The 144,179-nt window shown below is 38.3% G+C and overlaps 4 protein-coding genes and 2 pseudogenes across 6 annotated transcripts; 5 read left to right on the plus strand and 1 right to left on the minus strand.

Annotated features, from left to right (window-relative positions):
• The first annotated feature begins 2,536 nt into the window (after positions 1-2,536).
• Positions 2,537-13,723, plus strand: LOC118811083 (serine/threonine-protein kinase pim-2-like). The gene is made up of 8 exons (XM_036575292.1): positions 2,537-2,604; positions 9,202-9,329; positions 9,444-9,538; positions 9,740-9,793; positions 10,521-10,748; positions 11,486-11,663; positions 12,375-12,551; positions 13,632-13,723. The coding sequence occupies exons 1-8, from the start codon at positions 2,537-2,539 to the stop codon at positions 13,721-13,723; spliced, it is 1,020 nt and encodes a 339-aa protein (XP_036431185.1).
• Positions 13,724-31,985: 18,262 nt separating this feature from the next.
• On the plus strand, positions 31,986-70,936 carry LOC118810850 (polyunsaturated fatty acid lipoxygenase ALOX15B-like). 2 transcript variants are annotated; one of them, XM_036574945.1, is made up of 15 exons: positions 31,986-32,081; positions 57,204-57,354; positions 59,199-59,394; positions 60,326-60,407; positions 62,166-62,288; positions 62,374-62,474; positions 62,560-62,732; positions 62,821-62,964; positions 63,149-63,352; positions 64,623-64,709; positions 64,850-65,019; positions 65,138-65,256; positions 65,420-65,520; positions 68,042-68,212; positions 70,025-70,935. In XM_036574945.1, coding segments are annotated over exons 1-15 (2,004 nt in total). In that variant the 5' UTR covers positions 31,986-32,079; the 3' UTR covers positions 70,205-70,935. The 2 variants fall into 2 exon arrangements, with proteins under 2 accessions (XP_036430838.1, XP_036430839.1); XM_036574946.1 differs by lacking the exon at positions 31,986-32,081 and adding an exon at positions 40,199-40,310 and having other exon boundaries at positions 70,025-70,936.
• LOC118810851 (caspase-6-like) lies at positions 36,264-43,820 on the minus strand. Its single transcript, XM_036574948.1, has 5 exons — positions 43,645-43,820; positions 43,073-43,149; positions 42,789-42,964; positions 37,942-38,093; positions 36,264-36,486 (listed from the first exon to the last, which is right to left on the minus strand). Exons 1-5 carry the CDS (start codon positions 43,818-43,820, stop codon positions 36,264-36,266), a joined length of 804 nt encoding a protein of 267 aa, XP_036430841.1.
• An 11,096-nt stretch (positions 70,937-82,032) lies between the features above and the next one.
• On the plus strand, positions 82,033-91,279 carry LOC118810854 (annotated as a pseudogene).
• Positions 91,280-114,928: 23,649 nt separating this feature from the next.
• On the plus strand, positions 114,929-129,524 carry LOC118810852 (polyunsaturated fatty acid lipoxygenase ALOX15B-like). 2 transcript variants are annotated; one of them, XM_036574949.1, is made up of 15 exons: positions 114,929-114,994; positions 115,786-115,936; positions 117,771-117,966; positions 118,895-118,976; positions 121,481-121,603; positions 121,695-121,795; positions 121,880-122,052; positions 122,141-122,284; positions 122,465-122,668; positions 123,623-123,709; positions 123,850-124,019; positions 124,105-124,223; positions 124,387-124,487; positions 126,561-126,731; positions 128,901-129,522. In XM_036574949.1, the coding sequence occupies exons 2-15, from the start codon at positions 115,793-115,795 to the stop codon at positions 129,078-129,080; spliced, it is 1,995 nt and encodes a 664-aa protein (XP_036430842.1). In that variant the 5' UTR covers positions 114,929-114,994; positions 115,786-115,792; the 3' UTR covers positions 129,081-129,522. The 2 variants fall into 2 exon arrangements, with proteins under 2 accessions (XP_036430842.1, XP_036430843.1); XM_036574950.1 differs by having other exon boundaries at positions 114,960-115,028; positions 128,901-129,524.
• A 4,729-nt stretch (positions 129,525-134,253) lies between these two features.
• Positions 134,254-140,848, plus strand: LOC118810018 (annotated as a pseudogene).
• The last annotated feature ends 3,331 nt before the right edge of the window (positions 140,849-144,179 follow it).

The following is a 144,179-nucleotide window of genomic DNA, read 5'->3' on the forward strand; positions in this document are numbered from 1 at the left end:
TGTTAGGATGTATATTTTATGGTGTGTACTTTCCTGTCTTTTCAAACTAGGATTGTCCAGTTTTATCCACAAAAGGGCTGCTGAGGCTGAAGGTTTTCATTCCAGTCAAGCAGAAACACTATCAACATCCTTCAGGGATGGTAAATAATAGGATGGTTAGTACTGCAGTTTTCATGCTGTACACAACCAAATGAGCCATAGAGTGATTTTCCCTTGTAAGAGAACATAGTAGATAATATACCCTGTGGCCAATAATAGATGATATCAGACATTATGCTAGTCTTTAAAATGCAGTCACTGTTGATGCAAATCTCATAGACACAAAAGATGATAAAATAACTATCACAAGCTGCTCAATATATACATGGAACTTTGTGTGGGTGAATATGGAATGAGGTTTGGTTGTAATTTGCTTAGTAATATTTCTGATTATGTAGTAGCCTGTTTAAGCTGCAGTTTAATCAAAGCAGTGCACTAACCTTAACCATGGCAGCATCAGTGACTACATTTGATTTATACAGAAAATGCAGTTTTTACTCTGAGTTTTTGATAAGTTTCTTTCTGCTGGAGCAGTTGGACTTGTGATTTCCTAGCTGAAAGAGGGCAGTCGTAATGTCAACTACAGGGAAGCGCTGAGAAAACGGCAGTTCACTGTGGTCTGTTTTAGTTGCAACACAAGTGGAAAGTCTTTCGTATAGTATGTATATTTAACCTACATAGTGCTTTGGCACTTCAGTCAAGTGAGCAAACATCCAGTTCATCTCCAGTGGGGAAAGTGATGACCCTCCTGACTGTCCTGCTGACAACCCTACTCACTCTGTGTACAATATTATGCACAGATGACTTAAGAATGGCAAAGGCTCGCATGAGATCACACAATAGGATGCTGCCTGTGCCACCCAGTAGAGGAACACCAGTACCTCGATATCCCAGGTCCACCCATGTTCAGTTTCACGCCTTACTGCAGCAGTGAGGGAGGCAATGGCCTCCCGAGAGAGTCCGAGGTTGGTTTTGAGGTCTGCACCATTGAAATACAGCTGCAGGATGGGTACAGCTGTGTTCAGGTGACAGTATGATGTCATCTTTCCAAACTATGAATTCATGTACATAGTTTGTGTTATCTATCTAGCTATCTATCTATTTGTTGACTTATTAATGTGTGTGTGTATATATATATATATATACAAAATCGATTCTTAGATGCATCGCAATGCAGACATGAACGATTCTGAATCGATTCATGAATGTCAAAAATCGATTTTCTAAATATTTAATGTATAATGTAAACGGAACGTAAAGGGCGGAACTTGAAAGTGGGTAAGTGCAGCGCCCGCACACTTCGTTACGCGCACATAACAAACACAACTAGATGAGCAAGAAATACGACTGGCACCTTCTGCATTAAAAGCCAGGTTAGATCAGGAGTCACAACCCAAATGTTAAGAAGAGCCACTTTGTCCTTTCAACAAAAATCAAACCACCTTGGGAGCCGCAACATTTAATGTCCAGTATGTGTTAATGTCCTAGTTTAGGCTAAAAAATATAAACAAAAACGCTGACTTACTCTACTCCACTTTAAGTTTTAGCTATAGCCACTTTTCTTCCAACTCCGCCCGAAAACCTTTCCTCAAAAGTTGAATAGTTTCTTGTAAAATGTCTCTCATCGTTCGACTGTTTTACGAGGCTGAAGTTGCTTCTCACTCGCCAGCTTCTTGCTGAACTTTCCCATTCCACCTTTCCACCTCATTTTAGTGTTTGACAGTCTCTCGTTGCAGATTTAACGTACCAGGAAACCATCTGCGCTGCTTATAAATGCGAATAAGTCCATTCGTCTCCAAATGTCTGTCTTTCTCTTTTCCTTTTTCGTTCGCTACTAGCTCGGCGAAACCTCGTTGCTATGTGACCTGCAGTCTGCATGCGAGTTCTCAGGTGTTGCGAAACAGGGCTTTTGCGCATTTCACTGTAACAGCGCATTTTATCGCAGATGAGTGGCAGCAGCGTCTCCAAACAAGAGCAGTGAATGAGAGCCTTCTAGTTCACTTGCCACATCACTTCCATTTGATTTATTAATAAAAGATCTTGGACATAAATGCATTATGGATCATTACAAATACTTAGCTTTAAAAGTACCAAGTCCTCACACAGTAAGAAAATAGAAATCATGTATAGAAAAAAAAGATGCATCGATAATCGTTTTATAATCGCATCGCAGCCCTCTGAATCGTAATCAAATCGAATCGTGAGGTGCCTAGAGATTCCCACCCCTATATATTTGATATCTTTAAATTGAACTGACTAAAACGAACAGTGGTGAATAAGCTTCTGTTGTTTATGTTCGATGGTTCTTATAGAATTGCTATTAAAATGTATATGGTGTGAGTTTGTCTGTTTTTTTATGACAACACAGTGTATTTACAGTTACATGTGTGTGATTTACACACACACACACTTTCATTTATGCAGGGAGATTCACTCAAAAGAGGCCCAGAATATTCTGTAATAACTCTCGCTAGGATGAAGCAATCTGAACGAAACCATGCGCACCGTGTTCCTCAGTATATGGAGCTTCAAACAAGCCGGGATGTCCCGCATCCGAGTGATGAGGTAGGCGCCGGACATCTATATATTTACACACATATGTATATCGTGTATATGTTCTGTATGTTTTGTAACTTTACTGTTTCTATAGAAGCTGATTATACCTATGTCTGAGGTAACAAATCAATAACTATCTCTGAGCTACTGCTCAACACTGCCTCTGTGTGGAATTGTGTCGTACATCATTAAAAACCACAATGAGATACAAACGTAAAACAATTTTGGGGATTTTAATGAATGGGGCTTTTAAAGGTATTGGTATAGCATCATATGCCAAAGGATGTAAGGGTCAAAGGTCACTGGTAAGATGGTGGATGTAGTGGATGTGTGTGTACTGCATGCTATACCTGCAGCCTATGATGCTTTGTGTGACTTATGGCTGGAAGTTCTGGTGAAGCGTAAACAAACAATATGTGAAATACTGATAACATCCTAACATAGAAATGTGGAAATGAATAAAAATATCAGTAATATTTATTGTTGGGATGCTCGAATGCTTTTGTGCCGATGTTTGTAGCTTAATTGATGTGTGTACAGAAACCTGAACCTGCATGAGAGAAATGCATGAGAAATCGTCAGGGATTCCTATTTATAGACTACACCAATTATTCATACTAATAAAGTCATTTCATGTAAACTTCTTTCAGTCAGATACAGGCAGCCATTACACAACAATGTCAATGTAGGAACCTGTTTTTAGTCCAGTGCGTCAATAATGCTTCTTGTATATTCACCATAGTAGCTAGCTGTTAGCATCATTTTTTTAGCTCATAAATAGACATGCCAGTAACATTCTTCACTTTAACAGACATGCCAGTAACATTCTTCAGTTTGATTTAGTCTTGAACTTGAAGTCTGTTTTATTATTGTAGCATTAGCCTGTTAGCGGGTTACCTTTCTGTTGACCTGCTCTTTGAGGGCAGAATCCAGTTATACAGAGAATATAATGTGTAAATTAGTTAAAGTGAGTCTGTTAGGAGCGAACGCTGATGTTTTTACTGGCAGTTTGTCATCTGCTTGAATTTTATGGGCAGATTTCAATACTTACAACGAGTCATTATGAAGTCACACTCACACGTCTGATGAAGCTCTGTGCTTTTTATTCTTGTAACATTGCTGTTCTTGCTGTAATTTCATTTTCACTCAGCTGTACTGGCAGCTGAAAACTGCATGTTATCACAGAGTCTTTTAATGGGACAAAAAGTAGCTTAAAAAGCAAACACACTTTTTCTGACTTTCTGACACTAAAAACAGTAACAAACAACACGTCTGTCACCTAACTGGATATTTTAGATGTAATCTTGAAACACAATGGTCATAGGAAAAGTGGATTAAGGAGTGACCTCCATGGTAGCCATAGTGACACTAGGCTCAATCTTGTTTATAACCTACAGACACTAAATATCTGCAGCGTCTCTCTGAAAACAAAATACCTCCCTAGCTATTTCAGAGACACTGCAGATTTTTTACAGTGACTGTCCGATAGTAAACAAGATTGAGCCTGATGTTTCCATACTTGGGGAGTTTTGAAGAAAAGTATGCGTTCAATAGCAATCCTTACTTAGAAAACATTACCTTGTTTAAAAGATTGCTGGGTTGTTATCTCATGCACAGAGTTTCACTCAACTACTTTGAACTTTTCACACTGTATATGAACTGTCTAAGATTTCCATTAGGTTTACTCATTATGTGGACATGAAGTATGTCCATTTTTTTGGATACTTGAATTAAAAACAATAAAAAAAAATAAATAAAATAAATAAATAATATACTTCTATCTGTAACCTTACAACCACTAAACTAATTATTAGAAAAAAAGAAAATAAAAAACAACAATAACCTGGTTTCAAAATTGTGCACAACCTCACAACACTTTGTTAAAGTACCTTTTACATTTATTACAGCAGTAAGTCTTTAACCCCTTAAAATCTCAGGCTTATACTAAGACTTATTATTCAGTAACTACAGGAACTTCAGTGCAAACTGGTTGAGCTATTTTAAGGTTGTGTTGCTGACCGGTGGTTTATTACACACTTCTAAAGTTGTCACATGTGCAGTTTACAATTTTAATCCACACTTCCTTCAGAAAAAGCTTCACTCAGTGAAATTAAATGTTGGATTTACTCTAAAATGTTATGTGAAGCGGTTCCACGCAACTGGGTTAAGTAGCCTTTAAGATGCTCAGTTGAGCAACATGTACCCAATGAATTTAAGTAAATCACAGGAGGAAAAGAACATAAAGTTAATAGGTGTATGTTAGATCTACATAGTTTCATTAAGTTGTTTTTGTACAACTGATCTGTCATAGAATTACACTCTGCAGCCTCATTCACCAACCGTTCTTAAGAAAAGATTTCTTCTTAAAACCCACTTACGTAGTTTTCATGAAGATTCTGACATTCACTGCTGTTTACTTATTTGGGATTTGTTCTTAGGTAAGAACAGAATCTACACACACTCAAGAGCACAAAGGTACAAACAAGTCTGCAGTTTAAGAGCATGTCATGAGTCTGATGTAGACTTAGGACTTTTCTCAAGGATAGTGGTGAAAGATATTGGTGAATGACGCCCGTTGTGGCTGGGTAGTATCAGAAAGAGGCGCACCAAAGGAAAGGTAGGTCAGGGGGAAAGACAGCACAAAGAGAGTGAGTAAAACAGGGAAAGGAATATGCAGATAGATGATGCCAGGAGAAAAAGGAGAGAGACACTGACAAACAAACACTTATGAAGTAAATCTGATATCTTGCTTAATTTCATTGAAAGAACACAACTGACTCAGTTTCACTGACTTACATGCATTTGATAAGGAAGATCAGCAAATGAAAACTGATCAAAACCAACATCAGAGCAATTCAGTTTTTTTAATGGTTCTTCAAACTGCGAGGTGATCTATACACAGACTGATTTAGCAGATTTCACAGGTTTTCTACTTGTTGAAATCTAGACTCTGACTTGGCCTTTCTAAGACACTGATCTTCCTTTTTGAAACATTCCTTGGTGGACTTGGATGAGTGCTTTGGATTATTATCAGTCATGTTGGAATGGGAAATTGTTCTTTATCTTAAGCTTTTTGACTGAGGTTAGCTGGTTTGTGCCAGTATCTTGATTTTTGGAGCTTGTAATTGTGCCACCTATCTTGACCAGAGCCTCTGTCCCAACTGAAGAGAAGCAGCCTCTATATATCATATAAGGAGTGACCAGTACCTGCTAGAAGTTTCTTGCGTTTTTAATATTGTTGTAGCTCTCTAAGTAGCCTCTCTGATGAACTCTCTTCTTGTCCTTTGGAGGGTTGTCGTGACCATGGCGATGTCCATGTGGTGCCATATTTTCTCCATCTGTGCATCATCTATATGGCGAATTCTACTGAATTATGGGCATATATATCAAAATGGGCATATATATCAAAATCAAAACAATACATTTCCTCAGTTTCAAAATTGTATATGTTGTCTTCATACTGTGTTCAATGAAATATAGTGTTTAAATGATTTGCACATCATTACATTCTGTTTTAATTTACATTTTGCACAGCGTCCCAGCCTTTTTGGAGAGGTTGTATACAAAATCATCACTTATAGGGTACTGTTCAAAGGTGGCTGTCTCAAATCCCAAAACTCCAATTTCAAGTTGTGAAAATAATACTTACATATTTTTTAAAGTGAAGTTGAAAGATTAATTAAGTTAAAATTTTAAACAGAAAAAGTTTATTTAGAAAATTCTGTCCCACGTTTTCATATCAATACTGAAACACAAAGAGTTTTAGTCCATAGGTGGAGCCTAATTTTAGCCACACCCCTGCATTTTAGAGCAGGAAGTGAGACTGCATCCCTGTCCCTCATGGCCACATGGTGAGCAGTTCGATCCCATTCTTCTGAAGTAAATGTGTCCCAATTTCTGTAAATCAGTGTGGAACATTGTCACTACTGAAACACAGATTTTCTGCAGTTAGCAGAGGTGGGAACAAGTCACTAAGTTGCAAATAGCAAGAAAGTCTCAAGTCTTCATACTGGTCCCAAGTCAAGTCCCAGGGAAATGTCGAGTCCCGATTCATGTCCCGAGTCAGAACAGGCGAGACTTAAGTCGAGTCCCAAGTCATTAGTCCTAATCTTCGAGTCCTACACAAGTCAGTCTGCATTCTTCAGCTAATTTAAGGCCACAACACTGAATAATGGTAACAGTACGTTAGCAGTGTATGGCTGTACATTAATTTTTTATTATTATTATTTTACCCTTTAACTAAAATACAAAATTTAGACGACAACAGAAACCAAAACGAACGAGCTAGACAAAGTTTACAGAAAAGAGCAAAACAATGTTGAATGTACGAAGCTTAAGTTGACTTTTTGCCAGATTCTTATTTGAATTTCCGTCCCACCTTGGTGCAACAGCCAGGGGCCGACATGTAACTGCTGCACCATTTAAGATGGAACGGCAAATTCCAGTATGAAGCTGGCGAATAAAAAGTTAGCTTCAGCCTCGGGTTGAATGTTTTGCGTGTTTTACCCGCAGAAGCTGTTAAAATTGGTGCGTTTCTCCAGTAAGAGTTTAAATGGCTGATCGAGGGTGCATTGATGGTGTTGATGTTTCGCGTGTTTCCAGCTTATGGAGGTGAACTTGAGCTCTAACACTTCTCTTGTCTTCTGATATAAAATAAGCTGAGAATAAGCACAGTAACAGACATTTGACGAGGTTGCTGTTTATTCAATTTACAGCAGAAATGAATCCATACACATTAAAAATAATCGACTATGTAGCTGTCAGGCTCTCCACATTTCTTCCACTTTGAATCTTTCCGAGTCTTTCTGAGTCATGAAGCTCAAGTCTGAGCCAGAGTCCGAGTTACTGGTGTTCAAGTCAAAGTCGAGTTGCAAGTCTTTCTTGATTTTCTCGAGTCGAGTCTAAAGTCATCAAATTCGTGACTCGAGATGGACTCTAGTTCAAGTCACATGATTCATGTCCGCACCTCTGGCAGTTCGGTCAAATTTTTTTAACAAAAATATTATGATTTTATGTTTGTACAACTGTTTAAAGCTGTGCTTCCTAGTCATGTAATGGCTAGTGTTTGTGAATTCTGCTCAGCATCAGTAAAAACTGTCACGACTAAATTATTTGGTAACATTTTGATAGTGTTATGATTATTAGTGCCAAAATGAAAAGGCCAATGTTTTGTTTTGATAAAAATAAACATAATAAAGTTACAGAGTCACTCAAAAGGATTTTAACCTAAAGTCCAAGTCAGTTTAAACACATCATAACATGATCATTGAAAATATCTAAAGATTGATTTTTTTTTACAGTGGAAACTAATCCTCTTGAATAGTTTATAAAATGAGATCCATAATTTTATTTATTTTTTGGTTTGAATGAATCCATTTCTAGCTATTTTTACTGCTACCCTCTTAAAATCCCATGTTTATTATATCCTAAGGCTTTTTTTGAGTAAATACATGGACTAGAATGGATCTTGGCTGGGTTAGTCGCTCTCTCCATGGCAACCATAGAACCAGAACTGGAGCCATCGTCTGCAATGTCCATTATGACATCATTCCATTCCTTTATAGCATCATTCCCAAATTTGCATATAGAACACAGCAGAAGTGAATCTAACAACACTTTTCTCATTCAGTGTCTTATTTGACTGACTTTCACCTGTGAAATTTGATTCTACGTGTTGAAGCACCTTTGTAAGGACCATGTCTGTGTATTTTCTGCGTTCCAGGAAAACAAAGAGTGAGTTTTGCCTGAAGCGTTTTTATCTCACACAATAATTACTTAAAAAAACATTCTCAGTAATGAACTTTCTACAATAATTAAAAAACTTATTACAGAAGATGAAGCACAGCAATGTTTATGTAGTTGGACGATTCATTAAAGAATGGAAGAGTTCTGAAATATTTCTTTTATTTTTAGTGGTTTAAACTTTATAATGAAGAAGTAAATTTAAGAAATGAGGAGTCATGAATCAGATTTTACTCTGGAGCCTAAATGTGCTGATGTTTTACAGCTGTGAGACAATTTAAACAAAAAACGCATTGTAAAAACTTCATTTTAAGCAGTTTTAATACAAGAACGAGAAAGAAGCCAAAAGGCAGATTCAAGCTTTATAGTTAAGAGCCATTTTTTCCATAACTAGAGCTCATGGACTGCTAGGGCTAAAACTCAAATTACCCCTCTACTGTATATAATGTACTGCATAGGTCACAAAACTATTGCTTTTACAATCAAACAGTGCATTAAATGCCCAGTAAGGAGCCGTGCAGCCTATGACTGAATCCTAAATGTTTTTCTTGGGCGTTTAATACGTGTTGAATGTAGAAGCCATAATGTGTGAAGGCAGGTTTTCAGATCTTTTTGCTCTGTAGGGGCAAATTCAGACGACACAGAGCCCCAAGTGGACCAGAGACCTAACAACAGCGGTCATGACTGCACCTGCCTCGGCCCGAGAGGAAAGAGGAAGAAGAGCAGCAGCGGGCCGTCCCAAAGAAAGAGACAGAGAGTGGAGGCGGAGGAGACAGAAAAAGAAGAGCAGCAGGTTTTAACAACCACTGCAGATGGTGAGGAAGGGCAGCGGAGCTCTTGTGAGTCATCACGGTTTGTGTCCAGTGACAATGTTTCGTCCAAAGGACATAGCGAGACAGATCGTGAACTTGAGGAGTCACAGAGTGACCACGAGGCACAGAGTGACCACAGTGACAGTGGGGATGACGAACTTGATGACAGAATACTGAGGGGTGTGTAATATGACATTAGAAACACACACACACACACACAGGCACACACACACACACACACACATACACAAACAGTGCATCCATTGATCAGTGAAAACTCTACTCTCCCTGCAGAGGAGCTGGATCGCAAGTATGTCCAGCAGGACCGTCTGGGTGAAGGAGGATACGGCTCAGTGTACGCCGGCTACCGCAGAGACGACCTGCTACCTGTAACTAATACACACACACTTCTGCAGCTGTTGTATAGAGTGGCTGCTTGTGAGATAAACTAACCCTGTTCAACAAAACTAACAGAAGAAAACAAAGACCACTTTAATACAGTGACAGTTAAAATAGTGTTTAGTTACTGATTCAAAAGCATTCACCACATAACGGTAATGTGTTTAATCCAGTCTTTTTTTATCTTGCAGGTGGCTATTAAACACATCCCCAAAAACAAGGTGCAACACACCATTGTGGTGAGCGTACACACACACACACACACACACACACACACACAAAAAAACAGTACCACATTACCAAACTAAAACAGCCTCTCCAAATGAAGAATTGTTAAACTAAACATTTTGTGGCCATTAAAGCTAGAACCAGTATTACTATGGCCAGTGAGATAGCAGCCAGCTAGCACTGGAGTCACAAGTCAACAAGGGACCCCCCAAATAGCAGGGGGTATTTCAGCATGCCTGCTTACTTATTATAGGAGCAACACAATAGTCTCGAGAATGAGATCTTTTGGTTTAAAGACTAGAAAACTCCCTTCTGATGACATTTCTTGAAGATGGGATGAAAGTTTGGAAAACTAATATATTGGGGTGGACTTTGGTGGGCAGGCTGTATGAGTTATATGAGTTAATGCAGAAGGAATTCACATATGTGACAATATTGCTAAAAGTCGAATATTTATTATTTAAATATTTTTATTGCTGTGGGAAGATTCCCAAAGGCTGTATGAAATATTTGAGTAATGCTTTCTGGGTATTGTAGTGATATCACATCAATAGATACAAGTAAACAATATTGTGAAACCACTGAGAGATTCAGTGCTGAACTGCAGATTATTACATAACATGATAACAGATTCCACACTAAACTGTAAAAGTCTCAAACTGAACACCTGCAAGGTGGATCTACAAGACAGAAGTTTGGTGAAGTCTGAAGGAGGACTATGTGTAATAATGTGCTCTGTTATAGATTGTGGATGGAGAACAGAAAGAATACCCACTGGAAGTGGTGCTGTTGTCAATGGTGGGGGAAGGCGAGACCGTTACCGGACAGACACAAGGCGCTTCCGTAGCGCTGCTGGACTGGTGCGAGCTGCAGGACGAGCTGGTGATGGTGATGGAGCGGCCAGTGCCCTCCAAGGACCTGATAGACTACGTCTATGACAGTGGAGGTTACCTACTGGAAGAGGAAGCCAAGGTGAGAGACAATGCTCCTGAAAGACACTCCCTCACCTACTGAGACTGGTTTTAATTTAAGATACATGTACACAATTTTCCCCTTTAACCCCAAACAAAGTTGTAGCTCTGCATTGCAGCTACGAGGCTAATGTAGCTAACAAGTACATAAAAGGTTCAAGATTCTTTATTATCATTAATCAGCACACAAGTGAACAGAGGAAGGAGATGATATTTACTCTGGTTCAGTGGTGCAGTGTAACCAATAAAAGGAGTATTCAAATCTGATGTGCAAGTGACATGTACAATAGGTTTGACCAGGTCATAGAAATGGTACAGAAGTACGTCATGCAGGAATAGAGTAAGGTGGTTTGTACAAAGTGACATTGGCATTTAAAGGGGAATTCAGTATTATTTCTATTTGTTTATATTGCTTTGGTTATCATGAACTTTAATAATGAGAACCTGCACTTCTATTCTGCCTCCAACATTACATTCAAGTGGTTTCTGACACTGTGTAACATACTGTTGTCTATGAAAGTGAACAAAAGTACAGGCAAAAATCAAGATGGCTCCTCCTAGTGTTTGTACTTTTGTCTATTTTTACAGATACCAGTATGTTATACAGTGTCAGATACCTCATAAGCAAATCTGGCGTACAAGCATATCGAACTGAACCAAGCTATGAATTTTTTGATGACCTTCTAACAAGAATGTGCTGCTTTTATTATATTAACTCCATCCTCTTTCATACTGTAGGTAATCCTTAGACAGCTAGTGGAGGGTATGATCGATGTCCACTCTAAAGAGGTCCTGCACCGAGACATTAAGCCAGACAACATTCTGGTACAGACGGACCCTGAGGCTCTGCATGTGCGCATTCTGGACTTTGGCTGTGGCGACTTCTTGCAGGAAGACCCCTACACCAGCTATTACGGTATGTATTCACAGTGAACACTGACAAAACTTTATTTTAACACTCAGCTTCATATTTATGAAACTACCTTCTTTGGTTTGAAGAGCAGGTTTTGTCTACATAATGATTTGACAGTTTTCTTTTCTGACCTGTTATATAAAATTGTGTTTAAACAACTAAAAGGTTTGAATGTTGAGGAGTGCTGATGAATTTCAAGATACACTAGTTTTTAAAATTCCATTTCCTGTATTAGTAATTTATTGTGTAAACAATAACAACCTAAATCATACAGCATATATTTAAACATTATATATTAGTCTCCAACAGGATTTTTGATTTATTCCAATATTTGAAGTATTCTGTGATAAAATAAAGTGGTGAAAATAATATGCTGTCATCTTCTATTTACAACAATGTTCTGTCACTTTATCTGCCTTGAGCTTTGATGACCACTTTTAGATGGGTATTATTAGAATTTTAAACGTTTTTACAGCTTACTACTAATTATGTGAAACGTAAAACTACACAGGGTTATCATATTAGACTTACTATATATAATTGATTTTATATACTACAAAAAACTTCTTTTTTTTTCTCCAAGAACCTTTATATACTCCAGTGAAGCCTTTATGGCTCCTGTATTACTGAAGAGGTTGATTGTGAAGTTTTGAACAGTAGTGTTTATAGTAAAGTCCACACGTGTCCACTCACTGTCATTGTTGTATTTTAAAGGAACGCCTGATTATACTCCTCCTGAGTGGTTCCTGGACAGATCCTACCAGGCTGAGCCATGCACAGTGTGGCAGATTGGAGTTGTGCTGTTCTTCATGCTGACTGGACAGCTCCCCTTCTACACCTCCGAAGAAATAATTAGTGAGGAGCCCGACATACAATACCAACTCTCCCAAGGTGAGTGTGGACACACAATCGTCTGCAGAGAGTCTTCACTGTGCAGTTATTGTCTAAATGTCTGTGTGTGTGTTCACATACATCCATCTACAAAGATACAAAACCATTTAAAAACTTGAAATCACTTTTAATAATATTTTTTTATTATTTTATACATTATAGGAACCCACACAGTATGAATGTAAATCTTATAAGCTATTCACCAAAATATATTTTTATGTTTTATTTCATATTTTAAGAATTATGTGAACAAGAAATTATGAAATAATAAATAATATACTGTAATTTTTTGTTTATATTCATTTCTGTCTGAGATTTGATCACCACTTTTGAAATATACAGTAATCTGGATGTTAATTTGACTTCACGCTAGATGTTCTACAGCTTTCTCAGTCATTAGAATCATCTACAGCTCTGTTCATCATTCTGGACACAGCTACACTTTCTTCAGTTACATTTTGCTACTAATTATTTCAAATCAGTGAAGCTACACAGGACTTACATATTAGAACCATTGTATACATTTACACTACGCTTCAAAAGTCTGAGAATCTTTCAATAATATAAAATCTATTTTGTTGTACAGAATGATTCTAATACGCCTGTCATGTACATCTTCACTGGTTTCAAATAATTATTAGGGCACTAGGAGCCTGTAAAACAATGTAGAAATGTTATATGTGTCCAGAATGATGAACGGAGCAGAGAATTGTGTTATAATAAAATTCCTATCCATTCATCATAATTCGAAATTACAGTACATTTTTTGTATTTCTGTATATAAAACATTGAAAAACAAAACTATTGTTATTGAGAAGTTATGGACACTGTGTTGTAACTTACCCTGCTGTGTGGAGGCTGTACTTTAGTCTGACTCGCTCTCGCTGTGAGTTATTTACATGCTTCAAAATGGTGCTTCTATATATATATCTTTGTATATAACAGGACGTTAAAAATGCACAAGTAGAAGTACCTTCATCAGAGAGCACCAGTTAAGCTTGTGTCCAGAAATTCTCTCTCTCTGTCTCTCTCTCACACAAACACACAGTTCTGACTAAGTATGTCTGTGTGTCTCTGCAGAGTGTGAGGATCTGTTGAGGAGCTGTTTGGACAAGCGGTCTCAAAGCAGACCCTCTCTCCAAGACATACTGCAGCACCCCTGGCTACAGTGACCCCCACGGACCGGCTGATTGATTTTGATGAAATGTCTTTTAATATCTTCATTTTATTACCTTAACCTTAATTTAGTTCTCTGATTTCAGTACCCTCAATGCCGTCCTTGCCGCTGCGGCTCCACCAGGGCATGGAGAAACTGACCCACAGTGTGCCTTCTGCTCCCTCCGCCACCATTAAAGCTTACATAAACGCTGCTTGTGCCTGGTGGGACCACGCCTCCGCTGCTGGTAACTGACCTGAGCTGGACGATGATTTCACATACAGTCATCAATAAAGACACACAAGTCTTTCATTTAGAATCAGTTTAGAATCAGTTTTGAATCACTTGCAATAATAACATTTTTATTATATACAATAATAATTCGCACAGTGTCGAAATGTATATTATAAAAGATTTGCCAAATATATTTTTACATATTTCATGCAATATTTAAATCTCTCACACAAACACAGAGTTCTGACCGTGCATGTCTCTGTGTCTCTGAAGAATGTGAGGATCTGTTGAGGAGCTGTCTGGAGGAGCGTTCTCGAAGCATTTCCCTGGCTACAGTGACCCCCACCATTCCCTTGTTTTGAAGAGTCTGCTTTTAATACCCTTATTTTACTTCCCTTAATTTATTACCCTTAATTTTGTTCTCTTAACCTATTACCCTTAATTTTGTACTCTTCTTTAAGTGCTTTTAATTTGGTAAGTTTATTTTAGGACCATTAAATTAGTACCCTTATTTTAATACCCATAATTTATTATCCTTATGTTAATACCCTTCATTTAGTACCCTTATGTTAGTTTGCTTTGATTTAGTATCCTTATATTTTACCCTTAATTTAGTACCTTTTTATTACTCTTAATTTTAATCTTTTAGTTTAATTTTCTTAATCTAGTACTCCTAAATTTAGTTCACTCAGTCTAGTAATTTTATTTCATTTTCCTACTTTCCTACTACAACTAAAAATGTACTTCACAAATAAAAATGTACATATGATTTTACATCATGACTCTGTGAGTCTTTGTAATGAGCAGTGGTGTAAGTACTGGCAGTGCAGTCGGGACAGTCGCACTGAGGCCTGTAGCTCCCATCTTTTAAGAAATGCTTATGTTACTGCCTACACTATTTTACACTTATGACTGTTGGTTTACTATGATAGCTTAAAAGTACATGCCTAGTTTAACCACTAGGCTACATCAGCGCTAACTTGGTTGAGGCATCACTCTTTTTAACTCTAGCGATGTCTTGGCTGTGTGAGAAAATCATGAATGGGTGCGACTCAGAACTTTTTTTAACACTTCCGAAGTTCAGTCTTAGAAGTCGGTTGCATTTTCTGCTTTTCACGATCCAAGTAATCCCAGGTCAGAGCTGATGCTGCCCTTAATGAGAGCTTCCCAGGCTCTCGTTAGCGTTTGGGATTCCAATGCTGGTGTTATTCCGCCTCTTGTGGCTGGCAGCTGAAAGAAAGTCTGGCAACTGACAGAACTTTCACTGATGAAAAAGTAGAGGTTTACAGTAGCTACACAGGGACATCCACCCTGGTTTCCCCAACCAGATCTGAGGGGGAATTAGGTTCAACAACAATAAAGAACCAAAAAAGACTACATCTCTTTTAGACACAGATACCCCACCCCAGCCCACCCCTTCTATTATACACTCACTCTTTGGTGTTTATTTTGTGGGACATTATGTTACTTCCCTTCATCTTAGACATTATTTTCAGGGACATTATTTTGTTCATTCTCTCTTTCATCATTATTTGGAGCAACATCTATCTGATCTTCTACATCACTTTCAAATAGAGGGCTGTAATCAGTTTTGAGAAACTGGTGTTATGTTTTCAGGGTTCTGACAGACTTTCCCATTTCGACTAACAATTTGAGGTTCAAAGTATTTGAAGGTTTGTGCTGAAGCAGACTCTTTTGTAAATTTAACAGCCTTTGGTTTAACTCATGGAAACTGTGTCATTGAGTTACCTGTCATGAGCTCTGGTTGGCACTTTTCATTTCATTCACTCGTCTATGAACATACAGCCCTCCAGAATAAGAGTCCGTGTAAAAGAAGGTGTAATAAATGAACCAAATAGCCTAAAATCAACTTGTACCCCTTTCTAATTTCTAAACAGTACAGACAAGCCTGACACCACAGTATTAACAGAATCACACAACGCTCCTGAGAAACAACAACTCCTTACTACTCTTAAACCAAAAAGGTTTACTGCAAATAAGTGCGCTCAGCACCAAATTAAACATTATTTCTGCACTGAATATCATGTATATAATCCAGTATGTGTATCCATTACTTTACCAATTCACCTGGCCAAAATTTGCTTTTCATTGGCTTTTCTTAAACGGTTTAATAGAATTCACTCAAGACTTTACGGCTGCTTCACATATAGCAAAATAGTGCCATCTACTGGCGAAAAGATTATCTGTAATTTCCAGCTGAACAGTTGAAGAGTTTCATTCCAAAATGCTGTTTCCATTACTACAAATGTTGTATATAACACATTTTTGAAAAGAGTAACAGACGCATAATTGAAACACATGTTTATTTTTCTAAGGGTGGTATATATTTTTCATAATAACAGTGGTACATTAAAGCAATAAGCCAGAACACCCTTCCCTGTGATAAAATCACAGTAACGCAAATAGCTTATTGCTTTAATAAAACAACGGCCAACATAAAAAATGATTTTATATATATATATATATATATATTTAAGAAAATGATTTTCTAAACGTTCTTATTAATAATGATCAACATAAACAAGTATTCCGCCAAGAAATGTGGTTCCTTTAGTGTATGATATCGTTGCCGAGCAATCACAGACTGCTGAATGCACAGAAGAAGGTTTGGTCGCCCATCACTGTCTACTGCGGTCATTTCATAAACTTTTTTTTTTATCTTTTTGTCATATAATAATGAACATAACACAGTTTAATGCAAAAAAATTACCACCTCAAGTCTTACACAGCACCAAACCAATGGTGCCCCGCTTCTCGTGCTGGGGCTGAATCTCAAATGGCTCCCAGCTCCCTACATAGTGCACTAAGTTGGAATTGAAATACTGGCTTCTGTATGACCCGTTCAAGTGACATATTTTAAACTCTTACATTGCAGTTTTACAGTGAATCACACCGTAAGTATTTAAATTCAAGCCAGTGATATTAATTATGGAGTTGTTTAGGTTGTTAGCTATCTTTTAGCCTGTTAGCTCTCTGACCAGCATAGTCTAATTTAAGTTAATTAGCGTTAGCTAAGAGAATAAATTGTAAGCCCCTCGGTTTAAACAAAAACAGGTTCTTACTTCATCAGTACACTCGGCGGTCCATGCGAGCAGCATTTGATTCAAAGCTTGCCATTTCCATTAACAGCACAAGGATTCGTCATGACGTGGCGCAGTAATACAGAGTTCACTTATAGATTTATATCCTGTATTTTACAACGGTTGCGTCCGAAATGGCACAATTCCATACTATATAGTACGTGAAAACAGTACAAGAGAATAGTTTATGTGTCTGAATACGTAGTGTTCATCAAAAATTCCCCGGATGCCATACTACAGGAAAGGAGAGATAGGGATGCGCGAGAGAGGGAGGAAAGGTTTCTCCATCTTTTGGTGATGCTTATTACAAATAAATAAATTGTTGAAAATGAACTATAAAGTCTGTTGCCATTGTTACATTTTGTGTGAAACACAAAATTTGTAAATATGTGCAGATAAACATGTTAGGGTGTATATTTTCACTTTAAAAAGTTTCTTTATTCTGTTACAAAGAACATTGAATTTTATGTTTTGTACTTTCCTGTCTTTACAAACTGGGATTGTCCAGTTTTATCCACAAAAGCGCTGCTGAGGCTGAAAGTTTTCATTCCAATCAAGCAGAAACACTATCAACATCCCTCAGGGATGGTAAATAATAGGATAGTAATGCATTTGTCCTGCTCTACACAACCAAATGAGCCATAGAGTGATTTTCCCTTAAGAAAACATAGTAGATAATATACCCTGTGGCCAATATTGGATGATATAAATAACTCATACATTATGCTAGTCTTTAAAATGCAGTCACTGTTAATGCAAATCTCATAGATACAAAAGATTATAAATTGGTTGTAATTTCCTTAGTAATATTTCTGATTATGTAGTAGCCTGTTTAAGCTGCAGTTAAATCAAAGCAGTGCACTAACCTTAACCATGGCAGCATCGTGACTACATTTGATTTATACAGAAAATGCAGTTTTTACTCTGAGTTTTTGATAAGTTTCTCTCTGTTGGAGCAGTTGATTTCCTGGCTGAAAGAGGGCAGTCGTAATGTCAGCTACAGGGAAGCACTGAGAAAACGGCAGTTCTACCTATGTTATACCAGTTATACCTATGTTTTTCTGAGGTAACAAATCAATGATTTGATCCGCATTCATTATCTCTGAGCTACTGCTCAACACTGCCTCTGTGTAGAATTGTGTCGTACATCGTTAAAAACCACAGTGAGATACAAAAAGTATGGTGAGTGGGGATTGTAATGAATGGGGCTTTTAACTGTATTGGTATAGCGTCATACGTCAAAGGACGTATGGGTCAAAGGTCACTGGTAAGATGGTGGATGTAGTGCATCTGAGGATGTGTGTGTTCTGCATGCTATACCTGCAGCCCATGATGCTTTGTGTGACTTATGGCTGGAAGTTCTGGTGAAGCGTAAAAACAAACAATGTGTGAAATGCTGATAACATCCTAACATAGAAATGTGGGAATGAATAAAAATATCAGTAATCTTTATTGTTGGGATGCTCGAATGCTTGTGTGCCAATGTTTGTAGCTTAATTGATCTGTGTACAGAAACCCGAACCTGCATGAGAGAAATGCTGTCGTCAGGGATTCCTATTTATAGACTACAACAATTATTCATACTAATAAAGTCATTTCATTTAAACTTTAAGTCAGATAAAAGAAGAGAACCATAATGCACTACTATTACACAACGTCAATGTAGAAATCTGTTTTGATAATGCTTCTTGTATTTTCACCATAGTAGCTAGCTGTTAGCATCATGCTAGCTGCTGTAGTTTAATTTTTTTTAGCTTGTAACAGACATGCCAGTAACATTCTATGGAGCCCCTAAGGGGTCGTGGTTAAAAAAAAAAGGTTAATGACATTGTGTTCCCTCGCAAATGTTTTGCGTTCCCTTGCAAATAAAATGCATTCCCTCGAAAATATTTTGCATTACAATACAACGGTTTGCATTAGCTTGCAAAAGCTGTGCTTTGCTTAAGCTCAGACATGAAGCAGCTCATTGAATTTTGCGTTGATCTTGGATTGAAATATAAAGACGTGTCGCTTCTCAAAATCAAACATGATTATGCAATTAGTGAGCACAAACTGAAACTGAGACCAAGTGTCCTTGTACAGTTAAAGCTACATTTACAGAGACCGCAGAAAACAGTTGTTGAATAAACTCAGCATAGACTGGCGAAACTGGGAAAACAGCTTTTAACGTTAGCCGTGTTAAAAACAAAGCTCTAATGTAGGCAATGTCATTGGGCACCTCTGGTGCTACGTTTGCTTGCTGTCTGACAAGCATATATTTTGTGAGGGAATGCAAAACATTTGCGAGGCAACGCAATGTCATTAACTACACGGTCCCTTAGGGGCTCCATAACATTCTTCACTTTGTATGACTCAGAGTAACTCTTAATTTAGGTTAAGTCTTGAACTTGAAGTTGTCTTATTATTGTAGTATTAGCCTGTTAGCCGGTAATGTTTCTGTTGACCTGCTCTTTGAGGGCAGAAAGTTATACAGAGAATATAATGTGTATATTAGTTAAAGCGAGTCTGTTAGGAGCAAGCACTGATGTTTTTACTGGCAGTTCATCATCTGCTTGAATTTTATGGCCAGATTTCAGCGCTAACAATGAGTCATTATGAAGCCACACTCACGTCTGATGAAGCTCTGTGCTTTTTATGTTTGTAACATTGCTCTTCTAGCCGTAATTTCATTTTCACTCAGCTGTACTGGAAGCTGAAAACTGCATCTTAGAGACATTTAACGGGACAAAAAGTAGCTTAAAAAGTAAACACACTTTTTCTGACTTCAATAAAAACAGTAACGAATGACACTTTTGTCCCCTAACCGGACAGCCGGCGTGCAGTGCATACAATGAGCCAGAGATGGAGAGGTTTCTCAGGACGCTTTCACACCTACCTTGTTTGGTGTGGACCTATGAAACTTTTTCGTTAGTTTGCTTCGTTTCGACGTGTGTGAACATTCCACCCATATTTGGGTCTGCATCAAGCAGGTGAACCGGTCCGGCAAAAACCACGGGTCTAGGTGTGCTTTCAACCGAACCATGTTCAGTTCACCGCTGGTGGGAGCGCTTTTCATGATAACGAGGGAATCCATCAGTAGAGCTGCTTCTTTGTCTAGCAGCACGTCAGCGCAGTACTGTTAGCTTCATCTGCCTGTTTTAACATTTGACTCTTTTCAGACTCTTACATCGTTCCTGATATATTAGCGGCAGCTGATAAAAACGACAAATGAGCTACCCCAAAAGCCCACTGAGCAGAGTGTGGTTTATTTCAAATTAGGCGCTAAACTCTCAAAATTAAAGAGACATTTCGAGACCAAACAGTTACTAAGCCATGTAGTATCCAAGCTTCAGGTGTAATCTGACGTTGCAGGATTGGAATGTTTAAGTGAGGGGGCCCCTCGTCCAAAGGTCCCTTTCCACTTTAGTTCCAGATGAATGAGACTATTCTAAGAAGGACCATGTTCTGTCTCCTTTCTCCATAACAACCACCCTATATAAGCAGTAGGTCATACTGCTCGGTAGGGGACACTTGGAACGGATCCCCTCTCAGGTACTTTATAGTGCTTGATATGATACTGTTTTACTTTGTAATAAACATCTTATACAAGCAAGATGGTGTCAGTGGAGACTTCTTCATCATCGCTATTTAATAAACAACAAGAATTTGGCGTCACAAACAGGATTGTAAACAAGAATTTGGCGTCATGAACTCCGGACGTGTTGTGGCTTGCTGCGTCGCCGACAGCCTTAGCGCACTTGCTCCCACCATGGCAGCAATTCAGGTGGGCATTTTTCACATGATTGTGCACTAGTTCGTTCGTTGGGGCTGTTGGGTGTTTGCTGTCTAGTAGCACTGTAAAGAATCGTGTGCGTGCGTGCCATGCTGTGTTGATGTTTGGAGTACTTCTCCGTTCTAAATTTGGGTTTTATTGCATTGTGCACGCCGCAATAAGGGGGGAGTATAATAGAGAAAAGGAAAGCTGATGTAAAAGTGTAGAATAACTTAATTAGTAACGATAAGGTGAGCTAAATAACACCATGCGAGATTAATCAAGGTTGGGCCCTTCTTAACGGTAAGACGTGTATATTAGTCACTGCATGAAAGTTGGTTTGAAGAAATAGTTAGATTAGGTTAAAAAGGAAAAAGTGAAAAGTAACATCCCAGGGCCTGATCTGATCTGTTTCTTCCTTTATCCACCTATGTTGTGTGAGAATTGGAGAGGAGAAAGAGGGGGAGAAAAGAAAAGGATGAGAGAAGGAGAAAGACAGAAAAAGAGAAAAAGAGAGAAATGTGTATGTAGAGAGAGAGAGAGAGAGAGGAGAAAGAAGAGGTCATAAGCACACTGTAAAAAAAAAAATAAAAAAAAAACAAAAACGGCAAGATGTCTGGCAGCAAGTTGCCAAACAGTTCCCGTACTTTTACAGTAAAATTCTGTACAGTACATTAATGTAAAATTACAGCTTTTCTTTGTAAATATTCTGTGTACTTTTACGGCCAAAGTTTAGTAGAATTATAAATTTTCATCATTAAAAATATCTCTAGAATGTATTAAAATCATGGAAATACTGCATAAATACACCTAAAGTCTGCAATTTGAGGGTTGCTATCTTTTAAATAACAGTGTAATTAAGTTATTTCATAGAATTATTTAATCAATTTACAACATGCACCTGTCAAAGTACAGATTTTTAAAGTAAAATAAAGAAAGATTATTTAAATTAAGTCACTTTACTGTCTTTTCAATCCTATTAAACATTTATCAACAGACATAATCTGTCAATAAATGTTCTTATCCTACAAATTTATAGTGGATAACAGTTAAATGTTGGTTGATCCGCCTACCAACTATCACAATGTACTGTTTATCCACAAGATACCGCTGTTACATCACTGGATTCTACTGGTTAGATACAGAAATACAATGCAAAATTACATGTAATTACCCCAATATTAAAGTAGATGGTTAACATTTTTATTTTATCATTCAGTATATTCACAGACATTTGGCATTATCAAAAAATTATATACCATAATTTTGTGGTCATTTTGTTATATTCCAGTTTTTATACAGGAGTCAATATACTCAATTACATGAACATTCTGCACAATTACCTTTCACTTCAGCAGATAAAAGAATGGTGTACTTTAATTTTACATAAATACACAACAGCCAATACACTATTGCTCTTTTAAAACAATGTAAAACCTTTGACCAGAACAATAAAACCTCAACAATAATACATACTTTCAATCTTTTTATTTTCACAGTTGAACTTTAACAATCATGACATCACCCAGCAACCTAGCATTCAAAATAAACACCAAATGGGGGCAAAAAGATAGCTACTGTAAATCTTTCTACAGTTTTAAAGATTTATAATGTCTGCCTAAAACATAAACAATAATGTGAATTAGAGCACTAATTACCTCATGTATCATTCTTGATTTATCTGTAGTTTGGACTGTAACAGCATGCAGTTATTAAAAGATTCAGATTGGAACTGCATGAGAAAAAAGTTTTTTGATTTCATTTACACATGCTCAAAACAAAGCCAGCAACCTGAAGGACTAAGCAACCACACTACACTCAGGACTCAGCTACACTGAATATGCGTCTAGAATGAGGACTTTTAGCTAATACAAAGCACAAGTGTCAATAACAGAACCTAGTACTGCAACAGTTATTACAGTCCTTAAAAGGGGCCCACACACAGTTGTTAAGGGCATTTTCAACAATGCCAGTAAGATGGAAAGTGTGCTGACAATACAAAAAACTGGGACATTTTGTAAAAAGCAATACAAACAAGAATCTGTGATTTGTTAATTTTCTTAAACTTTCATTTAACTGACAAAAGTGCAAAGAAATTATTTTTGATGCTTTGGCTGACCAACTTAATTGTATTAGTAAACATAAATAAATTTTGAATTTGATGCCTGAAACACACTCAAAAAAAGCTGAGAAACCACTGCTCAATGTGTGTGATCAGATGGCACTGGACGAGAAGGGAGTACTTTAGGAGTATTTTGGAAAACGATTGTGACTTAACAGTCTGCCGCTACATCAAGAAATGCACCTTTAAAACTCTAATGTGAGAAAGCTGTACATCAGTTCTATGCAGAAACATTGGTAAATTCTCTGGGCCCAGGCTCATCTCAGACGGTCTGAAAGACAGTGGAAATGTGTGCTGTTGTCAGATGAGTCCACATTTCAGCTTGTTTTGGAGAAAAATGGATGTTGAATTCTCCATGCTAAAGATGAGAGGGACCATCCAGACTTTTATCAGTGAAAGGTGCAAATGGCAACATGTGTCATGGTAGGGGTCATCAGTGCCCATGGCATCGGTGACTTGAACATGTGTGAAAGGTACCACTGACACATTTATTCGGATTTTAAAGAGACATACGCATCAAGACAACATCTATTCCCTGGAAGTCCATGGTTATTTCACCAAGACAGTGCCAGGCCTCATTCTGCATGTGCTCCAACAGCATGGCTTTATAGACACAGAGTGTGTGTGCCTTACAGGCCTGGCTGCAGTCCAGATCGGTCTCCTATTGAACATGTATGGCACATCATGAAGAGCAGAATCAGACAACAACAACCACAGACTGTTGAGCCAGAACTCAATATAGTCCTAAGCATGAATGGGCAAAAATTCCACTTACAAAACTGTAACAATTAGTATCTTCATGTCCCAAACAATTAAAAAGCGGTATTAAGAGGAAAGACAATGTAACAGAGTGGTAAACATGCCTCTGTCCCAACTTTTTTTGAGTGTGTTGCAAGCATCAAATTCTAAAATTATTTAAAAAAAGTTTGTCAGTGAAAACATTGGAAATCTTTTCTTTATACTTTTGTCAGTTAATATAGATTCAAGAGATTTAACAAATCACAGATTCTTGTTTTATCGCATTTTACAAAATGTCCCAACTTTTCTGGAAATAGGGTTTGTATTTTAAGGATTGGGACTTCATGATCACATCAAATATCTCATAGAACGACATGTCACTGTTCATTCTCACTGTGCACTTTTGTTTTCTTCAGTCTCAGTCCACTCACCCTTAACCGTCTCTTCATATCAGTTTAAAGAACAACTCGTAGAAAGATGACAGTCATCTGAGGAGGCATCCATTAGGAATATAATTCCAGGCTTTGGACACTGTGGGATCTCTCAATGATCTTGTTAGCTTTCATTAAAGCAGTGACCACTGCCTCACCTGTGAAAAAAGAAAATCAAACATTTCTCTGTTTTAGCCTGTAACCTGACACATCCTGTGCACTTTTAAATCAATTTAGCATGCATACCACTGTAATGTAAAATGCAAAAATTCTGAAATCATGATAACAGTTGTTACTGCTATCATCTGTAATTGTAGTATTAATATCTGAATTAGCTGATCAACTGGAAGTTACTGACTTTTGATGACTGATTTGCCACTTTTCTCTGCTCTATGTCATTGTAACTCTAACCTTTAAGATTTTGTTGTCTGACAATTTCTAAAAAAAAAATCATAGTATGTGCAAGCTGTAGCGAGAGCTGAACGATTTGGGGAAAATATCTAATTGCAATTTTTCTGGCCAATATTGCAATATGGATTTAAATGCAGTTATCTTCTATAAATTAATATAAATTATATTTTTTTTTGGCCAAGACCACCAGAATATCTTTTTCTGGCTTGAGGTGCTGGAACACTGGGTGAGCAAGACTACCATTTAGTGGTTATCACATACACAGCACATGCATTGATAAAACTCATCTACAGGCAGTTCACAAGCTCTGTATGATTTGCTGAAATTTCCTCATTTAAACCTCTTTAATATATATTTTCTATAATAAATATTGCAGCTCTTGTGATTTAAATATAAAAGCAATTAATCTGTCAGGCCAAGCTGTAGCACAAACAGCAACATTCCAGCCTTCATACTGCATCATTACTTAACTTCCTAATGTTATGTGAACATAACCAAAAAACATACCTTGGTCATGTCCCTTTGCTTGTAGGAATCTTTTGAACACGTGGGAACACATCAAAATGTGTCCCTGATGCAGCACTGAACGGAGGTTTTCTGACAGGGGCAGAAGTGACCAGACTAATGTACCTAACAGGTCCAGCAAAATCAACTACAAAAGGAATTGTAAATTGCATATAAACAATACTACGCAAAATTTCCAATTATATGCATTATATGTACATCTATTGATCTGGGCAGTAAATGTTATTATTTAAAAAAAAATGAAATACAAACACACAAATAAAGAATCTCACATGGCTCCCTACTCCCTACATAATGCATAACATAGGCCTTAACTTATAGCTCCTGCATTCACACACTGCATACTATAACAAAGAGATACTGGTGATTCAACTACCTGCACACAATTCACTACAGGACATTCACTACATTCACTACAGGACATCAAAACTCCATAATTCACATAGTGCACTATATAGACAGGAGGTAGTCATCTGAGATTCAGCACTAGCTTATCTGATCAATCCTTCTTTAAATTAAATCAGGAGTGCTGGAATTCAACAGATCCATTCTGAACTGCAGTGAGAATTCAGGAATCAGTACTGTGTTCCTCTAACCGTTTTCTTCTAATCAGCATATTAATACCAGCAAAAACACTTTTATTGCCAAGATGAATTGTTTTAAACAATTTTCTAGGCTGCCTGTGACTTTTGCACAGTTCTTTATTTAAGGTACTTTACTGCAGAGATTTTTTCACTAAACACTAAATATTATAACTTGTCCAAATACTGATGAAAGACGTCAGTAAACTTTTAGGTTTCTCCTTTGTTTCTGTTTGCATTGACAAGCTAGCTAACGATTACTGCACTTACCTGTCTCTCTCGCTCTCTCTCTCTGACTCTACTTGTAGCGCCGGTTCTCCCTTATTATCGTGAATCTCTCTCTCTCTCTCTCTCTGCTGTTCTCCACTGTACCTGCCTGTGTGTCCTCAAGTTTACGGCTATTCAGTCACTCACACGGCGATTCCTCGACCGCGGTTCATTCTTAAAGGAGCCCAAAACACCGTGACTTTCAAAACTTAACTCGCGACTGCATTTTCAAACGAGCCCAATTTGGCTTGAAACCCGTTAACCTCTCTCTGTCTGCACTCTCAGTCCTCAGGTTTACAGCTATTCAAACACTACGATGATTCGTTTATCCGCTCATAAGGCTGTTCATTTTCTCCTGTCTGTAGTCAGTCGTTTTGGCCGCCACTGCTCAATTTGGCGGCGAAACAGCGACCCTGGCGACTCTGGGGTTAAGTCTTCAGCTGTGTTTTGACACCGTTAAATCCGGACACTTAGCCAACTCAGCTAAACCTCCTGTTAGCTTGCACTAAATCACTTAAATTAGCTTACTGTTAGCTCACTGCTACTAAGACTGCTATTCGTAATAAAGAAACTAAATGCAAACTAAGCCGTTTCACCTCGGAGCTGAACATGAAGACATGGTGTGAACAGTGGCTTCGGGGCAGCCGGGCTGGTTTCTTCCTGTGTGGTTCAGTGTGAACGCGCTCCCGGTGCAGCTCGCGCTCAGATTCAAACAAGGATTCTCGACATTCATTGGCTAAACAGACCATAAACACGACTTTGTCCAATGGACACACAACTGTCTGCTAAACTTATTTTTTGTGGTTTCTAAACTTTAATTCTACCAAATATAAGACAACAATATACCTTTGATATATTGATATATTGCTGATATTACAATTTACTGCCTATTCTAAAGAGAAATGTTATTAATTACTGAATGGTTTGATAGTTATTTGAATTATTTAAACCTCATAATTTTAGTCAAAATATCTGGTCTGATGCTGTTTGCCAGTTGATAATACGGAAGTTTAAATTAATTTACCATGCATTCACTGTTTTAAAACAACAAATTACTGTTAAGTTACAATAGGCAATGGACTTGTTATATTATTATTACCCGTATATTGAAAGGTGATTTTCCTGTATTTTACAGGTATATTCTCTTATCATGAAAAATACAGAAAAAACCTGTATTTTTTTATGGTCAATGTCTGTAAAAAAAAAACTTTTTTTTTTTACAGTGCAGGCAGGTCAGTGCTGACACGGTGTGAGGTCTGATGATTCAGGAGGCACATGGGTTAGCTCATGTTGCAAGGGGGGAAGAACATGCAGAAGAAGAAGAGATGCATACAGATCTCTGGAGTCAAAATTCAGAAGAGGAGATTGTCCATGTTGTGGACAACATTGATGATTCTGTGCACCTTTCTGATGATGCCAGAAATGACTCTGCAGTTAATGGACAGGAAAGAAAATTTGGTGACATTGATTTTCAACATGTTCCAGAAACAGCAGAGCCTATTTCAGTGGAGTGCGAAGCGCCAGAGGTTTCAAAGGGCTGTGATTCTGCTGCAGGAGAATTCAGAGATTCAGTTAGACAAAGAGTCAGACCAAAATGTTACGAGGACTAGGGTTGAAGTGGCCTTAGGAAATTCTACTCTTTTAGCATTGGAGGTTACTGGAGGTATAAATGTGTCGTATTTAACTATGTTGGCACCTCAGATGATTTAAACGACGTCAAATCCTTTGAAGAAGGTTATCAGAGCTAAGTTAGCAAGAGTGGTTTATCTCCCCTGTCGATGTGGAAGGTTTAATGTTGGTGGTAATAATCCTCCTAAGGGAAAAATAGTTGTGGTGAAGATGTGTTGTTGACAGGACCTGAAGTTGATACTGTTCCTCGTGATCAGAGGAAGTATCTTTTGTATAATGACAAGAGGTGGTTGAAAGTTAGGGATGACTGTTCACTTGTTGTGAGTAACGTTACATGGGAAGACCAAGGGGAATACACATGTACTTATTTTGAGCCGGAGTTTAAATTTGTTCCGTTTCAAAATGTGTGGAGAGAGGGTTATATAACTCGTAAGGTAGTAGTTATGATAGAAGATTTGAGTTCTACTGGAGTTTTCATGGTTGCTACAAGGGTTCAGGAACGATTCACCACAGCAACCACTCCAAGGGTGAATATTGCATTGATGAAGCTTACCACTTTAGCTCCGGAAACAACTACAGCTCAGAGGACTATTTTAGACGTGGAAGATGAGTTTTCTGACTTTGACTGGACACCAGAAGACATGACTGACCATCATCGTGTATTACAGAAGAGAGAAACTAAGTGGAAGGCATATGAATTTGATTCCCTGGTGTTAAAAATCGCAGACCCTTGGGCAGGTAGGAACTTATGGTTCCAGCAGTTAACTCATTCTGTAAGATCAGTTAGGAAACTGAATTGTCCATGTGTGGTGAAAGTTCCAACACCAGGCACATGGCCTTCAATTTTACCAGAACCATTAAGTGCTAAATGTCAATCTTATCTCTGTCAGTGCATCTATTTAGACCTAAACATAATTGTTCTTGGTTGAGGGAGTTATCATATGTGAATTTACTTGATCAGCATGAAAATATGATAACAGCGATCCCTGATCTGTTGGAAGTGAAATCTGTGGAGGCTAAAGATTGTTTTTGTTTAGATGATGCTCATAATGGGCATGGGACGTTTTTGGGAATATCAGACTGTAACAACTACATTATGGAGTGTAAATATGAGGTTATGGATGATTTGTATAAAGTGACTTTTCAGGTACCACATCGCAAACTGAGTAGAACGTTGATGGTGCGGAACCAAAAGTTGCCTGGAAATGTGACTATAGGGAATTTTAAGGATATTTGGTGGGTTTGGTTGAGGTTTTGAATACTTGTCAAATACTCAAAAGAGTCATAGACTGACGTTGCTGAAACATGACATGGCTCTTGATTATCTTTTGGCCAAACAAGGTGGCCTGTGTGTGGCTTTGAACTTAACTGGGGATGCCTGTTATACTTTGATTCCTGATAGTTCTGACAATATGACTAGTGTCATAGATGCATTGAAGCATTTGGCCCATCGGAAGGAGCTGGATGGTCTGCGAATGCTTGGTTGCAGGAGAAATTAGAACCGTTGGGAGCAGTGTTGGTTCAGATAATGGTAGCAGTTCTTATATCATTGAGTGTGATGTTCTGTTTCTGTACGTTGTTGTTGACCTTTGCGAAGGCTATGATATTAAGATGGGTTGGAGTTGTGATGCCTGGAGATCAAGTTCAGATGCCACTACTACATAGGACTGATACAGATGATGACAAGGAAGTGGTGATAGAAGGCGAACTGATGGAGAAATATCCATTTTGAATATCTACTCTTATTATAGTCTTGACATTTTTTCTGTTATCATTTTGGTACTTAGTAGTCTCTTACTATAGAGTGGGATGATAGCAGGGGGAAATGGAAAAATATGACATAACTTGGAATAATGTGAAAATGTGATACTGTGAATTTCATATTTACTTATAAGGTGTTAATCTGTATCTGATGTTTCAATTTGCATCTGTTGTTTTTGCAAAAGATACTGGTTGGTGGTTTTCTTTTCTTTCCTTCAAGAACGATGTTGGGGGAAGATCACTGTAAGGGTGGTTGGATCTTCAGGGACCCTGATGTGCATGGACAATAAGAATGGACTGGAGGACTTTGAATAAGGACACTGTGATACAATGCCCAGAGTCAACACATCATCAACACTACACTGAGAGTCGACACTGCTGAGGAGCTGCAGTGTGATACATTTTATGTCTTCTCATATATATATTTGCATAGTATTGGATTTTGTTTTATTATATTGTAATGTGTGATATTTATAAGGTAGTAATGTTCTTAGTAAGACATAATAGTTGGACTGAGTGTTTGAGTTGTTTATTGCATGAGTAGTACTTAAATTTATAACACGTTTCTTTGTTTAATTGTTTGAAGACTGATGTTTTCTGTTATGGGGTAAGTACATTGGGACCTCAGATGTTTTTTTCTTTTTTCGGTGCTTAGGGATATTGGTGTTAGGCAGGGAAAGGTCCGATGGGTCAACCAGCCTGAAGGTGGACATTGTTTTGATTTTATTTTCTGAGGTTTCCATATGTATTTGCTTAAGTCATATCCTTACACGACTTGTCAAAATTCCTCCTTTTTAAATTGGGCTGGAGTACTTTATGTGGTTGCCTAAGGCAGAGGGACCATGAGAGAATTTTTCCTGTCTAGATTGTTTGATGGACATTTCAGGAAAGATAGCTGCCTGACAGGTTTTTCGCTCTCACACTCCAGAAAGTTGTTGTATTGCTAAGGTTATGCTGTAGGAAGCATGTGTAGGAGGAACTGTTATTTTGTTACAACTGCAAACATGTGTTACTTTTTTGTTTTCGAGACTCTGCGTCTCGAAGGGGGGAATATGTAGTATCCAAGCTCCAGGTGTAATCTGACGTTGCAGGATTGGAATGTTTAAGTGAGGGGGCCCCTTGTCCAAAGGTCCCTTTCCACTTTAGTTCCAGATGAATGAGACTATTCTAAGAAGGACCATATGTTCTGTCTCCTTTTTCCATAACAACCACCCTATATAAGCAGTAGGTCATACTGCTCGGTAGGGGACACTTCAGAATTGGCACGGATCCCCTCTCAGATACTTTATAGTGCTTGATATGATACTGTTTTACTTTGTAATAAACATCTTATACAAGCAAGACAGTGTCAGCGGAGACCTCTTCTTCATCTTCACAACATCTCTATTTAATAAACAACAGCCACGAGAGTATATTCAGTAAAAACGCGTTGGACTGCAGATTCAAATCACAGTCCACATCAACATATGTTGATGGCGGGTACTGTAATGTTACAGTACCCCCCCCTTTTTGACAGTGCTGCAATATATGTTTTTTTAATATGTTGTGCTTTTTAAAACACTACAAATTTTGGTTTCTGCGATTGAACTGAAATTGAAATGTGATCCTTTTCAGGCCCTAATTCACAGGATTGCAGTGTGAGCAATTAAGTGTTTATTTTATTTTGTCTGTTGGCCGCTATGCTTTACAGTGATAAACAGGTGGCCTTGGGGTGGAAAAGGTTGAGAACCCCTATTCTAAAGGAAACAGGTTGGACAAAGTAGTTGAATCCTGCGTCAATTCAAAACCATGAACGGCAGGTTCTCTGATACTTACGAGCTCGCCCAGGGAAAGTAAAGCCTAAAGTCGTTCTTGCTGTTGTTTAAATCAGCGAAAGCGCATATGAACCATTAAATATATCTTTTTACATGCAGTTCGAACATTAACACCTTAATGTCAATAGTGAATAGAGTTGACAGAAGACGTAACCAGAGCAGTTTTGCTCAATTTTCAGTTGCAAAAACACAAACTAGGCAAATGTTATTTGTAAATTTGATGTAAATAAGGTTATAGACTAGAATGTTATAAACTGGGGTTTATATCTGGGGTTATGACCACTAGGCCAGTTGGCCTTGTCTTGACCACTTTCAAACTGTATGTGGGAATTTGCCTTTGAATTTCCTATCTTAATCTGAGGCAATGCCTCTTCAAAATTGTAATTACATCTTCTTGTACGACTGTGAAATGAAGTTGCTTGTGTGTTATGTATGCAGCTATTGCTAGAGGACCCAGCTGTACTTAGGCCCATATCTTTACACACTGAGCTTCCTGTTTCTTTACTTGAGAGCAGGTCAGAATTGCCCATGTTACCAGCCACATTTGACGACTGGCAAATGGCATGATTCATTATTTTGGTAAGTAATGCCCAAGAAGTTTCAGGACAGACGTATCTATCATGAACATAACTGTCCTCATAAGCAGGTACTTCAGATGAACAAGTAAAGGAAGCTTATAATCCACCAATTAGCATGGGGCAAAATGAATGGTACACTTGCTGGAAAGTTCAAACTGCCACAAAGCTTAAATTAAAAAGCAAACTGTTCAAAAGGCCCAGTAGTGCAAGGAGATTTATGCTGATTAGTGAATGACTTGAATATTATTTTGTTTTGTTTCTCCTTATAATGCGATTATCCAGTTGCTTCTGCATGATTGGCTGAAGATATAGGTCACACGGCTGCGTATGTCAGACGTCATTTACGGCAGGAAGCAGACAGCGCTGCGTGTTGCCTACACAGTATAACTCCGTTTGTGGAAAAACCAGAGACTGTGCGGTAGTGATAACATGTAAGTCATATATGTTCATTTCATATTGGTATTTAGGGATTAAAGGGAAATCTTAGTTTATACTTACAGTTGTTACTGTTTTTAACGAGTAGACACGTTACTCTCTGTGTTTTTTTTTTTGCGTGCAAGTTTAGTTTCACTTTCATCTGCTAGCATTTAGCACAATCCTCTCCTGTTTATACTGTGTTTCATGTCAGTCAGGAGATATACTTATTTTGTGTATTCAGTTTTGAGTTTGCATATATTCTGAACATGTTTGGTGAGTTAAATTAGTAGTTTACACGATGTTAGTCGTGGTCAGAGCATTTCTTTGTTGATAAGGTCCAGCCAGAGTCAGTTCCAGAGATTGCCACTAGATGGCGCCTAAGCACTAGTATATTGGTCTTACTATTGCATAGACATTGTAGTTGATAATACGTGAGACTTGTCTGTTTATTGTGCATGCTCTCATCCACGAACAACATTGATATTTAAAGTCATATTTGTATTTGTGTTTAAGACCACAGATTGGTGACACAGACCTGATCTCACAGCTCTTTAATCTTGAGTCTGCTCTCTCTTCCACAACTATGTAACATCAACTTCCATGCCTGCTATTAAACCTTTGAACTCACTGAGGCCTCAAGTGGTGTTCTGGCCGACACACCAGATTGAACAAAGTTAAAACCCAACCAGTGCCAGTCTTCCTTGTTATTTTTTTTACACAAAAGCTAGCTGCCCCATACGTCACAATGCAAATGCTCCAAAATTACACTGAATAAGGTCTCATACAATAACTTACACTGAAATTTGAGAATTTAAAAAAATTTCTCCTGTAAACTTACCAATTTGAAGATTTTGTTCAAATATTGAGGAAAAATGGTATAAACAGTTTAATTAAAAAAAAAACATCAAAATAATTGAATTAAATCAAATGATGATGAAATTTAACATTTCATGCAGCATAACTACATGACTGCATTGTTTTCTAAAGAATTGTTGTAAGTTCAGAGATGCATACTCCTGATTGACTGATCAGTTAAACTGAAAGTTGAACAATTAAACCTAGGGACGCATCACACTGATACTGGTATTGGGTACTGATTCCCACTGTGTAAGCCAAGTGCAGCTGTCGCACTAATGAGCAAACACAGTGAACGAGGCTCTGTTTACACAGAGAAATGTTACTGACTTCATGAAAGTCTGACACAAAGCCGTCAACCATTTTAAATATTCCGCCATGGCAGATTCTCGCCAGGAATGCACTGTGTGATTTTAGCCCGTTCTAAACACAAATACAAACAAAATCACATCCGCTTCTGTGGAGACACACAGGTCAACTAAACCAAGGAGAAAAAAGTCGACAATTGCTATCAAAGCACCTCTATGCTGACTTTGTTTGACTGAATATAATAACGAGGTATAAATGTTAATACAGTGATTTTCTTTTGTAAAATAGGCTGTAGAAAGCCAGTAGGAAGGCTGTATTGTCCTTCTGTGTACATCACCGCCTGCTTTTAACTATAGTTCACAGTGTTAGGCGAGCTGCTCAGTTTCTCTAAGCTCAGTACTCAGTCGGCAGCATGTTGTTTTGAATGAAACAGCTTTATTTTAAACTGTTTGTAGACAGAGCTGTCTGTAAAGGCTGCGTTTCACATACAAATCTTAGGCTTGGTCTGTACGTGATGGTCTGTTCAAATGTACAGTTTAAGTCACCGAAGAACAAGATTTCTAAAATCGTGTGTATCTGACCTTAGAGGACATTCAGCTACAGCTTAACCAGCCAAACAAAATACTCCGAACAAGACGTAAAACCCGCAACACAAATTCATCGGATGCTTTAGCCTCGGATGTGATTCCTGCTGTCACTGTGCTACAGAGACTGTTGTTGAAAGAGAGAGGCAAGGAGCAAAACTATGACTTGTACCTACAGCTGTACAGAAGCGCTTTTTTGCCCACTCTTCTCCACTGCAGCATTACTCGATCCCAGGCAGGACTAATGCAGCATAGCTAGCAAATGCACTTCATTTAAAATCAGCTATATTTTAATGATTTAATTAACATTATTTTATATATTTAATTTACACTAACAACTACTTAATTCTAAGTAGGTTACTCAGTATGGTATCGGGCTTGACATTGGTGAGTAATAAAATATGTAGCCTACTCGTGTTTGTACGGTCTGAAAAAAATGGTATCAATGCATCCCTAATGAAAACAGTATGGACTTTTATACAGTGGCATTCAATGAAAGCTTAGGCTTCTGTTTGGCTCAGGTTGTATTTCTGCAATACAAATAGCCAGTACACATGGCAAACATTTGGAGAAGTGGGAGGGCACAATGTAATGCTCCTTTAAGTTTTCTTTTTTTCTTGTGATAAAAGTTACAGATAAAGTAATGAAGTATTAGAACAGTTGGATGAGACTGAGACATAAAGAAGAATTCCCCTTTCTGCTGAACAAAATATCAGTGTTTGCAAATAAAAAATCATACAGTGTATACCATATACCATGTCTGAAAATGATTTTTTCACATATTGTAGCTGAAATTATTATTAAATACTAAATTTGCTCTCAAACATTGATATTGGTCAAAAATCATCTTAGATTTGGTCAATATATCAAATACATTCTCATTTTAAGATTTGTATATCTTCAGATTATCACACTTATTTCGAGATGCCTAATTCTAGATTTATGTCTTTTCATCTGGTGAAATTGTTGTATTCCATTGGCAGAGAACTTTGGTTATTTAAAACATTTTTTGAAATAAGAAAATGTGGCAGTAAAATAATTGACTAGATAGACTTAAAACAAGTAAACAAGTCTAGAAATAAGCTAAAGCTCATAACATTCTTATAGCAATCTTAAAAAAAAACAAAATATGAAATATTTTGACTATATGTAAGATAATTTGCCAGAATAAAATTGTTTTTGCTTTAAAGTCCAAAATCCAGGTTACTATGTTTCTGTGAAAGAACTCCTTTGCAAAGAAATCTCTAGTAAAAATCTGTCTCCTCACCCCAGTTTTGTCTGTTACAGCACGCCCAGTCAAACCTGTTGAACAAGTGAGTGCTGGAATTTCTTTACCTTAGCCTCTTTGTATGTAAATGAAAAATGAAAGTTGCAGAAAAATGTTGCATCGTGTGTGAGAGAAATGAAAGGCCGAAGCCTGCAGCACAAGCATTTTCTCATGTGCCCCTAACTAACCTGTTTCAACCCCGCCTTTAAATAAGGTCAGCATACTGTGTGAAAGGTAAAGGTGATGAAACGGTACCTGGATCAGTGTCTTGGCCCTGTAACTGAGAGTGTGCATTGATATACTAAAGCTTGGAATCATATTTCACCAAAATAATTATTCAGTTTTTAGTTTGGGAAGAAAAGGATGTAAATTCTATTTATGTCAGAAAAATAAAGTTAATATATATGAAAAAATACTTTGGTCTGAAGTGATGCAATTTTGTAGTTACGCTGTATATTTATTTTCATCATTTATTCACTGTTTTTTAGTTAGATTTTTTGGTTTTCTATTGTTTTGTTAAGACTATTCCCATGCCATCAAAAAGAATTTAATTTATCCCTTTTTTAGCCATATGTCGTGTTTGATTTGAAGAATTTCTTCAGATTTGTGCATAGGAAAGACAGAATGGAGCAAAAGAAATGCTAAATTATAGTTTCAGATATGAATAAGGTAAGTGATTACTGATACACCATAATTTTCTAATTATAGGATTATTTCCTAATTTGGTATTATAACACAATATATAGGTTATTTTCTATAAGTTAAGGTCCAGGCCTTTTTTTTTGACCAAGTATGCCGAAAATCTCTTTTTCTACCTTCAGGCTTGAGCACTAAATGTACTGTGCCCGAACATCCAGTTAATAGTGGCTGTCTTGTAATGTATGCATCAAGTGTGTTTGGTTGCTTCTGACTGGTGTAACTCATCTACAGGCAGTTCACCAGCTCTATGTTGTAAGCTACAATTCGTAATGTACCTACCTCGTAATGTATGGTTTTATGTTACTAAACAGTGATTCCAAACCTTTGTAAAGTGGTTTAATGTGTAAAATATAATATCTACACTTGATGAGCACATACAGCAGTTGTAGCTGCACAGACTAAAACGAACACTATGTGTGTGGTGTGTGTTTGAGTGTGTTAGGAGTGTGTGTCTGTGTTTCTGTCTCAGTGACTGGCTAAACCTAGTTTCCTTTCTTGGGTCTGAAGTAAAGTTTCTTGGTCAGCATGGAGGCAAAGCAGGGCACCTGTTTCTTGCCAATGGCAGAGCGGTCACTGCAGTTTCCCACACTGCGTTGGGACACTTTGCGACTGACGAGCGTCAGAAGCTCAGTGAACTCCAGTGCAGAGCCGTACTGATGCAAAATCAAACACAGATCCTGGATACACAGAGGAACATTACATTTGCTACAAATTACCAGCAAACATTTCTTATGAAACACATACATTACTGTTCAAAAGATTGGAATCCATGTTTTCAAAAACAGAAAACAAATTTGGCTGCTGATAAATGTATAAAAGGATGGGACTGGAATGATGAGCAATTATTGTGATTATTCTTAATGAAAAATTACATTATTTATTTACTTTTTTATTTATTATTTATTTTTTTTTGTTTGTTTGTTTTATTCAAGGTTGTGTGTTACAGTGATTTTACCATGATTTAGGGAGTTTCATAATTTGTTGGGCCCAACAACACCCCTCACGGAAATGCTACAAAGCACAGCCTACAGTGGAATATTACTTTAATTTAATGCCACTTCAGTTCCTTGCTTTCATAACTATAGAACTATAGAGCATTTGTTTCATAGTAATTACTTGATTAAACTAGACTAGCACAATGAGTCCAATTTTTCATTCAGATGAAACTAAACTAAAGTTTGTTTTATATTATTAAAAATATTGATTCCAAACTTTTGAACATTGATTCCACCTGTTTTAACAGCACACTCATAACAATAAACGGTTGTAAATGATTTTAGGCTTGGACACACAGGTCTAGGCAAAAGCATTAGCTGGTATAAAATCTTTATTATGAGGAGCTGTTTAAACTTTTGTCACAATCACACATCTCATTTACAAATAGGGTTCTATAACCCCTTAAAATCTGAGAGTCTGTATGTGGGTCCACACTTCCTCCAATTCCTCAATCAACAGACTATATAACTATAGAACGTGCACACACATCCTGTCTACAAATTACAAGTAGAGTAAGGGCCCATAACCTGTATTTTTCTTGTATTTTGCTTTCTCACTTATCACTTAGGAAATGTATGTAGTTTTATGTCATAATTTTAAAAAACAGTCATAATTAATCTTTTCATATAACTATTTTCCAACCTCTTTGAAAATGAAACAGCTCCAGTTTTGTTACGGTGCCTGATTTATGACTGCTTCATGTAAACGGCTTCTGAACTGATTCACTCATTCCAAAAACAGTCCAGATTACACATTCCATATCATTTCAACTTGAATAGGTAAAGCTGAACTGCTGTAGGCTGAATAGGTGGATATACACAAATGTGTTTTTGCAACATCATAAAAACAGTGAATTCAAAATAGGCTGCTGAGTTTGTATATATGGACTGGGGTATGAACGGCACATGCTACATCAAACTATTATTTTAAGAAAGCAAGTAAAATTTTGTTTTCCCCTTTAAGAGTTTACAAAAGCACAAGTTAAAGCTAGGGGTTGGTTTTTTGTTTTATTAAGGGATTACTTAAGATGTTTTACGGACCCCAGCACTGATGCGTCAGTGCATTAAATTGTGCATTGCTTTGTCTCCAGCATTGGAGCAGGACCTTCATGATGTTGGGTGTGAACCTGATGTAGTGAGTAATAAACTGAATTGGGTTTTCTACTCACCCTCAGCTACAGAATAGCACATGATGAAGTCAGCACCCACAGGCAGTGTGTACACTACCCCAGCATCCACAACAACCTTATTGATCTTATTATTATCCACCACATCCATTGGAGTGACCGGGTCATCGTGTTTGTCCCCATGACACGCCTGCCATTTACAAATTTCAATTTATATACACTTCAAAATTATATGCAGTACTGTGCAAAAGTCATCTGAGAAAATGCATGTAATGCTATTTATCTGAATAGTATTTATTTGTTCATAAAACAGCCTTCCGCCCAATGACAGCTGGGATAGGCTCCAGCACCCCACCGTGACCCAGAAGGATAAGCGGTTTAGATGATGGATGGATGGATGGATGTTCATAAAACACTAACATTATAATAAACAGCCCAAATAAACAATACATTTTGATTTGATGTGTTTGAGTGTGCTATCTTAACCATTTCTAAATCTCTCCTCCAGGAAATCCAACATTTACAGTTACCACCCAGTACCCAGTTTATCTAATCAATTCTTCATTAAATGAAATCAGGTGCTGCTGATGAAATTGAACAAATCCATGCAATGACTGAAGTGCACAGAGAAGACAAGATCAAAACCTGTGGTTTTCTAACTGTATTCTTCTAATCAACGTCTTAATGGCTTTTTAAAAAACAAAAACAATCTTATGTTTATTAGGTTAAACAAGTCAGTATGCATTCTTCTGCATACACGATTTATTAATTTGTGATCACGATTTTCTAATTAGTTCTCTCATTTTCTTTTAATCATGGTCATGTTTTATTTTTAACTGAAGGCATGTTGTTTATTTTTTTGATTTGTGTGCAAACAAAATCAATGTAGTAGATACAGGTCGTGTTAGTTTTCCTGTGCAGAAGTAACTAACAGCTCCCTGAGACTGAAGGGTTTTGATGTGTTAGATTGACAAGATAATGGACAGAGATGCTCATCAGGTTTTATTTTAATTTGGAGGGGTTATGAGGACCCTATTGATCCTCTTCACAGCAAACGGCCCACAGATTCATCAGTGCAGCTGCAGTTTGGTGGAGAAATGAAGGAAGACAATAAACTAAACTGCACTTTCTAATGATTATATTAAACAGCTTAGTTTCTGGTCCTGTGTCAAGCTGTGGTGTTAGAGACCATCATGCAATTACAGGAAGAAATTATCAGCGTCAATTTGTTGCAACAAACTCAAACACACACAGAAACATTAATGTGGAATGAGGTCAAATAGCAAGACAGTTTAATAGATCTATGCTTTATATGTAGATATATTAATGTGAGGATGTTGAAACGCTGATCATTTCTTTGTGTAATTGTGTGATGGTCTCTAACACTGCAGGTTGAAGCGGGAGCAGAAACAGAGCTAAGCAGCCGCACTGCGTCTATATCTCTGTTAAATATAATCATTAGAAAGTGCAGTTTAGTGAAGATTGTGATTGTAGTTTATTGTCTTCCTTCATTTCTTCACCAAACTGCAGCTGCACTGATGAATCTGTGGGCCGTTTGCTGTGAAGAGGTGCAAAACAAAACAAAATCAAACCTAATGAGCATCTCTGTTCATTATCTCATCAATCTAACACATCAAACCCGTCAGACAGTCTCAGGGAGCTGTTAGCAGCCTGTATCTACTAAATTTATTTTGTTTGTGCATGAATCAAAAAAGGAAACAACGTGCGCTCAGTTAAAAATAAAACATGACCATGATTAAAAGAAATTTTAATTAGAAAATTGTTATCACAAATAAAAAACGTACCCATGAAGTAGAGAAAACATGCGCACAATTAAAAGAAAATGAGGGAACTAATTAAGAAATTGTGACCACGAATAAAAGAAAACGTGCATACGAACTGCAAAACGTTCAGTTAATTATTGAATTAATTATTTTTTTTACCTTCATCCCCTCTGGGGCTCCATAACAGTGGGAGCATAGTATTAAAATAAAAACTAGTTCAGCACTAAAACTAGCTCAGCCAACTAAAAACAACTGCTAGTTTGAATTGAATTTAGTCGACAACAGAAACCAAAACGACTGAGCTGAACACAGTTTACAGAAAAGACAGCAAAATAATAGTAAATGTACAAAGCTGAAGTTGACTTTTTTTCCTCCACAGCTCCTATTTAAATGATCAGTTCCACCTTAAGTGGAACGACAAGTTCCAACAAGAAGCTGGCGAACAAGAAAGTCAGCTTCAGCCTTGTGATGAATGTTGCTTTTGTTTTGCCTGCAGAAGCTGTTAAAATCTGTCAAAGTTTAAGTGCTCCACATTGATGCTGTTCTAATTGGCAATTTGGATCTTTTAGCTTTTCTCTCAATCCTGTAAATTAAAAAAAACATCTACAAGAGCCTGAACCTCAGTAAGTATCAAAAACATAATATGCTAATTCTTCCCTTATCTTTTCATCCAAAAATATTGTAATTTGATAATCTTATTCTCTTAATAATCTTAATCTATAGTAGATTCTGAGATAGTATCAATTTTGGTGCATTTACAGCTTTAGGGGACGCTGTAACTGCTAAGGACAACTTTAAACACTTGTCAACATTGAGACTCTGATGAGGTGTGCAAATGTTGGTCCAAATTGGCCTTAAGGGGGCACTTTGGCATTCATTAAAAATGCTATTACAGTGTTATAATGAAGTCTACTGATGAACAATTGGTGCCATGTGATCCAGCTCTCTGACCTAAATGTCTTTGCAATTACATTTTAGAATTGGACTCCTTGTCTGGTATTTTGACTAATTCATTCAAAGACTACAGCTTATTACATAAAAGTTCAAAAGGTCAATCTGAACAAAACTCCTAATCAGAAGACCCTATTCAATAATCATAACAAATGGAGACTTTTGACAGATTCTGACTCACTTTCTCTTAGCTCCTCTATGCCACAAAGACCCCGTATGGGTGCATTGGGCCTTATTATGGCATGCATATCAAAGGCTTAAACTTTGAAAACCAAAGCACTTTGCAAATACAACTATTTCAGAAATTTTACCATTAGTCATGTATTTTTGACATCTATGGTAACAATCTGTAGCATTTTCTACAAAGCTATAAATCAGTACATATTAAATTAAGCATGTACCTTGTTTAAAAACCACTGCTCATATAAAGGCCTTTTGATAAACTTTGACTGCCTTGCATTTTTCATCCTCTCTTTGTAAATAAAGCCTGAAGTGCATTAGACCTTGTTAGACCTAATTGGCCCAAAATGCATAAGGCCTCATTTTGCTGATGTGCGCTGGCTGCTGCTTGGAGCTATATTTAGGGGTCCAAGCATTGCTTTTGCAAGGATTTTTCTTCTTCTTTTTCTTCCCTGAAACTAATAGGGGAGATACCATAGACACCAAAAGTCATCCAAACACCAAAATTGAAATGGTAGGTGAAGTATCCATCCCACTACTCAGGCAAGTGAAATGGCCCCAGTTGGCCAGATGGTGTTGCTATATAGTAACATTTCAATTTGGCCCATATCTCCTGAACCGTGAGGCCTACAGTCAAAATCTGGCTTCTTCGTAATCTTTGTTTAATTCCACATAAATGCCTCCATGGAAACTATTGAGTTCCACCCTGAAAATGTTTTGATATTGGCAAAATATGTGAAATCAACATTTTTCTACTAGTCTGAGATTTTTCATGATATACACACAATGTTGTTCTCAGAATGTTAAGGGGAATCTGGAGGTCAAAAATTATAAAAAAAAAATGAATATTTGTAACACAAAAGGAGAAGTAATAAATGTTTTTACAGTCTGTTTTGTTTATGTTTACCAGGGGTGCCAATATTTGTGGAAGGCTCTGTATAATTCAATATGCATTATATACAATTCAAAAGTGTTTTCATTTTCAGAATAAAGCAGGGCCTAAATAAAGTGATAGTTTGGTAAATCTCTAATTATACATTATTTATAGTCAATAGCATGCCGTTTGGTATAGGCATGCTGTCTGCACAATGCTTACTGATGAGGAATAAGCCTCCATAACCTGTCGGTGTAACGAATATCACAGAAGGTGGATGCTCGCGGATAAAGGAGTACAACCAGGCTTTAATGTTGAAATCGGAATCCAAACTTGTAGTCAAAAGGCAGGCAAAAATGTCAAGGCACAAAAACAGAGAACCAATGCAAACAATCCAGAGGGGTAAACCAGAAAGTCGGGGAAACGAGAGTACAAGTCATACACGAAAAACAACACAATAGAAATAACGCTCAGTAGTTCACGAATGAAGCAATACCTTGCAACTAACTATTGCTAAAGCCCGGGCTTATAAGCTACTCTGAAGTAGTCATGTGACAAAACATACAGGTGTTACACATTAAAACTCAGGCGACCGTAAACACTGATAGGAGCGAGTGTGGAGATCAGCGGTCAGCTGATCTCGCACTTCACTCTGGGAGATGTAGTTTGTGTGTGAAATGGAGTCTGTAGGCAGTGAGGAGGTCATGTGATCTCCCAGAGGATTCTGGGAGATCGAGTCCATAGCCTTGTTGGTGACATTCGTGACAGTCAGCTACATTAGCCTTGAAGCTCCAGCGCAAAACTAAAGGAGTAAAGTTCACACATTGAAAATGTCTGCGCTGATCAACTACATTTAGGGTAAAATGGGAACATATTGTCAACTTGATTTGCTAATCTATCACTTTGAACAGTTTTATGCAAAATTTTACTCATATTATTTAGAACAGACAATGAAAATATATTGTATATTTTATCTGGGAAAATTGTCTAAATTCAACAGTGTAACTAACTACATTTCAGTTAATTTGTACTTTTTCCCCAAGAATGATACTGTCAAATGATAAGATGGTTTTTTCCAGAGTTGAAGATGAGTCACCTGTAAGATGAATATTTTGGGTTTTCCTATGAGGCTTGGACACTTGTCTCCTCTGAAAAGTGCTGTGATATCCTGGATGTGAATCTCTGCATCATAGGCATAGACATGGCCATTTTCACCGTGGCTCAAGAAAATGCAGACAAAGCAGTCTGCATCCATGTGATTACGACCTGCAGCTGTGTTCAAAGGTTGAAAGCAAAACTAAATTAAACAAAGCTCCAATAAAAATGCTGTGGCTTTCTAGGTATCAGTTTGCATTAAAAGATTGTGTAACATCTGCTTACCTTCAGTGATTATTTTGAAAATTTCATCTTTATTGTAATCATCGTAAACTTTCACATCAAACCCCAAGCCTATAAACCTGAAAAAATCATGGTTTGCTATTTAAAGCTACTGTATTTCATATGCAAGTTATGAACACCAAATGCATACTTTAGACATATCTGCATTGAGATGTTAGTTTAGGATGCTAAGGTGCTGCACTGAAAAATTTGTGTATTGACTTCATATGATTTAAAGTGTAAATTGGTTTCACATGAATGAAATATCAACATCTACATAATGGCCGTCTTGCAGTTACCTCTTTTGGCAAGAATTGTGTCGAACTAACACATTTAATTCACGTGAAACCGACAGAAATGTGAAAAATGAAAAGTCATGTCAATTCTAAGCACAATTCTTTTCGGGTCAACTGGTTAATAATGTTAAGTCCAGTATGAATAATGAATGAATAATATTAAACTAATGCACAGTAATTTTATCATTTCATTATTGAAACATTATACATTATCTACAATAGGTAACTATATAAGGCTGAGAAGTATTATGAAGTGTGCTTTGTGATCTTTATATGCACCTCTTTTTAAGATGTTCTTTGTCTGCGGCCGTCCCAGAACGACTGTTCAACATTAGCTGCCAGTAGAAGCGCTCCTGATTGAATATGAGTGCTAGGCCTCGGTTCTTGTGGTCCATGTTGTTTTCCTCAGCAGGATTGAGGCTGAAAGCACTGGAAAAAAAATTAAGCATAGTCATTTTAGTCCACTTGACCCCTTAAAGGGGGAAGAGTCACTTCAAATCAATACAAGGTTATTTTGACATTTCACCAATACCACAACAGTTGACAGTCTTAATGAAAGTTGAAAAGGCTAACATTTAGTTCAGTTAAGGATATATTAAGTTGATAAGGATATGTTCACCTTGTAGTGTTACTCATGTACTGCATAATAAGCTGTTTCATAAAGTGGGAAAAGCCCATGAGGTGTAATAGTGCATTTTAAACATTCATTATATCGTAAAATACTTTTATTGTATAAAACAGAGGTTACAAAACCTCCTTGAGACACAACTCCCATGAATTATGGATTTATTTCATCTAAACTTGATGCCTGCAACACATTCCAAAAAAGTTTGGACAGGAGCGTGCTTACCACTGTGTTACATCACTTTTCCTTTTCAAAAACACTTAACAATCATTTGGGGACTGAAAGCACAATCTGGTCTAGTTTTGAAAGCAGAATGTTTTGCCATTTTTCTGTTAAACAAGTCTTCAGCTGTGCAGCTACACAGGGCCATTCTTGTCATATTTTGAGCTTAATAAGACACGTTTTCAATAGGAGACAGGTCAGGACTGCAGGCAGGCCAGTCTAGAACCCACACTCTCTGATTACACAGCCATGCTTCCCTAACCAATGCAGAATGTGGCTTGGTGCTGTCATTTTAAAATACGCATGAACACCTAAAACATAGTAAATGTTGCTTCAAAATGTGTTCAGCATTAATGGTGCATTTACAGTTGTGCAAGTTACCTACTAATAACCCCCATACCATGACAGAACCTGGGATTTGAGCTTTAAGCTAATAAAATTTTTCTTCTTTGGCTCAGAGAACATGTTGTGTATTATTTCCAAAAACAATCTAAAAGGTTGACTAGTCAGACCACAGTACATGTTTCCACTGTGCATCAGTTTAATTCAGATAAGCTCAGGTCCAGAGAAGTCAGAGGCCTTTCTAGATGCTGTTTACATATTAGTGCCACTGTGCATAGTACAGTATTAACTTGCATTTGTGAATGCAGCGACAAACTGTGTTTCTTGACAATGGCTTTTCAAAGTACCACGCAGTACAACGCTGAGTCAACACAGCTGTATCCATCACAGAAACAGCAAAGCAGTGCCATCTGAGGGGTCAAAATTCATAGACAGTTGTGTTTTTTGGCCTTGTCACAGAGATTTCTCCAGGTTCCCTAAATGTTTTAATAATATTATGCACTGTAGAGGGTGAAATACACTATATTGCCAAAAGCATTCACTCACCCATCCAAATTACTGAATTCAGGTGTTCCAATCACTTCCTTGGCTACAGGTGTATAAAACGAAGCACCTAGGCATGCAGACTGCTGCTACAAACATTTGTGAAAGAATGGGTCGCTCTCAGGAGCTCAGTGAATTCCAGCGTGGTACCATGATAGCTGTGCAACAAGTCCAGTTGTGAAATTTCCTTGCTACTAAATATTCCACAGTCAACTGTCAGTGGTATTATAACAAAGTGGAAGCGATTGGGAATGACAGCAACTCAGCCACGAAGTGGTAGGCCACGTAAAATGACAGAGCGGGGTCAGCGAATGCTGAGGTGCATAGTGCGCAGAGGTCGCCAACTTTCTGCGGCGTCAATCGCTACAGACCTCCAAACTTCATGTGGCCTTCAGATTAGCTCAAGAAGAGTGCGTAGAGAGCTTCATGGAATGGGTTTCCATGGCCGAGCAGCTGCATCCAAGCCTTACATCACCAAGCGCAATGCAAAGCATCGAATGCAGTGGTGTAAAGCGCCGCCACTGGACTCTAGAGCAGTGGAGACATGTTCTCTGGGATGACAATTCATGCTTCTCCATCTGGCAATCCGATGGACGAGTCTGGGTTTGGCTCTTGCCAGGAGAACAGTACTTGTCTGACTGCATTGTGCCAAGTGTAAAGTTTGGTGGAGGGGAGTTATGGTGTGGGGTTGTTTTTCAGGAGTTGGGCTTGGCCCCTTAGTGCCAGTGAACGGAACTCTTAATGCTTCAGCAGACCAAGAGATTTTGGACAATTTCATGCTCCCAACTTTGTGGGAACAGTTCGGGGATGGCCCCTTCCTGTTCCAACATGACTGCGCACCAATGCACAAAGCAAGGTCCATAAAGACATGGATGAGTGATAGAACAACCCGATAGAACACCTTTGGGATGAATTAGAGCGGAGACTGTGAGCCAGGCCTTCTCGTCCAACATCAGTGTCTGACCTCACAAATGCTCTTCTGGAGCAATGGTCAAAAATTCCCATAAACACACCCCTAAACCTTGTGGAAAGCCTTCCCAGAAGAGTTGAAGCTGTTATAGCTGCAAAGGGTGGGCTGACATCATATTAAACCCTATGGATTAAGAATGGGATGTCACTCAATTTCATATGCATGTGAAGGCAGACGAGCGAATACTTTTGGCAATATAGTGTATGTGTCAGGGAATTTGGGCAATCAATGACTACAAAGTGACATCACATGTCTGTGATGGTGATGCCTCTCAGAGTGTTCAGAACGATTCCTGCACATAGTTGCAAGCACGAAACAACCACCCGGTGAAGAAGACCACAGTAGATGTTAAGACAACCCTTTCCAGAGTTGAGCCACAGAAAGCATCCTGTTTTGACAACATACCTGGCCAGGTGCTCAGACATCTTCTATATTTCCATGAGCCAGGCAGTTGTCCTGGAGTGCTTCAAAACGAGGACCATAATTAGCATTACTGTCTGGCCTGGAAACTGCTCTGTCTCGGACAGGAAAGCACAGCAGCAATAATACTAATTTGTGTGCATGACAGTCCAGTACAAAAGTGGATGTACTTACTTTACATGCACATTGATATAAACAAGTGCTGCAACTATTTCATGTTCCATTTAAAGACACATAACACTGTGCTTTTGTTGTCATACACTGCAATAATACAGCGTTTATTTTAGGGAATTAATTACACTAAACAATCACTCTACTATGTTAACAACACTGAGTATTTTGTTTTATTTCACATTTTATTTTTTCCAGTTGTTTTCATTTTAATACTATTAAGTTTGGTCAGCAGGGGACGAGTGCACTCACTGCTGGACATCAAACTCCACCCATGAGCACGGCCATTAGCTTTCATGCCAAACACTGCCGTTTTATTGGCTGGCTACTGAAACATCTGCATGAATTAGTGTGTGCTGCATGTAAATGATATGTAAATGAGGTGATGGTAGGCTGGTTTCATGCACTGAAGCTGATTTATCATTTATGCTCAGATCTCCACTTGTTTCCACATCGTACAAAATTGTTATGAATCAGACGCAGAGCAGTTCAAACCTTATAAAAGGCAAAAAAGGTGTTCTTTTTTACGTAACTTTGATGATTAATGGGCCCTTTTCACAAGATTCGTGATTACTTCCGGTTTAAGCATTAGCAGGGTAAAACTCACTTTCCATAAAGCTACTGCAGACGCGATGTCAAAATGTTTAGTAGTGAACTGTAACGCTCAAACACTGAGCTACAACAGCTGTATTTGAGTTTTCCTGCACGGTTCTGACAAACAGCGAGAATAAGTGCATGGAAGCTCTGATTTAACTGTAAACAGAGCTGAGATGCTGTATGTTGTTTTTACTGCAGTTCTGCTGCAGCTGCTTCACGTCAAGCCGTCTCTGTGTCTTTGTACAACACGCCAGCGATTTCGGTAATCTTCAGTTTTCAACAGAAAGAAGAACTTTTATATGTAGCATGAATGTTATAGACTCTGTTTATATTAAGCTAGCTATACTGGCTAGAAGCTACTGCTAACCAAACTAGCCCGGCTAACATGAAGCAGCTTTTTCAGATGTTTTTTTTTTCCGCTAGGAGTCGCGTTTTTGACTGAGCAGTGAAAGGTGGATGTTTTCTAAAGTGCTGCTTCAAAGATTGCCATGAAACAATAAGAATAATGCTGTTTGGCAGATCGCTAACATAGCCAGCGTTAGAGCTAACTTAGCTTTAAAGTTTGATGCTCATACGAAGCTGGTATTTCTCAAACTGCTAATGGTAGGCTAGCTAATTAGCGACTGTAGCCTGCTAGCCTGCCGTAAGCTAATACAGTTTAAACGATGTCTATCAAATAGACTTTACATATAAAAGTTTTTGTTTGTGTTTATGTCAGAAGTCGCTGCATCCTGTAGCTAAATGTGTCACAGAACCTGCTCCACGTTAGCCGGCTGGTGGCAGCAGCTAATGAAAGCTAACTAGCTTCCTTATTTTGGGAATACAGCTACAGTTAGAAATGGCTTCTAGCGTTGCTAGCTAGCTACAGCCAAACAACGTATACCAAATTCATACTACACAGAAGAACTTTAATTTCTTTTGAAAACAAAAATATTACAGAAATCGCTGGCATGTTGTACAACTACAGAGACACTGCTTGATGTAAGCAGCTGCAGCAGCAGTAAGCAGGGCTACACCACACACAGCATTTTAGCTGTGTTTACAGTTAAATCAGTGCTTCCATTAACTTCCTTTTGTCATGATAGTGCACAAAAACTAACATATGTCTGTTGTAGCTCAGTATTTGAGCATTATAGTTCACTGCTAATGCTTAATCCGGACGTAATCGCGACTCTTTGTGAAAAGGGCCCATGGCCATTAGATCTTTACATTTTGACCATTAATTATTTCTTAAATTCCACTTAATCAACCATTCATTGCTTCTTAAATTCCTCTTACTTAATCATTAATTACTGCTTTTGTGTTCTCACTTTACTTGGAGGGACACAAAAGCAGTAATTAATGGTTAAGTAAGCATAAATGATAAATCAGCTTCAGTGCATGAAACCAGCCTACCATCACCTCATTTACATATCATTTACATGCAGCACACACTAATTCATGCAGATGTTTCAGTAGCCAGCCAATAAAACGGCAGTGTTTGGCATGAAAGCTAATGGCCGTGCTCATGGGTGGAGTTTGATGTCCAGCAGTGAGTGCACTCGTCCCCTGCTGACCAAACTTAATAGTATTAAAATGAAAACAACTGGAAAAAATAAAATGTGAAATAAAACAAAATACTCAGTGTTGTTAACATAGTAGAGTGATTGTTTAGTGTAATTAATTCCCTAAAATAAACGCTGTATTATTGCAGTGTATGACAACAAAAGCACAGTGTTATGTGTCTTTAAATGGAACATGAAATAGTTGCAGCACTTGTTTATATCAATGTGCATGTAAAGTAAGTACATCCACTTTTGTACTGGACTGTCATGCACACAAATTAGTATTATTGAAATTTTCTATTGTTCTTATTTTTGCAATTACAGATTATGTTGATAATAGTTTGGGTTAATTAGCCACATATCCAGCATTTACGCCCAAGTTTACATGCACTCCTACCAGATATGAGTACAGATATGCCAAGATGAACGTGATGAATAACAAAACCGTCCATGAATTTGTGTGCACTCATCTTACGGATGTGACCATAAGCATCTTTAATGAACCAAAGTGAGAAAAGTGAAGCAACTGAATATATGGAGGTGATGGAAAGTTAATTAACAGATAATTAGCGGGATTAACACACAAGTGCTAGTAAGTTATCACGTTACTTCTTTATATGAAGAAAAATACTTATTAGTTAATTAACAATGTAATAAGCAGCAATTAGCACACAGATAATGAGTAAGTAAGCCACAAACTAACTTATCAACTAACAGTGTACTTAATTACTAATTGATAAGTGCTTAATCAATTACTAAGTAATAGCTAATGCTTAATGAAGAGTTAACTAATAACTAAATAATGGGAAACTAATAATTGATTATTAAATATTTAATGATTGACTAGCGACCCTTAATGTAAAGTGTTACCCTCTTTAATACCCATATAAATATCTGGAAAGCACAATCCAATAGTCCTTTCAGTACTTTATTTAGAAAGAAACAGCCAATCAGAAGGAAAATCATTTAAAGGGCCTGTCACCATCCCTGCCTTTGAACAAGACATGACCAGTTAAGCTTGAATTAAATTATGACTGACTGAATGCTGTTTGAACACCTAGAAACAGCTGCCTCAAAATAATATCCTGAGTAAAAGTTTACATTCTGAATGAAAATAGAGTCTAGTCTGTGTAGACAAGCTTGGAGATTAAGTTTATGGCTCTTCCTGCATGTCCGCTGCTCTTATTTTATTCAAAGTCACCCAGTCAGTTGGTGAAGGTAGTACATGTGCATGCTGATTACATCCAAGTACAGGCACACATAATCTATATAGAGGAAATTTGTTATAAATGTGCTTGGCGTAATTGGTTTTGTTCTTTTTGAGACATATGCGTAATGCAAGTGATATGATTCCTAAGTCAGTAACTGTATTATATGTGTTACATGACTTTATTACAGAAAAAACGCTTTATTTTGTACCATGTTACCCCCAACACTGACTCTAAAACACCTGATCCAGGTACTGACAGCCTTCAGGGGCCGTCTGAATTTTAGATCCAGGTGTGTTGAATTTGAACTCTCCAGGGTGGTAGATCTCCAGGACCAGGACTGGGCATCTCTGTTTTAATTAATAATTTCATGGTTCACACTGTTTGCTTATCACTGCATTCTCTCCTCTAGTCTCTTGTTTTTCAGATGTTGCCTTTATTTAGTTCTCTGTATCATTTCTGCTCTCTCAAGTCCTGGAGAAGGAAAAATGAGTCTCTCTCCAACTGTCTGACTTTCTACACCCGCCCCCCCCCTCTCTATTATCCATCTATGCTGAACTGGAAGCTGATGGTTGAGATTTGTCCCAGGCCAGTTGATTATAATGTGTGAAACCTATTATTTTTAACCCTAGCTTAAAATTTATTTAGCTCTGTCTGTGACCTTAAGTCATCAGTCATTTACCTTTATGGACTTACCATTCCACATTCATTCTTGTCCCAATTTATTGTGTACCCGTTGGTTAGTATATAATGTGAATACATTCAAAACTTTTAATAAAAAAAAACAGTGCTCTCGCGAATCGCACTAACAGAGCCATCGCACCAGGGATCGTTTTAATCAAACCATACCTACCAAGTCTGAACGCACAGTCATGCCTGATGTCCAGTCATGGCTTATGAGGTTTATTACAGCTCAACTTGTGGAAAAGTCCATACTTGGGCATAGATGTACTTTTGAAAGACCTGAAATGTTTTTAACACTTGTATTTAACTGATGTTCATTCACAAATAGCCCCTTTATGATGGTCAACTAGTGGTAGAGATGCCAGAGTCTTTGACTGATTATCATTTACATTTAAAATGTGTAACACAAATCACAACAACATCTAAACATGTTTATCAATGGACTAATTGGAAATATGTACACATATTCAAAATCTGATGTTTTTGGTATTATTTTTGTTTATATAAAAAGCATAGTGGTATAGCACTGATGGGTAGGATTGCAAAAATCACCATAACGGTGATGTGCTGACCACCATGGTCCATGTATCTTTTGGTGTTTCTATTTTTATGTCAGAAACAGAAATTTAAAAAATGAAAGTTATGGTTGATGGTTATTTGATGTTTGTTTTTAAATCTAAAGAAACAGAGAAATGAGTATTTTTTTGTTTTCGTCAGAAATAACAGATACAAAATGTAAAAGTGAATTTTATTTCTTTCCTTTCTTTGAAAAATGTAACAAAAATCACATTCACTCTACAAAATGATACATTACATACAGGCAATTGTTTTGATTGGTAAGTGTAAGTGGGACTAAAGCGCTAGTTGCACACCATTGATCAAGCTGAGTGATTGTGTTTCGGAAAAACCGAGTTGAAATAATGCTGCGTTCAAGTGGTGTTGGAAACTGCGAAATACCAATTCTCCCATTTGTAAATTGTGCTCCTAGTAAATGCGGGATTCTAGATGACACATGAGTTTATGAGCTGTGACTTATAACACAACCTTTCTTCTTTTTTACACAAGTTTTTACACTGGTTTTGACTCCTAGAGGGTCTGGCCTACTGCGGCTGCTGAAAAAATGCTAGAGGGAACACTACGTATTTACTAGTTAAGCATTGCTTATATACAATCTTCTGATGTGCACCTGAATGCAGTCTGAGTCCACTACCATTAAACATGCTGGAGCTATGTTTATTTTTCAGGCAAGTTAGCATTGCTTGGCAACAGCAACAGAATAATTTGTTTAAGGAATAAAAATTGATAATGAAACATCTGTGCTACAACCCAAATTCCAAAAAATTTGGAAAGCTTTGTAAAATGTAAATAAAAACAGAATGTGATGATTTGCAAATCTTATAGACCCATATTTTATATTTTTTATATTTTATATTTTATAATAGAACATAGAACACATATCAGATGTTGAAAGTGAGACATTTTACCATTTCATGAAAAATAGTAACTCATTTAGAACTTGATGGCAGCAACGCATCTTTAAAAAGTTGGGACAGGGCCGTGTCTACCATTGTGTAGCATCCCCTCTTCTTTTAACAACAGTCTGTAAACGTCTGGGAAATGAGGAGACCAATTGCTGGAGTCTTGGGAGAGGAATATTGTCCTATTCTTGTCTGATGTAGGATTCTAGTTGTTCAACAGTCCTGGGTCTTCTTTGCCAGATTTTTCGTTTCATTATGCACCAAATGTTTTCCTATTGGTGAAAGGTCTGGACTGCAGGTGGGCCAGGTCAGCACCCGGACTCTTTGTCTGCAAAGCCATGCTGTTGTGATGGATGCAGTATGTGATTTAGCACTGGCAATAGAATGAGTCATGCTGATGAACTCAGTGACTCTAAACATGGCTCTGTCATAGGATGCCACCTTTGCCACAAGTCATTTTGTGAAGTTTCTGCCCTGATAGATCTGCCCTTGTCAACTGTAAGTGCTATTATTGTGAAATGGAAGCACCTAGGATCAACAACAGCTTAAGCCACAAAGCGTCAGGCCATGCAACCTCACAGAGTGGGGCCTCCAAGTGCTGAGGCACACAGTGCCTATCCTCTGCTTTATCACTCACTAAAGAGTTCCAAATTGCCTCTGGAAGCAACATTAGCAAAAGAATTGATCATTAGGAACTTCATGAAATGGGTTTCCATGGCTGAGCAACTACAAACAAGCCTTAGATCAAATGCACAATGCCAAGCACCTGGGGGAGTGGTGTAAAGCACGCCACCACTGGACTCTGGAGCAGTGGAAACATATTCTATGGATGAATCACTTTTCTCTATCTGACAGTCTGATGGATGAGTCTAGGTTTGGCGAATGCCAGGAGAACATTATCTGACTGCATTACGCCAACTGTACAGTTTGGTGGAGGAGGGATGGGGTTGGCATAGGCCCCTTAGTTCCAGTGAAAGGAAAGCTTCAGCAAACCAAAACATTTTGGACAATTGTTTGCTTCCAACTTTATGGGAACAGTTTGGGGAAGGACCTTTTCTGTTCCAGCATGACTGAGCCCCAGTGCACAAAGCAACGTCCATAAAGGCATGGTTGGGTGAGTTTGGTGTGGAAGAACTTGACTGACATCAACCCTACCGAACACCTTTGGGATGAACTAGGACAGATATTGTGAGCCAGGCCCTTTCGTCCAACATCAGTGTCTGACCTCACAAATGCTCTTCTGAAAGAATGGGTGAAAATTCCAACAGACACACTCCAAATCTTGTAGAAAACTTCCCAGAAGAGTGGAAACTGTTATAGCTCCAAAGGGGGGACCAACTCCATATTAAGGCCTATGGATTTACATTGGAATATCATAAAAGCTTCTGGAGGTGTAATGTGTAGATGTCCCAGTACTTTTGTCCATGTAGTAGTATCATTAGGAGGGTCAGTGGCATGCAGGTGAGGTTTGCACAGTGTTGTACAGCAGTTATATCAGTAACAGGAAGTGCTGATTTGTTTGCTATCTCTACACTTGCACATTTGCACAATTCTGGGGCGACTACTGGCATTGTTTAACACATGTTTTGCAACCAGTAATGATTCTGCAGCATTGTAAAAACACTGGCTCCTCATGACTTCTGAGAAGATAATGGTGTAGAAAACCACTAAAGAGGAAGTTTCTTCAGTCAGTTTTAGCTGTGTCGTAAAAAGCATGATTTGTGTCTAATAGCATATTTGACACTTAAGCCATTTTAATGTTAAACCATTGAATTTAATATCAAAATTCTTTTACAAATTCTTGAGTTAAATAAAGTCATAAAGTCTTTGACGGTTTGTAGCTGAGGGGCAGTGAGGATGACCCTTTGGGCAACTGCTAGGTTGGGGAGCTCTCTGACTGCTGTTGTGACAGCTGGCTTTGGGATGCCATTAGCAACTCCTCTGTGGTGCTCTATGGTGACATCTCCAAGGGTTGTACATCTTCATCTTCTCGGCTGTGAAAAGCACAAGCACACTGGCTTTAAATTTGTAAAAATACATATCTAGCAAAGTGCATATATGGTTGACTAACTTTTTTTGTTCAAAGCAGACAAAACTATTTGGACGGTCCCTGAGGAGAAAACTAGGCCTTAGGGCCTTTCTTGAGTACATGGTTGTGAAGCCAGTGTACAAATAGCTGGGATTAAATCAGTTTATAGTCAGGTATTTTACTGCTCTCTCAGCTTAGACCTGGCTAATTAGTTTACATACAAATAATTGTGCTTAACAAATTTATTTTGTTTATTTAAAAGGTACAAATTGGTCAAACTGGCTTATGTTGCTTTTTTGAGCTGTCCTTACTTAGTAGCTCCAAATTGGTTATAGATGCAGCTTGAACTCAAATAAACAAACATTGCCTCCCACCAGTATTGGGGTCGTTACTCAGAAAAAGTAATGTATTGCACATTAGTCGTTACTTTTAAAACAGGCAATGCATTAGTTTATATATTTACTGCCTGTGGAAATTAATTTGATACAGTTTTTTCTGCATATTGCCTGAGGTACATCGTTGCATAATTGCCAGTTAACATTAGCCTTTAACATTAAACCTTACAAATGGCACTAAGCTGAAGTCAGCTTCTTTTTTGCCAGCTTCTTGTCGTTGGAATTCGTTTGAATTTTCCCATTCCACCTTAAATGGTGCAGCAGTTACATTCTGGCACCAGAGTTTTGGAGGGATTTATGAGATTCAATGTGGAAAAAGCGATGAAACTACACAGAGAGCAGTAAAAGGTTATCAGCTAACCAAAGAATAGATGTGGTTCGGCCATAGACGTTACTTTCCGCTGGATGAGCGAGTTTGGTGTGGAAGAACTTGACTTTTACTTCTTGAGATGTTCAGGTATGCAGCACACATGCTGTATACCAGGAGTCAGCAACATGTGACCCTGTTGCGGCTCCACAACAGAATTAGATTTTTGGGTAAAAATAAAATAATCCTCTTGCAGTAAAATAAGGCTCTGCTGATTGTTCTGACACAGTTTTAACAATACATGGTCTTAAATGCTGGAGTTAATGTACACTATATTGCCAAAAGTATTCGCTTGTCTGCCTTTACACGCATATGAACTTGAGTGACATCCCATTCTTAATCCATAGGGTTTAATATGATGTCACTGCACCCTTTGCAGCTATAACAGCTTGAACCCTTCTGGGAAGGCTTTCCACAAGGGTTAGGAGTTTTGTGGGAATTTTTGACCATTCTTCCAGAAGCGCATTTGTGAGGTCAGACACTGATGTTGGACGAGAAGGCCTGGCTCGCAGTTTCTGCTCTAATTCATCCCAAAGGTGTTCTGTCAGGTTGAGGTCAGGACTCTGTGCAGGCCAGTCAAGTTCTTCCACACCAAACTCGCTCATCCATGTCTTTATGGACCTTGCTTTGTGCACTGGTGCGCAGTTATGTTGGAACAGGAAGGGTCCTCCCCAAATTGTTCCTTTCACGCTCCAAGTTGGGAGCATGAAATTGTCCAAAATCTCTTGGTCTGCTGAAGCATTAAGAGTTCTGTTCACTGGAACTAAGGCGCCGAGTCCAATTCCTGAAAAACAACCCCACACCTTAACTCCCCTCCACCAAAACTTTACACTTGGCACAATGCAGTCAGACAAGTACTGTTCTCCTGGCAAGAGCCAAACCCAGACTCGTCCATCGGATTGCCAGATGAAGAAGCATGAATTGTCACCCCAGAGAACACGTCTCTACTGCTCTAGGGTCCAGTGGCAGTGCTTTACACCACTGCATTTGACGCTTTGCATTGCGCTTGGTTTTGTAAGGCTTGGATGCAGCTGCTCGGCCATAGAAACCCATTCCATGAAGCTCTCTACGCACTCTTCTTGAGCTAATCTGAAGGCCACATGAAGTTTGGAGGAGATGTGTGAGTGAATACTGAAAAGTAATGTCAGGACATTAACTTTCACTTGTGAGGCAGCACTGTAACCCTATCTGGACTAAGCGGTTGTGGATGATGATGGTGATGATGGTGATGATGATGTTGATGATGATGATGATGATGATGACGATGTTGAGGCAGCATTTACATTTGATGTTGTGGCAATTTGGCAATGTGGAAAAGTTCAACACACTAACCGCTATTTTTCAGCACTGAGACACACTGTTGTTACAACATCATGACATGCAAAATGCATGCTGGGAAGCCACATTAAGCAAGACCACTGATTTATATAAAAGAAAGCTGCTAAAGGAGAGAGTCCACCAGTTCGAGGTTTGACACTTACCTGTTACATGAACTGTGTATTTACATGTATGTGTTCTTGTATATGTATGTGTGCATTTTATCAGCGTACATTAGATACTCTGGTGCAGTTTCCCCTTAATTGGGAAATGAAAATGATCATTTTCCATGACATCTGGGTAGATGTTAAACCTGATTTACAGTATAGGTGTCATATCGGCATTGGTGCACAATAGAGGGGTAGGGACTACTGCTCAGCTTGACCTAACAACTAACAGTGATTGATAAAGCACTGAAACCATTTACATCAAAGAAACTCCAAAAGCAGTCTGTCCACAATAATGTGATTGGATTACTAGCGAGCCAGTGGTCTTAACTAGCAGGGCGACAAACATAAATAAAGAGTGAACTGTACTGCAGCAGGTGAAATGCACCAATACAGGATAGATTTCAGAGGTAATTTATCATGAAAGGCATGTTTTCCAGACTAATGTATATAGAATGTTGACTACTGTAAAATAGTACAAAACACTGCATGCACAGCATTACTGAAAATAAAATGAAAGACACAAATATCAGGGTTCCTTTCTCTTTGTAAATTTTGAATTCCCAGAGTCCTCCCAGATCAAAGCCCCAGTTCATATTGGCCATATAAATATATTTTGTAGGAAGACTGATAAATCAGGCTTGAAACAATTGATGGAATGAATTGTTTGTTGACTTTGCAGTGCCAATGACTTCTTTTTAAAAGAAGGTGGCACTGAACCCCATCAAAAAAGAATGTTTTTAAATATCTTTATTCCAGGGAAACCATGGTGAAATACACAGTTGAAGTCTTCACAGGTGATGCTTTCACTGCTGGGAACGCCAATGCCGTCTTCATCAAACTCATTGGTACAAAGGGTAGCAGTGAACCACAAATCCTTGATCGCTTTACAGGCATACCAGGCTGTTCAGTAAGTTTCTTGCATTTTATTACAATATATTCTTTTTTTTACCATTACATTATGTTTAGTGATGGTTTTAAATGAGTCTTAGCATTAATCCTGGGACTGGATGCACAAAACTCTTCTCACCTTTTTAAGAACATTCTTAAACATTCTTAAACTTAGCCTGGCACTTATCTTAAACTGTGCATTAAGGGAAGCTTCTGGGGTCTTTTGATATATTAACATTATAAATAAAAGTATTTTGCAGTTTGATATTAATTACAACTTAAGCACTATGATGTAATTCTACCCAAAAAAGTACCATTACTGCAAAAAAGTACTAGAACAGGAGTAGTTGCAATTTGTTACTTTCTTTCTCTAAAAAAATGACACTTCTTCCTGACCACTAAAAATATACATATTTCTATGTATATTAAACACTAATTGACTACGATGGTAGACTTTTGGAGCTATCCTACTGATGATCCCTCAAAGCCATCAGGAGCTGGCTTACAGTGATGCATATATAAGAACCTTGTTCTTTAATGAATGCAAAAATATAATCCTGAAGGTTTGCTGGCTCTGTTTGGATGAAACAGTGCAATGACATAAATTAGCTCTGTATGATAATCTAGGGCAATATAGCCAATTAATTATAGCAATGACACACACTCCCATTTATGTTCTATTGCTTAATTATTTGCCAGTGTTGAGTGTGTTTGAAATGCTAATTCACCAAGATCTTTTTACAATAATGACTTTTTTTTTGGACCAATTTTCTTCTCAATTTAGTTGTGGCCAGTTCCACCTAGGTCTCACCTGTCATGTAATACTACCAAGCTAGGAAAGTGAAGGCTTCCTCTAAGTCACAGGAAGCCAGCCCATGAAATCTTTTTGGTCTGCCACTAACAGAAGTAGGGCTACAACTAACAACGATTTCCATAATTGATTAATTGGTTCATTATGGCTTCAATTTCATTTTCAATTCAATAATCAAGTCAAAAAGTCTATATTCCACATCATAATCAGTGTTTCTTTTAAGAAAGTAAAAATACAAGGATTAATTCTCCTTTTGCAAAATTGTCTTTCAAACATAAAACACCCACCTCACCCATCGTCTATTTTACTTTTATCAAGATGAAAGAGATGATTGGCACTTTGTATTGAGGGGTGGGACATTTACAAACTTTCCCATTCACATTTTAACAGTGACTGGTCTCTTCATTTGTAACATCTCTGTTGAAAAGCCAACAACATGCTGTTTTTTAACTCTACAGTTTTGCTGTGGTTTACTCACATGCTGAGCTTTTGTCATTTTCTCCCGTGAATGTGTTTCCTTGAGATTGTCACTAATGACCGACACACTGTCATTATTCTCACAGGAAACCACTCTTAGATAAAGTTAAAATGGTGTTCCCAGATTTTGTCCTGTGCTGTAGTCTGAGCCATCTGGATTTTTCCTCTTTCATTCAAGCGGGAAGTGCAAACATCAGCTAATCGATAGCAAGATTCATTGCCAACAATTTTTTATTATTGCCATTATTGATAACGTTGATTAGTGGCAGCCTGTAAACAAAGCATTATTGGACAGCTCAATGCCGACCGTTGCGTTAGCAGAGAGAGAGATCAGGCCGACCTACAACTGAGAGAGAGACCAATTATACTTCCAGCCACAGGTGACTGTAGCATCGCTGGGGACACTTGTCAAACAATAACATACAAACATTCAACTAACTAATCGGGTGCTTCTGCACTGTATGTGGCAGAAGGTTTTCAGGGAGATGTACTTCACTCATAACTTGCATTGCATTGGCATGCCCCATAGTATCCTAACAGCATGTTAGTAATCTGAATAATACATTCTCCAACAGAAGACGCTGACTGTGTCCTGCAAAGAAAGTCTTGGAACGTTCTTTCTGGTTCAGTTGGAGCTCAAGGCACTTGTGTTTGAAGATTACTGGTTCTGTTCCAAAGTTATTGTCACTGAACCTGAAGGACGCCGGCTGCTGTTCCCGTGTTACCAGTGGTTGTCTCCTAAGAAGAAGGCAATTCTCAGAGAGGCTACAGGTTTGTAACCACAAATATAGCAGTGTAAGAATATGCAAATTTATATTTATGCTCACCCCAATATTGATCACACATGTTAGGATGTGTTATAAGCTGTGGTAGATCTAGAAAATTTACCAGGGGTGGCAAAGGGGTGTTAGGGAGTTTCGACAGGGTGTGCAAGTGGGTGGGAGGGTTTAGAGGTCAGACAGTTGCAATGCTGATTGCCGAAAGCAAAACAACTCTCCTCCTAAAGGCGCAAACAACTGCTCCACAGTGAGGTGGAAGCCAATGATGTGGCTGAAATCTCCGGGTGGTGTCTTGGGTGGCTAATCACATTTCAAGGACGGCACTAGCCACTTTAGCCACCCCTTTAAATCCACGCATGATTATAAGGGTGTTGGAGGAGAAACTGACGCAGCTTGTGACACTTCATTTGTGTGCTTTGTCTGCAATGCATTGAGACACCATTCCTGCCTTCCCTTTCGCCTCAAAGACATTCCCTCAAGTCATCATGACAGTACATAGCTTTAGGAAGCTACTCCAAGAGTGATGCTGCCTAAGATGTTAGTACTTCTACTTTCACTGTTTTAAATTAACAGGTTTCTATCTACTTTCTGTCTACTTTCTATTCTGTTCTATTACAGAAGAAATAAAAAAGCTGCCTTATTTAAATGGAACATCTTGCCACTTATAAAAAGAAACTCAACTTCATATCATGTATATTTTGATGAGGGTTTTTGTCTTCTAACACTCAATTTACTTCAGTTGAAGGTAATTTCAGAGTGAAATTAAGCTAATTAACCACAAGGACATTTTTTCTTGACCTTTTTTTACCCATCTTTACCAAAGCTGCCAATAATAATGGAACTGGCTGTAAATGTTTATAATATAAAAATGATTGAATAATCAGATTTATTTGGATTTATTCATTTTCCCATTTTCTGTGTAGCTAAGTTAAGCCACAAGGACACAGAGGAGATAGCCATTCGCCATCGGCGTGAAGATGCTGCAAGAAAACGTGAGGACTTCAGGTAAGTGACACCCCTCCAAAATCAGTCTAACCAGTCTGATGTGATGTGTTTTCCCATTGGATGCTTCTTTTAGTTTTGCACCGGAGCTACGTGGCTAATACAGGAAATAAGCAATGAAACCTCACAGCCTCCAGTTTAGCACTGTGCAGACTTACTTATGCACATAAAAAACAGTATAAGAGAAGAATAGAAAATAGAGAAAACAAAATGAAATAAAAATAAGAATGTATAAAAAATAATACTAAAGTTAACAATAAAAAATACAGAAAAAGTAGAAACAACAAAATGGTTAAAACAAGGTAGTGAAGCTCAGAGAGGAAACATAGATATATACAAATATATAAAATAAAAAAAAAGAAATAAATCATTGCTCATAAAATGTCAAATGTCACAATACATATAAAAACCAGAGAAAAGCTTTGTAAAACATCGTTTATTCCTCTGTATTGGAGTGAGAACTGTGTACAAGCTGCAGTTTCTCTATATTCTTTTTAGATAAGTCAATGAAAAAAGACAGAAAATTGAAATGGGAGAAAAGAAAAAGTTCTTAGCATCATGCAGTGTGAGATATGGTCTGACTGTGCTGACTGTGGGTGTTGATAAATTATACCATAACACGCTTTTCTGAGCATATCATGGATATCATCAGTACTTACAGAACACTGACTAACAATGTTTCATTACAAAGTGAGCAGAATTAGGCTTGTTTTATTTGGTTTAGTGCATTTTGTAAAGGATTGAATAAAAATTGTTGTAGTTGTAGGTTTATTATTATTATTGTTATTATTATTGTGGTGTTTTTATATATGTTTCTGCAGGTTCACATTAAATCTCTGAAAAAACAAAATATTGTGACATATATCATGTATTGTAAAAATGTCATGAAGTATTGTGATATATTTTTGTCAAATTACCAACCTCTAGAAAAAATCTTGTCTTATTTGCACTGTCAATGTGAGGCTTAAAACTGAGGACATGTACTTTAGATTTAATATATGTTATTAAATGTGATAGTTTGCTAATTTTGTTTTAACCTTATTTATTCTGGTAACACTGATCGCCCTAAATGCTTGTCTTTAAGCAGTTAGGACTCACCTCCTCCATCTGAACTTTCAGTTCTTCTATAAAGAATTTCTTCTTTCTGTTTTACTCTGTCTGCAGGTAGTAACGCACTCTGTGTGGATGTTTTAACGCCTCATATGTTCAAATTATCACGTTTGCAGGTGACATCATTTAAGCAGCTGTTCAAAGTTGGCACATTTTCACATGTGAAAAAACATTTGTTTGTGTAATCACGTGAAAAAATGTATGCTTACTTTTAAACACTTTTTTTTGCACAACTCACGTGAGATATAGATGACTTTTCTGTAAGTGTAATCAGCTGCACAAGCTAAATTTTAACATGCATTTTGTGCTCACCATAGTAAATCTTGACCCCAAGTGTCCAATCCTTGCAGTTCTTTGCTGATGCAGTACACAATACTTATTTTTTATCTCAAAAATGATCCAGTGTTGTAGAGTATTTGTTGTGCAAAACTCAACTCTTCCAGCTCCTGTTGGGTTTAATCTAGGCAAGCATCTTTATTGTTCCAAGTAATTTTGTAATTATACCATCAGAAGCAGAAGAGGCATTTAAAGAAAGTCCTAGAAGTCTATTAACAGTGGATTTTCCTTTCCAAATCTGAAAGTAGGTGTGGTCTGTGACCTCAATTATATGCATTTACAACAGCGTAATGGAGTGTGCTGTGTGTCTTACAGATGGAGTGTGTATGACTCTGAAATGCCTCACATTGTACAGGCGGACTCAGCAAGCAGTTTGCCTTATGAGATCAGATTCTCCTTCACGAAGGAAAAGGAGTTTCAGTACTCACTGTTGAGAGCGTAGGTTCCACCTTGTAATTTGATTAATATGTGTGTTGGTGGTTCACGTTTAACACATCTTGCTATTTTTCTTACTGTATTTCAGTTCAGTGGACTTAGAACTAAACAACTTTCATCATCCCACAAACACATGGAACAGCATGGAGGAACTTGAGGCTCTCAAGAGGAACTTGACTGGAACCCATGGTATTTTTTTCTCGAAACATGGAATGCATTGTTAGATCTGACCACCACCACCATAACACAGTGATCTGTCTATACTTTTTTCCAGAATACATCAAGAAACATTGGATGACCGACACATTCTTTGGCTACCAGTTTCTGAACAGCCTGAATCCCATGATGATCAAGCGTTGCTCAAAGCTGCCCAAGAACTTTCCAGTCACTAATGACATGGTCATCTCCTCTTTACCAAAAAAGAGCACTTTGGAAAAAGAAATGGAGGTACAGTGTGAAAAACAGCACTTTGAGTGATTGACCACTGATTACATTTGTACTTTTTTCTGATTTCTCTTTAAATGTGTTCAATCAGAAGGGAAATATCTTCCTGTGTGACTATGCAAGACTAGATGGAATTGAGGGAAATGTGATAGACGGGAAGCAGCAGTATTTGGCTGCCCCTCTTTGCTTACTCTTCAGCAATCCTCAGGGCAAACTGCTGCCCATCGCCATCCAGGTAAGACCTCAGACTGCTGAAGATATTGTTTACTATTGTGTTTAACTGCAAATGAACATAAGCAAGGATTAACCCCTTAAACCAGCCAGGACCCGCCAGGGGTCCAGAGCCATTCCTCGTAGAGTTTAAACCTTTCCACTCCGTTGAATAAAACTTTCAAAGTTTCAAACTTTCTTTCTCTTAGCTGAAGCAGAAGCCTGAGGCAGAGAACCCCATTTTCCTCCCTACTGACTCCAAGCATGACTGGCTTTTGGCAAAGCTCTTCGTGAGAAACGCAGATTTTAACGAACACGGGCTGAACTTCCATCTGCTACGCACTCACCTGTTGGCTGAGGTCTTTACCATGGCAACCCTGCGCACCCTGCCCTCTGTTCATCCCCTCTTTAAGGTGGACGCTTTATTTCAGTTTATTTCAGAAACACAGGAAAGCTTTGGTACACATGCAGAAAAGAGAACTACTTGAGATCAACAAGGACAACTTTGAGGAACACAAAGCTTTCTTGATGATGAAAAACCTAATGAAAACTTACATCTCCTTGTAATGCACACTCCTACAAAAGATGGCTCTTCAAGGGTTCTTTAAAAAGGCGATTGTTCTATTTAGAACCATGAATTCTATATAGAACCATTTTATGCTTAAATGTTTTTTTGCATGGTGAAATGGTTCTTTAGATTGATTGAGAATGTTTTCTATATAGACCCTTTTTGAGAATGGCTCTGTCTACCATTTTTGGTGCTATATAGAACCATATCCAACACATTCTCCATCAATCTGAAGAACCATTTCACAATGTAAGTAGTAAGTAAGTAAAGTTTATTTATATAGCGCTTTTTACAACAGGTGTTGTCACAAAGCAGCTTTACAAGGAAATGAGCATTACAAAAAGAAGTCCGGGTCCGAGCCCCCATGAGCAAGCCAGTGGCGACAGTGGCAAGGAAAAACTCCCTAAGAGAAACAGGAAGAAACCTTGAGAGGAACCAGGACTCAGAAGGGGAACCCATCCTCCTCTGGTCGACACCGGATAGTAAACATTGTTAGTATAAATGCAAAGAACCATTTAAGTATATAGCACTAATAGTTCTAAATAGAACTTTTGCATTTACTAACTTGAAGAACTATTTTTTAAGGATGTACAGCAAGGCAATTGTTACCACTTCACATAGGGGCATTTGCTCCAGTTAGTGCCACCAGACCAAAGGTTGATTTCTGCCAGGAGCACATAGATTTAAATTGAGTACATTTGTTGTCCCCTCTATTTTACAACTTCTCTTTTTCTGTTTTTTGAGGCAGCATGATTATTTAGCATTTTAACATTTTTTTTGCACAGGGACAAATACTCCAGACGAGTGTTTGTTTACCCCAGACTCTTAAAGAAAAACTACAGAGCTGAATAAAAGCCAGTTAGAACCAAATAGCACTGTGACAATGAAATTCCATACCTTGAAAGTTGCACCTCATGCAAAAGTACTCAAGAAAATGTACACTGTTGTATGGTCTTCATTTTCTTGAGCATTTTGGTTGCTTGAGGTATGGTATGCTATCAAGGTATGGAATTTTTTTATATCAACTGATATAAACATAAATAGAAACGGTTAAGGAGCTTGTGAACTGTTGTTTAGTAATAAGATAATGCAATGGTTTGCTCTTTATCTCACAGCTTCTGTTTCCTCATATTCGCTACACTCTCCAAATCAATGTCTTGGCGAGGAAACAGCTGGTATCAGCTGATGGAGTTTTTGCTATGGTATACATATTTCCTTTAAGATCTTTATCATTCCAAAAGTATACTGTTTTGTGGAAATGTATATGATAATTAATGTTAGTATTCATGCCTAACTGGATTTTTTGAGTGATGGGTCTTCTTTTCACATCTTTACCACACAGCACTCTGCTTTAGGACATAAAGGACTGACTACATTCCTAAAAAGAGCTACTGCCAGTCTGACCTATAGCTCTCTGTGTTTGCCGGACAACATTAAGGAGAGAGGCCTGGAGAACATTCCCCATTGCTACTACAGAGATGACGGCCTCAAGCTGTGGAACATCATTCACAAGTATGATGGAGCTACTTTGAGTGCATACTTATATACCAGGCAGTATTTTTATACATGTATGACAATGAAGATGTCTGTGTAAATGTTCAAGCTGTCATGCTAACTGTGAACCCTCCAGGTTTGTGCATGGGGTATTGGCACATTACTACACCGAGCCTGACGTCCAGGAGGACACTGAGCTCCAGACGTGGCTGACGGAGATCGTAGAACGCGGCTTTCTGAAAAATGACAACAGTGGTGTGTGCTGTGATTTCAGTTATTTTGGGGCTGGCTTAACAGACCTACTGGAAATGACACTGTAATCATTTTAAGTTTTTCTGTGAATGAAGCATGTAAACTATTGTCTGTCAGGAATTCTGTTGTCCATTCGTCTAAAATGTTATTTCCTTCCCACTGTTAGGAATCCCCAAGTCTTTCCACACAGTAGCTGAACTCGTCAAGTTTGTCACCATGTTGATCTTCACCGTGTCGGTCCAACATGCTGCAGTCAACAATGGCCAGGTTACACAATATCATTTTGCTTAAAGAGTAACTACACCATAAGACCTTTTTTCATTAACAGCTAAAATGCACTGCTCTGTAATATAAAAATATACCAGCCTTGCTTAAAATGTGAACACATCTTTCCAAACTGTAAAAATATCATTTTATCACCCCTGATGATGCCCTACTCATGCCGCTCTCATAAATATGAAAACAGGAGCTGAGAGCGAGGAGATACCTACACTCACGCACTGAGCTAATTCCCCCCAGCACACCTCTCAAGGCTATGATATGCCAGCTGTCTGTGCCAACAGTAAATAACCCAGTTTATCTAAGCTTAGTTTGTAATAAAGATGTTGGACTGATTAAGTGAGGATTCTTGTGAGTCTTTATAAAGCTGCCAGTGTTGCATCCGATGCATGTTTCCCATCACAACTCAAAGCCTCAGGTGCCAGTGTCAGTGGCTCATACTGTTAAGGCTCAAGACGCACTGCCTGATCAGAACACCTTCCCTCGTCGAAGATGGGGATGGTAGTAGAGAAAAATCGGCGACCTCTTAAGACCTCTCAGTTGCAAAAGTACTGTTTGATTCTGTCACCATATTTGCTAGTAGCTAACATACACTAGCTCTAAAAACACCAGCCCAGTCCACCTGGTTTCCCTCCGAGCCCCTCCTCCAAACCCGTACATCATTGCAGTACCCCTCCCAGCATGCCCTGCCTATTTTTGAGCATTTTTCAAAGTTGAGCCAGGGGTGGAGTTAGCTGAAAATAGTGGGGTGTAGTTACTGTTTAAAGCAGATTGTGACATTTCATAATGAAGTTGAACATGTACCAGTGTTCACAAGACATATTAATTATTAGTTTTTTAAACTCCAGTCATTAAGAAATCCATACAAACCTGTCAATAACTAGACAACACTATCTATAGCCAACTGTAGATAACAGCAAAAAGTGTATCTAACCTAGCATGTTAGATTAACGCTAGGAAGGCCATAACAAAATAACAAACCATAATAGAATCCATTCTAAATCATTAACATCAGTGTTAATTTCATTGATTCAATGTTCCTATATAATGTTGATTCTTAATCATATTTACACCCTGAATTAATATCTAAACAATACTAAAAGTTTAACAAAAAATCAACATAACACCAGTGTTACGTCAATCCTTTTTCAACCCTTAGAAAATCAAAGCCACAGATGCCCAATCCTGGTCTACTACCCTGGAAAGTTCAGATCCAACACACATGGCTCTAATATTCGGATGCCACAGAAGGCCTTCACACCTGGATCAGGTGTGTTAGCTTAGGTTTGGAGCTAAACTCTGCAGGGTAGTAGACCTTCAGGACCTGAATTGGGCACCACAGATCAAATTCAACCTGCTTAATTGACAGCAGTGGTCTCCAATCCTGGTCCTGGAGAGCTACCTTCCTGCAGACCGTAATTCCAACCACAATTTGCCACACCTGCTAATCAACCTCTTACCAAGTACCTAATTGGCTGGATCATATGTTTTAGAGTTAAGTAAGGGACACGGCAGCTCCTTGGATACAGGTTGCAACTAAAGTCTGCAGGAAGGTAGTTCTCCAGGACCAGGGTTGGAGACCAGTGATCTACAGCAAGGATAATTTCTGAAAAAGCCAACTGGCCAAAGACAACCAACACTTTTCATTGGTTTCTTTATTCAGATTTATTAAATAACCAAATAAGTAGGAAATGAACTGCAATAATGCCATAATAGTCATATACTCAAACTGTCAGTAATTCTTAAACACCAGGCAACTGGCTTACTTCATGAGATCTCCTATTTCTTTGGATGCTGTTAAAAATTAAAGTTGTGTTTTTAATCAGTTTTTGTGCAAGAAGTATAAACGTAAGAATATTTCTCTGTTGCTCTATTATTTGAAAATCACACAGTCACTGCATGGTAGGTAGCATATCTTAACCTTAAGATTTAGTTAATTTAACTTATCTATTTCTTCCTCATTGCTGGATATAGTTTGCCAAAATACAGAATATGCACTAAAATTGATGCATTGTTATCATATTTTCTACCACCCAGTGCCAAATATACTCTCTTACTCACATGATGCACTGAATCAGATTTCACAAAACATGTTAGGCATCTTCACTCTTCAGTCCTTAAGTAAACTTTTTGTTTTGGGCGAGACTGATTAAATTCAAAATCTAATTTTGTTAAACTCATACACACACAGTTGCTTAAGCTGGATGTTAAACGTTTGTTTAAAAAAGTGAGAGGAAAAGCTCTATAGATATACTCCCTACCTAATAAAAGTGAGTGTGCAGACACCTGTGGGTGGAAAACAAAATTAGGTGCTTTCTCCCTCTTTTTGGTGATTATGTTTAAACGAGAGTGTCTGAGATGCTTTGTGAACACAGGCCTTATAGAAAGGTTAGTTGCATGGACCAAACTCAAAGAGTGATGATCTAAGCACTGGCTTTTATGTCCTAATGAATTGGTTAATGGAGCTGATCTTGACTCACATGGATCCTGACCTTGTCTGTTCTTTCAGTTTGACTTTGGAGCTTGGATGCCCAACTTTCCCAGCACCATAAAGATTCCTCCTCCCACCAGAAAGGGACAAGCAACAGCAGACTCCATTGTTGCAGCCTTACCTGATGTGAGAAGCACACTTAAATGGATCGCTTTGTTTCACCTGCTGAGCAAGAAGTCCTCAGATCATGTGAGTCCAAATCCACCACCAAGAGACTCTGTGCCTGATGTACTAAGCCTTTTGCTTCAGATTCTGGTGTAATTCTAACGCTTTCTGCCCGTGTGTCATGTGCAGAACTGCATATGAGCCTAAACATGCAATTTCTGGGCAGTGTGCATGAAAATACTTCTCTCCTTAATGCATATGCATGTGAGAAGATTGGGTGGAGAAGTTAGATGTGCGTCTGATTACATATTCAGCCCCATTTGCTAAAGTTTGAGCAACTAGCAACGACTGGTTTTGGGTTTTTCTCTGCTTGTTAAAACAAGCTATAGAGGGGGTAGTGTTAACTTCACTGGTGATTCTAATGCTGATTCTTAATCATATTTACACCCTGAAGTAATATCCAAAAACAAAAAATCAACATAACACCAACGTTACCTCAATCCTTTTTAACCCTTAGAAAATCAAAGCCCAATCCTGGTCTACTACCCTGGAAAGTTCAGATCCAACACACATGGCTCTAATATTAGGATGCCTCAGAAGGCCTTCACACCTAGAACACACCATTACAAATGGATCAGGTGTGTTAGATTAGGGTTGGAGCTAAACTCTGTAGGGTAGTAGATCTTCAGGACCTGGATTGGGCCCCATTGATCAAATTCAACCTGTTTAATCGACAGCAGTGGTCTCCAATCCTGGTCCTAATTTAAACCCTATATGTAATTTAACATAGTACAGAGACAACATATTCAACATAAATGTTGAAACTGAGAAATTTAATTGTTTTTTGAAAAAATATTTGCCCATTTTGAATTTGATGCCAGCAACACTTTCCAAAAAAGTTGGGATGGGGGCAGCAAAAGGCTGGTAAAGTTGTTTAATAAGTCTTTAAGAAGTAAAGATGAGGAGGGGTTCAACACTCTGTGAAAGACTGTGTGAACAAATAGTGCAACAATTCAAGAATACCGTTTCTCAATGTAAAATAGCAAAGAACTTTTGTTTTTCATCATCTACAGTACATAATAACACTAAAATATTCAGAGAATCTGGAGAAATCTCTGAATTTTAGTGACAAGGCCAAAACCCAGTATTTGCTGGACATGATCTTTGGGCCTTCAGGCGGCACTGCATTAAAAACAGACTTGATTCTGTAGAGGAAATCACTGCATGGGCTCAGAAAAACTTCTGAAAACCACTGTCTGTGAAAACAATTTGTAACTCCATCCACAAATTCAAGTTAAAACTCTAAAACCACATATAAACAGAATCTAGGAATGCTGCCAACAACCTGAGCCCGAGCAGTGAAATGTAGCAGTCACCGGTCAATGATGTGTTTAGGTGGACCAGTGGACCCAACCCATGCCATGAGAACACACCCCACTCCCGTAATGAACCACCAAAAGTCTGCACAGTGCCTTGTTGACAACTACGGTCCATGGCTTCATGGGGTCTGCGCCACACGCAAACCATACCATCAGCCCAAAATGATTGATACTGTGACTCATCGGAGCACGCCATATGTTGCCAGTCCTTTAGGGTCCAACCTCACAAGCCCAGGTGATGCACTGTGTCTGGTGTTGTAGTGTTAACAGAGGCACTCTGGTGGGTCTTCTGCTCTCATGTCCCATGGAAGCTAAAGAACGCTGCACTAACCTGCGGGATATGCATGTGGGACCTCTTGCATTGAATGTGAATGTGATTTCTGCCACAGTTGCTTGTCTGTTCACATGGACAATTCTAGCCAGACATGAGCAGTACATTCTTGTTTTTCACACTTTTACTGGACATAACCATTGTGATGTTTTGAAACAATGATCTCTTTTCTTTATATTCCTGCAGTATCCTCTTGGATATTACCCAGAGGAGCACTTCATTGAGGCCGTTCCCCTTCAGAAAATGGAACAGTTCAGGAAAGATCTGAAAGCTCTCGAGGGTGAAATAGAAGCAAGAAACAAGAATCTTGAGCTTCCGTATGATTACTTAAATCCGAAGAATGTGGATAATAGTGTAGACATTTAAGAACATGGATAATCAGTCTGATGGCAATGCATAATCAATTTGCTGAAAAGATTCTGATCACACTCCAAACAGATTTTCCTGTTCTTTCATTCTGCTTCTGTCTTCTACCACATATTGCATATGATAATTCTTAAACACTGCATTCCACTGATATTTAACATTTAGAAATGAGGTAATGCATTGTTGGCTATGTTACAATTTTGGGGTGGTACTTATTCTATCAGGTAGCTACTTTTTCACAAGCAACATTAATGTTTAAGTGGGTTTTAAAGCAAATCAGTCTGACCTGTAGACAGATGAAGGTATCCTGCTAACCAGTTATACATTCATGATAGGAATCTGAATCTAATGTTATTATGATGCATAATTTGTCAGCATGAACCTCTGACTGCAACAACAAAGTTACATGAATGCATGCATTACAGCCCAAATGCTTGCTTGCTATAAAATAAAGCTAATGGTGGGGAATCCAGAACTAATGGTTCACTTTTATTTGAATTTAATCATGATGTGAAAGAGACCAGCAGGTAAGTGAAATTCCATCAGTGGAATATGAAGTTAAGCACTAAACTGGATATTAAAGAGCCTTTTCAATGTCCTTTTGGATGTTAGTAATGTCTTGTCTAATATGACCTGATTCAGAGTAGCACTGTACCTAACTACCAATCAATATGATGATAGGATAGGATGATATGCACTGCCCCCTACTGTTTAGTTTCACCTAACCTTTCTAGAACTGCTCTAGCTCTCAGCCTTACAGAGCTGGATCAGATGTGTTGGATCAGGCCAGTGGCACAGGTTTCATTTCAACTTTTGGGGGGCACACTCTTCATACCAAAATATCCAAAATATTAACATTAGGGATATACTATCATAAATGTAATGCTAGAACTATATAGTTATACTATAATTCGAATTACTATAATTGTATTTTTTAGACATATTGCACTATGAATCTGTATGTCATTAGAACTATTCACAATTATAATGTAGCAGCATTACAGTTTTGTAACTTGCTTTTTTAATAACTTCATTAACATTAGCTAGCTGCTGCTAACAAATGAGGCGACATAGTCTTTTTTAGATCAGAGTTAGAGCTTGCAATATCAATTATCATGCCTATTATCACAGGCACTTTGCTTAATTAACCTTAGAACACTAGAAAAGGGAATCTGAGACACACAAATGATATCACTGACTGCACAGTTACATATGGATATAGACCATAGTTGCTAAGAAAGATCATTTAAAAATAATGGTAACTTTTTATTTTTAGCAACACATATTGGAGGTATTGGGCACGTTCAATCTCAAAACATTTTACCCCGTTTTGCTATGGTTTCGGGGTTGAACGACATGTTTTGTCGAAACAGTGCACAATGGGACCAGAACCTCAAGGAATTTGCCAGGGTAAGCATGTCCCTCCCTGTAGGCTGCTGCAGCTACATGTGAGGAGTCTGTGGAGATGTTGCTGTTAGAGCCTCAAGCCAGTTCAGCCTCTCCTCCGCTCACTCTTTACTATCACCTGTAAGAGCATGCACATCAGTCAGCTCCAAGCAGCAAGTAAGAATGCAAAAGTAGGGCTTGGCGATGTGATGATATTTATTGTTACTGTGCTAAATTATGTCACAGTACAGTCATATGCGAAAGTTTGATCCGGTCAAATTGCATGACTTATTAGTTTTCTAAGAGAAAACTAGTTTACACATCCTCTACAGAGAACACATGTGAATATGGCATTTTTTTCAAATTTTAGTGCACAATTTGTATTTATTTGCTTAGATTAAGATATGAGAAAAAATAGAACAAAATAAAAAAATGTGCCATAACTTTTGCACTGGCCACATTTTATGTAAAATATGACAAGGGGCGCCCAAATATTTATGTCTGTACTAAGAAAACACTGACCAGCTGCTTGATTCAAAGATAGCATAATTTGTCTTGTTTAATTGGAAGTAGTGCTACACAGTATGTGAAATGTTGAATACAAATCATTGCATTCATAAGCCCTATTTGAGCTACATTAGTTAGTTTTAGAGGACGTCTGGTTAAGTAATAAGCTAACACACTTCTAAGACATAAGGACAGAATCACTCTGCCTTGAGTTACCTTCAGTTATTTAATTTCATTCTGCTTCTAATTAATTAGCCCATCGTCAAAAATATTGTATATTACAGTGGTCCTGTTTAAAGGAACTGTGCCAAGGGCTGCGTTTTTGCAGTTAGCCTCATCTCCCGGTCACCAAAAAACAGATCCCGAAGTCGCCTGCTAAAAAAACAGGACAGACCTGGTTTAGGCTTGTTTAGTGCTGGTAAGTCATAAGACTCGAGTCCAACTCAAGTCATAAATTTGATGACTTGACTCAAGAACATCGAGAAAGCCTTGACACTCGACTTTGACACCAGTGACACGGACTTGAGCATCATGAATCGAGAGAAACGTGAAGAGTCTGACTGCAGACGGGACTCTCTACACAGTAGAGAGAATGTGAATCAGTTCGTTTTCTGCCATAAATTGAATAAAGAGCTGCGTTGTCAAATGTCTGTTACTGTGCTTATGCTCGGCTTATTTTATTTCAGAAGACGAGTGAAGCATTAGAGCTCAAAGTCACCTCCATAAGCTGGAAACACACGAAACATCAACAGCATCAATGCACCCTCGCTCAGCACTTAAACTCCAGTCTTACTGGAGAAACTTCCCAGGCAAACTGACCATTTTCCTCATTGGAGCAAAACAAAAGAAACACTCTCTATTTGACTGATTTTAACAGCTTCTGCAGGTAATACAAGTGCAACATTCACTACAAAGCTGAAGTTGACTTTTTATTTGTCAGCTTTGTATTCGAATTCATCATACCACCTTAATTGGTGCAGCAGTCAGGCGCATAACTGCGTGGAACGTAACTGCTGCACCATTTACGGTGAACTCTCAGAAGTACCTCTCACAAGACGGTGGAGTGTGGAAAGTGTTTTCTGTCTTGTTGGACGGCATTTAAGTGAAATGTGCCCACTTGACCAGCCTAATGCTACTCTTATCTGGTTGAAACTAGAAATGTGTTTTGTTGTTTTATTGGTTGGACCAGTTTAATTCTAGTCTTAAGGCTAAAGTGAACATCCAGGGTATGATGTTTGGTTAAAGCAAATGGACAAATTCTGTGGAACATGCAGATTCTAATCATTCAATCTGTGTTTGTGATTTATTTTCTGATTTGAGTTTGATGAAAAGTAATGTGCTGAGTACCCTTTTTCATGCAGAAAGAAAAAAATTTTGGGCCTTTTTTGGCAACAAACCAATCATAGGTATGTTAGATGTGTGGCCTCAAAGAGACTAGAATGTAAATGTCATTCATTGTGTAAGTGACCATAATTAATTACAGAATTATTCAATTTCATATAAATAATTGTGTTGTAAATCAAATATACATCAGTACTACACCTCTCAAAGTTTACAGCTGAGCAGTAATTTCATTTTTCAGACAGGTTAATACAGTTGTTGCTGATTTGGTCCTAAAATCGGCCCTGTATTTGTCCTGTTCTGCTCTAGGATCTGATTTTACAGCTCCTGATTATTTAACTCCTGACAGATGGCAGCAGATGAGAGTTTTAGGTCAGTAACTTAAATTAATGTCCCATCAAAATTTTGTGGTTAACCAGCATTTTCTAACTAGCTTGTTCATACATTGGTTTTCTGCAGGTCTTGCCACTGCTGTCCTTCTTCACATAATTCACATGAAAACTGCAAAAACACAGTAATAAACTCTGAAATATTTCAGCCAAAAATAATAAGGTGACTTACGGCAAATGGCAGTTATATAAGAGCTCATGTGCTTAAAGCTAACTAGTCACTGCGTTTGCACATTGAACAGTCTAACTGAGCTGCGTTTTTTTCAAGTTCCATCGATTCATTTTGTAAGTTTTAATTGGCCAACGATAGCTCATTCCAAAATCCTCTGCAGGCATAGTTTAAGAATTCATTTCAGACAGAAATAAACCAGCACCGATCTGCCAAGCTATCACTGAAGTTTGCTTCAGGGGAGCATTGTGAAACCAGCCACTCGAGAAGAACCAAAAAAGTCTATCATCTTCTTGAGAGGCCGACTGCTGGTCGTCTGCCATGTCCGTCCAGATCCGGGTGATTGTGATGCTTTAGGGGTTCATCTCATCAATAGCACCACTCCTACCAGGGATCCTTCATTTAACGGACACACAGCACCAGGGGCTCTCACCCTCTACAAATAACACAGTAAAGCACCCTTACTTCTGTATATGATTCAGTCTCAGCACTGTGTTACTCTGTCTCTCTTTGAATCTAAATTGCTTTATTTTCTTGTCCATTGTATTCAGTGAGGTCACTCTTTTGAAATTACTGTAGTGACTGCTACTGGCTGGTGCTGGCCTCTAGATGCTTGAGAGGCATGGCAATCAGCGAGGCGCATGGCAGTGGGTGCCAGGAAAAGGGACTGTTGTTTATGTTGTTGTTCGTCAGTTAAAGGTATGTAGTATGTGTTTATTGAGTTGCCCTGTGTCAGGGAGTTGGTTTAATTTGTGTTGAGTTAGTGTGGGTTTAATCAGTGTGGGTTGTGGTGGTTGTGGTGGTCACAGTAAAGGTGAAGGGTAAGACCCCCAGTGCTTTGTATGTGCCTTCCTGTCTGATGTTTAATAAAGAGCACTTCTGGTGGTGGAATTATGGCCTCCCCTGTGTTTTACTTGGTGCCAATGCTACCGAATGTTGCTCAACATGATCTTGTGAGGCCTTATTGGTGCTTTGATTGACTGTTTCAATAAATTATTTCACAAAGTTGAGATGGTTGCTGCTGTTACAACTGAGGTTTAAAATGAGTTGCAGGACGCTTTATTGTATGCACCTTAAATTCACATTAGTTTCTTCAATTAAAGTTGCATGTTAGTCAGCAGCCTAAGGCTTGCTGTCATCTACGTTTCTTCAGGACTTAGACTAGCCTTCAATGCAGCATGCACTTTTGCTCTGCAAAACTAAACCTGCTGCATTTCATTAATGCATAAAGTCAGGGCTTGATGGAACAACCAGCCAGTGAAGAAACTGCAAAGATAGTAAGACTCTTAAAAATACTTTACAACTTTCAAATCACGAATGATCTTTTCACCTCTGCCCTTCTTTTAATTGATTTGCACATATGTGCTTCCAGCAATAAGGTATGGCGCCTGTGTAGCACAGTTAAAGTGTGTTCTCTTTTACATATACTGTGGAAGCTGGTTGATTGGGTTTGATGGAACAACCAGCCATTGAAGAAGACCACCTCTTCCAACTCTGACCAAATACTTAGATTTGTCTATGGTAGATGATATAAGAGTTCATTTTATTTATATCTTTTTACTTTTTTATTAATTTGTTTGTACTTTTTAGGTAAAACAGAATACAAACATAGTATGGTCATACTGAGAGGCTAATGAACCAGCATCAATAAGTAAGAAATCCGTCTGGTATGCTTGGTTTGCCAGGTCCTCAAAAAGGGCAAACACGTCAGTTTATCAGTGAGTTTATCAGTGGAGGAATTAGACTTATATCATCCAAGACAAGTGAGGTTTTTCTATCAGGCACATGTGTTTATGGACTGCTCCTGCAAGACACTGGTATTGCCTCTTGAATGTTTCACATTAAGTTCACACTTTATATCATCTCTCAACTGTCGTTCTTTACATATAAGCATTATAAAATTAAATCTCTGTGCACAAATGTTTTAAAAATAAATGCTCATGCAGCATTTTTTCAGAATTTAAGTGTATTAATAGTTTGTCCCCCCTTTGCTGCAGTAACAGCCTCTACTCTTCTGAGAAGGCTTTACCTTAGATGTTGGAACATTGCTGTGAGGATTTGACTGCATTAGTGAAATCAAGTACTTATTTTGAATGATTTGTTCTGCAAATCCAACTCACCCCAAAGGCATTGCATGGTGTTCCATCACTCCAGACTACACAGTTCTTTTCCCCACAGCTCAATCCTGGGGGGTTTTGCACCCCTCTAGTCAGCGTTTGGCACTGGGCATATTGACCTTTGGCTTCTGACCTTGTGCAGCTGCTCTAGTCTGTTGCATTCTACTGGCAGTGCTATTTTATAGGGATTTTATAAGCTGTGTTCACAAATTAACATCTGTATCAGCAAAGGGTCCAGCTGAAAGTAGCTGAATTCACTAGTCTGGATACATATAGTGTACTTTCATATGCACACCAGAGACTTGAGACTCGACTCAGACTCACACCCCAGAAACTTGACTCAGACTCACACTCCAGAGATTCAAGGCTCAACTCACACTCACACCTCAGAGACTCAAGATTTAACTTGGACTCGCCCTTCAGAAACTTGACTCGGACTCGCACCCCAGAGATTTGAAGACTTGGACTGACATTGTAGAGACTCGAGACTCAACTTAGACTTGCACCTCTGAAACTTGACTTGGACACACACCCCAGAGACTTAAGTCTTGACTTGGACTCGCACCTCAGAAACTTGACTCAGATTTGCACCTCAGAGACTCAAGACTCAATTTGGACTCACATCTCAGTGACTCGAGACTCAGACTTATATCTTAGAGACTTGAGACTTACACCCCAGAAAGAGACGCAACTCTGTCTCATACTTAAGAGACTTGAGACTCAATTCGGACTTATGCCCCAGCGACACCACTCTGTCTCATACCCAAAGACTTGAGACTCGATTCAGATTTGCAACTGAGAGACTCAAGACTCAAATTGGACTCGCACCTCAAAGACTTGAGACTTGACTCGGACTCCAACCTCAGTGACTCAAATCAGACTCACAACCGAGAAACCTAACTCAGACTTGCAACTCATAGACGCGAGACTTAACTGAGTCACACCTTATAGACTTGACACTCAATCCGGACTTGTACTTCTGAGACTCGAGACTTGACTGACTCACATGTCAGACACTTAGGACTTGATTCGGACCCACACCTCAAAAACTAGAGACTTGATTCTGACCTCAAAGAATCAAGACTTGACCCAGACTCGTGCCCAAGAGACTCGAGACTGGCTCGCAGCTCAGACTCTTATTCTTTTTTCTCTGGTATTATTTTTTTTCACCTACTCCACTCTACCTACTGCATCCAGCCACTTGACATGAGACACACATTTTACTTCATACACACAAGAAACCTGCTCTGTCTGTTCTGTGTTAAATGTAGGCCCGTGTTCTGTAGGATCTGCATTTCATTCCTCGCTCAGCACACGGCTGTGGAAGAACAGCAGTGAGGCTTGGCTTGACCTGATTGATTTTGTAGAGAACTTTAAGCTTGGGAGGAATGGGTGCAATATAAATAAAAACAATTTTATTGTTAAGGTTATTATTGTTGTATGTGCCATACACAGTTTCAGGATGCAGTTACACATAAATGACAACAACATCCAACCATTTATCTATGTGCTACTTAGAAAAGTCTATACATATTCAAAATGTGATGTTCTTGGTAGTTCTGAGTTTTGCTCAGTGGTGGACAGTAACTAAGTAAATGTAATTTGATACTGTACTTAAGTAGTTTTTCGTGTATCTGTACTTTACTGAAGTATTTCCATTTTGGGCGACTTTTTACTTTCACTCCACTACATTTCAAAGTCAAAGATCTTACTTTTTACTTCACTACATTATGCGAAATCTGTCGTTCCTTTTTGGCTTATGTGTGCATAAAAACATAATGTCAAAATGAAAGAAGCGTGAAGCAAGCACACCAATCAGGGTACAGCGCGCACTTAGTTTTGAGCTTGTTTTGACCTGTTGGACATACCTACCCAGTGCAAGTATACAGTTCAACGTCAGTGCAGCAGTGTAAAACTGGAAGTGACTATTCCTACATAAATGATGGAACTAACCTAACTTTGTGTAAATAGTCCACAATATAGAAATATGTACACATATGCAGTTGTGACTGACGTGTCTTTTTTCTGAATTTATACAAACATTATTTAATTTTATAGTAAATTAGTTTTGGCTAGTTCATGTTTAAGAACAGAGACCTACAGATGCAATATAGTAAAGGAAAACTCATTTGTGAAACTGTGTTTAAAGCAAGTTTTTATTTAATTTAAACTTGTAAGTAAGTTGCAAATAAATCTTAAACTGAAACTTTGCTTGTTTGCAAAAGGTTATTTCATGGCCACTTGGCTCTATCTAATGGAAATTGTTTGCCTTCAGTGTTTTGTGCTTATGATCATTTTAATAGACATCAGTGTCAGACTAATTAATGACATTCTGTTAAAAAAAGGATTGGTTTACCAAGAGTGACACTGGAATATTTTCACCTAAAATGAGTTAATGAAGCAAGAGTCTTGTTACAAAAATGGTAATAGGACATTAAAGTCATAATTAATCTTTTAGTACTTTTACTTTCGATACTTAAGTACATTTGAAGGCAAATACCTTTGTACTTTTACTCAAGTGGAGGTCTAAAGGGAGGACTTCTACTTTTACTGGAGTAATATTTTACCTTGGGTATCTTTACTTTAACTCAAATACATGATTTGTGTACTTCGTCCACCACTGGTTTTGCTATATAAAATGCACAGTGGCATGATGGCAACATGCTAAGCACCACGTATAGGTAAGTTACTCATCTGTCTGTTTGTTTGTTTGTTTATTTATTTATTTATTTATGTATGTATGTATGTATGTATGTATGTATGTACTACACAAGCTGATGGATTTTAAAGGATGTGAAATATGATGAGCTGTTTGTGGTAAAACTCATAAACTCACATTTTTCCTGGAAAATAAGGTCTTGCAAACAGAAGCAAACCTGCAAAGCAATTGGCGCAGTGACATGACAAGCATATCTGTGCTTAGTTTGGCAATACTGCCATCTATCTTGGGTAAAGTGAATTGTTTGTCATCCCATGCCATTCTCTATTGGTTGGTTTTTAGACATGTCATAGCAACAGTTACATTCAAATTTTATAGGTATTCAAATAAAAAATTTCTTTATGTACTAAGGGCTGTATTGGGTTGCAAAGTCAAGGGAACAATTCACATTAAGCAAGACCACTGAATCAGTTGCCTGCTGCGTGTTTTTCATTTGTTAGTTTTCTATAACAGTGCTAAAGGAGTAAGTCCACCAGTTCAAGGTTTGAGAGAAGCATTTCAATTAGCTTGGATCTTGCATATTGACAGGTAAGTAAATCCAGCAAGAAATAACAACACTAAAGTATATTTTTATTACATGTGTATTTACATGTATGTGTTTGTGCATGTGTGCATTTTAACAGTCTACATTAGATACTTTGGTGCTGTTTGCCCACAAGTGGGAATCAAAAATGATCATCTTCTCAGACATCTGAAAGAAATTAAACCTAAACTACAGTGTAGCTGTCGTATCAGCGTTGGTACACAGTAGAGGGTTTTGACTATGTTCATTACAAGCCTCATTTTCAGATTTTTTCTCAGATCCGATCTCTTTAACATTATGGTTCACACTCGTTTAGAAAAGTTACTCATCTGTCATTAATGTGAACACAGCCTTTAACATCTCAAACTTGCTTGTCTCGGGCTACGTTTACATTACCAGGCTGAAGTGACACAGATCTGTTTCTTTGCCTTACTATGATACAGATGTGATGTTTTCAGAGCTGTGTAGTTTAACTGGGCCAGAGCAAACTGGACTGAACCAAAGCTTTAGCATCTTTGGTTCATCTCAAAGGCAAACGGAGCTGAGCTTCAGTGGTGTAATTAGATGGAAATGTAAACCGTTTTGTTTGGCTTACAAATCTTTGTGAAACCCATTTAACTATTCAGTGTGATAAACCATGCTGAGAAATGACCTTTAACCGCACCTCAGCAAGGGATCAGGCCCTGATTGGCATCTGGCCGCAGGATGTGGCAACTCTACCATCCGGAAATGGCACATACTAGCATGTGCCACCTAGCAAAATAATCAGTAACTGGTAATGAGTGGCACTTGCTGCTCACGCTGCTTGGTAGTGGCACAGCCACACGGAAACGCCATGTGCCCCTCAAAACAGGCACATACCAACAGCTCCTGTGAGAGTGACTCTGGACAGCGGCTACTCAACTCGGCTAACTAGCAGCACATCAAAGCACCACCATCGGCCATCAGAACCTGGGAAAAGTGACGGAGGAATGTTGATTTGAAGACTTTGGACAGTTAGTCTATCGTTTAGTTGGTTCACAGGTTGTGCTGTTGGGTAGACAATTCTAAACAAAATGAGCCACTTTAGCCAAAGGCTACGCAACAATAGCAGTAATACTAGCTTGAATATAGGCCCCTGCATGCTTTTGTTGTGGCACAGGAGTGGCACCAACCATCAGCATCTGCTGCTCAGGGGTGGCACTAACCAAACGGCAGTGGCGCTTGTCATTTACTTACAAGACAGCTGTCAGCATTTGCCTCTCAAAACTATAATAATGCAAAGTTTTGATACCACCTTAAGCTGTTTGTAAGTGGCACCCACTGTTTAAGAAGTGACCTCTATCTGCAGCTGGGTCAGCAACATTCACACACAGTGGCTCCATTAAGATCAATCCTCATTCTATTAAGCTGTGTACTGCTGAGGTACAAAGTTTATTTTCTCCTAGGTGTTAACATTATTTAATAATATTACATAGTTTTTCCGATATTACATAGTTTTTCCGAGATTTTGGGCGGCACGGTGGCGCAGTGGGTAGCGCTGTTGCCTCACAGCAAGAATGACCTTGGTTTGATTCTTGGCCGGGCGACCGGGGTTATTTCTGTGTGGAGTTTGCCTGTTCTCCCTGTGTCTGCGTGGGTTTCCTCCGGGTACTCCGGTTTCCTCCCACAGTCCAAAAACATGCAGTCAGGCTGATTGGACATGCTAAATTGCCCCTAGGTGTGAGTGAGTGTGTGACTGTGTATGTCTGTCTGTCTGCCCTGCGATGGACTAGCGACCTGTCCAGGGTATATCCTGCCTTCCGCCCAATGACAGCTGGGATAGGCTCCAGCACCCCACCCCGACCCAGAAGGATAAGCGGTTTAGATGATGTATGTATGTATACACAGTTTTTGTGAATATGTTTAATGGTGTTACTGTAAACTGGAATATATCAGCTATCTGGACCTGATCATATGGAAAAATATATATAATGGCATGTATTATTATTATTATATATGAGATACACTGTTTAATTAAAGATTATTACTTATGTTTAAAATCAAATTTAGTACATTGATTGTGCACATTCAGTGCCTAGTGCCACTCCTAAACGGCAGATGGCGTAAGCTGGTGCCACGGGTTTGGTTAGTGCCACACCTGAGCAGCAAACAGTGCTTAATAAAGCACTGAAACCCGTCGTTTATATCAGATACAGTCCAAAAGCAGTCTGTCCACAATAATGTGATTGGATTACTAGCGAGCCAGTGGTTAACTGGCAGTGTGAAAAACATAATAAAGTGTGAACTGTACTGTAGCAGGTGAAATGCACCAATACAGGATAGATTTCAGAGGTAATTTATCATGAAAGGCATGTTTTCCAGACTAATGTTGACTACTGTGAAACTTGCCTGCAGAATATCGCTAAACATAAAGCAAAAGACACAAATATTAGGATTCTTTTCTCTTTGCAAATATTGAAATCACATTCCAATACTGAGTCCTCCCAGTCTGAAGCCCCAACCAATTCAAATCTGCCATTTAATTAGTTTTTTTGGTAGGATGACTGATAAATCATGCTTGAAACAATTGGTGAAATCAGTGCCAATGATTTAATCAAAGGTGGCACTGAATACAGTCAGATGGGAACTTAAACTGTTTTTTAATATCTTTAATTCCAGGGGAACCATGGTGAAATACACAGTTGAAGTCTTCACAGGTGATGCTCTCAATGCAGGGAACGCCAATGCAGTCTTCATCAAGCTCATTGGTACAAAGGGTAGCAGTGAACCACAAATCCTCGGTCGTTTTGCAGGCATGCTGAGCTGTTCAGTAAGTCGATTGCATTTTATTACAATCTATTATTTTTATGGTATCATATTATGCTTAGTGACAGTATAAAGCCTGGCACTGGATTCACAAAGCTCTTCTCACCTGTCATTTTCTTCTCTGCAATAATATAAAAATAATATATTAGTAAGTCCTTAAGTTTTTTTGAGAAATGCATTTAAGAACAAAGTGGGCCTCATTCATGAAATACGAGCAGAACAAATGTAGAACAAATGTAGAGCAAATGTACAAATTAATTTGTACATAATTTTTATGTAGATTTCTGTGTCCATGAAAGTTTTTCTGTGTCCATGAAAGTGTTAAAAAAATGAGTAAATAATTGGTTGAAAACTATGTAATGAGTTACTTTTTTGTTTGTCTACCATCACAGTCTTGGCTTTTAGCTTGACTTGAAAATAACCTGTGCAAACAAAACTAAAACTTTACATTACTACTAAATAAGAAAAGTTAGAGTCCTGAGACCATCACATTATGTTCTCATTCACATTGCAGGTTTAAGATTATCCCCAAGTGGGAGCTATTAGTACTCAAATCTGGGGAGCAGTTGGGGGTTAGGTGCCTTGCTCAAGGGCACTTCACTCATGTACTGTTGGCTCAGGGGATCGAACCAGGGACCTTCCGGTCACAGGGCTGGTTCCCTAACCTCCAGCACATGACTGCCTCAGTGTGTGTGTGTGAAACCCACACTGTATCAATTAGATAATGTAAAAGTTGTATAAAGTAAAACTGTATATATTGTATAAAGTAAAAGGCCCAAAGCGATACAAAACATACCGTAAATAATAACTTGACATGCCAGCATGATAGTTGGAGCCCAGCTAACAGGCCCCTCCAATAATATTCCAGGTGCATAAATTGAGTTGGCAATTGAACAGGTCTTCACAATAGAACATATAAGCAATAGTTTTAAGTTTAATAAGGAATGATATTCTAAAATAACAATGTATTTCTACTGCATTCTTGACTAGTGCTCAACTTGCAAAAGATATTTTAATCTCGACATTTTACAACAAGTGGTTTCACACAACTGTGTTAAGTAGCTTTTAAGATGCTCAGTTAAGTAATATGTACTAATTAATGTAGAAAAAGAACATAAAGTTAACGGTAGTAGGCAGGGTTGGGATGTAATGGAGAACATTTATTCAGAATACAAAAATTAAGCATCTTTATTTAATCCAAGTTACATTTTGTAAAGGCAGTATTCAAGATACAGTTATGTTCTTCCGGGAAAATACTTACACACTAAATTAAAAAATATCAACCATCTTCAAAAGACACACCATCGATGATTGTTTATCAACTATTTTAAAATGAGTAAATGACATGTTGTAAACATGCTTGTTATACAAACTTAATTAATGATCAAATAAAATCTCCTCAGTAGTGAACATGTTTGTGAGTAACAGTGTAGGCTAGGCAGTTAACTGTGGAGTAAGAAAGATATACACACAGTGGAAGGTAGGCCGGGGGGAAAGGCAACAAAAGGAGCATATGTAGAAAATAGTAAAACAGTGTGCAAATAGATGATGCCAAGAGCCAAAGGAAAACATGCTGATTTTTACTGAACAAGATTACATTGATCAAACTAACACTTTCAAAGTAGATCTGACAGCTCAATTAATTTCATTAAAACAACACAACTAACTCAGTTCTTACTGACTTACATGCATTTGTTAAGTATTATCAAGCAAAATTTCATTTTTTGTACCCAGCTGTGAGTGTATGTGGCCGAAGGTCTTCAGGGAGATGTACTTCACTCATAACTTGCTCATATATTTCTGAAGGTTTCATGAATGAGGCCCATTACAAAATGTTTCTAATTACATATTAAACTGTGATATTGAGTAATGCATTTGTAATAGAAGGGAAAATATAAGCACACTGGCAAACATTCCCTGATCTCTTCGGGGGGTCAATAGTACTTAGAGAAATGATGTGGTTGATTTGGACTGAGACAAATCATGCCCCACAGTATCCTAACAGCATGTTGTAATCTGAATAATACATTCCCCAACAGAAGACACTGACTGTGTCCTGCAAAGAAAGTCTTGGAACGATCTTTCTGGTTCAGCTAGAGCTCAAGGCACTCGTTTTTGAAGATTACTGGTTCTGCTATAAAAAGTTATCATCACTGAACCTGAAGGACGTCAGCTTTTTTTCCCATGTTACCAGTAGTTGTCTCCTGGGAAGAAGGCAATTCTCAGAGAGGCTACAGGTTTGTAACCATCAAATATAGCAGAGTAGCAATATGCTAATGTATATTTATGCTCACCCCAATATTGATCACACATGTTAGGACGTGTTATAAGCTGTGGCAGATCTAGAAATTTTACAAGGGGTGGCAAAGGGGTGTCAGGGATTGCAAGCGGGGGTAAAGGAGTTAGTTAAATAGAACATCTTGCCACTTGAAAAAAGAAACTAAACTTATTACTTAAAAGTAATTAGTTCATTTTTGATACCTCTTTAAAGATAATATTAAGCACTGATATTGTATGTACTCCATCACACAGTGTAGGGAAATGTACAATGTAAACCAGGAACCGGTACATCAGCTTCTCCTCGACACGACTTGACTGTGACAAATGATCTGTCTTATATGTTGTCTTAGGGCGTTTTCACACTTGCTTCAATCTGCACCCAGGACGGGTTCTGGGGGAGGGGCTCATTATCGTCGGATTGCTTTCACACACAAGAACACATCTGAATTGTGAATCAGTTGCACACTTCCGTACGTCACCTTTTTGTGAGCAGGTTTGCAAAATGGTAGGCATTAGCTTCACCTGTTTGCTGCTTTTTATTATTTTCTTTAAATGCGAAAGTGACGCAGTATGTCGAAGCAGGATCGGATAGCTTCGTATGCTCAGTGGGCTGCACCAGAGTTCGCTGGGTGCAAACCCCAGACCAACGATTTCAGGAGGACCAGAGATTGGTTCTCTTGAAATAGGTGGTCTGGGGGTTTGCTTTCAGCAAAAACCTAAAAATGAAGCACTGTAACTAACTTCACACTGGAGCTTTTTCCGAAAAAAAGAACACTTGCTCAGTGAGGAGTGAAGAATTTACTAGCAGAGTTATTATAGTTTTGAAAATGTCATTATTTTATATTTTATATAGTTTCTCTGTGTTAGATTTTAGTGTAGTTTCTGTTCATCTTAAGGATGCATTAATAGTTGTAGTTTTGTTTTTATTTTCTGAAAGTAACAGCCTTTATTTAGTGTTTATTTTGTTTCAGTTTTTGTTTAGTTTTTAGTATTATGATGAGCATATTTGATAAGGGTAGAATAGAATTAACACCTAGACTGAGCTCAGCTTGGCTCCAGCTTTCTTTAAAGATGGTGGAACACAGAGAGAATCCACTTCACTTCACTAAACTCTTATTCACACACTGAAAACACACACTGAACATTTTTACTCTGAGATTCTATTTAATTTTAGCTAATTTTATAGTAGACATTGTAGTTTTGATTTACTTTTCATATTTTGGAAAACATTGTTATTCGGTTAACAAGTTTTTACATTGTTTACTGCTTATTTTCATTTTTAGAATGGTTAAATTTGACTGTAATAACCTTGTTTAGAGAAATCAATTGATATATGAGACAAGTAACAAAAAATAACTGCATGCTTCAGTTAGATTACATTTGTAAAGGTTTTACCGATGTCAATAATTGTGACAGATGTGGTTTTGTTAAAATAATGTCTTCTTACACTAAACTTACTTTAATTATAGGTCATTTGAGTGTGAAATTGAACTAATTAACCACAAAGACATTTTTCTTGACATTTTTTAGTATCCATCTTTACCAAGGGTGCCAATAATAATGAAGCCGAATAAATGTTTAAAAGTTAAAATGATTGAAAAATCAAAATTATTTTTTCAGCGTACTTTTTTCTTCCCTTTTTTCTACGTAGCTAAGTTGAGCCACAAGGACACAGGAGACAGCCATTCACCATCGGCTTGAAGATGTTGCAAAAAAACGTGAGGACTTCAGGCAAGTGACACCCCTCCAAAATCAGTCTAACCAGTCTGATGTGATTTTGTGTACACAGTGGCTAATGCAGCACTTAAGTATTGGAGCTTAGTCACCAGCTTAGCACTGTGCATAGCTATGCACATAAAGAAAAACAGTGTAAAATAAGTTTATACTGTGGTTTCTGAGTTAATATAATGCTTTTTCAACTATTGTTTTTCTGGCACTTTCTTACTTATTTCTACATTGACTTGAAGGAATATACAGAAATGATATTAAAACATCAGAGATTAGGCACACACTTGTGTTTAAACCTTTAGTGATCGCTAGATCCAGTATGTGACTTCAGCACTTGCCCACTAGCTGCTTTTTGTGTTACTGTCTGATGGATTATCAACATGTAAGTTAAAGTCCCCAGACAGAATAATTTTATTTTAGCTTGTGGATAGAACTGATATTTATTCCACAATTTCTGCCAAAAATTTACTATTTCACTGTGGAAGTCTATAAATTATGATATTAAAAAGGTTGATCACAACATACAGTGGTATTTTTGCAGTTACAGTCACTATTATAAATGCATGCCACTTCTCCTCACCTGCTGTGTCTTATTGTATACAGATTTATGCATACAAATCTGTAATTTTCAGGAGCAGCTTTGAGTAAAGTTGCTGTACCATTTTCTTTTAGCCATGTTTCTGATAGAGACATAAAATCAAGCATATACTCTAATAAGATCTAGAATCAGAAGTGTTTTTTTTATTTTGTGACCTTACATTGAGTAAAGCAAGGTTTAATGTACTGCTCACTACACTATGTGATTGGGGAACTGTTTTTTTGACAGGGTACAAGAATCAAATTATTGGCATTTTGATCACATATACTTTCCATCATTTTCTTTTTGTCCAGGGTTTGATGACTCTAATGAGTAGAACAAATCTTTTCAAATCTTTTTTTGTTTGTTTTTCTCAGTATTGTGGGAATTGTTTATTCAGTCCTTAATGACCAGTATAGATTCTCCCTTCGTGGCTAATAGAAGCATTAGTGGTCTATATTGTTAAAAGCACTTTCCTGTGTGCTGTTGACACTACTTACCCGTTCGTTGTTTACCACTGTAATGTCCGGTCAGGCCTGGTTTAGTTCCTTCTCTGTGTTCTCAGACAGGACAATAGAACCACAGTTGCTTGGGTGTAATTCATCCCTGGTCTCTCCCAGAAAGTACCCCAGTTGCTCACATATTCAATGTAATTGTTATCACACCTGCCTTGGAGCCATCAGTGGAACGTGAAGAGCCTGCTGAACATCTCACTTCCTCTTGGGTAGGTGGACAAGGTCCTCAGATGATGATCCTGGCCTTGATCCATTTCTTGACTATTACTAGAAGCAATCTGAAATGCTTTTTGAGGACCTCACTTTGATGGGATAAGATGTCGTTCAATCTCACGTGAATGACCACAGTGACAACATCCTTGTGTTGGCCCAGAGCTGCAGGAAACTACTTGGTGGACCTAAAATCACCTGAAACTGCCATACACAAGGGATCCCGGCATGGTTCCACTGGTGGAGTTGGTCTCTCACTCCAGAAGAGCCCTGATCTGCTGATCAGTCCTAAGCTCGTATTCCACAGTGGTCTGGAAAAACTAAGAAAACTGTCATAAGCAGCGCATTTATTAATGAAATAAGGCAGTGACTAAATATTCAACGAAAGAAGTTAACTTTAAAGATTAAAAATAAAATTAAGAAGCTAAATGTAACAAACTTTGAACAAGTAAACTTACAAACGTGAGCTCTTTAGTCAGAAATGGTGTCCATTTCTGATTAATCGACTCCATCTCCATCTTAGCTTCTGAGCATTGCAAAAATGTTTTGTATTTTATGAATTTTGCTGTATTATTCTGTGGTTTTACCATCAGAACCAGAAGAGGCATTTAAAGCAAATTGTAAAATTCTTATTAATTGTGTGTTCTCCTTGGTGAAAGCCTTTCTAAATGTAAAAGCATTTACAACAGCGTAATGGTGTGTGCTGTGTGTCTTGCAGATGGAGTGTGTATGACTCTGAAATGCCTCACATTGTACAGGCGGACTCAGCAAGCAGTTTGCCTTATGAGATCAGATTCTCCTTCACAAAGGAAAAGGAGCTCCAGTACTCACTGTTAAGAGCGTAGATTTCCACCTTGTAGCTGTAATTTAATTAATGTGTGTGTTGGTGGTTCACGTTTAACACATCTTCTTACTGTATTTCAGTTCACTGGACTTAAAGCTGAACAACTTTCATCATCCCACAAACACATGGAACAGCTCTATACTTTTTTACCAGAATATATCAAGAAACATTGGATGACTGACACATTCTTTGGCTACCAGTTTCTGAACAGTCTGAATCCCATGATGATCAAGCATTGCTCAAAGCTGCCCAAGAGCTTTCCAGTCACTAATGACATGGTCAAGTCCTCTTTACCAAAAGAGAGCTCTTTGGAAAAAGAAATGGTGGTACAGTGTGAAAAACAGCACTTTGAGTGATTGACCACTGATTACATTTGTACTTTTTCTGATTTCTCTTTAAATGTGTTCAATCAGAAGGGAAATATCTTCCTGTGTGACTATGCAAGACTAGATGGAATTGTGGGAAATGTGAAAGATGGGAAGCAGCAGTATGTGGCTGCCCCTCTTTGCTTACTCTTCAGCAATCCTCAGGGCAAACTGCTGCCCATCGCCATCCAGGTAAGACCTCAGACTGCTGAAGACATTGTTTACTATTGTCTTTAACTGCAAATGGACATAAGCAAGGATTAACCCCTTAAACCAGCCAGGACCCGCCAGGGGTCCAGAGCCATTCCTCATAGAGTTTAAACCTTTCCACTTTTCAAGAATATAACAGAGTTTCAAACCTTTCTTTCTCTTAGCTGAAGCAGAAGCCTGAGGCAGAGAACCCTCATTTTCCTCCCTACTGACTCCAAGCATGACTGGCTTTTGGCGAAGCTCTTGGTGAGAAATGCAGATTTTAACGAACACGAGCTGAACTTCTATCTGCTACGCACTCACCTGTTGGCTGAGGTCTTTACCATGGCAACCCTGCGCACCCTGCCCTCTGTTCATCCCCTCTTTAAGGTGGTTGCTACCTGTTTTTATTCCAATTTTCAGTTAGAAACATAGGAAAGCTTTGATGCACAAGCAGAAAAGAGAAGTACTTAAGATCAACAATGCTCTCTTGATGAGGAAAAATGCACACTTGCTTGTAATGTACAGCAGGCTTCTGTGACTTGAATTCATACCACTTCACATAGAGGCATTTGTCCCTGCTGGTACCATTAGCACCATTGCCCAGTTAGCACCAAAGAACCAAAGGTTGATTCCTGCCAGGAGCACACAAATATTTGAATGAAGCGCATATGATGTCCCCTCTATTTTAGGCCTTTTCTTTTCTCTGTTTTTAATGGGGCATACGTAGTTGGTATTTTGATATATTTTAACAATCTCTGTGAGGGTAAAATACACCAGATAAGGGTTTGTTTACCCCAGACTCTTAAAGTAATACTACAGAGCCAAATAAAAGCCATTTGGAACCAATTAGCATTGTGGCAATGAGATTACATTAATTACACTGTTGTACATTATACATTTTTAGGTGTTGTGTAATTACCTGAGTATGGAACTTTTTAAAATTCTCCAGACATAGGCATAAATAGACATGATTAAGGAGCTTGTGAACTGTTGTTTAGTAATAAGATAATGCAATGGTTTGCTCTTTATCTCACAGCTTCTGTTTTCCTCATATTCACTACACTCTCCAAAGCAATATTATGGTGACGAAACAGCTGATATCAGCTGATGGCACTTTCGCTATGGTATATATGTCCTTTAAGATCTTTATCATTCCAAAAGTGTACTATTTTATGGAAATGCATATGATAATTAATGTTAGTATTCATGCCTAACTGGATTTTTTGAGTGATGGGTCTTCTTTTCACATCTTTACCACACAGCAAGCTGCTATAGGACATAAAGGACTGACTACATCCCTAAAAAGAGTGACTGCCGGTCTGACTTATAGCTCTCTGTATTTGCCGGATGACATTAAGGAGAGAGGCCTGAAAAACATTCCCCATTGCTACTACAGAGATGACGGCCTCAAGATGCGGAACATCATTCACAAGTATGATGGAGCTACATTAAATTCAGACAATGAAGTGTAAATGTTCAAGCTGTCAGACTAACTTTGAATCCTCCAGGTTTGTGGGTGGGGTGTTGGCACATTACTACACCAAGCATGACGTCCAGGAGGACTCTGAGCTCCAGACATGGCTGACGGAGATTGTAGAAGGCGGCTTTCTGAAAAAGGACAACAGCGGTGATTTTAATTATTTTGAGAGTGGCTTAACAGACCTACTGGAAATGACACTATAATCATTTTAAGTTTATCTGTGAATGAAGCATGTAAACTATTGTCTGTCGGGAATTCTGTTGTCCACTTGTCTAAAATATAATTTCCTGTCCACTGTTAGGAATCCCCAAGTCTTTCCACACAGTAGCTGAACTTGTCAAGTTTGTCACCATGTTGATCATGTTGGCCGACACGGCCCAACATGCTGCAGTCAACAATGGCCAGGTTACACAATATAATTTTGCTGAAAGCAGATTGTGACTTTTCATAACGAAGTTGGACTTGTGTCAGTGTTCACAAAAACATCTCAAAGTAACACCAACTGTTTTTTAAGAGTCAGATTGCACCAGTAAAATTATGGGTAAAAATCCCTGTTTTTCTGCAAAAGTAGGGGGGCAACATTTTGGAAGGTAGCAGAGGGGGGTTGGGCTTGCTAAGGTAAAACTGCGAATGCATGCTGAGCTCAGTAGCAGGACAATTCATTAGTAATAGTTGCTATTTTTCAACTTTAATCCTTACATAATTCTTAAAAACCTACCAGTAACCAGATAACACTATCTGAAGCCAAATGCCAACAAAAAGAAAGGAGACCATACCCAGATAACAAACCGTAATCACTTTTACACCCTGAATTAATATTCAAACACTGAAAGTTTAACAGAAATTCAACATAACACATAAACTATACTGCCAAAAGTATTCGCTCATCTGCCTTCACACGCATATGAATTTGAGTGACATCCCATTCTTAATCCATAGGGTTTAATATGATGTCAGTCCACCCTTTGCAGCAATAACAGCTTCAACTCTTCTGGGAAGGCTTTCCACAAGGTTTAGGAGTGTGTTCATGGGAATGTTTGACCATTCTTCCAGAAGCGCATTTGTGAGGTCAGACACTGATGTTGGAAAAGGCCTGGCTCGCAGTCTCCGCTCTAATTCATCCCAAAGGTGTTCTATTGGGTTGAGGTCAGGACTCTGTGCAGGCCAGTCAAGTTCTTCCACACCAAACTCGCTCATCCATGTCTTTATGGACCTTGCTTTGTGCACTGGTGCGCAGTCATGTTGGAACAGGAAGGGGCCATCCCCGAACTGTTCCCACAAAGTTGGGAGCATGAAATTGTCCAAAATCTCTTGGTCTGCTGAAGCATTAAGAATTCCGTTCACTGGAACTAAGGGGCCGAGCCCAACTCCTGAAAACCAACCCCACACCATAACTCCCCTCCACCAAACTTTACACTTGGCACAATGCAGTCAGACAAGTACTGTTCTCCTGGCAAGAGCCAAACCCAGACTCATCTATTGGATTGCCAGACGGAGAAGCGTGATTCATCACTCCAGAGAACACGTCTCCACTGCTCTAGAGTCCAGTGGCGGCGCTTTACACCACTGCATTCGATGCAGCTGCTCAGAAAACCCATTCCATGAAGACTTCTATGCTGTTCTTGAGCTAATCTGAAGTTTGGAGGTCTGTAGCGATTGACTCTGCAGAAAGTTGGCGACAGGTATGCTTTGAGTGGTGGATCATTGTCAGCACTGCAGTGACACTGATGTGGTGGTCTGGTATGAGTGGATCAGACACTTCAGTGTCACTGCAGTGCTGAGAATCATCCACCACCCAAATAATACCTGCTCTGTTTATTCATGTGCAGAATGGAACTGCTGCAGGTAAACGTTGCAGAATATACAATGAAGGAATATTTGGAAGGTTGCTTTCACCTAAATGTTTCCCACAGCACTCTGCCATCTTGAATTCGCTAAGCTGAATGGGCGGTCACTGTCTTTGTCTCTTGGGGAGGGCCAATGTTTTCACAGGGCGGAACCAACATGCACGCGTGGCCTGGACTGGCTATGAAAACAAAAAACAAAAGGACCTCAAATTACAACACACACAGAGGGGGTATGACTTCATTCTCTGCTCCACTATATCTTTATAGAGAAAATAGGTGTTCGCTGATATATTAATGTTTAATATGTTGTATATAGAACCTTTAATAGCTTTGAAATTAAAATCTCTCACGTAATTTGCATTTAAAATACAGGCCAACTGTTTTGTCTAAAACATCTTTAAAAACATCTCTCGGGCTTGTAGTGGCTACAAAAACACAGTGACTATTTGCTTATGATAAGCTTTATGAACGCCCTAAAAACAGTGAAAGGAAATCGTGGCATCTGGCAGATCTCTGTGTGTACATAGCAAAATTTAAAACAGCCCACAAATTAGATGTGTAAGAAGGGGGCACAAAATATGCTGTGATGTGGTCATAGCATGTGGCTTTTAAACCCTTTGCCTCACAGGCATACAGTCAATGGGTGGGGATGAGCAGAGTTTGCATGGTTAGCTGCAGTCTTAGTAAATAGGACGATAATTCCTGGGCATTGTGGATGCATATTGCGATCGCATCAAGGCACATTCTGTGCTGCACCTGCAAATTTGTACACTTTGCCTCCTATATACACTAAGCAAAAGTATACTACTACCAAATAGAAAAAAAAAACCAAAACATTAACGTCAGCCTGCATAGCCCAGAAAAGACATTCATGTCAATTAACTGGGTGATTATCTGAAGGTAACGTGTTATGGATAAGCCTTTTATGTTAATCCAAAAGCTACTGCTCTGGTTTTCTAAGCCTGACTAATAGCTACTCTAGTTGCCCAAACCCAAAATTAAACTGTCCCTAGATGTTGTGCAGGTGGCTTTAGTGTACACATAGACTAAGTGAGGTGTAGATGTGCTAATAAATCAAGGAATCTGTCATATTTGACATAATTTGTAATTAAACCTGTAATTAAATTGTAAACCTGTCTCCTCTGTGTTTCTTCCTCATGCTCTTAAGGAGTTTGCCTGATACCATTAAAAGTCTAAACAACTAATTTTAGGACAATTTTTACTGTAAAATGTACTTTACCTGAATTGAACCTAATATAGCACAAATCCAAAATCAATAACCAGCTTCAAAATGCTTTTAAGGACGTTTTTTAATGTAGTCTGCTGTGCTCTCCTGCACAGTATCATGTAAGTAAAATTCCATCAGCGGAATATGAAGTTAGGCACTAAACTGGATATTATAAAGTCATTTCAGTGTAAGTCCTTTTGGATGTTGGTGTAGTCTAATAGGACCTGATTCAGAGTAGCACTATAACTAACCAACAATCAGTATGACGTGCTCTAACAGGATGATATTTACTGCCCCCTACTGTTTAATTTCACCTGACCGTCCTAAGCTGCCCTATAGAGCCTTACAGAGCTAGATCAAATGTGTTGGATCAGGCCAGTGGCGCAGGTTTCATTTCAGCTTTTGGGGGGGACATACTGCTCATACCACCCAACTCATGATGACAGTTTCTTACATTATCACAGGCACTCTGCTCGCTTAACTTAGTTTTTTAACATCCTTTTTAACATGAAAAAGATATCATTTTAAATAATAAAACCTTCTAAATGATGTATTCACTGTGCATTAGGCTCTTTTATTATGGCCTGTATTAGCATATAATTGATAATTATTGTGCATAAATTGATCACTTAAATACACATCTTATTAGTGTACGATTGGCAACATCTGATTCTTATGCTAGTGGTTCTAGGTAGCATCAAGTGACTTGAGGAAATAATGTTAATTAAGTCACTAATTAATAGTTAATATGAGTCACTAATACCTAAAGATGTGCTATACATTCTGAAGCATGGTTTTGGTCAACACTATTTACAGGCTATAAACACCTATTAATTATATTATTAAATATGATGTTTTTTGCTAGCCAAGTACAAGCAAGCTCAGAATAGTTAAGTTAGTTTCAGCACATTTTAACAACCAAACATGGATAAATTGAACTAAATAAATCAAATTGTTTGAAAGAGATTTTGATTTTTTTTTAGGTTAAACTATCACGAATAAGTGCTGTTTTGAAAACTTGAAAAATCTCTTGATTAAAATGTTGCCAGTTATAGTAATAACATATAAACGTAGGTGATCATGCTCAATACTGCATATTTACATTAACAAAGTCTTAAGTGTTTGTTGCTCATTTTTCCAACTAATAACACAAATATTTATCATCTTCATATTAAAGGACTCCAATTACCTGCTAATACAGGTAGTAATGAAGAAAGCTTAATGCATAGTGAATAAACCATTTACAAGCGTCTAATTAGATGTTAATAAACTCCTAATATGTATACTTTGTGTATTAACTCCTGATATTGCCAAAGTTAACAACCAAAAGCACATCATTAAAAAGCTCCAGTCACAAGATTGCAGGAAATAATTGCAGGGACAATTCACTCTCTCCAAACGCTGGAAGGGACATGACCCCTCCGTTCCCTCTAAATCTTTTTATTTATGCTGAACCAAGTTTAACTGAGATCTTCAGAAGCACCCCTTTCTTAACTGCTAGCAAGTCACATGTCATTTTCATTGATCTGTATTAATCTTAACGCACGCTGCATGCAATCATCCGTTAACAAAAACCAGCTTGCGCTGCTCATTCATACAAGGTGTACATCTAATGTTCATGACTTTTATTGGCATAAATCTTTGAATACTGACATCATCTGTCTATTAAAACAAGAGTGAGGACCACTGAGGACCACAGGATTTCAGGTCAAAAAGATCTGACTCTACTGTAAGGTTTAAAGGGTGAGCATTAGTATCATATGCCAATATAAGATCACTAGAAATGTTAGTTTATACTTACAGTTGTTACTGTTATTAACGAGTAGACACGTGTTTTTCGTGTAAGTTTCGTTTCACTTTCATGTGCTAGCATTTAGCATAATCCTCTCCTGCTTATACTGTGTTTCATGTCAGTCAGAAGAAATGCCTATTTTGTGTATTCAGTTTTGAGTTTGCATATATTCTGAACGTTTGGTGAGTTAAATTAGTAGTTTACACGATGTTAGTCGTGGTCAGAGCATTTCTTTGTTGATAAGTCAGTTCCAGAGATCGCCGCTAGATGGCGCCTAAGCACTAGAATATTGGTCTTACTATTGCATAGACATTGTAGTTGATAATACGTGAGACTTCTCTGTTTATTGTGCATGCTCTCATCCACGAACAACATTGATATTTAAAGTCTTATTTGTATTTGTGTTTAAGACCACAGATTGGTGACACAGACCTGATCTCACAGCTCTTTAATCTTGAGTCTGCTCTCTCTTCCACAACTATGTAACATCAACGTCCATGCCTGCTATTAAACCTTTGAACTCAACGAGGCCTCAAGTGGTGTTCTGGCCGACACACCGGATTGAACACAGTATAAACCCAACCAGTGCCAGTCTTCACAATTTCTAACTGTAGTCTTCATTACATAAACATGAGATTTTGTCTGTACTTTTGCCCATTTTTACAGATAACAGTCTTACAGTGTCAGAAAACACAAAAGCAAGTTTATTTGAGATTACTTACTGTGTGTGATGGTTTTTAGCATGCAGTTAGCAAAATGCTAACTGGAGAACCTAGACTTCCATAGTCTACAAATGGGTTAAGGTGTACTGTAAATTACATTTTTCACTGAACCATCATTTTAAGCAATTTCTAGTTATCTAGATTATTGCTCACATTATTCAGGACAGCTTCATTATTTAACATGCATCTGGAACACAACAGGCACAAATAAAAGACAAATGATACAGCATACACGTTTATTTGTTTTTAATCATACCTTATTCCAGTAAAATCAATAATGTTCCTCCAAAAACAGAATTTAAGTCTCTCCCCAAATATGCTTTAAAATATAACAGATTAGATAAAATACTTTATCTGAACATTTTGCAAACTTAGTCTCCCATTAACCTGTTAAAAGCACACAAGTTTAAATCAAACAAGGACAAACCATGGCACTGGAAAGAGCTGAATACTTTGAGGAAAAATAGAAGAAAGCAGATATCTTGAAATCTACTCTCAATGTTGGGTTTAGGGATAGGACAGTCTTAAACTGTATATGTCTGGTCATTTCTTATTCACCCTTATACCAAAAACATGATTGCGAAATGCTAGAGGGCCCATGCAAGTGAGTACTTAATGAATTGGAGTGAAAAGAGCTAAATAGATAAAATCATAAAATTAAACGTAATTCTAACCATTCATGCTAGAACTTCCAGAAATATCTTTTCATTTTTCTACAGCAAGCACATTTTACATAGTAGTATATTAGCATTATGGCTGCTGAGCGTTGATTGGTCAGTACGCTAATGAGCTCACTGGATGAAAAGCAGTAAAAATATGGCAGCAGTGGTGAAATATTTTAGGCTATTCTGTGTTGAGAAAACAATAAAAAGTATTAGCCATTTATAAACTGCAGTTTTGCAAAAATGTGCCACAGGAACCCATTCTTTCTGGACTCTCTAAGGAGTGCCCTCAACTCAGAAGAGATTACAGAGTGGTAGTCCTCACCAGAACTTTCCTAGAAGAATTTCTGATATGGTCTTCTTCCCTAACTATAGTTATTTCATAACTACATTTAGGACTTTATAAATACTTTAATATATTGATTTTATGAATTACATGATGACAACACAAACCATCAATATATGATGGTCATACTGTCCCATCCCTAATGGAGCTTTTCCTAAAATAAGAGCCTTTTTGACAGACTGGGGAGAAAAAAAAACTGTCCAGCTTGAAAGTGTTTGTTACAAGGATACTATTTAAGTAAATAACATTGATTAGAGGGACACAGTCTGCAAAGAACAACACAGATTTCCTGCTTTATCAAAATTTACAAATCATGGACTTTTTTATCCTGAGTTCATTACTGAGAGATAAAATCTACTGACCGTTATACATGTAAAGACCACATTACTGCTTCTTTAACTACTGAAAAACTACTACAGGTGAAAAATCTCTGAAGATTTCCTGCTGTAGCTTCAGAACAAAGTGACAATATAAGAAAGACACAGAAATATGCTGGTGAACTGCCTTTAAAGCATTCTTTTAGTGTTAGACGCTTTGTGTCCTGAGGTACAATCTGTGTTTAAAATAGCATCATATTTCATTTACTGTTAGAATTTATTGATTGTAGGAGTAGAAAAGGCATCAACTGGAAAGTGGTGATTCAACTGCATCAATTTTGGAATTTTAAAATGATATCTAAAATGATATTTATTAGAATTGTAATTGATTATTATATTCAAAGAAACTTAAAATAAAGAGGGTTTACAAAAACAGTGCTGTATAAACTGTTCATGGTACATTTCATCACTGTTGAGATAAACCCTGCAAATCGCCATTTTTGTCATTTTATTATTTTTTTTTACACAAATGCTAGCTGCCCTTACGTTACAATGCAAATGCTCTAAAATTACACTGAATGAAGTCTCATGACAATAACTTACACTGAAATTTGAGAATTTTTTACCAATTTGAAGATTTTGTTCAAACATTGAGGAAATATGGTATAAACAGTTTAATTAAAAAAAAAAATACAAATCATCAAAATAACTGAATTAAATCAAATGATGATGAAATTTAACATTTCATGCAGCGTAACTACATGACTGCATTGTTTTCTAAAGAATTGTTGTAAGTTCAGAGATGCATATTCCTGATTGACTGATCAGTTAAACTGAAAGTTGAACAATTAAACCTAGGGACGCATCACACTGATACTGGTATTGGGTACTGATTCCCACTGTGTAAGTCAAGTGCAGCTGTCGCACTAATGAGCAAACACAGTGAACGAGGCTCTGTTTACACAGAGAAATGTTACTGACTTCATGAAAGTCTGACACAAAGCCATCAACCATTTTAAATATTCCGCCATGGCAGATTCTCGCCAGGAATGCACTGTGTGATTTTAGCCCGTTCTAAACACAAACACAAACAAAATCACATCTGCTTCTGTGGAGACACACAGGTCAACTAAACCAAGGAGAAAAAAGTCGACAATTGCTATCAAAGCACCTCTATGCTGACTTTGTTTGACTGAATATAATAACGAGGTATAAATGTTAATACAGTGATTTTCTTTTGTAAAATATGCTGTAGAAAGCCAGTAGGAAGGCTGTATTGTCCTTCTGTGTACATCACCGCCTGCTTTTAACTATAGTTCACAGTGTTAGGCGAGCTGCTCAGTTTCTCTAAGCTCAGTACTCAGTCGGCAGCATGTTGTTTTGAATGAAACAGCTTTATTTTAAACTGTTTGTAGACAGAGCTGTCTGTAAAGGCTGTGTTTCACATACAAATCTTAGGCTTGGTCTGTACGTGATGGTCTGTTCAAATGTACAGTTTATGTTACCGAAGAACAAGATTTCTAAAATCGTGTGTATCTGACCTTAGACGACATTCAGCTACAGTTCAACCAGCCAAACAAAATACTCCGAACAAGACGTAAAACCCGCAACACAAATTCATCGGGTGCTTTAGCCTCGGATGTGATTCCTGCTGTCGCTGTGCTACAGAGACTGTTGTTGAAAGAGAGAGGCAAGGAGCAAAACTATGACTTGTACCTACAGCTATACAGAAGCGCTTTTTTGCCCACTCTTCTCCACTGCAGCATTACTTGATCCCAGGCAGGACTAATGCAGCATAGCTAGCAAATGCACTTCATTTAAATTGAGCTTTTAATGATTTAATTAACATTATTTTATATATTTAATTTACACTAACAACTACTTAATTCTAAGTAGGTTACTCAGTATGGTATCGGGCTTGACATTGGTGAGTAATAAAAATATGTAGCCTACTTGTGTTTGTACGGTCTGAAAAAAATGGTATCAGTGCATCCCTAATGAAAACAGTATGGACTAGATAGATTTAAAACAAGTAAACAGGTCTAGAAATAAGCTAAAGCTCATAACATTCTTATAGCAATCTTAAAAAAAAAAAACAAAATCTGAAATATTTTGACTATATGTAAGATAATTTGCCAAAATAAAATTGTTTTTTGCTTAAAACTCCAAAATCCAGGTTACTATGTTTCTGTGAAAGAACTCCTTTGCAAAGAAATCTCTAGTAAAAATCTGTCTCCTCACCCCAGTTTTGTCTGTTACAGCACGCCCAGTCAAACCTGTTGAACAAGTGAGTGCTGGAATTTCATTACCTTAGCCTCTTTGTATGTATATAAAAATGAAAGTTGCAGAAAAATGTTGCAAGCTTGGAATCATATTTCACCGAAATAATTATTCAGTTTGTTTAGTTTGGGAAGAAAAGGGTGTAAATTCTATTTATGTCAGAAAAATAAAATTAATATGTATGAAAAAACACTTTGGTCTGAAGTGATGCAATTTTGTAGTTACGCTGTATATTTATTTTCATCATTTATTCACTGTTTTTTAGTTAGATTTTTTGGTTTTCTATTGTTTTGTTAAGACTATTCCCATGCCATCAAAATGATTTAATTTATCCCTTTTTTAGCCATATGTCGTGTTTGATTTGAAGAATTTCTTCAGATTTGCGTATGGGAAAGACAGAATAGAGCAAAAGAAATGCAAAATTATAGTTTCAGATATTAATAAGGTAAGTGATTATTGATACACCGTAATTTTCTAATTATAGGATTATTTCCTAATTTGGTATTATAACACAATATATAGGTTATTTTCTATAAGTTTTTTTTTTGACCAAGTATGCCAAAAATCTCTTGTTCTACCTTCAGGCTTGAGCACTAAATGTACTGTGCCCAACATCCAGTTAATAGTGGCTGTCTTGTAATGTATGCATCAAGTGTGTTTGGTTGCTTCTGACTGGTGTAACTGATCTACAGGCAGTTCACCAGCTCTATGTTGTAAGCTACAATTCATAATGTACCTACCTTGTAATGTATGGTTTTATGTTACTAAACAGTGATTCCAAACCATTGTAAAGTGGTTTAATGTGTATAATATAATATCTACACTTGATGAGCACATACAGCAATTGTAGCTGCACAGACTAAAACGAACACTATGTGTGTGGTGTGTGTTTGAGTGTGTTCAAGTGTGTGTCTGTGTTTCTGTCTCAGTGACTGGCTAAACCTAGTTTCCTTTCTTGGGTCTGAAGTAAAGTTTCTTGGTCAGCATGGAGGCAAAGCAGGGCACCTGTTTCTTGCCAATGGCAGAGCGGTCACTGCAGTTTCCGACACTGCGTTGGGACACTTTGCGATTGACGAGCGTCAGAAGCTCAGTGAACTCCAGTGCAGAGCCGTAATGATGCAAAATCAAACACAGATCCTGGATACACAGAGGAACATTACATTTGCTACAAATTACCAGCAAACATTTCTTATGAAACACATACATTACTGTTCAAAAGATTGGAATCCATGTTTTCAAAAACAGAAAACAAATTTGGCTGCTGATAAATGTATAAAAGGATGGGACTGGAATGATGAGCAATTATTGTGATTATTCTTAATGAAAAATTACATTATTTATTTACTTTGGTTTTTTTTGTTTGTTTTATTCAAGGTTGTGTGTTACAGTGATTTTACCATGATTTAGGGAGTTTCATAATTTGTTGGGCCCAACAACACCCCTTAACTGTGTTCACGGAAATGCTACAAAGCACAGCCTACAGTGGAATATTACTTTAATTTAATGCCACTTCAGTTCCTTGCTCTCATAACTATAGAACTATAGAGCATTTGTTTCATAGTAATTACTTGATTAAACTGGACTAGCACAATGAGTTCAATTTTTCATTCAGCTGAAACGAAACTAAAGTTTGTTTTATATTATTAAAAATATTGATTCCAAACTTTTGAACATTGATTCCACCTGTTTTAACAGCACACTCATAACAATAAACGGTTGTAAATGATTTTAGGCTTGGACACACAGGTCTAGGCAAAAGCATTAGCTGGTATAAAATCTTTATTATGAGGAGCTGTTTAAACTTTAATAAGGTTTGTCACAATCATATATTTGAATAGGTAAAGCTGAACTGCTGTAGGCTGAATAGGTGGATATACACAAATGTGTTTTTGCAACATCATAAAAACAGTGAATTCAAAATAGGCTGCTGAGTTTGTATATATGGACTGGGGTATGAACGGCACATGCTACATCAAACTATTATTTTAAGAAAGCAAGTAAAATTTTGTTTTCCCCTTTAAGAGTTTACAAAAGCACAAGTTAAAGCTTAGGTTCGTTTTTTGTTTTATTAAGGGATTACTTAAGATGTTTTACGGACCCCAGCACTGATGCGTCAGTGCATTAAATTGTGCATTGCTTTGTCTCCAGCATTGGAGCAGGACCTTCATGATGTTGGGTGTGAACCTGATGTAGTGAGTAATAAACTGAATTGGGTTTTCTACTCACCCTCAGCTACAGAATAGCACATGATGAAGTCAGCACCCGCAGGCAGTGTGTACACTACCCCAGCATCCACAACAACCTTATTGATCCTATTATTATCCACCACATCCATTGGAGTGACCAGGTCATTGTGTTTCTTCCCACGACATGCCTGCCACTTACAAATTTCAGTTTATATACACTTCAAAATTATATGCAGTACTGTGCAAAAGTCATCTGAGAAATGCATGTAATGCTATTTATCTGAATAGTATTTATTTGTTCATAAAACACTAACATTATAATAAACACCCCAAATAAAAAATACATTTTGATTTGATGTGTTTGAGTGTGCTATCTTAACCATTTCTAAATCTCACCTCCAGGAAATCCAACATTTACAGTTACCACCCAATACCCAGTTTATCTAATCAGTTCTTCATTAAATGAAATCAGGTGCTGCTGATGAAATTGAACAAATCCATGCAATGACTGAAGTGCACAGAGAAGACAAGATCAAAACCTGTGGTCTTCTAACTGTATTCTTCTAATCAACGTCTTAATGGCTTTTTAAAAAACAAAAACAATCTTATGTTTATTAGGTTAAACAAGTCAGTATGCATTCTTCTGCATACACAATTTATTAATTTGTGATCACGATTTTCTAATTAGTTCTCTCATTTTCTTTTAATCGTGGTCATGTTTTATTTTTAACTGAAGGCATGTTGTTTATTTTTTTGATTTGTGTGCAAACAAAATCAATGTAGTAGATACAGGTCGTGTTAGTTGTCCTGTGCAGAAGTAACTAACAGCTCCCTGAGACTGAAGGGTTTTGATGTGTTAGATTGACAAGATAATGGACAGAGATGCTCATCAGGTCTGATTTTAATTTGGAGGGGTTATGAGGACCCTATTGATCCTCTTCACAGCAAACGGCCCACAGATTCATCAGTGCAGCTGCAGTTTGGTGGAGAAATGAAGGAAGACAATAAACTAAACTGCACTTTCTAATGATCATATTTAACAGCTTAGTTTCTGGTCCCGTGTCAAGCTGTGGTGTTAGAGACCATCATGCAATTACAGGAAGAAATTATCAGCGTCAATTTGTTGCAACAAACTCAAACACACACAGAAACATTAATGTGGGATGAGGTCAAATAGCAAGACAGTTTAATAGATCTATGCTTTATATGTAGATATATTAATGTGAGGATGTTGAAAAGCTGATCATTTCTTTCTGTAATTGTGTGATGGTCTCTAACACTGCAGGTTGAAGCGGGAGCAGAAACAGGGCTAAGCAGCCGCACTGCGTCTATATCTCTGTTAAATATAATCATTAGAAAGTGCAGTTTAGTGAAGATTGTGATTGTAGTTTATTGTCTTCCTTCATTTCTTCACCAAACTGCAGCTGCACTGATGAATCTGTGGGCCATTTGCTGTGAAGAGGTGCTACAGTGCCCTCATAACCCCCCAAATCAAAATCAAACCTAATGAGCATCTTTGTTCATTATCTCATCAATCTAACACATCAAATCCGTCAGACAGTCTCAGGGAGCTGTTAGCGGCCTGTATCTACTAAATTTATTTTGTTTGTGCATGAATCAAAAAAATAAACAACGTGCGCTCAGTTAAAAATGAAACATGACCATGATTAAAAGAAATTTTAATTAGAAAATTGTGATCACAAATAAAAAAAAACATACCCATGAAGTAAAGAAAACATGCACACAATTAAAAGAAAATGAGGGAACTAATTAAGAAATTGTGACCACGAATAAAAGAAAACATGCATACGAACTGCAAAGCGTTCAATTAATTATTGAATTATTTTTTTTTTTACCTTCATCCCCTCTGGGGCTTCATAACAGTGGGAGCATAGTATTAAAATAAAAACTAGTTCAGCACTAAAACTAGCTCAGCCAATAACAACTGCTAGTTTGAATTGAATTTAGTCGACAACAGAAACCAAAACGACTGAGCTGAACACAGTTTACAGAAAAGACAGCAAAATAATAGTAAATGTACAAAGCTGAAGTTGACTTTTTTTCTCCACAGCTCCTATTTAAATTATCAGTTCCACCTTAAATGGTGCAGCAGTTATGTTCCAACATCTAACTGCTGCACCATTTAAAGTGGAACGACAAGTTCCAACAAGAAGCTGGCGAACAAGAAAGTCAGCTTCAGCCAAAGCCAATCTGTCAAAGTTTAAGTGCTCCGCATTCATGCTGTTGACGCTCCAGCTTATGAAGGTGATTTTGAACTCTAACGCTTCTCTTGTCTTCCGAAATAAAATACACCAAGCATAGGCACAGTGACAGACATCTGACGATGTTGCTGTATATCAAACTTGTGGCAGGAAACAAATCCATTCACATTAAAAGGAACCAACAGTGTAGCAGTATGCGGTCAGATGCCTCTCTACATTTTTTCCACGTTGGGTTTTGAGTCTTTTAGAGTCAAAAGGCTGAAATTGAAGTCAAAGTCTGAGTCATTGGTGTCCAAGTCAAAGTCGAGTCGCAAGTCTTTCTCAGTTTTCTTGAGTCGAGTCTTAAGTCATAAAATTTGTGACTCGAGTCAGACTTGAGTCCAAGTCATATAACTCAAGTCTACACTTGTGGCAAAGCAAAACCCGTTATGGCTACTGACCCAAAATTTTTTGAAGCAAAATTTTTTTTTCCTGATTCTTTGGCGGAAGACAATCTAATTGGCAATTTGGATCTTTTAGCTTTTCTCTCAGTCCTGTAAATTGAAAAAAAAAAACATCTACAAGAGATCAAAGTATCAAAAACATAATATGCTAATTCTTCCTTTATCTTTTCATCCAAAAATATTGTAATTTGATAATCTTATTCTCTTAATAATCTTAATCTATAGTAGATTCTGAGATAGTATCAATTTTGGTGCATGTGCAGCTTTAGGAGACGCTGTAACTGCTAAGGACAACTTTAAACACTTGTATACATTGAGACTCTGATGAGGTGTGCAAATGTTGGTCCAAATTGGCCTTAAGGGGGCACTTTGGCATTCATTAAAAATGCTATTACAGTGTTATAATGAAGTCTACTGATGAACAATTGGTGCCATGTGATCCAGCTCTCTGACCTAAATGTCTTTGCAATTACATTTTAGAATTGGACTCCTTGTCTGGTATTTTGAATAATTCATTCAAAGACTACAGCTTATTACATAAGTTCAAAAGGTCAATCTGAACAAAACTCCTAATCAGAAGACCCTATTCAATAATCATAACAAATGGAGACTTTTTGACAAATTCTGACTCACTTTCTCTTAGCTCCTCTATGCCACAAGGACCCCTTATGGGTGCATTGGGCCTTATTATGGCATGCATATCAAAGGCTTAAACTTTGAAAACCAAAGCACTTTGCAAATACAACTATTTCAGAAATTTTACCATTAGTCATGTATTTTTGACATCTATGGTAACAATCTGTAGCATTTTCTACAAAGCTATAAATCAGTACATATTAAATTAAGCATGTACCTTGTTTAAAAACCACTGCTCAAAAATTATTGCATATAAAGGCCTTTTGATAAACTTTGACTGCCTTGCATTTTTCATCCTCTCTTTGTAAATAAAGCCTGAAGTGCATTAGACCTTGTTAGACCTAATTGGCCCAAAATGTATAAGGCCTCATTTTGCTGATGCACGCTGACTGCTGCTTGCAGCTATATTTAGGGGTCCAAGCGTTGCTTTTGCAAGGATTTTTCTTCTTCTTTTTCTTCCCTGAAACTAATAGGGGAGATACCATAGGCACCAAAAGTCATCCAAACACCAAAATTGAATGGTAGGTGAAGTATCCATCCCACTACTCAGGCAAGTGAAATGGCCCCAGTTGGCCAGATGGTGTTGCTATATAGTAACATTTCAATTTGGCCCATATCTCCTGAACCGTGAGGCCTACAGTCAAAATCTGTCTTCTTCGTAATCTGTTTAATTCCACATAAATGCCTCCATGGAACTATTGAGTTCCACCCTGAAAATGTTTTGATATTGGCAAAATATGTGAAATCAACATTTTTCTACTAGTCTGAGATTTTTTATGATATACACACAATGTTGTTCTCAGAATGTTCAAAGGAATCTGGAGGTCAAAAATTATAAAAATAAAAAAAAATATTATTTGTAACACAAAAGGAGAAGTAATAAATGTTTTTATACAGTCTGTTTTGTTTATGTTTACCAGGGGTGCCAATATTTGTGGAAGGCACTGTATAATTCAATATGCATTATATACAATTCAAAAGTGTTTTCATTTTCAGAATAAAGCAGGGCCTAAATAAAGTGATAGTTTGGTAAATCTCTAATTATACATTATTTATAGTCAATAGCATGCCGTTTGGTATAGGCATGCTGTCTGCACAATGCTTACTGATGAGATATAAGCCTTCATAACCTGTCGGTGTAAAGAATATCACAGAACGTAGATGCTCGTGGATAAAGGAGTACAACCAGGCTTTAATGTTGAAATCAGAATCCAAACTTGTAGTCAAAAGGCAGACAAAAATGTCAAGGCACAAAAACAGAGAACCAATGCAAACAATCCAGAGGGGTAAACCAGAAATCAGAGTCGGGAAAACGAGAATACAAGTCATACACGAAAAAACAACACAATAGAAATAACACTCAGTAGTTCACGAATGAAGCAATACCTTGCAACTAACTATTGCTAAAGCCCGGGCTTATAAGCTACTCTGAAGTAGTCATGTGACAAAACATACAGGTGTTACACATTAAAACTCAGGCGACCGTGAACGCTGATAGGAGCGAGTGTGGAGATCAGCAGTCAGCTGATCTCGCACTTTACTCTGGGAGATGTAGTCTGTAGGCAGTGAGGAGGTCATGTGATCTCCCATAGGATTCTGGGAGATCGAGTCCATAGCCTTGTTGGTGACATTCGTGACAGTCGGCTACATTAGCCTTGAAGCTCCAGCGCAAAACTAAAGAAGTAAAGTTCACACACTGAAAATGTCTGCGCTGATCAACTACATTTAGGGTAAAATGGGAACAGATTGTCAACTTGATTTGCTAATCTATCACTTTGAACAGTTTTATGCAAAATGTTACTCATATTATTTAGAACAGACAGTGAAAATATATTGTATATTTTATCTGGGAAAATTGTCTAAATTCAACAGTGTAACTAACTACATTTCAGTTTATTTGTACTTTTTCCCCAAGAATGATACTGTCAAATGATAAGATGGTTTTTTCCAGAGTTGAAGATGAGTCACCTGTAAGATGAATATTTTGGGTTTTCCTATGAGGCTTGGACACTTGTCTCCTCTGAAACGTGCCGTGATATCCTGGATGTGAATCTCTGCATCATAGGCATAGACATGGCCATTTTCACCGTGGCTCAAGAAAATGCAGATAAAGCAGTCTGCATCCATGTGATTACGACCTGCAGCTGTGTTCAAAGGTTGAAAGCAAAACTAAATTAAACAAAGCTCCAATAAAAATGCCGTGGCTTTCTAGGTATCAGTTTGCATTAAAAGATTTTGTAACATCTGCTTACCTTCAGTGATTATTTTCAGAATTTCATCTTTATTGTAATCATCGTAAACTTTCACATCAAATCCCAAGCCTATAAACCTGAAAAAATCATGGTTTGCTATTTAAAGCTACTGTATTTCATATGCAAGTTATGAACACCAAATGCATTGAGATGTTAGTTTAGGATGCTAAGGTGCTGCACTGGAAAAAATTGTGTATTGACTTTATATGATTTAAAGTGTAAATTGGTTTCACATGAATGAAATATCAACATCTACATAATGGCCCTCTTGCAGTTACCTCTTTTGGCAAGAATTTTGTCGAACTAACACATTTAATTCACGTGAAACCGACAGAAATGTGAAAAATGAAAAGTCATGTCAATTCCAAGCACAATTCTTTTTGGGTCAACTGGTTAATAATGTTAAGTCCAGTAGGAATAATGAGTGAATAATATTAAACTAATGCACAGGAATTTTAACATTTCATTATTGAAATATCCTACGTGTTACAAAATGACATAAAACAAAGATCTACATTATCTACAATAGGTACCTATATAAGGCTGAGAAGTATTATGAAGTGTGCTTTGTGATCTTTATATGCACCTCTTTTTAAGATGTTCTTTGTCTGCGGCCGTCCCAGAACGACTGTTCAACATTAGCTGCCAGTAAAAGCGCTCCTGGTTGAATATGAGTGCTAGGACTCGGTTCTTGTGGTCCATGTTGTTTTCCTCAGCAGGATTGAGGCTGAAAGCACTGGAAAAAAATTAAGCATAGTCATTTTTAGTCCACTTGACCCCACTTCAAATCAATACAAGGTTATTTTGACATTTCACCAATACCACAACAGTCGACAGTCTTAATGAACGTTGAAAGGCTAACATTTAGTTCAGTTAAGGATATATTAAGTTGATAAGGATATGTTCACCTTGTAGTGTTACTCATGTACTGCATAATAAGCTGTTTCATAAAGTGGGAAAAGCCTACGAGGTGTAATAGTGCATTTTAAACATTCATTATATCGTAAAATACTTTTATTGTATAAAACAGAGGTTACAAAACCTCCTTGAGACACAACTCCCATGAATTATGGATTTATTTCATCTAAACTTGATGCCTGCAACACATTCCAAAAAAGTCTGGACAGGAGCGTGCTTACCACTGTGTTACATCACTTTTCCTTTTAAAAACACTTAACAATCATTTGGGGCTGAAAGCACAACCTGGTCTAGTTTTGAAAGCAGAATGTTTTGCCATTTTTCTGTTACACAAGTCTTCAGCTGTGCAGCTACACAGGGCCATTCTTGTCAAATTTTGAGCTTAATAAGACACGTTTTCAATAGGAGACAGGTCAGGACTGCAGGCAGGCCAGTCTAGCACCCACACTCTCTGATTACACAGCCATGCTTCCCTAACCAATGCAGAATGTGGCTTGGTGCTGTCATTTTAAAATAAGAATGAACACCTAAAACATAGTAAATGTTGCTTCAAAATGTGTTCAGCATTAATGGTGCATTCACAGTTGTGCAAGTTACCTACTAATAACCCCCATACCATGACAGAACCTGGGTTTTGAGCTTTAAGCTAATAAAATTTCTCTTCTTTGGCTCAGAGAACATGTTGTGTATTATTTCCAAAAACAATCTAAAAGGTTGACAAGTCAGACCACAGTACATGTTTCCACTGTGCATCAGTTTAATTCAGATAAGCTCAGGTCCAGAGAAGTCAGAGGCCTTTCTGGATGCTATTTACATATTAGTGCCACTGTGCATAGTACAGTATTAACTTGCATTTGTGAATGCAGCGACAAACTGTGTTTCTTTACAATGGCTTTTCAAAGTACCACACAGTACAACGCTGAGTCAACGCAGCTGTATCCATCACAGAAACAGCAAAGCAGTGCCATCTGAGGGGTCGAAATTCTTAGGCAGTTGTGTATTTTGGCCTTGTCACAGAGATTTCTCCAGGTTCTGTAGAGGGTGAAATACACTATATTGCCAAAAGTATTCACTCACCCTTCCAAACTACTGAATTCAGGTGTTCCAATCACTTCCTTGGCTACAGGTGTATAAAACGAAGCACCTAGGCATGCAGACTGCTGCTACAAACATTTGTGAAAGAATGGGTCGCTCTCAGGAGCTCAGTGAATTCCAGCGTGGTACCATGATAGGATGCCACCGGTGCAACAAGTCCAGTTGTGAAATTTCCTCGCTACTAAATATTCTACAGTTAGTGGTATTATAGCAAAGTGGAAGCGATTGGGAACGATAGCAACTCAGCCAGTGGTAGGCCATATAAAATGACAGAGTGGGGTCAGCGGATGCTGAGGTCGCCAGCTTTCTGCGGAGTCAAGCGCAATGCAAAGCGTCGAATGCAGTGGTTTAAAACGCCGCCACTGGACTCTAGAGCAGTGGAGACGTGTTCTCTGGAGTGACGATTCATGCTTCTCCATCTGGCAATCCGATGGATGAGTCTGGGTTTGGTTTTTGCAAGGAGAACGGTACTTGTCTGACTGCATTGTGCCATGTGTAAAGTTTGGTGAAGGGGGGATTATGGTGTGGGGTTGTTTTTCAGGAGTTGGGCTCGGCCCCTTAGTTCCAGTGAACGGAACTCTTAATGCTTTAGCATACCAAGAGATTTTGGACAATTTCATGCTCCCAACTTTGTGGGAAGAGTTCAGGGATGCCCCCTTCCTGTTCCAACATGACTGCGCACCAGTGCACAAAGCAAGGTCCATAAAGACATGGATGAGCGAGCTTGGTGTGGAAGAACTTGACTGGCCTGCAGAGTCAGAGTCCTGATCTCAACCCGATAGAACACCTTTGGGATGAATTAGAGCGGAGACTGTGAGCCAGGCCTTCTCGTCCAACATCAGTGTCTGACCTCACAAATGCTCTTCTGGAGCAATGGTCAAAAATTCCCATAAACACACTCCTAAACCTTGTGGAAAGCCTTCCCAGAAGAGTTGAAGCTGATAGAGCTGCAAAGGGTGGGCTGACATCATATTAAACCCTATGGATTAAGAATGAGATGTCACTCAATTTCATATGCATGTGAAGGCAGACGAGCGAATACTTTTGGCAATATAGTGTATGTGTCAGGGAATTTGGGCAATCAATGACTACAAAGTGACATCACATGTCTGTGATGGTGATGCCTCTCAGAGTGTTCAGAATGATTCCTGCACACGTTTGGAAGCACGAAACAACCACCCGGTGAAGAAGGCCACAGTAGATGTTAAGACAACCCTTTCCAGAGTTGAGCCACAGAAAGCTTCCTGTTTTGACAACATACCTGGCCAGGTGCTCAGACATCTTCTATATTTCCATGAGCCAGGCAGTTGTCCTGGAGTAGCATTGTTAATGTTATTATTGTTACTGTGGTACATACAGTATGCAATTTTGGTTTGGTTGCTACTCATTACTTCTATGTTACTCTTTAATACCCACATAAATATCTGGAAAGCACAATCCAATAGTCCTTTCAATACTTTATTTAGAAAGAAACAGCCAATCAGAAGGAAAAATATTTAAAGGGCCTGTCACCATCCCTGCCTTTGAACAAGACATGACCAGTTAAGCTTGAATTAAATTATGACTGACTGAATGCTGTTTGAACACCTAGAAACAGCTGCCTCAAAATAATATCCTGAGTAAAAGTTTACATTCTGAATGAAAATAGAGTCTAGTCTGTGTAGGCGAGCTTGGAGATTAAGTTTATGGCTCTTCCTGCATGTCCGCTGCTCTTATTTTATTCAAAGTCACCCAGTCAGTTGGTGAAGGTAGTACATGTGCATGTCGATTACATCCAAGTACAGGCACACATAATCTATATAGAGGAAATTTGTTATAAATGTGCTTGGCGTAATTGGTTTTGTTCTTTTTGAGACATATGCGTTATGCAAGTGATATGATTCCTAAGTCAGTAACTGTATTATATGTGTTACATGACTTTATTACAGAAAAAACGTTTTATTTTGTACCATGTTACCCCCAACACTGACTCTAAAACACCTGATCCAGGTACTGACAGCCTTCAGGGGCCGTCTGAATTTTAGATCCAGGTGTGTTGGATTTGAACTCTCCAGGGTGGTAGATCTCCAGGACCAGGACTGGGCATCTCTGTTTTAATGAATAATTTCACAGTTCACACTGTTTGCTTATCACTGCATTCTCTCCTCTGGTCTCTTGTTTTTCAGATGTTGCCTTTATTTAGTTCTCTGTTTCATTTCTGCTCTCTCAAGTCCTGGAGAAGGAAAAATGAGTCTCTCTCCAACTTTCTGACTTTCTACCCCCCCACCCTCTCTATTATCCATCTATGCTGGTTGAGATTTGTCCCAGGCCAGTAGATTATAACGTGTGAAGCCTATTATTTTTAACCCTAGCATAAAATTTATTTAGCTCTGTCTGTGACCTTAAGTCATCAGTCATTTACCTTTATGGACTTCCACATTCATTCTTGTCCCAATTTACTGTGAATGTGATGTAATGTGAATACATTCAAAACTTTCAATAAAAAAAAACAGTGCTCTCGCGAATCGCACTAACAGAGCCATCGCACCAGGGATCGTTTTAATCAAACCATAACTACCAAGTCTGAACACACAGTCATGCCTGATGTCACCTTAAGCCACAAAGCAGCAGGCCATGCAACCTCACAGAGTGGGGCCTCCAAGTGCTGAAGCACACAGTGCCTATCCTCTGCTTTATCACTCACTAAAGAGTTCCAAATTGCCTCTGGAAGCAACATTAGCAAAAGAATTGATCATTAGGAACTTCATGAAATGGGTTTCCATGGCTGAGCAACTACAAACAAGCCTTAGATCAAATGCACAATGCCAAGCACCTGGGGGAGTGGTGTAAAGCACGCCACCACTGGACTCTGGAGCAGTGGAAACATATTCTATGGATGAATCACTTTTCTCTATCTGACAGTCTGATGGATGAGTCTAGGTTTGGCGAATGCCAGGAGAACATTATCTGACTGCATTACGCCAACTGTACAGTTTGGTGGAGGAGGGATGGGGTTGGCATAGGCCCCTTAGTTCCAGTGAAAGGAAAGCTTCAGCAAACCAAAACATTTTGGACAATTGTTTGCTTCCAACTTTATGGGAACAGTTTGGGGAAGGACCTTTTCTGTTCCAGCATGACTGAGCCCCAGTGCACAAAGCAACGTCCATAAAGGCATGGTTGGGTGAGTTTGGTGTGGAAGAACTTGACTGACATCAACCCTACCGAACACCTTTGGGATGAACTAGGACAGATATTGTGAGCCAGGCCCTTTCGTCCAACATCAGTGTCTGACCTCACAAATGCTCTTCTGAAAGAATGGGTGAAAATTCCAACAGACACACTCCAAATCTTGTAGAAAACTTCCCAGAAGAGTGGAAACTGTTATAGCTCCAAAGGGGGGACCAACTCCATATTAAGGCCTATGGATTTACATTGGAATATCATAAAAGCTTCTGGAGGTGTAATGTATAGATGTCCCAGTACTTTTGTCCATATAGTAGTATCATTAGGAGGGTCAGTGGCATGCAGGTGAGGTTTGCATAGTGTTGTACAGCAGTTATATCAGTAACAGGAAGTGCTGATTTGTTTGCTATCTCTACACTTGCACATTTGCACAATTCTGGGGCGACTACTGGCATTGTTTAACACATGTTTTGCAACCAGTAATGATTCTGCAGCATTGTAAAAACACTGGCTCCTCATGACTTCTGAGAAGATAGTGGTGTAGAAAACCACTAAAGAGGAAGTTTCTTCAGTCAGTTTTAACTGTGTCGTAAAAAGCATGATTTGTGTCTAATAGCATATTTGACACTTAAGCCATTTTAATGTTAAACCATTGAATTTAATATCAAAATTCTTTTACAAATTCTTGAGTTAAATAAAGTCATAAAGTCTTTGACGGTTTGTAGCTGAGGGGCAGTGAGGATGACCCTTTGGGCAACTGCTAGGTTGGGGAGCTCTCTGACTGCTGTTGTGACAGCTGGCTTTGGGATGCCATTAGCAACTCCTCTGTGGTGCTCTATGGTGACATCTCCAAGGGTTGTACCATCTTCATCTTCTCGGCTGTGAAAAGCACAAGCACACTGGCTTTAAATTTGTAAAAATACATATATAGCAAAGTACATATATGGTTGACTAACTTTTTTTGTTCAAAGCAGACAAAACTATTTGGACGGTCCCTGAGGAGAAAACTAGGCCTTAGGGCCTTTCTTGAGTACATGGTTGTGAAGCCAGTGTACAAATAGCTGGGATTAAATCAGTTTATAGTCAGGTATTTTACTGCTCTCTCAGCTTAGACCTGTCTAATTAGTTTACATACAAATAATTGTGCTTAACAAATTTATTTTGTTTATTTAAAGGGTACAAATTGGTCAAACTGGCTTATGTTGCTTTTTTGAGCTGTCCTTACTTAGTAGCTCCAAACTGGTTATAGATGCAGCTTGAACTTAAATAAACAACATTGCCTCCCACCAGTATTGGGGTCGTTACTCAGAAAAAGTAATGTATTGCACATTACTCGTTACTTTTAAAACAGGCAATGCATTAGTTTATATATTTACTGCCTGTGGAAATTAATTTGATACAGTTTTTTCTGTGTATTGCCTGAGGTTGCATAATTGCCAGTTAACATTAGCCTTTAACATTAAACCTTAACGTTCCACCTTAAATGGTGCAGCAGTTACATTCTGGCACCAGAGTTTTGGAGGGATTTATGAGATTACTTTCCGCTCTGTTCATCTCTGTACAAGATGCCATGCTGCCCAGAGAACCATAAAGACATAGATGAGAGAGTTTGGTGTGAAGAACTTGACTTTTACTTCTTGAGATCTAACATACAACTTCAGCACATTCACACACAATACAGAATGTGTAACACAGCACATTTCACAACAATAAATTCCTTCATGTGCAAATCATCTAAAACCCTATATTTCATTGACCATAGTACAAAGATATCAAATCAAATGTTAAAACTGAGAAATTTTATTGGTTTTTGAAAAATATATGCCCATTTTAGGTTTGTTGCCAACAACACGTTCCAAAAAAGTTAGGACAGAGGTATGTTAACCACTGTGTTTGGCCTTCCCTGAAAAAGACTTTGTCTGGATGGCAGCATATGTTGCCAAAACATGTATATATTGTTCAGCATTAATGGTGTCTTCACTGATGTGCACATCACCCATGCCATGTCATGTCATGGCTTTTGAACTGTGCACTGATAACAAGCTGAGTGGTCTTTAGCCCAGACGACACAGCGTCAATGTTTTCCAGAAAGAAATTCAAATGTGGATTTGTCGGACTACGGGACACTTTTCCACTTCCCCTCAGTCCATTTTAAATGAGCTCAGGCCCAGAGAGGGTGGCGGCGTCCGGCGTCTGGATCCTGTTTATATATGGTTTCTTCTTTGCGTTTAAGAGTTTTAATGAGTTTTAATGATGATGATGATGATGATGATGATGATGATGATGATGTTGAGGCAGCGTTTACATTTGATGTTGTGGCAATTTGGCAATGTGGAAAAGTTGCGTAGTCTCATCTTTCAAATTCAACACACAAACCACTATTATTCAGCACTGAGACACACTGTTGTTACAACATCATGACGTGCAAAATGCATGCTGGGAAGCCACATTAAGCAAGACCACTGATTTCTATAAAAGAAAGCTGCTGAAGGAGAGAGTCCACCAGTTCGAGGTTTGAGAGAAACATTTCACTTGCACACAGACAGCAGACAGGTAGGCGAATCCAGCAAAGAATAACAGCACTAAGGTACACTTTACTGTTACATGAACTGTGTATTTACATGTATGTGTTCTTGTATATGTATGTGTGCATTTTTTCAGTGTACATTAGATACTCTGGTGCAGTTTCCCCTTAATTGGGAAATGAAAATGATCTGGGTAGATGTTAAACCTGATTTACAGTATAGGTGTCATATCGGCATTGGTGCACAATAGAGGGGTAGGGACTACTGCTCAGCTTGAAACAGCTAACAGTGATTGATAAAGCACTGAAACCAATCATTTACATCAAAGAAACTCCAAAAGCAGTCTGTCCACAATAATGTGATTGGATTACTAGCGAGCCAGTGGTCTTAACTGGCAGGGTGACAAACATAAATAAAGTGTGAACTGTACTGCAGCAGGTGAAATGCACCAATACAGGATAGATTTCAGAGGTAATTTATCATGAAAGACATGTTTTTCAGACTAATGTATATAGAATGTTGACTACTGTAAAATAGTACAAAACACTGCATGCACAGCATTACTGAAAATAAAATGAAAGACACAAATATCAGGGTTCCTTTCTCTTTGTAAATATTGGATTCCCAGAGTCCTCCCAGATCAAAGCCCCAGTTCATATTGGCCATATAAATATATTTTGTAGGAAGACTGATAAATCAGGCTTGAAACAATTGATGGAATGAATTGTTTGTTGACTTTGCAGTGCCAATGACTTCTTTTTAAAAGAAGGTGGCACTGAACCCCATCAAAAAGGATGTTTTTAAATATCTTTATTCCAGGGAAACCATGGTGAAATACACAGTTGAAGTCTTCACAGGTGATGCTTTCACTGCTGGGAACGCCAATGCCGTCTTCATCAAACTCATTGGTACAAAGGGTAGCAGTGAACCACAAATCCTTGATCGCTTTACAGGCATACCAGGCTGTTCAGTAAGTTTCTTGCATTTTATTACAATATATTCTTTTTTTTACCATTACATTATGTTTAGTGATGGTTTTAAATGAGTCTTAGCATTAATCCTGGGACTGGATTCACAAAACTCTTTTTAAGAACATTCTTAAACATTCTTAAACTTAGCCTGGCACTTATCTTAAACTGTGCATTAAGGGAAGCTTCTGAGGTCTTTTGATATATTAACATTATAAATAAAAGTATTTTGTAGTTTGATATTAATTACAACTTAAGCATTATGATGTAATTCTACCCAAAAAAGTACCATTACTGCAAAAAAGTACTAGAACAGGAGTAGTTGTAATTTGTTACTTTCTTTCTCTAAAAAAAATGACACTTCTTCCTGACCACTAAAAATATACATATTTCTATGTATATTAAACGCTAATTGACTACGATGGTAGACTTTTGGAGCTATCCTACTGATGAACCCTCAAAGCCATCAGGAGCTGGCTTACAGTGATGCATATATAAGAACCTTGTTCTTTAATGAATGCAAAAATATAATCCTGAAGGTTTGCTGGCTCTGTTTGGATGAAACAGTGCAATGACATAAATTAGCTCTGTATGATAATCTAGGGCAATATAGCCAATTAATTATAGCAATGACACACACTCCCATTCATGTTCTATTGCTTAATTATTTGCCAGTGTTGAGTGTGTTTGAAATGCTAATTCACCAAGATCTTTTTACAATAATGACTTTTTTTTTGGACCAATTTTCTTCTCAATTTAGTTGTGGCCAGTTCCACCTAGGTCTCACCTGTCATGTAATGCTACCAAGCTAGGAAAGTGAAGGCTTCCTCTAAGTCACAGGAAGCCAGCCCATGAAATCTTTTTGGTCTGCCACTAACAGAAGTAGGGCTACAACTAACAACGATTTCCATAATCGATTAATTGGTTCATTATGGCTTCAATTTCATTTTCAATTCAATAATCAAGTCAAAAATCTATATTCCACATCATAATCAGTGTTTCTTTTAAGAAAGTAAAAATACAAGGATTAATTCTCCTTTTGCAAAATTGTCTTTCAAACATAAAACACCCCCCTCACCCATCGTCTATTTTACTTTTATCAAGATGAAAGAGATGATTGGCACTTTTTATTGAGGGGTGGGACATTTACAAACTTTCCCATTCACATTTTAACAGTGACTGGTCTCTTCATTTGTAACATCTCTGTTGAAAAGCCAACAACATGCTGTTTTTTAACTCTACAGTTTTGCTGTGGTTTACTCACATGCTGAGCTTTTGTCATTTTCTCCCGTGAATGTGTTTCCTTGATTGTCACTAATGACCGACACACTGTCATTATTCTCACAGGAAACCACTCTTAGATAAAGTTAAAATGGTGTTCCCAGATTTTGTCCTGTGCTGTAGTCTGAGCCATCTGGATTTTTCCTCTTTCATTCAAGCGGGAAGTGCAAACATCAGCTAATCGATAGCAAGATTCATTGCCAACAATTTTTCATTATTGCCATTATTGATAACATTGATTAGTAGCAGCCTGTAAACAAAGCATTAGCGGACAGCTCAATGCCGACCGTTGCATTAGCAGAGAGAGAGATCAGGCCGACCTACAACTGAGAGAGAGACCAATTATACTTCCAGCCACAGGTGACTGTAGCATCGCTGGGGACACTTGTCAAACAATAACATACAAACATTCAACTAACTAATCGGGTGCTTCTGCACTGTATGTGGCAGAAGGTTTTCAGGGAGATGTACTTCACTCATAACTTGCATTGCATTGGCATGCCCCATAGTATCCTAACAGCATGTTAGTAATCTGAATAATACATTCTCCAACAGAAGACGCTGACTGTGTCCTGCAAAGAAAGTCTTGGAACGTTCTTTCTGGTTCAGTTGGAGCTCAAGGCACTTGTGTTTGAAGATTACTGGTTCTGTTCCAAAGTTATCGTCACTGAACCTGAAGGACGTCGGCTGCTGTTCCCTTGTCACCAGTGGTTGTCTCCTAAGAAGAAGGCAATTCTCAGAGAGGCCACAGGTTTGTAACCACAAATATAGCAGTGTTAGAATATGCAAATTTATATTTATGCTCACTCCAATATTGATCACACATGTTAGGATGTGTTATAAGCTGTGGCAGATCTAGAAAATTTACCAGGGGTGGCAAAGGGGTGTTAGGGAGTTTCGACAGGGTGTGCAAGTGGGTGGGAGGGTTTAGAGGTCAGATAGTTGTAATGCTGATTGCCGAGAACAACTCTCCTCCTAAAGGCGCAAACGACTGCTTCACAGTGAGGTGGAAGCCAATGATGTGGCTGAAATTTCCAGGTGGTGTCTTAGGTGGCTAATCACATTTCAAGCACGGCACTATCAACTTTGGCCACCCCTTTAAATCCGCACATGATTATAAGGGTGTTGGAGGAGAAACTGACGCAGCTTGTGACACTTCACTTGTGTGCTTTGTCTGCAATGCATTGAGACACCATTCCTGCCTTCCCTTTCGCCTCAAAGACATTCCCTCAAGTCATCATGACAGTACATAGCTTTAGGAAGCTACTCCAAGAGTGATGCTGCCTAAGATGTTAGTACTTCTACTTTCACTGTTTTAAATTAACAGGTTTCTATCTACTTTCTGTCTACTTTCTATTCTGTTCTATTACAGAAGAAATAAAAAAGCTGCCTTATTTAAATGGAACATCTTGCCACTTATAAAAAGAAACTCAACTTCATATCATGTATATTTTGATGAGGGTTTTTGTCTTCTAACACTCAATTTACTTCAGTTGAAGGTAATTTCAGAGTGAAATTAAGCTAATTAACCACAAGGACATTTTTTCTTGACCTTTTTTTTTACCCATCTTTATCAAGGCTGCCAATAATAATGGAACTGGCTGTATATGTTTATAATATAAAAATGATTGAATAATCAGATTTATTTGGATTTATTCATTTTCCCATTTTCTGTGTAGCTAATTTAAGCCACAAGGACACAGAGGAGATAGCCATTCGCCATCGACGTGAAGATGCTGCAAGAAAACGTGAGGACTTCAGGTAAGTGACACCCCTCCAAAATCATTCTAACCAGTCTGATGTGATGTGTTTTCCCCTTGGAAGCTTCTTTTAGTTTTGCACCGGAGCTACGTGGCTAATGCAGGAAATAAGCAATGGAACCTTACAGCCTCCAGTTTAGCACTGTGCAGACTTACTTATGCACATAAAAAACAGTATAAGAGAAGAATAGAAAATAGAGAAAACAAAATGAAATAAAAATAAGAATGTATAAAAAATAATACTAAAGTTAACAATAAAAAATACAGAAAAAGTAGAAACAACAAAATGGTTAAAACAAGGTAGTGAAGCTCAGAGAGGAAACATAGATATATACGAATATATAAAATTAAAAAAAAGAAATAAATCATTGCTCATAAAATGTCAAATGTCACAATACATATAAAAACCAGAGAAAAGCTTTGTAAAACATTGTTTATTCCTCTGTATTGGAGTGAGAACTGTGTATAAGCTGCAGTTTCCCTATATTCTTTTTAGATAAGTCAATGAAAAAAGCATTACAGAAAATTTAAATGGGAGAAAAGAAAAAGTTCTTAGCATCATGCAGTGTGAGATATGGTCTGACTGTGCTGACTGTGGGTGTTGATAAATTATACCATAACACGCTTTTCTGAGCATATCATGGATATCATCAGTACTTACAGAACACTGACTAACAATGTTTCATTACAAAGTGAGCAGAATTAGGCTTGTTTTATTTGGTTTAGTGCATTTTGTAAAGGATTGAATAAAAATTGTTGTAGTTGTAGGTTCATTATTATTATTGTTATTATTATTGTGGTGTTTTTATATATGTTTCTGCAGGTTCTATTTTGTCTGTTCCAACATATTAAATCTCTGAAAAATGAAATATTGTGACATATATCATGTATTGTAAAAATGTCATGAAGTAAAGTGTCAAATTACCAACCTCTAGAAAAAATCTTGTCTTATTTGCACTTTCAGTGTGAGGCTTAAAACTGAGGACATGTACTTCAGATTTAATATATGTTACTAAATGTGATAGTTTGCTAATTAGTTTTACCCCCTGTGCAGCAGACCCAATACGAATTTTAGTTTTGTTTTCATTTATTCTTTTCAGGTATGACAGAAATATAAAGATGTATACCATCTGCATAGCTACTAAAGTTGACTCCGTGTTCAGATACGATACTCTTAATTGGCAGCATATATAACAGGACTGGCCCAAAGATAGACCCTTGTGGTATACCACAGCAAAAGTCATGCTTTTTAGATAAAGATTCACCAGTGCTAACAAAAGACCAGTGTTTGGGGTAACACAGTACAAAGTAATGCATTACTGGACTGGTGAACTGACCAGAAAAATTGGCTTTTCATTAAAAAAATTCAGTCACTGTAATACATAAAATCAGTTGGTATATGTATTAAGGTAGAATTAAGCTCTTGTATGTACATGCACACATACACACACACACACACACACACACATTTTCTAAGCCACTTATCCTTGTGGCTCGCAGGGGAGCTGAAGCCTATCCCAGCAGTCATTGGGCGGAAGGCAGGAAACACCCCAGACAGGTCGCCTGAACTGTATTCAGTTTGGAATAGTAACACTTCTGTTTTGTTGTAGACAATTCAGAACAGAACTAGGCAGGAGAGATGGACACTTTGGAGTGTTATTTGTTTTAGTTCTAAATTCACCTTTTTTTTAACTCCCCATGATCTTTGAAATGCAACAAATTCAGGGCTTACGATCACCCTTCTATTTCAGTTCATCGACAGATCTTTTGGAAGTTTTAACCTTATTTATTCTGGTAACATTGATCGCCCTAAATGCTTGTCTTTAAGCAGTTAGGACTCACCTCCTCCATCTGAACTTTCAGTTCTTCTATAAAGAATTTCTTCTTTCTGTTTTACTCTGTCTGCAGGTAGTAACGCACTCTGTGTGGATGTTTTAACGCCTCATATGTTCAAATTATCACGTTTGCAGGTGACATCATTTAAGCAGCTGTTCAAAGTTGGCACATTTTCACATGTGAAAAAACACATTTGTTTGTGTAATCACGTGAAAAAATGCATGCTCACTTTAAAACACTTTTTTTTGCACAACTCATGAGATATAGATGACTATTCTGTAAGTGTAATCAGCTGCACGAGCTAAATTTTAACATGCATTTTGTGCTCACCATAGTAAATCTGCCCCCCAAGTGTCCATTACTTGCAGTTCTTTGCTGATGCAGTACACAATACTTATTTTTTATCTCAAAAATGATCCAGTGTTGTAGGGTATTTGTTGTGCAAAACTCAACTCTTCCAGCTCCTGTTGGGTTTAATCTAGGCAAGCATCTTTATTGTTCCAAGTAATTTTGTAATTATACCATCAGAAGCAGAAGAGGCATTTAAAGAAAGTCCTAGAAGTCTATTAACAGTGGATTCTCCTTTCCAAATCTGAAAGTAGGTGTGGTCTGTGACCTCAATTATATGCATTTACAACAGCGTAATGGTGTGTGCTGTGTGTCTTACAGGTGGAGTGTGTATGACTCTGAAATGCCTCACATTGTACAGGCGGACTCAGCAAGCAGTTTGCCTTATGAGATCAGATTCTCCTTCACGAAGGAAAAGGAGTTTCTGTACACATTGTTGAGAGCGTAGGTTCCACCTTGTAGCTGTAATTTAATTAATGTGTGTGTTGGTGGTTCACGTTTAACACATCTTGCTATTTTTCTTATTGTATTTCAGTTCAGTGGACTTAGAACTGAACAACTTTCATCATCCCACAAACACATGGAACAGCATGGAGGAACTTGAGGCTCTCAAGAGGAACGTGACTGGGACCCATGGTATTTTTTTCTCGAAACATGGAATGCTCTGTTGGATCTGACCACCGCCACCATAACACAGTGATCTGTCTATACTTTTTCCAGAATACATCAAGAAACATTGGATGACCGACACATTCTTTGGCTACCAGTTTCTGAACAGCCTGAATCCCATGATGATCAAGCGTTGTTCAAAGTTGCCCAAGAACTTTCCAGTCACTAATGACATGGTCAAGTCCTCTTTACCAAAAGAGAGCTCTTTGGAAAAAGAAATGGAGGTACAGTGTGAAAAACAGCACTTTGAGTGATTCACCACTGATTACATTTGTACTTTTTTCTGATTTCTCTTTAAATGTGTTCAATCAGAAGGGAAATATCTTCCTGTGTGACTATGCAAGACTAGATGGAATTGAGGGAAATGTGATAGACGGGAAGCAGCAGTATGTGGCTGCCCCTCTTTGCTTACTCTTCAGCAATCCTCAGAGCAAACTGCTGCCCATCGCCATCCAGGTAAGACCTCAGACTGCTGAAGACATTGTTTACTATTGTGTTTAACTGCAAACGGACATAAGCAAGGATTAACCCCTTAAACCAGCCAGGACCCGCCAGGGGTCCAGAGCCATTCCTCATAGAGTTTAAACCTTTCCACTCCGTTGAATAAAACAGAGTTTCAAACCTTCTTTCTCTTAGCTGAAGCAGAAGCCTGAGGCAGAGAACCCTATTTTCCTCCCTACTGACTCCAAGCATGACTGGCTTTTGGCAAAGCTCTTCGTGAGAAACGCAGATTTTAACGAACACGGGCTGAACTTCCATCTGCTACGCACTCACCTGTTGGCTGAGGTCTTTACCATGGCAACCCTGCGCACCCTGCCCTCTGTTCATCCCCTCTTTAAGGTGGACGCTTTATTTCAGTTTATTTCAGAAACACAGGAAAGCTTTGGTACACATGCAGAAAAGAGAGCTACTTGAGATCAACAAGGACAACTTTGAGGAATACAAAGCTTTCTTGATGATGAAAAACCTAATGAAAACTTACATCTCCTTGTAATGTACACTCCTACAAAAGATGGCTCTTCAAGGGTTCTTTAAAAAGGCAATGGTTCTATTTAGAACCATGAATTCTATATAGAACCATTTTATGCTTAAATGTTTTTTTGCATGGTGAAATGGTTCTTTAGATTGATTGAGAATGTTTCCTATATAGACCCTTTTGAAAATGGCTCTGTCTACAATTTTTGGTGCTATATAGAACCATATCCAACACATTCTCCATCAATCTGAAGAACCATTTCACAATGCAAAGAACCACTTAAGTATATAGCACTAATAGTTCTAAATAGAACTTTTGCCTTTACTAACTTGAAGAACTATTTTTTAAGGATGTATAGCAAGGCAATTGCTACCACTTCACATAGGGGCATTTGCTCCAGTTAGTGCCACCAGACCAAAGGTTGATTTCTGTCAGGAGCACATAGATTTAAATTGAGTACATTTGTTGTCCCCTCTATTTTACAACTTCTCCAGACGAGTGTTTGTTTACCCCAGACTCTTAAAGAAAAACTACAGAGCTGAATAAAAGCCAGTTAGAACCAAATAGGACTGTGACAATGAAATTCCATACCTTGATAGTTGCACCTCATGCAAAAGTACTCAAGAAAATGTACACTGTTGTATGGTATTCATTTTCTTGAGCATTTGGGGTGCTTATGTTATGTATGGTATGTTATGCTGTCAAGGTATGGAATTTATTAATGTCAACTGATATAAACATAAATAGAAACGGTTAAGGAGCTTGTGAACTGTTGTTTAGTAATAAGATAATGCAATGGTTTGCTCTTTATCTCACAGCTTCTGTTTCCTCATATTCGCTACACTCTCCAAATCAATGTCTTGGCGAGGAAACAGCTGATATCAGCTGATGGAGTTTTCGCTAAGGTATACATATTTCCTTTAAGATCTTTATCATTCCAAAAGTAAACTGTTTTGTGGAAATGTATATGATAATTAATGTTAGTATTCATGCCTAACTGGATTTTTTGAGTGATGGGTCTTCTTTTCACATCTTTACCACACAGCACTCTGCTTTAGGACATAAAGGACTGACTACATTCCTAAAAAGAGCTACTGCCAGTCTGACCTATAGCTCTTTGTGTTTGCCGGATGACATTAAGGAGAGAGGCCTGGAGAACATTCCCCATTGCTACTACAGAGATGACGGCCTCAAGCTGTGGAACATCATTCACAAGTATGATGGAGCTAGTTTGAGTGCATACTTATATACCAGGCAGTATTTTTATACATGTATGACAATGAAGACGTCTGTGTAAAAGGTTTGTGCATGGGGTATTGGCACATTACTACACCGAGCGTGACGTCCAGGAGGACACTGAGCTCCAGACGTGGCTGACGGAGATCATAGAACGCGGCTTTCTGAAAAAGGACAACAGTGGTGTGTGCTGTGATTTCAGTTATTTTGAGAGTGGCTTAACAGACCTACTGGAAATGACACTGTAATCATTTTAAGTTTATCTGTGAATGAAGCATGTAAACTATTGTCTGTCAAGAATTCTGTTGTCCATTTGTCTAAAATGTTATTTCCTTCCCACTGTTAGGAATCCCCAAGTCTTTCCACACAGTAGCTGAACTCGTCAAGTTTGTCACCATGTTGATCTTCACCGTGTCGGTCCAACATGCTGCAGTCAACAATGGCCAGGTTACACAATATCATTTTGCTTAAAGAGTAACTACACCATAAGACCTTTTTTCATTAACAGCTAAAATGCACTGCTCTGTAATATAAAAATATACCAGCCTTGCTTAAAATGTGAACACATCTTTCCAAACTGTAAAAATATCATTTATCACCCCTGATGATGCCCTACTCATGCCGCTCTCATAAATATGAAAACAGGAGCTGAGAGCGAGGAGATACCTACACTCACGCACTGAGCTAAATACCCCCAGCACACCTCTCAAGGCTATGATATGCCAGCTGTCTGTGCCAACAGTAAATAACCTAGTTTATCTAAGCTTAGTTTGTAATAAAGATGTTGGACTGATTAAGTGAGGATTCTTGTGAGTCTTTATAAAGCTGCCAGTGTTGCATCCGATTCATGTTTCGCTTCACAACTCAAAGCCTCAGGTGCCAGTGTCAGTGGCTCATACTGTTAAGGCTCAAGACGCACTGCCTGATCAGAACACTTTCCCTCGTCGAAGATGGGGATGGTAGTAGAGAAAAATCGACGACCTCTTAAGACCTCTCAGTTGCAAAAGTACTGTTTGATTCTGTCACCATATTTTCTGGTAGCTAACATACACTAGCTCTAAAAACACCAGCCCAGCCCACCTGGTTTCCCTCCGAGCCCCTCCTCCAAACCCGTACATCATTGCAGTACCCCTCCCAGCATGCCCTGCCTATTTTTGAGCATTTTTCAAAGTTGAGCCAGGGGTGGAGTTAGCTGAAAATAGTGGGGTGTAGTTACTCTTTAAAGCAGATTGTGACATTTCATAATGAAGTTGAACATGTACCAGTGTTCACAAGACATATTAATTATTAGTTTTTTAAACTCCAGTCATTAAGAAATCCATACAAACCTGTCAATAACTAGACAACACTATCTATAGCCAACTGTAGATAACAGCAAAAAGTGTATCTAACCTAGCATGTTAGATAAACGCTAGGAAGGCCATAACAAAATAACAAACCATAATTGAATCCATTCTAAATCATTAACATCAGTGTTAATTTCATTGATTCAATGTTCCTATATTATGTTGATTCTTCATCATATTTACACCCTAAATTAATATCTAAACAATACTAAAAGTTTAACAAAAAATCAACATAACACCAGTGTTACCTCAATCCTTTTTCAACCCTTAGAAAATCAAAGCCTTCAGGACCTGAATTGGGCACCACAGATCAAATTCAACCTGCTTAATCGACAGCAGTGGTCTCCAATCCTGGTCCTGGAGAGCTACCTTCCTGCAGACCGTAATTCCAACCACAATTTGCCACACCTGCTAATCAACCTCTTACCAAGTACCTAATTGGCTGGATCATATGTTTTAGAGTTAAGTAAGGGTCGCGGCAGCTCATTGGATACTAAAGTCTGCAAGAAAGGTAGTTCTCCAGGACCAGGGTTGGAGACCAGTGATCTACAGCAAGGATAATTTCTGAAAAAGCCAACTGGCCAAAGACAACCAACACTTTCCATTGGTTTCTTTATTAAGATTGATTAAATAACCAAATAATAAGGAAATGAACTATGCAATAATGCGAAAATAGTCATATACTCAAACTGTCAGTAATTCATAAACACCAGGCAACTGGCTTACTTCATGAGATCTCCTATTTCTTTGGATGCTGTGAAAAATGAAAGCTGTGTTTTTAACAGTTTTTGTGCAAGAAGTATAAAAGTAAGAATATTTCTCTGTTGCTCTATTATTTGAAAATCACACAGTCACTGCATGGTAGGTAGCATATCTTAACCTTAAGATTTAGTTAATTTAACTTATCTGTTTCTTCCTCATTGCTGGATATAGTTTGCCAAAATACAGAATATGCACTAAAATTGACCCATTGTTATCATATTTTCTACCACCCACTGCCAAATATACTCAAGAGTGTCTGAGATGCTTTGTGAACAAAGGCCTTATAGAAAGGTTAGTTGCATGGACCAAACTCAAAGAGTGATGATCTAAGCACTGGCTTTTATGTCCTAATGAATTGGTTAATGGAGCTGATCTTGACTCACATGGATCCTGACCTTGTCTGTTCTTTCAGTTTGACTTTGGAGCTTGGATGCCCAACTTTCCCACCACCATAAAGATTCCTCCTCCCACCAGAAAGGGACAAGCAACAGCAGACTCCGTTGTTGCAGCCTTACCTGATGTGAGAAGCACACTTAAATGGATCGCTTTGTTTCACCTGCTGAGCAAGAAGTCCTCAGATCATGTGAGTCCAAATCCACCACCAAGAGACTCTGTGCCTGATGTACTAAGCCTTTTGCTTCAGATTCTGGTGTAATTGTAACGCTTTGTGCCCATGTGTTATGTGCAGAACTGCATATGAGCCTAAACATGCAATTTCTGGGCAGTGTGCATGAAAATACTTCTCTCCTTAATGCATATGCATGTGAGAAGATTGGTTGGAGAAGTTAGATGTGCGTCTGATTACATATTCAGCCCCATTTGCGCAAGTTTGAGCAACTGGCGACGACTGGTTTTGGGTTTTTCTCTGCTTGTTAAAACAAGATATAGAGGGGGTAGAGGGGGTACTAAGGGGGCTCTGGCACACCCAGATTTCAGGACTGCAACTGCTAAAATAATAATAATAGTAATGATAATAACAAAACATTCTGAACTTTACAGTTATTTGAGAATAGTAAAGATGCATGTGTGGTTGTTGTAAAGTGGAGTTTGTGTTTTTTACAACCCTATTTCCAAAAAAGTTGGGACGCTGTGCAAAATGTAAATAAAAACAAAATGCAACGATGTCTAGGTAATTTATTTACATCCATGTTAAATCGTTATCATCAGTGTTAACTTCACTGGTGATTATAATGTTGATTCTTAATCATATTTACACCCTGAAGTAATATCCAAACAATACTAAAAGTTTAACAAAAAATCAACATAACACCAACGTTACCTCAGTCCTTTTCAACCCTTAGAAAATCAAAGCCCAGTCCTGGTCTACTACCCTGGAAAGTTCAGATCCAACACACATGGCTCTAATATTCGGATGCCACGGAAGGCCTTCACACCTAGAACACACCATTACACCTGGATCAGGTGTGTTAGATTAGGGTTGGAGCTAAACTCTGTAGGGTAGTAGATCTTCACGACCTGAATTAGGCCCCATTGATCAAATTCAACCTGTTTAATCGACAGCAGTGGTCTCCAATCCTGGTCCTAATTTAAACCCTATATGTAATTTAACATAGTACAGAGACAATATATTCAACATAAATGTTGAAACTGAGAAATTTAATTGTTTTTTGAAAAAATATTTGCCCATTTTGAATTTGATGCCAGCAACACTTTCCAAAAAAGTTGGGATGGGGGCAGCAAAAGGCTGGTAAAGTTGTTTAATAAGTCTTTAAGAAGTAAAGATGAGGAGGGGTTTGACACTCTGTGAAAGACTGTGTGAACAAATAGTGCAACAATTCAAGAATACCGTTTCTCAATGTAAAATAGCAAAGAACTTTTGTTTTTCATCATCTACAGCACAAAATAACACTAAATTATTCAGAGAATCTGGAGAAATCTCTGTATGTAAGTGACAAGGCCAAAAACCAGTATTTGCTGGACATGATCTTTGGGCCTTCAGGCGGCACTGCATTAAAAACAGACTTGATTCTGTAGAGGAAATCACTGCATGGGCTCAGAAAAACTTCTGAAAACCACTGTCTGTGAAAACAATTTGTAACTCCATCCACAAATGCAAGTTAAAACTCTAAAACCACATATAAACAGGATCTAGGAATGCTGCCAACAACCTGAGCCCGATCGCATGGTGCATTATCCTGCTGGAATATCCCATCATTGTGGGGGTACATGAAATCCATGAAGGGCTGCAAATGGTCACCAAGCAGTGAAACATAGCAGTCACCGGTCAATGATGTGTTTAGGTGGACCAGTGGACCCAACCCATGCCATGAGAACACACCCCACTCCCGTAATGAACCACCAAAAGTCTGCACAGTGCCTTGTTGACAACTACGGTCCATGGCTTCATGGGGTCTGCGCCACACGCAAAACAATTCAGCCCAAAACAATTGATACTGTGACTCATCGGAGCACGCCATATGTTGCCAGTGCTTTAGGGTCCAACCTCACAAGCCCAGGTGATGTCTGGTGTTGTAGTGTTAACAGAGGCACTCTGGTGGGTCTTCTGCTCTCATGTCCCATGGAAGCTAAAGAACGCTGCACTAACCTGCGGGATATGCATGTGGGACCTCTTGCATTGAATGTGAATGTGATTTCTGCCACAGTTGCTTGTCTGTTCACATGGACAATTCTAGCCAGACATGAGCAGTACATTCTTGTTTTTCACACTTTTACTGGACATAACCATTGTGATGTTTTGAAACAATGATCTCTTTTCTTTATATTCCTGCAGTATCCTCTTGGATATTACCCGGAGGAGCACTTCATTGAGGCCGTTCCTCTTCAGAAAATGGAACAGTTCAGGAAAGATCTGAAAGCTCTCGAGGGTGAAATAGAAGCAAGAAACAAGAATCTTGAGCTTCCGTATGATTACTTAAATCCGAAGAATGTGGATAATAGTGTAGACATTTAAGAACATGGATAATCAGTCTGATGGCAATGCATAATCAATTTGCTGAAAAGATTCTGATCACACTCCAAACAGATTTTCCTGTTCTTTCATTCTGCTTTTGTCTTCTACCACATATTGCATATGATAATTCTTAAACACTGCATTCCACTGATATTTAACATTTAGAAATGAGGTAATGCATTGTTGGCTATGTTACAATTTTGGGGTCGTACTTATTCTATCAGGTAGCTACTTTTTCACAAGCAACATTAATGTTTAAGTGGGTTTTAAAGCAAATCAGTCTGACCTGTAGACAGATGAAGGTATCCTGCTAACCAGTTATACATTCATGAACTGAATCTAATGTTATTATGATACCTAATTTGTCAGCATGAACCTCTGACTGCAACAATAAAGTTACATTAATGCATGCATTACAGCCCAAATGCTTGCTTGCTATAAAATAAAGCTAATGGTGGGGAATCCAGAACTAATGGTTCACTTTTATTTGAAGTTAATCATGATGTGAAAGAGACCAGCAGGTAAGTGAAATTCCATCAGCGGAATATGAAGTTAAGCACTAAACTGGATATTAAAGAGCCTTTTCAATGTCCTTTTGGATGTTAGTAATGTCTTGTCTAATATGACCTGATTCAGAGTAGCACTGTACCTAACTACCAATCAATATGATGATAGGATAGGATGATATGTACTGCCCCCTACTGTTTAGTTTACTTTCTAGAACTGCCCTATAGAGCCTTACAGAGCTGGATCAGATGTGTTGGATCAGGCCAGTGGCACAGGTTTCATTTCAACTTTTGGGGGGCACACTCCTCATACCAAAATATCCAAAATATTAACATTAGGGATATACTATCATAAATGTAATGCTAGAACTATATAGTTATACTATAATTCGAATTACTATAATTGTATTTTTTAGACATATTGCACTATGAATCTGCATGTCATTAGAACTATTCACAATTATAATGTAGCAGCATTACAGTGTTGTAACTTGCTTTTTTAATAACTTCATTAACATTAGCTAGCTGCTGCTAACAAATGAGGCGACATAGTCTTTTTTAGATCAGAGTTAGAGCTTGCAATATCAATTATCATGCCTATTATCACAGGCACTATGCTTAATTAACCTTAGAACACTAGAAAAGGGAATCTGAGGCACACAAATGATATCACTGACTGCACAGTTACATGTGGATATAGACCATAGTTGCTAAGAAAGATAATTTTTAAAATAATGGTAACATTTTATTTTAAGCAACACATATTGGAGGTATTGGGCACGTTCAATCTCAAAACATTTTACCCCGTTTTGCTATGGTTTCGGGGTTGAACGACATGTTTTGTCGAAACAGTGCACAATGGGACCAGAACCTCAAGGAATTTGCCAGGGTAAGCGTGTCCCTCCCTGTAGGCTGCTGCAGCTACATGTGAGGAGTCTGTGGAGATGTTGCTGTTAGAGCCTCAAGCCAGTTCAGCCTCTCCTCTGCTCACTCTTTACTATCACCTGTAAGAGCATGCACATCAGTCAGCTCCAAGCAGCAAGTAAGAATGCAAAAGTAGGGCTTAGCGATGTGATGATATTTATTGTTACTGTGCTAAATTATGTCACAGTACAGTCATATGCGAAAGTTTGATCCGGTCAAATTACATGACTTATTAGTTTTCTAAGAGAAAACTAGTTTACACATCCTCTACAGAGAACACATGTAAATATGGCATTTTTTTCAAATTTTAGTGCACAATTTGTATTTATTTGCTTAGATTAAGATATGAGAAAAAATAGAACAAAATAAAAAAATGTGCCATAACTTTTGCACTGGCCACATTTTATGTAAAATTTGACAAGGGGCGCCCAAATATTTATGTCTGTACTAAGAAAACACTGACCAGCTGTTTGATTCAAAGATAGCATAATTTGTCCTGTTTAATTGGAAGTAGTGCTACACAGTATGTGAAATGTTGAATACAAATCATTGCATTCATAAGCCCTATTTGAGCTACATTAGTTGGTTTTAGAGGAAGTCTTCTAAGACAAAGGCTCTCTGCCTTGAGTTACCTTCAGTTATTTAATTTCATTCTGCTTCTAATTAATTAGCCTATCGTCAAAAATATTGTATATTACAGTGGTCCTGTTTAAAGGAACTGTGCCAAGGGCTGCGTTTTTGCAGACCTGGTTTAGGCTTGTTTAGTGCTGGTAAGTCATAAGACTCGAGTCCAACTCAAGTCATAAATTTGATGACTTGACTCGAGAACATCGAGAAAGCCTTGACACTCGACTTTGACACCAGTGACACGGACTTGAGCATCATGAATCGAGAGAAACGTGAAGAGTCTGACTGCAGACGGGACTCTCTACACAGTAGAGAGAATGTGAACCAGTTCGTTTTCTGCCGTAAATTGAATAAAGAGCTACGTTGTCAAATGTCTGTTACTGTGCTTATGCTCGGCTTATTTTATTTCAGAAGACAAGTGAAGCATTAGAGCTCTAAGTCACCTCCACAAGCTGGAAACACACGAAACATCAACAGCATCAATGCACCCTCGCTCAGCACTTAAACTCCAGTCTTACTGGAGAAACTTCCCAGGCAAACTGACCATTTTTCTCTTTGGAGCAAAACAAAAGAAACACTTACTCTTTATTTGACTGATTTTAACAGCTTCTGCAAGTAATACAAGTGCAACATTCACTACAAAGCTGAAGTTGACTTTTTATTCGTCAGCTTTGTATTGGAATTTGTCATTCCACCTTAAATGGTGCAGCATTCAGGCGCGTAACCGTGTGGAACATAACTGCTGCACCATTTATGGTGAACTACCTCTCACAAGATGGTGGAATGTGGAAGGTGTTTTCTGTCTTGTTGGACGGCATTTAAGTGAAATGTGCCCACTTGACCAGCCTAATGCTACTCTTATCTGGTTGAAACTAGAAATGTGTTTTGTTGTTTTATTGGTTGGACCAGTTTAATTCTAGTCTTAAGGCTAAAGTGAACATCCAGGGTATGATGTTTGGTTAAAGCAAATGGACAAATTCTGTGGAACATGCAGATTCTAATCATTCAATCTGTGTTTGTGATTTATTTTCTGATTTGAGTTTGATGAAAAGTAATGTGGTGAGTACCCTTTTTCATGCAGAAAGAAAAAAAAAATTGGCCTTTTTTGGCAACAAACCAATCATAGGTATGTTAGATGTGTGGCCTCAAAGAGACTAGAATGTAAATGTCATTCATTGTGTAAGTGACCATAATTAATTACAGAATTATTCATACATACATACATCATCTAAACCGCTTATCCTTCTGGGTCGCGGTGGGGTGCTGGAGCCTATCCCAGCTGTCATTGGGCGGAAGGCAGGATACCTTAATACCTTAGCATGTCCAATCAGCCTGACTGCATGTCTTTGGACTGTGGGAGGAAACCGGAGTACCCAAAGGAAACCCACGCAGACACGGGGAGAACATGCACACTCCACACAAAAATGACCCCTGGTCGCCCTGCCGGGAATCGAATCCAGGCCATTCTTGCTGTGAGGCGACAGCGCTACCCACTGCGCCACCGTGCCGCCCCAGAATTATTAAATTTCATATAAATAATTGTGTTGTAATTTAAATATACATTAGTACTACACCTCTCAAAGTTTACAGCTGAGCAGTAATTTCATTACTTACATACAGTTGTTGCTGATTTGGTCCTAAAATCGGCCCTGTATTTGTCCTGTTCTGCTCTAGGATCTGATTTTACAGCTCCTGATTATTTTACTCCTGACAGATGGCAGCAGATGAGAGTTTTAGCTCAGTAACTTAAATTAATGTCCCATCAAAAATTTTGTAGCTAACCAGCATTTTCTAACTAGCTTTTTCATACATTGGTTTTCTGCAGGTCTTGCCACTGCTGTCCTTCTTCACATAATTCACATGAAAACTGCAAAAACACAGTAATAAACTCTGAAATATTTCAGCCAAAAATAATAAGGTGACTTACGGCGAATGACAGTTATCTAAGAGCTCATGTGCTTAAAGCTAACTAGTCACTGCATTTGCACATTGAACAGTCTAACTGAGCTGCGTTTTTTTCAAGTTCCATCGATTCATTTTGTAAGTTTTAATTGGCCAACGATAGCTCATTCCAAAATCCTCTGCAGGCATAGTTTAAGAATTCATTTCAGACAGAAATAAACCAGCACCGATCTGCCAAGCTATCACTGAAGTTTGCTTGAGAAAAACCAAAAATGTCTATCATCTTGAGAGGCCGACTGCTGGTCGTCTGCCATGCCCATCCAGATCCTGGTGATGGTGACGCTTTACGGGTTCATGTCATCAATAGCACCGCTCCTACCAGGGATCCTTCATTTAACAGACACACAGCACCAGGGGCTCTCACCCTCTACAAATAACACAGTAAAGCACCCTTACTTCTGTATATGATTCAGTCTCAGCGCTGTGTTACTCTGTCTCTCTTTGAATCTAAACTGCTTTATTTTCTTGTCCATTGTACCCAGTGAGGTCACTCTTTTGAAATTATTGTAGTGACCCGCTACTGGCTGGTTCTGGGAGAGAGTTAGTTTAATTTGTGTTGAGTTAGTGTGGGTTTAATCAGTGTGGGTTGTGGTGGTCACAGTAAGGGTGAAGGGTAAGACCCCCAGTGCTTTGTATGTGCCTTCCTGTCATGTTTAATAAAGAGCACTTCTGGTGGTGGAATTATGGCCTCCCCTGTGTTTTACTTGGTGCCAATGCTACCGAATGTTGCTCAACATGATCTTGTGAGGCCTTATTGGTGCTTTGATTGACTGTTTCAATAAATCATTTCACAAAGTTGAGATGGTTGCTGCTGAGACTCGACTTGGACTCGCACCTCTGAAACTTGACTTAGACACACACCCCAGAGACTCAAGACTCAATTTGGACTCACATCTCAGTGACTCGAGACTCAGACTCATACCTTAGAGACTTAAGACTTACACCCCAGAAAGAGACACAACTCTGTCTCATACTTAAGAGACTTGAGACTCCATTTGGACTTATCCCCCAGCGACACCACTCTGTCTCATACCCAAAAGACTTGAGACTCGATTCAGACTTGCAACTGAGAGACTCAAGACTCAAATTGGACTCACACTTCAGAGACTTGAGACTTGACTCTGACTCCAACCTCAGTGACTCAAATCAGACTCATGAGCCTGCTGAACATCTCACTTCCTCTTGGGTAGGTGGACAAGGTCCTCAGATGATGATCCTGGCCTTGATCCATTTCTTGACTATTACTAGAAGCAATCCGAAATGCTTTTTGAGGACCTCACTTTGATGGGATAAGATGTCGTTCAATCTCACGTGAATGAACACGGTGACAACATCCTTGTGTTGGCCCAGAGCTGCAGGAAACTACTTGGTGGACCTAAAATCACCTGAAACTGCCATATACGAGGCATCCCGGCATGGTTCCACTGGTGGAGTTGGTCTGTCCACAGCTCGTATTCCACAGTGGTCTGGAAAAACTAAGAAAACTGTCATAAGGAGCGCATTTATTAATGAAATAAGGCAGTGACTAAATATTCAACGAAAGAAGTTAACTTTAAAGATTAAAAATAAAATTAAGAAGCTAAATGTAACAAACTTTGAACAAGTAAACATACAAACATGTGAGCTCTTTGACTCCATCTCCATCTTAGCTTCTGAGCATTGCCAAAATGTTTTGTTTTTTATGAATTTTACTGTATTATTCTGTGGTTTTACCATCAGAACCAGAAGAGGCATTTAAAGCAAATTGTAAAATTCTTATTGATGGTGTGTTCTCCTTGGTGAAAGCCTTTCCAAATGTAAAAGCATTTACAACAGCGTAATGGTGTGTGCTGTGTGTCTTGCAGATGGAGTGTGTATGACTCTGAAATGCCTCACATTGTACAGGCGGACTCAGCAAGCAGTTTGCCTTATGAGATCAGATTCTCCTTCACAAAGGAAAAGGAGCTCCAGTACTCACTGTTAAGAGCATAGATTTCCACCTTGTAGCTGTAATTTAATTAATGTGTGTGTTGGTGGTTCACGTTTAACACATCTTCTTACTGTATTTCAGTTCACTGGACTTAAAGCTGAACAACTTTCATCATCCCACAAACACATGGAACAGCATGGGGGAACTTGAGGATCTCCAGAGGAACGTAACTAGGACCCATGGTATTTTTTTCTCAAAACATGGAATGCACTTAACTGTTAAATCTGACCACCGCCACCATAACACAGTGATCTGTCTATACTTTTTTACCCGAATACATCAAGAAACATTGGATGACCGACACATTCTTTGGCTACCAGTTTCTCAACAGCCTGAATCCCATGATGATCAAGCATTGCTCAAAGCTGCCCAAGAGTTTTCCAGTCACTAATGACATGGTCAAGTCCTCTTTACCAAAAGAGAGCTCTTTGGAAAAAGAAATGGAGGTACAGTGTGAAAAACAGCACTTTGAGTGATTGACCACTGATTACATTTGTACTTTTTTCTGATTTCTCTTTAAATGTGTTCAATCAGAAGGGAAATATCTTCCTGTGTGACTATGCAAGACTAGATGGAATCGTGGGAAATGTGATAGACGGGAAGCAGCAGTATGTGGCTGCCCCTTTTGCTTACTCTTCAGCAATCCTCAGGGCAAACTGCTGCCCATCGCCATCCAGGTAAGACCTCAGACTGCTGAAGACATTGTTTATCTATTACATTTAACTGCAAATGGACATAAGCAAGGATTAACCCCTTAAACCAGCCAGGACCCGCCAGGGGTCCAGAGCCATTCCTCATAGAGTTTAAACCTTTCCACTAAGAATATAACAGAGTTTCAAACCTTCTTTCTCTTAGCTGAAGCAGAAGCCTGAGGCAGAGAACCCTATTTTCCTCCCTGCTGACTCCAAGCATGACTGGCTTTTGGCAAAGCTCTTCGTGAGAAATGCAGATTTTAACGAACACGAGCTGAACTTCCATCTGCTACGCACTCACCTGTTGGCTGAGGTCTTTACCATGGCAACCCTGCGCACCCTGCCCTCTGTTCATCCCCTCTTTAAGGTGGTTGCTACCTGTTTCTATTCCAATTTTCAGTTAGAAACATAGGAAAGCTTTGATGCACAAGCAGAAAAGAGAAGTACTTAAGATCAACGATGCTCTCTTGATGAGGAAAAATGCACACTTGCTTGTAATGTACAGCAGGCTTCTGTGACTTGAATTCATACCACTTCACATAGAGGCATTTGTCCCTGCTGGTACCATTAGCACCATTGCCCAGTTAGCACCAAAGAACCAAAGGTTGATTCCTGCCAGGAGCACACAAATATTTGAATGAAGCACATATGATGTCCCCTCTATTTTAGCCCTTTTCTTTTTTTCTGTTTTTGATGGGGCATACGTAGTTGGTATTTTGATATATTTTAACAATCTCTGTGAGGGTAAAATACACCAGATAAGGGTTTGTTTACCCCAGACTCTTAAAGTAATACTACAGAGCCAAATAAAAGCCATTTGGAACCAATTAGCATTGTGGCAATGAGATTACATTAATTACACTGCTGTACATTATACACTTTTAGGTGTTGTGTAATTACCTGAGTATGGAACTTTTTAAAATTCACCAGACATAGGCATAAATAGACATGATTAAGGAGCTTGTGAACTGTTGTGTAGTAATAATATAATAATGCAATTTTTTGCTCTTTATCTCACAGCTTCTGTTTCCTCATATTCGCTACACTCTCCAAATCAATATTATGGTGACGAAACAGCTGATATCAGCTGATGGCACTTTCGCTATGGTATATATGTCCTTTAAGATCTTTATCATTCCAAAAGTGTACTATTTTGTGGAAATGCATATGATAATTAATGTTAGTATTCATGCCTAACTGGATTTTTTCAATGATGGTTCTTCTCTTCACATCTTTACCACACAGCAAGCTGCTATAGGACATAAAGGACTGACTACATCCCTAAAAAGAGCGACTGCCGGTCTGACTTATAGCTCTCTGTGTTTGCCGGACGACATTAAGGAGAGAGGCCTGAAAAACATTCCCCATTGCTACTACAGAGATGACGGCCTCAAGCTGTGGAACATCATTCACAAGTATGATAGAGCTACATTAAATTCAGACAATGAAGTGTAAATGTTCAAGCTGTCAGACTAACTTTGAATCCTCCAGGTTTGCACATGGGGTGTTGGCACATTACTACACCGAGCATGACGTCCAGGAGGACTCTGAGCTCCAGACATGGCTGACGGAGATTGTAGAAGGCGGCTTTCTGACAAAGGACAACAGCAGTGATTTTAATTATTTTGAGAGTGGCTTAACAGACCTACTGGAAATGACACTATAATCATTTTAAGTTTCTCTGTAAATTTCATGAAGCATGTAAACTTGTCTGAAATATAATTTCCTGTCCACCGTTAGGAATCCCCAAGTCTTTCCACACAGTAGCTGAACTCGTCAAGTTTGTCACCATGTTGATCTTCACAGTGTCGGCCCAACATGCTGCAGTCAACAATGGCCAGGTTACACAATATCATTTAGCTGACAGCAGATTGTGACTTTTCATAACGAAGTTGGACTTGTAACACCAAGTGTTTTTTTAAGAGTCAGATTGCACCAGTAGAATTATGGGTAAAAATGCCTGTTTTTCTGCAAAAGTAGGGGGCAACATTTTGGAAGGTAGCAGAGGGGGGTTGGGCTTGCTAAGGTAAAACTGCGAATGCATGCTGAGCTCAGTAGCAAGACAATTCATTAGTAATAGTTGCTATTTCTTAACTTTAATCATTACATAATTCTTAAAAACCTACCAGTAACCAGATAACACTATCTGAAGCCAAATGCCAACAAAAAGAAAGGAGACCATACCCAGATAACAAACCGTAATCACTTTTACACTCTGAATAAATATTCAAACAACACTGAAAGTTTAACAGAAATTCAACATAACACATAAACTATATTGCCAAAAGTATTCGCTCGTCTGCCTTCGCATGCATATGAACTTGAGTGACATCCCATTCTTAATCCATAGGGTTTAATATGATGTCGGCCCACCCTTTGCAGCAATAACAGCTTCAACTCTTCTGGGAAGGTTTTCCACAAGGTTTAGGAGTGTGTTTATGGGAATGTTTGACCATTCTTCCAGAAGCGCATTTGTGAGGTCAGACACTGATGTTGGACGAGAAGGCCTGGCTCGCAGTCTCCACTCTAATTCATCCCAAAGGTGTTCTGTCAGGTTGAGGTCAGGACTCTGTGCAGGTCAGTCAAGTTCTTCCACACCAAACTCGCTCATCCTTGTCTTTACGGACTTTGCTTTGTGCTTTGCTGCCCAGTCATGTTGGAACAGGAAGGGGCCATCCCCGAACTGTTCCCACAAAGTTGGGAGCATGAAATTGTCCAAAATCTCTTGGTCTGCTGAAGCATTGAGAATTCCGTTCACTGGAACTAAGGGGCCGAGCCCAACTCCTGAAAAACAACCCCACACCATAACTCCCCTCCACCAAACTTTACACATGTCACAATGAAGTCAGACAAGTACCGTTCTCCTGGCAAGAGCCAAACCCAGACTCATCTATCGGATTGCCAGACAGAGAAGCGTGATTCGTCACTCCAGAGAACACGTCTCCATTGCTCTAGAGTCCAGTGGCAGCGCTTTACACCATTTCATTCAACGCTTTGCATTGCGCTTGGTGCTGTAAGGCTTGGATGCAGCTGCTCAGAAAACCCATTCCATAAAGCCTTCTACGCTGTTCTTGAGATAATCTGAAGGCCACATGAAGTTTGGAGGTCTGTAGCGATTGACTCTGCAGAAAGTTGGCGACAGGTATGCTTTGAGTGGTGGATCATTGTCAGCACTGCAGTGACACTGATGTGGTGGTCTGGTATGAGTGGATCAGACACTTCAGTGTCACTGCAGTGCTGAGAATCATCCACCACCCAAATAATACCTGCTCTGTTTATTCATGTGCAGAATGGAACTGCTGCAGGTAAACGTTGCAGAATATACAATGAAGGAATATTTGGAAGGTTGCTTTCACCTAAATGTTTCCCACAGCACTCTGCCATCTTGAATTCGCTAAGCTGAATGGGCGGTCACTGTCTTTGTCTCTTGGGGAGGGCCAATGTTTTCACAGGGTGGAACCAACATGCACGCGTGGCCTGGACTGGCTATGAAAACAAAAAACAAAAGGACCTCAAATTACAACACACACAGAGTGGGTGTGACTTCATTCTCTGCTCCACTATATCTTTATAGAGAAAATAGTTGTTCGCTGATATAATAATGTTTAATATGTTGTATATAGAACCTTTAATAGCTTTGAAGCTTTAAAAACTCTCACTAAGTAATTTGCATTTAAAATACAGGCCAACTGTTTTGTCTAAAACATCTTTAAAAACATCTCTCAGGCTTGTAGTGGCTACAAAAACACAGTGACTATTTGCTTATAATAAGCTTTATGAACGCCCTAAAAACAGTGAAAGGAAATCATGGCATCTGGCAGATCTCTGTGTGTACATAGCAAAATTTAAAACAGCCCACAAATTAGATGTGTAGAAGGGGCACAAAATATGCTGTGATGTGGTCATAGCATGTGGCTCCATTATTTCACTGTGCCTTTTAAACCCTTTGCCTCACAGGCATACAGTCAATGGGCGGGGATGAGCAGAGTTTGCATGGTTAGCTGCAGTCTTAGTAAATAGGACGATAATTCCTGGGCATTGTGGATGCATATTGCGATCGCATCAAGGCACATTCTATGCTGCACCTGCAAATTTGTACACTTTGCCTCCTATATACACTAAGCAAAGGTATACTACTACCAAATAGAAAACATTAACGTCAGCCTGCATAGCCCAGAAAAGACATTCATGTCAGCTTGAACATGTACTGCTTAGTTAACTGGGTGATTATCTGAAGGTAACGTGTTATGGATAAGCCTTTCAGATTAATCCAAAAGCTACTGCTCTGGTTTTCTAAGCCTGACTAATAGCTACTCTAGTTGCCCAAACCCAAAATTAAACTGTCCCTAGATGTTGTGCAGGTGGCTTTAGTGTACACATAGACTAAGTGAGGTGAAGATGTGCTAATAAGTCAAGGAATCTGTCATATTTGACATAATTTGTAATTAGTTTCATGTGTTCACATCGATAGAGCACATGGTGGAGTGGAGAATTAGTTGCCCTCTATGCACCAGATCAGTATGCAGTTGTTTGGCTTTATTATTGAGCTTCATAACTGCCAACCTTCATAAGAACTCCTAAACCTGTCTCCTCTGTGTTTCTTCCTCATGCTCTTAAGGAGTTTGCCTGATACCATTAAAAGTCTAAACACCTAATTTTAGGACAATTTTTACTGTAAAATGTACTTTACCTGAATTGAACCTAATATAGCACAAATCCAAAATCAACAACCAGCTTCAAAATGCTTTTAAAGACATTTTCTGCTGTAGCCTGCTGTGCTTTCCTGCACAGTATCATGTTTTCTTGCTCAGAGGTGCTGCATCACACATAACACATTTTTAATGATTTTTGCAATGTTTTTCATACTTTTCATGGATGTAACAATGTTTTGAAACAATGACTTCCTTTTTTATATTCCTGCAGTATCCTCTTGGATATTACCTGGACGAGCACTTCATCGAGGCCGTGCCCCTTCAGAAAATGGAACATCTGAAAGCTCTCGAGGGTGAAATAGCAAGAAACAAGAATCTTGAGCTTCCGTATGATTACCTAAATCCGATGAATGTGGATAATAGTGTAGACCTGTAAGAAAATGGAGAATCAGTCTGATGGCAATGCATAATCAATCTGCTAAAAAGATTCTGATCGCACTCCAAACAGATTTTCATGTGGCAGTTTCTGCTTCAGTCTTCTGCCCCGTACTCTGTGCAGAATTATTCTTAAACACTGCAACTAATTAATAAAGTCTAGTGAACATTTAGCATTTAGAAATGAGGTAATGTATTGTTAGCCAACTTTGGGGTGGTACATATATTCTGTCTTGTTGCTACTTTTTTCATTAGCAGCTTTAATGGGTTTAAGTGGGTCTTCAATTAAATGTTCATGATAGGAATCTGAATCTAACGTTCTTATGATACATACTTTGTGAGCATGAACCTCTGACTGCAACAATAAAGTTACATGAATGCATGCAATACAGCCCAAATGCCAGCTTGCTGTAAAATTAAGCTTATGGTGGGGAAGCCTGAACTAATGTTTTTAACTCATCACTTTAATTTTGAATGAATGATGTGAAAGAGACCAACAGGTAAGTGAAATTCCATCAGCGGTATATGAAGTTAGGCACTAAACTGGATATTATAGAGTCATTTCAGTGTAAGTCCTTTTGGATGTTGGTGTAGTCTAGTAAGACCTGATTCAGAGTAGCACTATACCTAACCAACAATCAATATGACGTGCTCTCACAGGATGATATTTACTGCCCCCTACTGTTTAATTTCACCTGACCGTCCTAAGCTGCCCTATAGAGCCTTACAGAGCTAGATCAAATGTGTTGGATCAGGCCAGTGGCACAGGTTTCATTTCAGCTTTTGGGGGGGACATACTGCTCATACCACCCAACTCAAGATGGCAGTTTCTTACATTATCACAGGCACTCTGCTCACTTAACTTAGTTTTTTAACATCCTTGTCATTCCTGAACATTAGTAAAGTGAAGAAATTATTGTACAATTACACATAGATAAAGACCATAATTGTTGAAAAAGATATCATTTTAAATAATTATTATTAAAGAACACATACTGGGGTCTTATTTATTTAATAAAATCCAAAGGCAGTGCTTCTAAATGATGTATTCACTGTGAATTAGGCTCTTTTATTATGGCCTGTATTAGCATATAATTGATAATTATTGTGCATAAATTGATCACTTAAATTCACATCTTATTAGTGTACGATTGGCAACATCTGATTCTTATGCTAGTGGTTCTAGGTAGCATCAAGTAACTTGAGGAAATAATGTTAATTAAGTCACTAATTAATAGTTAATATGAGTCACTAATACCTAAAAATGTGCTATACATTCTGAAGTATGGTTTTGGTCAACACTATTTACAGGCTATAAACACCTATTAATTATATTATTAAATATGATGGTTTTTGCTAGCCAAGTACAAGCAAGCTCAATATATATATGAAATAGGTTGTCTCTCAGGTAGCGCTTAAGTGCTCTGATGAAGCACATAATGCTCTCATTGGCTAGTTTAAGGCTTTAAAAAGGCAGTCTTAAGAGCATATATGTGACCACAGCACAGCTCATTCCATTCTTCTGTATTTGTTTGGGGGTTGAGGTGAACTGGAAATTGAAGAGAGTGACGTAGAAAAATCGACACATTGTCCTTGTTCAGAACTTGTTTTTTCCAATTTAGTTTTGCTATATTCACAGTTTGATCTGGGTACTGTAGGCATGGAGCACTACTGGAGCATGCACTGGCAGCCTGGGCAGGAGGCTGGAGGAAACGCACCAGACACCTCAAGGGAACTGCCAGGGAAAGCATGTCCCTCCCTGTGGGCGGCTGGTGTGTGAAGAGTCTGTGCAGATGTTGCTGTTAGAGCCTCCTCAGGTTGTGCTCTTCCTGACACGCCCCTCTCCTCAGGCTGATGTCGTCCAGCGACATCTCACCGGTACAGCCTCTCCTGCGCTCACCCTTCATTATCACCTGTAAAAGTGTGCACATCTGTCAGTTCTAAGCAGCAAGTAACAACATGGCCACATCCCCTACAGAGAACACACTAAAGTATACCATTTTTGCATATTTTAGTACACAATTTCTGTTCATTTGCCCAGATTAAGATATAAACCTTTTGCACCGTCCACTTTGTATGTGATCAAGGCTATCTTAGGTACTTTAGGGAAATTACACAGATATTGTTTTCCATACTAACTGGCGAAGTCTCTTTACAAATTATGTTACCTGGTAAAGCTCTGGCAAAACCAATCCAGCTCAAATAGGGCTATAGAAGGTCATGTGCTCCAAAACTACTGCTCAGAAACTTAATACTACGGGCATGGCAGATCTGTGTTAGATTAAAATCACACATCTCATCATTATTCACTCAAACTATAGCACTTCCCCAGAGGTACTAATCCAGCTTAAATAGGGCTATAGGCTTTATTAGTTATTTTTTAAATGTGGCACTGGTCCTATTTTGTCTGCTCCAACTTATCAGTGTATCGTTACATAGCCTATAACATGAACATTTCTTGAAATATCATGATATTTACTGTTGTATTGTCCACCTTTGCAGAAAAGCCTCTTCTTGCATTCTCTACACAATAGTTTCTCACTTGCAGCTCATTAAAGACAAATTGGACAAATTCTGTGGAAAGTGCAGATTCTAATTATTCCAGCTGTGTTTGTGTTTGTAAGCAGAGGAGATTTTTATTCTGATTTGGATTTGATGAAAAGTAATGTTGTGTGTAGACTCCTTTTTTTGCAAAAAGAAAAAAAAATCCTACATTTTTTACCTTTTCTGACAACAAAATTATAAAAATGTCAGACATGCAGCCTCAAAGAGATTGTAGACTGAATGTAAATGTCATTCATTATGTAAGTAACCATAATTAATTACAGGATTCCTCAGTTTCATATAAATAATTGTGTTGTAAATCAGATGTACATTAAAATGACAGTAATAACTACACTTATCAAGATTTACAGCTGAGCAGTAAATTCATTTTTCAGACAGATTAATACAGTTGTTGCTGTCCTCTTGTTGGCCCTGTTTCTGTCCTGTTCTGCTCTAGGATTTGATTTTACAGCCTCTGATTATTTTACTCCTGTCAGGTCGACTCATGACACATCAGGCACTGGCACGCAACACAAATGTGAAATGGCTTTGGGTTGTTCAGAGCTTGTTTGTTAACCTCTGAGTTTTTTCAAAAAGAATCTCAATTCAATAAGCAAACTGTGAAATTAAATTGTTTCTTTATGTCTCGGAAGATCTAAAAAATTCATTTGATGTCGAGTCTCATGGCAACGTGTGAAGAAATCTGCACAGCTGTCACTTCACATCAGTGAGTATGACACATAGCAAAGACTAAGGGCTTCATTATGTGGTTATGATCTCAAAGTCAT

The sequence above is a fragment of the Colossoma macropomum genome, unplaced genomic scaffold (assembly GCF_904425465.1).
Source record: "Colossoma macropomum unplaced genomic scaffold, Colossoma_macropomum, whole genome shotgun sequence".
NCBI classification, from domain to species: Eukaryota; Metazoa; Chordata; class Actinopteri; order Characiformes; family Serrasalmidae; genus Colossoma; species Colossoma macropomum.

Excerpts from the sequence above, each read along its gene's own strand:
- LOC118811083 (XM_036575292.1), top strand. The coding sequence starts at position 2,537 with ATGCGCACCGTGTTCCTCAGTATATGGAGCTTCAAACAAGCCGGGATG. Across the intron at positions 2,605-9,201 it reads TCCCGCATCCGAGTGATGAG|TGACAATGTTTCGTCCAAAG; the intron begins GTAGGCGCCGGA and ends GTTTGTGTCCAG. Across the intron at positions 9,330-9,443 it reads TGATGACAGAATACTGAGGG|AGGAGCTGGATCGCAAGTAT; the intron begins GTGTGTAATATG and ends CTCTCCCTGCAG.
- LOC118810850 (XM_036574945.1), top strand. Across the intron at positions 63,353-64,622 it reads CTGTTCATCCCCTCTTTAAG|CTTCTGTTTCCTCATATTCG; the intron begins GTGGACGCTTTA and ends TTTATCTCACAG. Across the intron at positions 68,213-70,024 it reads GCAAGAAGTCCTCAGATCAT|TATCCTCTTGGATATTACCC; the intron begins GTGAGTCCAAAT and ends ATATTCCTGCAG.
- LOC118810851 (XM_036574948.1), bottom strand. The coding sequence starts at position 43,820 with ATGACTATGCTTAATTTTTTTTCCAGTGCTTTCAGCCTCAATCCTGCT. Across the intron at positions 43,150-43,644 it reads AAAGAACATCTTAAAAAGAG|GTTTATAGGCTTGGGGTTTG; the intron begins GTGCATATAAAG and ends TGATTTTTTCAG. Across the intron at positions 36,487-37,941 it reads TATTCTGTAGCTGAGGGTGA|CAAATGTAATGTTCCTCTGT; the intron begins GTAGAAAACCCA and ends GGTAATTTGTAG.
- LOC118810852 (XM_036574949.1), top strand. The coding sequence starts at position 115,793 with ATGGTGAAATACACAGTTGAAGTCTTCACAGGTGATGCTTTCACTGCT. Across the intron at positions 121,604-121,694 it reads CTGTACACATTGTTGAGAGC|TTCAGTGGACTTAGAACTGA; the intron begins GTAGGTTCCACC and ends ATTGTATTTCAG. Across the intron at positions 122,669-123,622 it reads CTGTTCATCCCCTCTTTAAG|CTTCTGTTTCCTCATATTCG; the intron begins GTGGACGCTTTA and ends TTTATCTCACAG.